This window comes from Scyliorhinus canicula, chromosome 1 (genome assembly GCF_902713615.1).
Source record: "Scyliorhinus canicula chromosome 1, sScyCan1.1, whole genome shotgun sequence".
Classification (NCBI taxonomy): domain Eukaryota; kingdom Metazoa; phylum Chordata; class Chondrichthyes; order Carcharhiniformes; family Scyliorhinidae; genus Scyliorhinus; species Scyliorhinus canicula.
The window spans coordinates 118,229,828-118,374,006 of NC_052146.1; the positions used below are offsets into that span (position 1 = coordinate 118,229,828).

Below are 144,179 nucleotides of genomic sequence, written 5' to 3' on the forward strand. Positions count from 1 at the left end.
AAAGACCCCTATGTCATACTCCTATTTATCATCTACAGCTCAGCCTTCAACATCATCATTCCTATGAAACTCATCTCCAAACTCTGTGGCCTCGGCCTCAGCTCCTCCCTCTGCGACTGGATCCTAAACTTTCTAACCCACAGACCACAATCAGTAAAGATAGGCAACAACACCTCCTCCACTATCATCCTCAACACCGGTGTCCCACAAGGCTGTGTCCTCAGCCCCCTACTATTCTCCTTGTACACCTAAGACTGTGTGGCCAAATTTCCCTCCAACTCGATTTTCAAATTTGCTGATGACACCACCATAGTGGGTCGCATTTCAAACAATGACGAGACAGAGAATAGGAATGAGATAGAGAATCTGGTGAACTGGTGCCATGACAATAATCTCTCCCTCAATGTCAACAAAACGAAGGAGATTGTCATCGACTTCAGGAAGCGTAGCGGAGAACATGCCCCTGTCTACTGATGTACCATCAATTGTACGCAAGACGAGTTGCTGTACAAAAGTATGGCTTTAATCAGCTAGATGTTAGCCCTGCGGTCGACTACAGTAAATGGACGACCGCCGGGAGTACTGGGTATATATACCCCGCCCTGGAGGCGGGGCTAACTCAGCCTCTCGACCAATCGGGGAGCCGTCACAAGACTGGTCTCAACCAATCGGTCGAGAGGCACATGACCGACGAGGGCCAATGGTAAGCCGGTGTTCTGCACCAATGGCAGGCAGCTATGTTAATCATACCACCACATCTACATCAATGGGAACGAAGTAGAAAGGGTCGAGAGCTTCAAGTTTTTAGGTGTACAGATCACCAACAGCCTGTCCTGGTCCCCCCCTGCCGACACTATAGTTAAGAAAGCACACCAACGACTCTACTTTCTCAGAAGCCTGAGGAAATTTGGCATGTCAGCTACGACCCTCACCAACTTGTACAGATGCACCATAGAAAGCATTCTTTCTGGTTGTACCGCAGCTTGGTATGGAGCCTGCTCTGCCCAAGACCGCAGGAAATTACAAAAGGTCGTGAATGTAGCCCAGTCCATCACACAAACCAGCCTCCCATCTATTGACTCAACCTATAATTCCCGCTGCCTCAGAAAGGCAGCCAGCATAATTAAGGACCTCACGCACCCCGGACATAATCTCTTCCACCTTCTTCCGTCAGGAAAGAGATACCAAAGTTTGAGGTCACGTACCAAGCGACTCAAGAACTGCTTCTTCCCTACTGCCATCAGACTTTTGAATGGACCTACCTCGTATTAAGTTGATCTTCTCTCTACACCTTGCTATAACTGTAACATTATATTCTGCAGTCTCTCCTTCCTTCCCTATGTACGGTATGTATTGTTTGTACAGCATGCAAGAAACAATACTTTTCACTGTATACTAATACATGTGACAATAATAAATCAAATCAAATCAAAGTGGCCATTTCTGCTTGTGTGCGTTTGTGTGCCCAGTGACAAGAGTGGCTTATCGCCTACTGATTATATATTAATGAAGGGCAGGGAATGGAGGGTGGGGGAAGGAGTAGTTTAAACACATTACTTTTGCCAGACACATTTGCAGAAGCATATCTCCTTGCCCCGCCCTTAACATCCAGCGCCGAGCCCTTTCTCTTTTGTTGCGCGGTGACACCCACTTGGGTACGAATGGCTGGGCGGAGCCTCGTACCAAGTGGTACGAATGGCTGGGCGGAGCCTCCTCGCAGGCCCTCGCAAGGCTAGCTGATTGGCGGCCTGACACAAACGGCGGACTGCGGATTGGCTGCAATCGGGAGGGCGATTGACAGGTCGGAGTTGATTGACAGGATGAGCCCGGGATTTGGGAGGCGGCGTATCAGATCGGAGGTGGGGATACAGTGTATCAAGCGGCAGAGAAGTACCGAGTGGATTAGCATCCAGGCCGAAGCGCTCTGAACGGCACCGATGGCACTCAGCAATTAGACGTAACCTCTTTCATTTAAAATAGGCATCAAAAAAGTTTAACCCACAATAGAAAACTCTGGAACGTCTTCCTGTTTATTTATTGCAATGGTATCAATTATTAATTGCATCTGTAATTAACAGTCGTTATCTCATTGGATGTTTGTATTTGGAAAATTGCAGGTGAATGTATTTTCGAAAATACCGGCGGCGGCTTTCGGAGCTGAGGTTCAGACCGAACTCTGCGCCTGGAAAGTGAGAGGGTTTCTAATAAACTGGTGAGTGTCAGAGCAATAGAAAATGTTTTTTCTCTCTCTCTGCCTGGTAATTGACATTAACTGGGTGTCGGCTAGCTCACCCGTTCACAAACACCGATTTAATGGGCGAATTGTTTCCTTGCAAGCGTTAAATGTTTGTTTGGGTCTATCACCATGTAACTGGGAGAGGCAGGCGGCAACCCTTCCGGATAGCGCTACAAGGCTACATGATCGGTCTCCAGGGCTTTCTGCGAGCCAATCCTGGAAGAAAAACCATGCAGGCATTTTAAACAACTCTTCACTTCTCTTGGAATATTTTGTGTGTTTTTGGCTGGGATCTGATGAAACTTCCAGAAATGCGACCCAAGAGTTAAAAGAACGTGCATTCTGCTCACATTGTAGTATATGGACGGGATTCTCTGGCCTCCCACTGGCGTTTTCTCGGCTGTTGGTCGGCGACGGGGATCTTCTGGTCCCGCCGCTGTCCGTGTGATTTCCCGGTGAATCCACCAGAAGAGCTGGAAGATTTCAATTACTTTGTTTATTGAGATCTGCCCACTTTGTAATAAAGGAAATCTGACAGCCAATTTGTGCACAGCAATCGCCCACGAACGGCAAAGAGGCAAATGACTTCGGGTTGAGTGTCATGTGTGCTGAGGTGCAGTGAAATGTATTGATCTGTGTACAGTCCAGACAGATTGTACCATACATGAAAAAACATAAGGGATACTATAAATACACAATGTAAATACATAGGCATGGACATCGGGTGAAGCAAATGGAGTGTAGTGCTACTCGGTAGAGAAGATGGGTGGAGCGATCAGTTCAGTCCATAAGAGGGTCATTCAGGAGCCTGGTAACAGCAGGGAAGAAGCTGTTTTTGAATCTGTTAGTGCGTGTTCTCAGACTTTTGTATTTCCTACTCGATGGGAGAAGTTGGAAGACTGAATAACCCGGTTAGGAGGAGTCTTTGACTATGCTGCAGTCTTGGGCCGAACAGTTGTCATACCAGGCTGTGATGCAGCCAGGTAGGATGGTTTCTATGGTGCATTTGTAAAAATTGGTAAGAGTCAATGTGGACGTGCTGAATTTCCTTTGTTTCTTGAGGAAGTAGAGGCGCTTTTGTGATCGTAGGGTCAATGTAGGTGGCCTTGGACAGATTGTTGATGATGTGCACACCTAGGGATTTGAAGCTGTCAACCATCTCCACCTCGGCCCCATTGCTACAAACGGGGTGTGTATGATACTTTGCTTCTTGAAGTCAAAGACCAACTCCTTAGTTTTGCTGACGTTGAGGGAGAGATTGTTATTGTAACACCACACCACTAGGTTCTCTACCTCCCTCCTGTACTGTGACTCATCGTTGTTCAAGATCCGACCCGCTGTGGTTGCATCATCAGCAAACATGGAGTTGGAGCCAAATTTTGCCCCACAGCCATGTGTGTATAAGGAGTATAGTAGGGGGCAAAGTACACAGCCTTGTGGGGTCCCGGTTTTGAGGACTGTTGTGGAGGAGGTGTTGTTTATCCTTACTGATGTGGTCTATGGGTCAGAAAGTTGAGGATCCAATTGAAGAGAGAGGGGCCAAGTCCTAGGTTTTGGAGTTTTGCAATGAGCTTGGCTGGGATTATGGTGTTGAAGGTGGTGCTGTAGTCAATGATTAGGAGTCTGATGTGAGGGCCCTTGTTGTCGAGATGCTCCAGGGATGTTTAGGGCCAGGGAGATAACGCCGGTTGTGGCTGTATGCAAAATGATCTCTGATATTGGTTCAGGACACCAACGACAGCCCTCTTCTTTTCTAGCAGTGCCACGGGACCTTGACGATGCATGAGAATTTTAAAATGGACGTGTTTGTGGATTTCACAGACATGTGTTTGTCATACAGCAAAGTAGTTGGAAGTTTTGGTAGGGGTGAGGGCTTTATTTTCTGACTGGTTGAGCTAAAATGGGCTTAAGGGGACTGAACTCTGGATATATCTTTCCCTTTGGGGAGTGGGTGACTGACTAAATATTGGAATAGTATGGGAATTGCCCCTTCTGCTGCTCTTTAGCGAGCAGTCTGGTGATTCTTTAAAACAGTTCATTTATCCCTCCAGCAAGAACTGAATTATTTCCACCCTCGGGAACCTGCCGTTCTGAATGTTTGGGGGGCAAGGATGCACGTTGACTTCTCCTGCTGGTTTAGTCATAGATTCTGAAAGCACAGATTGGCCCATCATCCCTATGCTGGTTGTTTGAGAGCTATCTAAAGAGTTCTACTCCCTTCCTTTTTTATTACGCCACTTTGTTTTTGTCATTTTCAGTGTTTATTCAATTCTTTTTTTGAAAGTGATTGAATTTGCTTCGACCATCCTTTCAAATTATGCATTCCAGATCTCAATTACTCATTTGTATTTAAAAACCTGTGCTATCTGATTGCTGTCTGTCATGCCAGCTGAAATACTTCCTACTATAATTATTTACTTCATTCATAATTTCAAACTTTTCTATTAAATTCTATCACTCCCCACCCCCCCTGCACCACCACCACCAAAGCAGAATCAGTTTCCTAGTCCCTGCACATAGATGACATGCCTCATCCTGGTGTGTTGCACCACCTTGATCCGACCGTCTCGGGTTTGATGCCTTCCGTATTTGATCACCTCCAGATGAGGAGGGATTCTGGACACTACACTTGGTCTCCGCATCCCTTGACTGGGGGGGGAGGGAGGGGGTTGGGGGGAGTAATTAGCCAGGATTAATTCTATATCCATCCAATGACTCGAGCTAGTAAGCCTGCTCTCATTCTGTTGCTCACGTTATGGTAAAATTACTGAAAAGATGTGCAGTTTCGGCTCAGAGATAAAGACTGGTCTCTTGGGAGAATTAATTGGCTGAGGGAGGGAGAAACAGAGTGTGTTTATTATACAAACAGATCAGGAGAAAGCCATCCCACCAGGGCAGAAGTATCTGCACATTGCCTTCCTCCCATTCCCTCATCATGTGTCAAGGTCCTTTTATGCAAGTAGTTGATATTAAAGCACTGAAAATCTTTATAATGTTTTTCTATTTTAAATTTTTGTATTTCAATCAGTCAAATCTTGGGGTGAAGATTTTTAATTATTTTATTTGGCATTGCATAAAAGGGGTTCCGAACACTGGAGGTGCATCGTAATTAATTCTGTATTTTCTGTTTTGCCTCCCCCACCTACATTGGGCGGGATTCTCCGGCCGCGTTCACTCAGTGACCGGAGAATCCCGGCCGAGGTCAATGGAGTTCTCCATTGTACATGGCTCGTCCGTGGCGTTCTTGTGGCGGGCAGGGCGGGAGAATGCAGCCCATTCAGAATGCATTGCACAACATTGTGGTCGGTATTGTAGCATGCCACAATTTGACAATGGTTTCATGGTCATCATTAGACTTTATGCAGTGAGTGTTTTGGATGCGGAATGCATTAGCCAACAGTAATGAATGCAGATTCCAGTGGTTTTCTTCAAAACAAAATTGGATAAATACTTGAGGGAGAAAACAGTTGCATAGATATGGGGTGAGAACAGGAAAGCGGGATAAGCTGCTTTGCTCTTGGAACAGCCTGGACTCATTGAGCGAATGGCTGCCTCCTGTGCTATGTACTTTAAGTGTGAGAGAATTGGCATGCGAGTGCCATACAGGAGACCAGATGCAAACTGCTATCCGTGTGTTATTCGTTTTTTAAAGCTTGATTAGGATAAGAGATAGTGCATTTTCATTTTAATGAATATAAGAAGAAAGTATAATGGCCTCATGTAAAAGACAGTTATTTGCATGTCTGTCTGCAACCAGTGCATTTACTTACAGTAACCATGGTTTTTGTGACTTTGGCAAAGATTAAACACTTCTCTTGATAGATTTTGAGCAGGATTCTCCGTCCCGCCGGTCCCATTTTCTGGTGTGGCATGCGCCCGCCTGTAGCGGGATTCTCTGTCGGGTTTCCCATTGTGGGCATGCCTACGCCATTGGGAAATTCGCGGGTGTGAGTGCGCTGCCCGTGAAACGGAGGATCGCGCCGACTGAGAATCCAGCCCAATGTGTATTCTCTCATCATTCTCTGGCATGAACTCTTTATTTGAATCTGGTCTCCTTTGCTTTGCATGTCATTTCTTTTGTGTCAACATATTCTGGCTTTGTTAAATTGAATAATGAAGCAAGACTTGATGATTGCCTTGAGCATTTTGCCTAAAAATAGGTGGGGCTGCAGAAGCCTCAGCCCTTGTCCTTGTCCAACAAGTTTAAGATTCTTGCTCACTGTGGCCGGGAATGGGGACTGCAGGGAGAATGAGCAAACTGACCGCAGCAACATGGTACAGGGAGGTGTTCAAGTGGAGGGAGGGGGCGGAGAGAAAAGAAATGTAGCTGTAATTGGGGGTGGTATAGTTAGGGGCATTGACACTGTTCTTTGTAAGCAGGATCAAGAAACCTGAAGGTTGTGTTGCCGACCTGGTGCTCGGGTTTAGGTTTCTCACCTGGGCTGCAGAGGAACTTGGGAGTGGGAGGGTAAAGATTCAGTTGTCAGGGTCCATGTAGATACCAAGACATGGGTGGAACAAGGACAGAGGTCCTCTTGCAGGAGTATGAACAGCTAGGAGCTAAATTAAAAAGCAGAACCAAAAAGATAATCTCTGGATTCTTACCTGAGCCACAAGCTAATTGGCACAGGGTCAATAAGATTAAGGCGGTAAATGCATGGCTCAAAGATTGGTGTGGGAGAAATGGGTTTGTATTCATGGAATATTGGCACCATTATTGGAGAAGAGGGGACCTGTTCCGGTGAGATGGTCTTTATCTGAATCATGCTGGGACCAGAGTCTTGGCGAATCACATAACTAGGGCTTTAAGCTAAATAATGGGCTGACAGGGTTCAGTTGTCTGGAAAATTAGAAAATCAAGCAAGGAGAAGGTAGAAATGCCGGTTAATGGTGAGGACTTTTTAAAAAGTTAAAGGGGCCGAGGGCTCAGGAGTGATTAATAAAGAACACTTAATAGAACGGAGAGTATGGAAGGTGTCAGGATTCTAACTTCAGGCAGAGCAAAGAAGGGGACAAATACAAGAAGGGGAGGGCGGCCAATGCAGGACTTGGGGTGTTGTATCTAAATGCGCGCAGTCTATGAAACAAGGTAAATGAGATTGTTGCACACATTGAGATTGGCCGGTACAATGTTGTGGTCATCACAGAGACGTGGCTGCAAGGGGATCAGTGCAGAAGGAGGCCATTCGGCCCATCGAGTCTGCACCGGCTCTTGGAAAGAGCACCCTACACAAGATCCACACCTCCACCCTATCCCCATAACTCAGTAACCCCACCCAACATTAAGGGCAATTTTGGACACTTAAGGGCAATTTAGCATGGCCAGTCAACCTAACCTGCACATCTTTGGACTGTGGGAGGAAACTGGAGCACCCGGAGGAAACCCACGCACACACGGGGAGAATGGGCAGACTCCACACAGACAGTGACCCAAGCTGGGAATCGAACCTGGGACTCTGGAGCTGTGAAGCAATTGTGCTATCCACAATGCTACCATGCAAATATCCAAGGTGTCCTATCGAAAGGACAGACAGATGGGTGGAGGGGGTGGGTTGCATTGTTAGTAAGGAATGAAATAAAATCAATATCAAGAAGCGATATAGGATCAGAAGGCATAGAATCTCTGTGGGTAGAGTTGAGGAATCACAAAGGAAAAGACCTTGATGTGAGTTATGTATAGGCTCCCTAGCAGTAGTCAGGATGTGGGGCAGAAATTAAATCGGGAGATAGAAAAGTCAGGACAATATTACAAAAGTCATGGGGGACTTCAACATGCAGTTGGACTGGAAAAATTAGGTTGACAGCGGATCCCAAGAAAAGGAATTTGTGGAATGTATACAAGATGGTTTTTGGAGCATTCTGGATTCTGGATTTGGTGATGTGTAATGGGACAGACTTGATTAGGGAACGTAAGGTGAAGGAGCCCTTAGGGGGCAGTGACCACAATATGATAAAATTCATCCTGCAGTTTGAAAGAGAGAAGTTAGAATCAGATGTAATGGTATTACAGTTAAATAAAGCCAACAACAAAGACATGAGGGAGGAGCCGGCCAGAGTTGATTGGAAGGGGAGCCCAGCAGGGAGACAGTGGAACAGTAATGGCAGGAATTTTGGGGGGTTATTCGGGATGCACAACAGAAAGTCATCCCAAGGCACTGCTGCCTCACGGCGCCGAGGACCCATGTTCGATCCCAGCCCTGGGTCACTGTCCGTGTGGAGTTTGCACATTCTCCTGTGTCTGCGTGGGTCTCGCCCCCGCAACCCAAAGATGTGCAGGGTAGGTGGATTGGCCACACTAAATTGCTCCTTAATTGGGGAAAAAAAAAGTAATTGGGTACTCTAAAGTTATTATAAAAAAAATAAATTTGTCCCAAGGAGGAGGAACATGCTGAGGGGAGGATGAGGCAGTCATGGCTGACAAGGGAAGTCAAGGATAGCGTAAAAGCAGAATAAATGCATACAAGGTGGTGAGGATTAGTGGAAAGCCAGAGGATTGGGAAGTCTTTAAAAGCAAGCAGAGGACAACTAAAAAAGCAGTGAGGGTGGAGAAGGTGAAATGTGAGTGTAAGCTAACTGGTAATATAAGAGAAGTTTTTTTCAATATATAAAAGGTAAGAGAGAAGCAAGAATAGAAATTGGACCACTGGAAAATGAGGCTGGAGAAGTAGTAATAGGAAACAAAGAAATGACCGAGGAACTGAATAGTTACTTTGCATTTAATCTTCATGATAGAAGACACCAGTGGGAGACCAGAACTTCAGGAGAACCAGGGGGCAGAGGTGAGTGTAGTGGCCATCACTAAGGGGAAAGTTCTGGGGGAACTGAAAGGTCTGATGGTGGATAAATCACCTGGAAGGGGTTGGACTTCACAACAGGGTTCCAAAGGAGATAGCTGAGGAGATTGTGGAGGCATTGCTGGTGATTTTTCAGGAATCACTGGAGGCAGGGATGTCCCAGAGGACTGGAAAACGGCTAATGTAACACCGCTGTTAAAGAAGGGAGGGAGGCAGAAGAAGGGAAATTATAGGCCGGTTAGCCTGACTTCGGTCATTGGTAAGATTTTGGAGTCATTATTAAAAATGAGGTTGCGGAGTACTTGGAAATTGGATTTGTTTATTGTCACGTGTACCGAGGTACAGTGAAAAGTATTTTTCTGCAAGCAGCTCAACAGATCATTCAGTACATGGGAAGAAAAGGGAATTAAACAGAATTCAAGAAAATACATGAGAATACATAATAGGGCAACACAATATATACAATGTAACTACATAAGCATTGGCATCGGATGAAGCATACATGGGTGTAGTGTTAATGAGGTCAGTCCATAAGTGGGTCATTTAGGAGTCTGGTGACAGTGGGGAAGAAGCTGTTTTTGAGTCTGTTCGTGCATGTTCTCAGACTTCTGAATCTCCTGCCCGATGGAAGAAGTTGGAAAAGTGAGTAAGTCGGGTGGGAGGGATCCTTGATTATGCTGCCTGCTTTCCCCTGGCAGCGGGAGGTGTAGATGGAATCAATGGATGGGAGGCAGGTTCGTGTGATGGACTGGGCGGTATTCACGACTCTCTGAAGTTCCTTGCGGTCCTGGGCCGAGCAGTTGCCATACCAGGCTGTGATGCAGCCCGATAGGATGCTCTCTATAGTGCATCTGTAAAAGTTGGTAAGGGTTAATGTAGACATGCCGAATTTCCTTAGTTTCCTGAGGAAGTATAGGCGCTGTTGTGCTTTCTTGGTGATAGCGTCGATGTGAGTGGACCAGGATAGATTTTTGGTGATGTGCACCCCTAGGAATTTGAAACTGCTCACCATCTCTACCTCGGCTCCGTTGATGCTGACAGGGGTGTGTACAGTACTTTGCATGATAAATGCATGATAAAATAGGACTGAGTCCGCACGCTTCATCAAGGGGAGGCCATGTCTGACAAATCTGTTAGAGTTCTTTGAGGAGGTAACAAGGAAGTTAGTAAAGGAGAACCAGTGGACACGATCTATTTAGATTTCCAGAAGGCCTTTGACAAGGTGCCATATTGGTGGTTCTTAAATAAGTAAGAGCCCATGGTGTTATGGGCAGGATAGTGGTATGGGTAGAGGATTGGCTGACTGGCAGAAGGCAGAGAGTGGGGATAAAGGTGTCTTTTTCAGGATAGCAACTGGTGACTAGTGGTGTGTCTTGGGTCGGTGTTGGGACCATATTATAGTATTGAGGAAGCAGGGGGTCTGCAGAAGGACTTGGACAGGTTAGGAGAGTGGGCCAAGAAGTGGCAGATGGAATACAATATGGAAAAGTGTGAGGTTCTGCACTTTGGTAGGAAGAATGGAGGCATAGACTATTTTCTAAATGGGAATAGGCTTAGGAAATCAGAAGCACAAAGAGATTTAGGAGTCCTGGTTCAAGATTCCCTTAATGATGACGTGCAGGTTCAATCGGCAGTTAGAAAGGCAAATGCAATGTTAGCATTCACGTCGAGAGGCTGTGGATGCCAAAGTCCTTCTAAAATACAAGAGCAAGGATGTATTTCTCAGGCTGTATAAGGTTCTGGTCAGACCCCATTTGGAGTTTTGTGAGCAGTTTTGGGCCCCATATCTAAGGAAGGATGTACTGGCCTTGGAATGGGTCCAGAGGAGGTTCATGGGGCAGCACAGTGGTTACCACTGCTGCCTCACGGCTCCAGGGACCCAGGTTCAATTCCAGCCTTGGGTGATTGTCTGTGTGGAGTTTGTACTTTCTCCCTGTGTCTACGTGGGTTTCCTCCGGGTTCTCAGGTTTCCTCCCACTCTCCAAAGATGTGCAGGTTAGGTGGATTGGCCATACTAAATTGCCCCTTAGTGTCCAATGGTTAGGTGGGGTTGCTGGTTAGGTGGGTTGCTGGGTTCCGGGGATGGGATGAAGGTGTAGGTTTAAGTAGGATGCTCTTTCACGGGCTGGTGTAGACATGATGGGCAAATGGCCTCCTTCTGCACTGTAAATTCTATGATATGCTTGAATGACCCCTGGAATGAAGAGCTTGCCATATGAGGAGTTGTTGATGACTCTGGGTCTGTACTACTTGGAGTTTAGAAGGATGAGGGGGTATCTTATTGAAACTTACCGGATATTGAGAGGCCTAGATAGCGTGGACGTGCAGAGGATGTTTCCATTCGTAGGAAAAACTGGAACCTGAGGCGGCAGGCTCAGACTGAAGTGATCCTTTAAAACAGAGATAAGGAGGAATTCCTTCAGCCAGAGGGTGGTGAATCTGTGGAACTCTTTGCCGCAGAAGGCTGTGGAGGCCAAAGCACTGCATGTCTTTAAGAAGTTCTTTATTAATCAGGGGTTATGGGGAGAAGACAGGAGAATGAAAAACATATCAACCATGATTGAATGGTGGCGCAGACTCGATGGGCTGAATGGCCTAATTCTACTCCTATGTCTTTATGGTCTTCTGACAAATCTTGAATCTATCAATGCCAATCAGAGTTATTAAATGTGACTGACTTGTTGGGTTTGATGTCTAAATTGAAAATTAGGGTTTTCCTTCCCCTGCCTCTGCTCTTCTCTGCTGCATGTTCACTCACTATTCCTCAACCCCATATTTCTCTGGCTCGTTTGAATAATGCACTGTACTAGTGGAACATCAAGGTGCCATATTCAGTCATTGATTTGGGGTGTTTGTTGATCTCTGGTTTGGTACTACAGTGTACTGGAGATGGGGAAATAAGTCCATATTCCTGCCTTTGATTGCAATTCTCTTTCTACCTTTCCTTGGTTACCACATTCCTTTTCTCGTGCTGCAACATGCTGATGTCGGGCTGAGCAACCAAATAGCGTCCTGCTGAGCTGGTTAAACTGGCTTTCACATGAGTGATGAAACGGGCAATGTATGGATGGGTTGCCTGAATTTATGGAACCAACTTCAGTACCAGACATAGCTTTCAGGAGAGATGTTGAGAAGGTCTTGAAGGAACAGGGGCGAAAAGAAAATTGCTCCCTCTTAATTATTTGGGAATTATAACTTGGGAAAAAATATGTTTTGTGTTCTGAATGGGTAATCTCAATACCTGCAAAGACTAACATTGTGATAGGCTCCAGTCAGACATGCCAACATTTCCACTGTCATACACATGATGAATTGCTTGCTGTTGTGTGGAGAGGAATAAATTGGTGCACTGACAATTTACTAAGGGCACAGTATGCAATTAATTGAAGTACAGTAGCCTACCAGTCTCTGTGCCAACAGCTCCCAGCTCACATGTCCCTCCTTTTGGTTCCTCCCACATGATACCAATCTCAATTATCGAGTTCATTAGTAAACCTTCAGTGATGTGTGTCATATGGATGGAGTATAACAAATATAATTTTGGCTGCTACATGTGCAAGTCAGCAAACCTGAGGTTAAGGGAAAAAGTAAAATTTCTGCCATGTCGTTCGTGACCTCAGGACATCCCAAAGTGCTTAACAGCCAATGAAGTACACCTGAAATTTAGTCACTGTTGTAATGTAGAAAAGATGACAGTCATGTATCCATCTCCCAAAAACAATGAAGCAAAACTGCACATGATCTGCTCATTGAAGGATATGTATTAACCAGGGCACAGGGGCAAACGCTCTTACCCTTCCTTGAATAGTGGAATCCTTTCCTTCCATCCAGGTTTAGCATCTCTGTTAGTGCACTACTGGGGGAATGCTGCACTGGAGTATTAGTATTAGTCTCTGGTGTGGGGACTTGAATCCATGACTGTCGAAGTCTGTTTGGAATGTTACCCATTTGGCCTGGAGTCGGTACCTGGGCTTTGACTGTCTCCGGTGAAAACTTGGCATTCTGCTGACTTGACGGTCTTGAAACCTGCTTGGTTACGTAGATGCCTGTGTAGATCATATTGTTATTGAAGTGAGGCAGGCTGCCATCTCCCGAGGCAGGGAGTGCCATCGCATCTCACTTGTGGACCTCCCCTCCCCATTCCAAGAAGCAGATGCCAAACATACCAAATGTAAGTTTGAATATACAGCATAGCAATAAGCCATTTATCCAACTGGTCCTTGCTGGTATTTATGCTCCACACGTGATTCCTCCTAACACTTGTCATCTCATTCCTATCAACATCACCGTGTCCCTTTCTCCTTTTGTGTTTATCTAGCTCCATTTTGAATACATTTATACCATTCATCTCAACCATTTTGAAGTTTCTCCTGAATTCTATACAGTAGTGAATTTATTAGTGACTAACGAATATGACCCATAGCTTTGGTCTCCTCACATGCATACGTGGCTTTTCTACATCTACCGTACTGAGCTTCTTCATAATTTTCAAAACCTCTCAGTTGAAGCCTTCGTCTGCTCTTGTTGGGAGAAAATAACCCTAGTTCACTGTTGGCACTGTTTTGTTCCTGTCTTTTTTTCTTGACAGATTTGCTTGACAAAGATGCATGGGCGTGTTGAAAATCACAAATATGATATAAATGCAGGTGATTTGCAAGGGCAGTCGGGTTTCAGTTGCATTGCAGAACCAGTTTGTGTTGTGCTGAGACAATTATTTTCTTTATCAGTGTCACGAATAGGCTTACATTAACACTGCAATGAAGTTGAGGGCAGCATGGTGGCCCAATGGTTAGCACTGCTGCCTCACGGCGGCAAGGCCCCAGGCCCCAAATAATTGGGTACTCTAAATTTTAAAAAAAACACACTGCAATGAAGTTACTGTGAAATCCCCTAGTCACCACACTACGGCGCCTGTCAGGTACACTGAGGGAGGATTCAGAATGTCCAAATCGCCGAACAGCAGGTCTTTCAGGACTTGTGGGTTTTGTATCAATGCTGTTGTCGCATGTCTGTCCTTACCCAGTAGTTGCTTCACTTTTCAGGATTTCAAGTAATGGTGACTTACCAATTAGTTTCTTTGAATAGCAGCAGCATGTTTTGATGAGATACTAAACCTTAATATCTCTCCCAATGGTCTGTGATGGTCAGGTATGTTCCTGTTTTATGCCCATCACGTTTGGTGTGGGGGTGGGTGGGGGGGGGGGGGGGGGGGGGGGGGGAGACTTAGGCAGATGGAGCCTTGGTTTAATGTTTTGCGCAAACTATGGTACCTCTGACACTGCAGTACTGTAAAGGATGATCTGCCTAGATGTTAATGCTGAAGCCCTGGAGTATCTAGTATGTTGCTCTGGACATCATAAGTATGGGATACGCTTGATGGGCCACCTAATTCTGTCCTGCCCCTCAATTTCACATTCCAATGTCCACGACCTATACAACACTATTTCAGTGCATCCCTTGCTGGCCTTTTGCTTGCACCAATCATAAACTTGAGCTCATCCAAAACTCTGCTGCCCATGTTAGAACTCTGATAGAAATCAGATTTTCTGGTTAGCTATAGATAAGATAGATAAAAGGTTTAAAATCCATCAAACTCGCACAAAGGCCTATTCACCTTTCACTCCTGTGTTGATCTAAATTGGCTCCAGGTCTTGCAGTGCCTTGATTTTTCATGTTCTCACATCCCTCCTGGTTACTTGTCCCTTCCTACTTCTCTAATCTTCTCCAGCCTAATAACCATTCCAATCTGAAAATGGTGGAAAATCTCAAAAGCTTTGACAAAGGGTCATCTAGACTCAAAACATTAGCTCTTTTCTCTTCCTATGGATGCTACCAGAACTGCTGAGATTTTGCATCCACAGTAATTTGCTTTTAACCATTCCAATCACCATGTTCGTCCAAATTTGACCATTTGTACACCCCCCCCCCCCCTAATTAAATCATTCCACTATTGGCAATTGTGCCTCCACTCGTCTAGACTGTAAAACTGGAATTCCTGCCCTAAACCCCTCTGGCTCTGTCCCTCTTATCCTTTTAAGATGCCCCACACCAAGCACTTTGACAAATTCTGACCACTTGTCCCAATATCTGCTTATGTTGTTCTGTGGCAAATGTTAGAACATAGAACAGTACAGGCCCTTTGGCCCACAATGTTGTGCTGACCATTTATCCTAATCTAAGATCAACCTAACCAACACCCCTTCAATTTACTGCTGTGCATATGCCTGTCCAAGAGTCGCTTAAATGTCCTTAATGACTCTGACTCCACCACCTCTGCTGGCAATGCATTCCATGCACCCACCACTCTCTGTATATAAAAAAAAAACCTACCTCATGACATCTCCCTGATACCTTCCTCCAATCACCTTAAAATTATGTTCCCTCATGGCAGCCATTTCCGCTCTGGGGAAAAGTCTCTGGCTATCCACTCTATCCATACCTCTCATCACCTTGTACACCTCAATCAAGTCACCTCTCTTCCTTCTTCGCTCCAGTGAGAAAAACCCTAGCTCCCTCAACCATTCTTCATAAGACATGCCCTCCAGTCCAGGCAGCATCCTGGTAAATCTCCTCTCCACCCTCCCCAAAGCATCCACATCCTTCCTGTAATGAGGCAACTAGAACTGGACACAATATTCCAAGTGTGGTCTAACCAGGGTTTTATAAAGCTGCAGCAAAACCTCACGGCTCTTAAACTCAATCCCCCTGTTAATGAACGCCATACGCCTTCTTAACAACCCTATCAACCTGAGTGGCAACTTTGAATAATCTATGTACGTGGACTCCAAGATCCCTCTGTTCCTCCATACTTCCAAGAATCCTGCTTTTAACTCTGTATTCAGCATTCAAATTTGACCTTCCAAAATGAATAATTTCACATTTATGTAGGCTGAAATCCATCTGCCGCTTCTCAGCCCAGCTCTGCATCCTGTCAATGTCCTGTTGTAACCTGCAACAGCCCTCAACACTATCTACAACTCCCCCAACCTTCGTGTCATCGGCAAACTTACTAACCAACCCTTCCACTTCCAAGTCATTTCTAAAAACCACAAAGAGCAGAGGTCCCAGAACAGATCCCTGCAGGACCTCCAGGCGGAATACTTTCCATGTTGTTTGGTAATGCTCCTGTGAAGCTCCAATATAAAAAGTTGTAGAGCACCCGGAGGAAACCCACGTAGATAACAATCAACATTTACAATATGAGCAATGAACAAACATAGTCAATAAGTTGGATGTTTCAGAGGATGTCAGTTCTTGTGTGCTTATCAGCAAAACTCTGGTATCTGTCTGCTTTTTCATATTGACTTGAACCTCTGTTTTTGGTTTCATTTGTTGCACTTGTATGTCGTCTGTTGTTGCCTCAACTGGAGTTGACATTGTGTTTCCAAGTTGAATCAGTGTTTAAGATACCTCAACTGAGGTTACCATCTTCCACAGTTGTTTCTGTTTGTTGTTGTGATGTGTTTGTCTGAATAACACCCAAAATTGAATTGACTGTGAAGCATTTTGGGGCATGCTGAGTATGTGAAAGGTCTGATATAAATGGAAGCTCTTTTGTCATTTTTGATAAAAGACCCACCATTTGCTCTTGCCTTTAATGCCAGAGATGAGCCTGCTTGGTCCTCATTTACTTGTTTACTGCTGACAAAATGGAGGAATCGCAATCTCGCCCAAAGCACATGACGTCAGTGTTCGGGGTGGTGGGGGGCGTGACCCGCTCTCTGCTTCCCTTCAGGCAGGAAGATTACATTGAATTAAAAAACAAAAAAAAAATCTTCTGCTGCATCTCCGATTGCGTAAATTCGCACGCAACAGCCGCAGCAACCGGCTTTTAACAATGCCGGCTGCAAGTGGCCTTCAAAATGACAGCCGTGACCATATAAATAAAGGCAGTCGCACTGCGCATGTGTGCCCGCTCATTGGTGTGCATGTGCAGAAGGAGGTACAGCGATGTGGTGGCAAGGGCAGGCAAATGAAGCCCCAATGCCGGTAGTGGTTGGAGAGCATCTTCAGTTTCTCCTCTAGATCGGGGCACCCTTTAAAAATGGTGTGCCAATCTCTGTAGAGCGAGGCTTGCGCCATCTTTAGGCCCGCCCCTCAAAACTGACGACACAAAACATGCACCTTTGCTTGTCATCTTTGGGGGGAAATTCCATATACAGATTGGTTGCAAAGATTAACCGCAGTAAAAAGATTCTACGCTTCGAAGATCAGAAAAACTAATCAAAATGAAATGGGTAGGAATCTCATCGCTAAGTATGTGAGGAGGTGGTAAAGCATTAGAATACTGGAAAATCATCTGCTCATGTAATCCTGTTTTAAGAATAATCATCAGGTCATTCCCTACCAGGCTAGCTGTGACAAGGTTTGGCTGTGTTTGTTGGAAGTTTACAGGAATTACTGAAAACCAGTAACATTTACTTTGAACAGCTTCCAAAATGATCCTGTTATATCATGGTTTGGTTAGCAGCATGCTCAACTTGGATACACATGCTACTCCAGAGGCTTGAGAACATGACCTAGGCTGACTTTCCAGTGCAGTACTGAGGGAATGCTGCACTGTCGCAGGTTTAACATCAGATGTCGCATTAAACTCAGCCCCCAATCTCCCACTCGGGTGGATTTAATAGGTCCCACAGCACTATTCTAAAGCAGAGAAGGTGAAAGACTTGGACAACATTAATCCCCAACCAACGTGACTGAAAGAGATGATTTGGTCATTTTTTGTGGGAGCCTGTGTGCACATATTGACTGCTGCATTTCCTACCTTAACAGCAGTGACTATACTTCAAAAGTACTTACTCGGTTGTAAATCACTTGGGGAACATCCTGAGGTCATGAAAGATGCTGCAGAAATGCAAGGTGCTGCATAAATGCAAATCGAAACAGTCCCAGGATGAGCTCGCAGTGCCGGGAAAGACCACTCTATATCTATCAGGACTCTGAGACTCGGGGCCTCAGCGGGAAACACCCTGCCGAGGCTGCACTTAATCCCATTTCCTGCACTGAGGAGCTCCACTCACCAGAACTCCTCCGTGCAGGAAGACATTGGGGAGGGGGGTTGGTGGTGGGAGGGGGGTAGTTGGCGTGACCCTGCTTTGCAGCCAGCGGGAGCCTGGGCTGCACCTCATCAACGACAGAAGCAGGAAGAGACCCTTCATTGGCTGCTCAGGCAGCTCAATTGAGCTCTTGCTAGGTACATTGGTGGCGTGAAAATTTCCGGTATGTCTCCACCACCTCGCCCCTGCAAATGTGCATCTTTTCCACCTCCCTAAATCACTACATGGGCCACCTTGCCTCCCAGCCCATCTCCAGCTGCCTGATAAAATCCAACGTAATGTGTTTGCATCCCACAATCAATTAAAATTTCTTGTCTTGTCAGTTCAATAAGCTTACAGGAAAAACATACCCAACAAGCAGTTACAAGGGGCAGCAGGGTAGCATGGTGATTAGCATAAATGCTTCACAGCTCCAGGGTCCCAGGTTTGATTCCCGGCTGGGTCACTGTCTGTGTGGAGTCTGCACGTCCTCCCCCTGTGTGCGTGGGTTTCCTCCGGGTGCTCCGGTTTCCTCCCACAGTCCAAAGATGTGCAGGTTAGGTGGATTGGCCATGCTAAATTGCCCGTAGTGTCCTAATAAAAGTAAGGTTAAGGGGGGGTTGTTGGGTTATGGGTATAGGGTGGATACGTGGGTTTGAGTAGGGTGATCATGGCTCGGCACAACATTGAGAGCCGAAGGGCCTGTTCTGTGCTGTACTGTTCTATGTTCTAAGGCATAAACATCACAATGCATATCAAAGTGTTTCATTATTAGAATACATGTTAAGAACATGGTTCTGCGCATGCGCAACGATGAGCGGGCACGCATGCGCAGTGTGCCTGCATTTTTTTATATGGTCGCAGCTGTCATTTTGAAGGCTACTCACAGCTGCTATTGTTAAAAGCCAGATGCTGCGGCTGTTGTGCGCGAATTTGTGCAATCGGGAGCGCCGCGATGGGCGGCTCTGGGTCGTGACCCCGACTTGAAAATGGCTGACCTAGAGAGTGGGCTGTATGATTGGCCCTTCATCATCTCAGTGGGCCACAAGATTGAAATCAGGCATGTTCACTAACCATGACCCATGAATATGATTAAATTATTTTAATGCAGGTCGACAATTTCATAATAAGTTATAGAAAATGCTTGGGTATATACATATTAACGAACTGTCATCAACTTCAAAAGGTACCACACCCCCTTCCCACACACCCTGCCTCAGACCCAAACATTTGCCCTAATGTGCTATCTATCTATTTTGCATATCAACTTTTCTGTGCTCTTGGGTTTATACAAGCATGGATATTGGTATGAAAGGGTTAATGAGGTGTGAATAATCGCATGCAAATTGTGATGATTCATTCCTTAAGATGTATCTGATAATTTGACTCTGCAGCAACCTGGGTCAGTAGCGAATAGAGCTTGTGTTGTGTCATCTAGATTTGCTGTTTCAAACAGACAACCAGAAAAGAAACACAGAAGGACCGCACTGATGTCGAAATCTGAACTTCCAAAGTGTTACATCGAACATACAGTGCAGAACGAGGCCATCCGGCCCATCGAGTCTGCTCCAATCCACTTAAACCCTCACTTCCACCCTATCCCTGTAACCCAATAACCCCTCCTAACCTTTTTGGTCACAAAGGGCAATTTAGCATGGCCAATCCACCTCACCTGCACATCTTCGGACTGTGGGAGGAAACCGGAGCACCCGGAGGAAACCCACGCAGACACGGGGAGAACGTGCAGACTCCGCACACAGTGAGCCAGCGGGGAATCGATCCTGGCGCTGTGAAGCCACAGTGCTATCCACTTGAGATACTGTGCTACCGTGTTGAGGGAAATACATTACTGGGGCTGTGCAATTTTAGGGAGTTGAGGTGGGGGAATGCTGTAATTATGTGCAGTTTCAGGGGAAATTGTAATGTATTAGAACAGGGGTGGGCAAACTACGGCCCGACAAAGGTTTTTATGCGACCCGCCAATGAGGTGCCCGGAATCATAACCGGCATTTTTGAAAAGCCGCCGGGGAAAAGCCGCTGAAGTAAATGCGCTTATTGAATAAGCGCATTTACTTCGGCGGCTTTTCAAAAATGCCGGTTATGACTCCGGGCACCTCATTGGCGGGCCGCATAAAAACAAGCGTAGTGGGGTGGATGAGTAGGGCTGTCTCATTGGTCGGTTTAGTTGGGTGTGCGACCAATAGGAGTCCAGGTTACAAACAGTAAGCCTTATTATTGTTTGTAACCTGGACTCCTATTGGTCGCACACCCAACTAAACCGTCCAATAAGGCAGCCCCACTCATCCACCCCACTACGCGCGTTTTTATCTTTGACTCGGCTAGGCTGTGCTTCTGTCAGTGTTAAGGATCAGCACAAGCAACTTGACACCTAATTTCAACAAACTGGTAAATGACTGCAGTCAGATGCATCATTCTCATTGGCATTGTTCTGTTACTTACTGAGTTACTTTGTTTTTCAAATAAATGTGCTTTTTTTTCTTTAAAGACCTTTTATTTTGGCTATTTAAAATATTAATTATTTTACTTAATATACTATGCGGCCCTTTAAAATTGTGAATTTCTGAATGTGGCCCTTGCACGGAAAAGTTTGCCCACCCCTGTATTAAAACATTGTGTGCACAGCTGCAAAATCTCTTGATTAGTTGAAAGCACCTGTAGCCCACCATTAGATTCTAACCTCGAAAAACCCACTCCAGATATCCATCTCTTTTTTTTTTCTCTTCCCTGCAACCTGCCTTTTCAGAAAAAAACCCACAAAAACACAACATTCCATGACTCGTAACTTATTTTAAAAAAGGACCCGATAGGGAGGTTCTGTTATATAACGACAGCATTGATTATTTTTCATTTCTAATGCTGTCAACACTTTTAAACTAAATTGCATAAAACATACACTGCTTAAAACATAGTGCAGAAACAGGCATTTGACCCAGCCATTTCATGCTGACATTCGTGTGCTACTCGCGTCTCCTCTTGTCTTTCCTTGTCTAACACGTTAGGTTCCCCTTAAACGCATCTATGCTATTTGCCGCAACTACTCCCTGCAATCTTGCCATTTTCTATGCAAAGATGTCTTCTGAATTCTCTTTGATTGCTGTTTGTTGAGTTTGCTAACCACAGATTGGCTGCATTTCCTACCATACCAGTTATTGCATTCTAAAAATATGTCTTTGGCTGTGAGGGACTTTGGGATCTCCTGGGGTTATGAACAGTGCTACCTATTTCCCCCTAAAGTGGGGTTGGCGTTCAGCCTTAAGATGAGTGCCCGCTGTTTTCAATTTTTTGAGTTATATTGACATTATTTCTCACTTATCCTATTAACTGGATTTTCTTTGTGTTTAAAATTGCATATAGGTACCAGATCAATTAACCACCCCAGTGTTACCATGGCAACAGTTGTGATGGAACGGATTGGCAGACTCTTCATCAATATCCAACAGATACGTCAGATCCCGAGGCTGGTGGAGCAGTCTATTCCCAGCCTGCCATGCACAGTGAAGGATTGTGACGTGCCGCAGATATTCCGGGAACTCTATATCTACTCGGGCTACAGACCCGTGGAGCATAACTGGCGTTACTACTTCTTCACGTTGTTCCAGCGGCACAATGAATCTGTCAATGTTTGGACCCACCTGATTGCTGCATTGGTCGTCATCCTCAAACTCCAGGCACTCTCCGAGACGGTGGCCTTTTTATCTGATCCCCATGCGCTACCACTATTGATCCTCTACCTATCTGCCTTCACCTACTTGACTTTCAGCTCTCTAGCCCATCTCTTACATTCTCGCTCAGAATTTGCCCATTACTCTTTCTTTTTCTTGGACTATGTTGGCGTAGCCATCTATCAGTATGGTAGTGCTTTGGTCCATTATTACTATTCTATTGAAGAGGAGTGGTACCACATAATCAAAACATTCTACCTCCCAATGGCTACCACGTTGGCTTGGATGACCTGTATGGGATGCTGCTACTCAAAATCCAATGCCAAAGTTCTGCATCCAAGGACACGCAAGCTCTACCAGGTAGTGCCAGCAGCCCTGGCCTACACGTTGGACATTAGCCCTGTGTTGCACCGGATATACAATTGCCATTCTTCTGGCTGCACGGACTCCGCCATTTGGTACCATGCAAGCCAGATCACCTTCTTCGTCATAAGTGCGCATTTCTTCTCTTACCCTCACCCTGAGAAGTGGTTCTTGGGAAAATGCGACATTTTACTGCAGGGGCACCAGATTTTCCATGTGTTCATGGTCCTGTGCACCATGGCCCAACTGGAGGCCATCCACTTGGATTACAAACACAGGCGGCACTTCTACCAGGTCTTGCACAGGGACTGCACTTGGCCTGTGGTCACCAGCTTTGCATTGATCATCTCCTCCAGCATTGCCACAGCAGTTTACATGAGGCACCTCATCAAAATCAAACTTGCCAACAAGGAGAAATGAAGATTGCCACTTCTGAACATTGTATAATCTTTGTCTTCAGCGCACCATCAATTGGGAAGGGTGTGTATGGGTGGGAGTGGGGTGGGGGGGGGGGGGGGGGGGGGGTTGCAGATGATGGACAGAAGGGAAAGATGACCCTGTGACCCTGTAGGCAGTGTGGCCAGAATTTGTAATCATGGTTTGAACTTGGCATCAATATCTTTGCAGTGGGACAGACAGCAATTTTGGAAAACATTAAGCACTGCACAGAAATGTCACTGTAGCACTGACGATTTTGTATTTTGTGTAGGACACTCGACTTTAGATGTTGTGAATTCATTTGGACAGCACCAGCTATGTGAAACATACTAAACAGATTTGTTCAACAGGCTTTGCTGAGTAGAGTTTAGGTGATAACCTTTTGGCTTTGGGTATTATTCAATATGCCAATGCTTAAAACCTGAACATGGAAAACAATGGGCCTAAATTGGCCATTTAACCCATCAACCATTCATTCGCCAGTATGCTTAATTTGTCCAAATTCACGTAATTCCTGTTGGCTTCACGTTTTTTTGCAATATTCAAAATTTTCAATAGTCCAGAGTTGAATATTCCTAAACTGTACCATTCTGACTTATGTTGGTTGATTGATTCATTGCCCAAATATGTACCAGAAGCCAAGGTTTCAGATTGGGAAAGAATGCAGTACTTTATTGTGTCACAGAGCTGGTGTTGGTCCGTGATCATTACTGTCCATTGCTCTATGGTACCATTTAGTGGTGGAAAGGAAGTACTGCAGCAAAATGGCACTGACAAAATTAGTGCATCTCATTTCTCTTACTGAACATTCCACTGTTTCAACGTCATACCAGCGCATCCCACTCAATCCTTGATCAGTTGAATTGGAGACTTCTCCGTGGAGTTGCCCACTATGTTGGTGCCATTGCAAGGTTGGCTGATGTAATATCAACACCAGAGGAAGAAAAGGCGATTTCACGATATAAGTAGAAGGTGATTTCACGGTATAAGTAATTTAAATGTTTACACAATTGGTTCCAAACGTGGGTGTGCAGTTTGAAAACCACTGTTTTCTGCCATTGGTGCCAGATATCTTTTACAAAAAGTATTGATTGATTGCACTGCTGCAATATTTGAGTCACCATAGCGAAGGCAGAAGAAGACACTGCATTTATATAGTGCCTGTCATGATCCCATGATCCCATGATGTCCCATTGCATCTAATAAAAGATTTTATTGAAGTGTAGTCATTGTGATAAATTAGCAAGCTCAACTTGTGTACAGCACAAATGAGCAATATTATAATGACTAGATAATCTGTTTTAGAGATGTTTGTTTGGGAATGAATAATAGCCAAGATACATGGGGGAAACTCCCTTTTTCACTTTGAAATAGTGCAACAGGATCGGTTCTGTCAGCATGAGGGCAGACTGGGTCTTGGATTAACATCTCAACAATACAATGCTACCTTGATATACAACCAGGGATGCTGATTTAAATGTTGTGTTCAAGTCTCTGGAATTGGGCATGAACACATGGTTTCATGACTCGAGCAAAAGTGGTACCCGTTGAGCCTCTCATGAGGGGAGTCAGTGAACAGGTTGAAGTCAGAAAACAACGCACTTATTGGAAAAAAAATAGAATGAGGGGGAGGCTGGTTAGTTCACTTAGCTAGGTGGTTAGGTTCAGAATAACAGCTTTGAGTTTGATACCCATTTTGACTGAGGTATACCTGGGACCTGCCTCTTTACCCTGCCCCTCGGAGTGGAAGGCAAGAGAAGTGTCAAACCACCATTGCTACAAACTGCCAAGAAAGTAGCTTGGGATGAATCAGCAGACAGTGAGCCAAGGACCTACTTTTGGACAGTGCACACATTAATGAATGAGAGACCACGAGTGGATGATATGTAAATAATAAATTATGGCTACTGGCCAGGGTGGCTGCAGCAAATTGACCCTTTCTTGATTGAGCATGAATTGCCATTTGTGTTGAGTGGATGTTTTTTTTTTAAGGGGAAAAGTTGATGTTGCCTTCAGTGAGGAAACTTAAAGCTGAAATGCCCCCCACAGTTCCTTCTTCCTTAATGCATCATTTTGTTGGCAAGTAAGATAAATTGTGTGGTGAGGCTCTTTTTGTACAGGTCATTTAAGGTGTAGGGGGGGGGGGGGGGGGGGATGTTGGCGATGTGGAGGCACAGATGGAAACAGAATTGTTGAAGTGGAAAAGTTTTCAGCCTCTACATACTCGCCCTAAAATAAAAATGGGATCCTAGAGGCTGCACCAGTACTGATGGTCACAGAATGAAATAGGTGACATTGAAAGAACTTTGGTGTGATGTAAAATGGCTGCAAGCTGATTGGTTGCTTGTTACACGCTGCACTGATTATACAACTGACCTGATAATTCCTTTGTATTGACGTCAACATAAACTAAACAAGGTATATATCGTAGGAGTAGTATAATGTTGATTTATCTAATGCTGCCTGTTTACACCCCACTGAACAATGTGCACTGTCCCTTTAAAACCATTTTTTACATTGGAATGGCACATTGAAATGTCATGACATAAACAACTATCCCATAAAATGAGACTCTGGTGGGTGGTTACATTCCTGTGTAGCATTTGGCTCTTTGATTACATTCTTGTTTCTATTACAAACATTTTGTAAAAAAAAAACACAATGTAAAAGTTCCTGTTTAAGCCAGAGCCTGAGAAATTCATTTCCTGTGCTGTATGTTAATGGAGACTGCAAACCAATCCCTTGCTGAAGACTCCTAGGGCAAACACATCAGCAGGTATGGACTGACCAAATAGGCCAGACAGTTCTTCTGTAGTTTGGATACTCAATATGTTGAATGCTGGAGCTTTAAATGAGAAGTGTCCCATTCGCAGAGGAAGGTTCGAGCAGCGAGCTTAAATGGAAAGGGTGAATATGCAGCAGCCCTTTCCTTTCAGCTGAACTGTTTATATTCCAATGCTTCCCTAGCCTGTGTCCCACTTTTTTTCCCACTCTTTCTAACTTCCAGCTCATACAATTCTCTACATGGGTACTTTTTTTCTCTTTTAAAAAAAAAATAAAATAAATTTAGAGTACCTAATTATTTTTTTCCAATTATGGGATAATTTAGCATGGCTAATCCACCTACCCTGCCCATCTTTGGGTTGTGGGGGTGAGACCCACGCAGACATTGGGAGAATGTTCAAACTCCACACGGACAGCAACCCAGGGCCTGGGCTCGAACCCTGGTCTGCGGTGCCATGAGGCAACAGTGCTAACCACTGTGCCACCGTGCTGCTCCCTATCTGCATGTTTTCTAACTTTTAAGTACCATTCACCCGAGGGATAGACTGTCTAATATCCATTACAAACCCACTGAACCCCCACAGCCACCTCGACTGCATCCTGAAAGGACTCCATCCCATTCTCACAGTTCCTTTGCCTCCGTTGCATCTATTCTGAAGATACAACTTTCCAAAATGGTGCTGCTGATATGTCATCATTCTTCCCTAATTGTGGTTTCCCACCCACTGTGGTCAACATGGCTCTCAACTATGTCCGACCCCTCTCCCGTACCTGTGTTCTCAACTTCTCCCCTCCCAGAACCAGGATAGGGCCCTCCTTGTCCTCACTTTTCACCCCACCAGTCTCCGCATTCACCTGAGGAAGGAGCAGTGCTCCGAAAGCTAGTGTTTTAAACAAACATGTTGGACTTTAACCTGGTGTTGTAAGATTTCTTACTGTGCTCACCCCAGTCCAACGCCGGCATCTCCACATCATGGTAAACATCTATGACACACTGCTCACCTTTATTCTGCTATTCACACATTCTAATCTCTGTGCCACTATCAGCACTCTTCTTAGCCTTAATCACCGCCATTCACATTCCTTTTGTCTTTCTGTCCATGACACCTTTGTTAATCTCCACCTACCGTTGGCCCCCTATCCAGTCCCACCGCCCCATAGTATAAATCTGAACCTATTTCCAGTTCTCTCTAGCTTTTGAGAAAGAGTTACCCAGACTTGAAACGTTAGCTCCCTTCTCTCTCCACAGATGCTGTTTGACCTGCTGTGATTGTCCAGTATTTTGTATTTTTGTTTCAGATTCCAGCATCTGCGGTAATTTGCTTTTACCATTTGCCCATCATTGCTTATGCTTGCTAAGCTGTGTTGGCTCATGATTTGTTAATTCTTCATTTATAATTTTTCATCTATCAAGTGATCTTCTACGTTCCACCTCTTAATTTCCTACAGCATTTTGAAATTTCTGGCCACTTGCACATTGGTATTGAATAACTCCTTTCCTGATTCTCCAAAACCTTCCTCTATTTACAAGGCGGCAATGTGATGCTAATCCATCTTTCTGGATGAGTACAGATCCAATATCATTCAGGAAGGTGACACTACCCAGGGCAAAACAATTCACATCATTGATCCACCAAATTAAATCTTTACTCCTACCATTGATACACAATGCAGCAGTGTGCAACATCCAAATGATGCTGAAGTTGCTTATCATGGCTTCTACAACACCTCCAAAATCCATGCCTCTTATCGCCTTGAACAGCAAGGGCAGCAGGCACATGGAAATACCACCACCAGCAAATGCCCTTCTAAGACAGTGGTTCAAGAAAGTGGCTCACCACCTCCTTTCCAAGCGCAATAGCGAATGGCAGTAAATGTTGGCTTGTTGTGAAGCCCATAACCCATACATTAATTTTTAAAATCTGATTTTCATTGCTGCATGATTAGCAACCACACCTTCAGCTGCCTAGTTCCAAGGTCTCAAATTGAAAACTTAAAGGTCTCTACCTCTCTTGCCTTCTAAGATCCTCAAAACATAGCTGTGTGACCAATGTTGGTCATGTCTCCTAATATCTTGGTGACTCAGTGTTAAATTTTATCTGACAATGCTTCTGTGAAGTGCATTGGGATGCTTACTATGTGAAAGATAATATGTAAAGTTAATGTTGCTCAAAGTCCAGTATTTTTTAAATTAAAAAGTCCAGTATTTTTTTAATTATAAGTTTAGAGTGCCCAATTCAACTTTTCCAATTAAGGGACATCCACCGAGCCTGCATATCTTTGGGTTATGGGGGTGAAACCCACGCAAACACGGGGAGAATGTGCAAACTCCACACGGGCAGTGACCCAGAGCCGTGATCGAACCTGGGACCTCGGTGTCATGAGGGAACAGGGCTAACCTATTGCACCACGGTGCTGCCCTAAAGTCTAGTATTTAGCAGCATTATATTGGGGGTGCAAGACTTTAGTTAGAAGTAGAGACTGGTGAAGCTAAAATCAGTGACCTTAGTGGAGAGAAAGCTAAGGAGAGATTTAATAGAGGCATACAAAATTATGAAGGGTTTTGATTGAGTAAAGAGGGGAAAGCAATTGGTCAAAGGGTTAAGGAATTTAAGGTTAGACAGATGGGGGTTTGTGAAGTGCACTAATATCGGCATAGAACCATGTTAGTGACCTGTTTCTATGCTGGACATGGGGTGGTATTTTCCCGTGCCCCCGCAGCAATTTTAATGGTGAGTGATGAGGAGGTTGACAATGTGGTGGAAGCTCCAAAAATAAATTTCATGCTGGCATAAAACGATGGCAGGATATTCTGCTCTTGCCCGCCAGGGCATGTTGTCATTCCCACTGGAAGCCAATTTACATCCTGATAATAGGATGCAGATGAAGGCCCTACATCGCCACCTGATCATCTGTGCCATCAGTGGGAAATCACATCAGTCCAGAACACGTATGGACCAACGTGGTGTGTGCATATCAGCACATGCCTGGGGATGCCTCAACAGTTTGAGATGGAGATCTCCAGTGACTGTGGACCCTGGAGCACTCACCAGCATTTATCAGGTGGATCTTCCAGCTTCAGTGTATTTGAGGAGATCCATCCTCCAGCTTCAGAATGTTCTTGGAGATCCATCTTCAAAGGTGGGTATGTTAGATCCGGACACCTTTTAGAAATGGTGCCCAGAGACGATGGCACTGTGCAAACCATCCAGCCCACATCCGTGTGCAAAATGATGCAAACCCCCAGTGCATTTTAAATAAGGCTACGGGTCAGGCAATACGATGTGAATTTCCACCAGCCTTCACAGCAGGAAACACCTTATCCACATCCACCCAGTTCCTGTCACAGAATTTAGTCCTGGAAGGGAACATTTCACCCATAGTATTTGATGCAAATGTCAGCCTCGCCAACAGTTTTGAGAATTAATGAGAAAACTGTTAGCTGCCTGATGGAACCATCAATTCACCAGACACGTGTTTCCGATATGAATATAGGCTTTAATCGACTTACTACAGAGCCAGCCTGTTACCCGTTGATGAACTCTCAGTGAACTGCAGGCTGACTCTGGACAAGGGTATTTATACAGCAGCACTAGGGGGAGGAGTCGTGGGCGGGGCCAAGGGTGGAGCCCTGTACAAGCTCCTGAGCATTCCCAGAGCTACTCTCCCTAGTGGTCGGATAACGCTACTGCGCTTACAAAGATATAGTGTGAATTATCATGTTACATTCACCACACTGCCATTTCCTACTGTCTAGGTTCAGACATAAAGAAGATGCTAGAGAAAAGCCCATGGAATCAGACACTGGTGAGACTGTCCTTGTGTTAAAGGGAGAGAAAACGAAAATGGCAAATGGAAATTCCGCAAACATGCTAAATTTGGATAACAAGTGTGTCAGGGTAAAATGCATAAAGTTTTCCTGCCGCGTCACGATTTTAGCTTTTGGAGTGGGCAAGTTTTTTTTGTTAATTCTAAAGGCAGCAGGGCAGATGGCACAGAGAGGCATGTTGGACACTGGCAGATCCGGCAATTGCCATTGGCAGACACCAACTCTGCATCTCCCGCATGATGTTTGTGAGTTAGGAGGTTAAACCTGGTCATATCTAGCCAATTAGAAAGTCGGATGTGGCCAATTACATTTCCAATTAGTAAATATAAAATAAGTAGGCACAGTAGTTTCTCCTGTGAACTTGATACCTGTCCCCATGCGGTATGTGAACTTAATAATATGAATATGCAGCTTGCAGCTTGAGTTTTTTGAGCACTGGGACTGGTTTTCTCCCTTGGGTCACTTAATAGCAGTGTGTACATATGAAGGAAATTTACACGTAGGAAATAAATTAGCTTCCAATGTGTGCGGGGTATTTTGAAGAAATAACTATTGAATCATACATCACAAATGAAGGCTATTTGGTCCATTGTATCTGTACCTATGGGTTTTCAACAACAACTTTTTTATATAGCACCTTTTAACATAATTAAGTCCCAAGCATTTCTTGGAAACTTTATAAATGCAAACCACATCAGCAGAAATTAGGATAGATGGCCACAACTGGTCAAAGAGGTAAGTTTTAAAATTGCCTTAAAGGACGAAGAGGAGGTTGGAAGGTGAGCTTGGGGCCGAGGCAACTGGAGGCATAACCATCCATGGTGGAGTGATTAAACTCAAGGTTGCTTAAAAAGCCAGAATGGGAGGATTCCAAATACCTGCGGACTGTGGGGCAGGAGGAGATTACAAGAGGTTGGATGGGCAAGGCCATGAAGGGTTTTGAAAACAAGTATGAGAATTTTAAAATAAAGTTTTTCCCTGACCAGGAACCAATGTAGGTCAGCGAGGGCAGGGAAATAGGACTTGATGCGGTTATTTGGATAACCCCAATTTTAGAGAGGGTAGAAGGTGGGGGAACAGCCAGGTGTGCATTATAATGGTCAATCTAGGTAGCAAAGGTGTGAATGAGGGTCCCATCAGCAGATGAGCTGAGCTGGAGCAAAGTCCGAGGTGGAAATAGATGGACTTTGTAATGCTACAAATAGCAGAAGCTTATCTCGTGATAAAATGTGACCCTGGTTTATTAGTGTGTGGGGCTGCAATGGAGTTATAATAATTATACCTTGATCTGGTCATCTATTCTTATTGGATTTGACTAGGTTAAACATGACAATGCAGATACTTTCTGTATTTATCTCGGGGCTAAAAAACTAATGTGTTTCAGAGAATCCTTGTTCCTGGTGTGTTACCTGTGATGATATGCATAAGCTATAATGTATATGTTATACACAACCTCTGACCAGTGTAAATCTGCCATGCGACTCTGTACCTCGGAGTTGGGAAGCAGTGTTGGTCAATAGATATATTTTGCAGTTGCTCTAGAATAATTAGTGTGAGTTGTTTGTAATCATAGAATTTACAGTGCAGAGGAGGCCATTCAGCCCATTGAGTCTGCACCAGCCCTTGAAAAGAGTGCCCCACACCTCTACCCTATCCCCATAACCCAGTAACCCCACCTAACTTTTTTTTGGACACAAAGGGCAATTTAGCATGGCCATGTTTGCACATTTTTGGACTGTGGGAGGAAACTCGGGCACCCGGAGGAAACCCACGCAGACACAGGAAGAATGTGCACACTCTGCACAAACAGTGACCCAAGCCAGAAATCAAACCTGGGACCCTGGTGCTGTGAAGCAACTGTGCTAACCACCATGCTACCGAGCTGCCCATAATATATTTATTCCAGTTATCTTTACCATTTGTTTTATAATTATTTTAACTAGGCAAGAACTAGTTGTTCTGGAGTACATCATTCCTACCGGCCAGTCCACACGAACATGCCATGGTACCAGGCTGAGTGTGTCGGTGATTCTTGGCAAAATCCATGAAGGACATTTAGGAAGAAAAAAGTGCAAGAAAAGAGCTGAAGACACAGTCTATTGACCGGACATCAACTGAGATATTGAAGCAGTGGTAAAAAAACTGCACACAGTGCAGAAGAGTGAATGGCTGCACACAGTGCAGGAAACTAAAAAACTGCACACCGTGCAGGAAAGCGAACAGCTGCACACAGCGCAAGAAGCTAAAAAAACTGCACATAGTGCAGGAGAGTGAACGGCTGCACACAGCACAGGAAGCTAAAATACTGCACACAGTGCAGGAGAGTGAACGGTTGCACATCGTGCGGGAAGCTAAAAAACTGCACACGGCGTAGGAAGCTTCAGTTCAAACTGCTGAAAGAATCAGTCACTCCAAGTGTAGAGAGGAAACCAATCTTTCGAAAAAGGAGATTTGATAAATCCACAAGGAGATTTGAGGACAAATCCATGAGAAGACTCCAACCATTGCAACCCGATGACACAGTCAAACTGAAGATTCCAAAGGGAATGGATGGTCAAAGTATGCAACGGTGCTGTGACAGGCAGGTCCACATTTGTATCTAATAATCATTGGTGATGGCGTAGACTTAAGGAGAAACAGAAGAGCTTCGCTGACAGTTCAACAACCTTTGTAATGCAACCGCAAGAAGTTGCGAGCCATCCTAAGACAGCTGAAGAAGATACCGTTCAGCATGAAGAACCACAGCAACAAGACAGATGCATCAATGCAAGAAGAACAAGTAGCATCCACAACTTCAAAGGAAGATTAAGTAACTTCACAAATTCAACTGCCACTCAGAAGATCGACAAGGCAAAGACGTAAAGCTGAGAGACTGAATTTGTGAGTGTAAATAGTTAAATGTTCTAAAGATTTATGCATATAATATTGCTTTGCAAAAATGAAGTCATGAATGTAAATAACTACATTTCCAAAGGAAAGGGAATGTAATGATATACATAAGCTATAATGCACGACCTCCGACCAGCAGGTTGCAGTGTAAATCTACCATGTGACTCTGTACCTCCGGGGCGGGGGGGAGTGGCGTGGTGGTTGGGAGTAAGTTGTGTTGGTGGATAGATGTATTTTGCAGAAGCTCTAGAATAATTAGTTAGGGTTAGTTTGTAATATATTTATTCCAGTTATTTTTACCACGGATTTGTTTTATAATTTATTTTAACTAGTCAAGAATTAGATGTTTCGGTCATGCATCATTCCTACTGGCCAGTGCACAAGAACATGACATTACCTAGTTAATGTTGGGCAAATACCTTGTTCCTCAATATTGAGACAGAATTGTTGCTCGGTGATCTCCACAGAAGGAACACAAAGGGGGGAAAAGGGTTGGTATGTAAATTGGCACATAAGGTGCAGGTTGAGACTAAGATGGTGCCACAAGCAGTCACTTTGGAGGGTCCCTAAACAAAGGGAGACCTCGGAGTGCAGGGGCGCACCCATGATGCATACACACAGTTGTTGGCCATGTTGGGTGTTCGCCGGACAAGGGGGGACCCCGGAGCGCAGGGGCCCGACTTCATGGTGAGAACAGTGACGGTGGCCATTTTGGACGGCCCCCTAACAAGGTGAGTGTAGAGGCGTGTGCACCAGGTAAGTATGGTCAATCTCACAGGAAGGGGGGGGGGGGGGGGAACAACCCCCCCCCCACCCCCCCCACCCCCCCCACCAAGATTATTACCTGGAATGTCAGGGGACTTAATGGCCCGGTGAAAAGACCCAGAGTCTTCGCCCACTTAAGTTTGAAAGCTGACATAGTCTTCCTGCAAGAGACACATATCTGAGGGAGAAGGACCAACTGTGTGTAAGGAAGGGCTGGGTGAGACAGACATATCACTCGTGTTATAGGGCAAGGGCTAGGGGAGTAGCCATGCTGATTAGCAAGGTGTGATGGTGTTCATGGCAACAAGGATGGTTACGGATCAAGGGGGATGGTACGTCATGGTTAGCGGTGCCCTAGATGGGTAAACATGTATGCTCCCAACTGGGACCACACAAACTTCATAAAAACCATGGCAGAAATCCTCAACATCGACCCACACCGAATCATGGGGGGGGAGGGAGGGCGTGAATTCAACTGTGGCCAGGACCCACTGACGGACTGGTCAAACACCTAAACAGGGAAAAAGACAGGCATGGCTAGGGAACTAGGATCTTTCATGGAGCAGATGGGTGCAGTGCACCCATGGTGGTTCCTGCATGGGAAAGAGCGAGGCATTCCCGGGGAACCCAAACAGGGGAGGGACAGAGCTGGGGGGTTCTACCATTCAAACTAGCCCAAAGTAAATTTCACTAGCTGGGGACACAGATTGCCCATGACTGGACACGGATCCATAAATGAAACCTGACCAGTCCAGCGGAGGAAGTTTAAAATGACCTACAGAGGTGGGATGCACTCCCGCTTTCCCTGCACCGCAGGGTGCAGACGATCAAGATGAACGGACTGCCAAGGTTCCTCTTCCTGTTTAGAACAAGCTGCCGAAAGGACAGAAGCTCTGGCACCTTCAGGTTAAATTTTCTACGCAAGGAGACAATGAGGTACCCGAGAGACACTTTACTGGAAGAACTACTAAACACGGACATTAAGGAGAGGGAGAACAGTGGAGACATCTATGGACGACTGCTGGAAAGGGCAAGGACACAATTGGATGGAGTTAGGTAGAAATGGGAAGATGAACTTGGGACGGAAGTGGGCTGGGGACTCTGGAGTGAAGCACGAAGTAAGGCCAACTTTATCTCCTCCTGCGCAAGGTTCAGCCTCATGCTGTTTAAAGTGGTGCACAGACACACCTAACTAGAACCCAAATGAACAGGTTTTTCCCGGAGATGGAGGATAAAGTGAACAGTGCCAGGTAGGTCTGGCAAACCACACCTACAGTTTCTGGGCCTGCCCTAGACTTGGCAGGTTCTGGACAGCCTTCTCCGAGGTGATGCACAAGGTTGTGAGGGTGGAGCCATGCCAGAGAGTGGCAGTCTTCGGGGTTTTGGACCAGTCAGAACTACACATGATCTACGCCCTGGCTTTTGCTTCCTTAATCGCACAGCAGAGAATCGGCTCAGTTGCTGATCAGCTGCAGACTGGCTGGCAGACCTGATAAATTTCTCCACCTGGAGAAGATCAAGTACCCCATCTGAGGATCGAACGCGGGCTTCCACAAAGCGTGAGACCATTCACCAGCTTGTTCCAAGACCTTTTCGAAGCCAATAGTGATTAGGAAATGAGGGGGAATTGAGGGCAGAAAGGAGCATACAAAGTGGAGAGGAGTAGGGGATGGGGGGAGGGGGGGGGAAGAGAGAAAGGCAAGGAAAGAACCCAGGGGACTAGCTGAAAGAGACATGGGAAAAGAGGGAGGAGGGGGGCAGGCAGGGACAGCCCCCCCACCTAGTGAACCCACAAAGCCAACAACAGGAACCGCGTACGAAAAGAGTGAAGCACAGCAATACGACGGCCAGAGTGCAGGGGGGTGCTGGGAAGGAGCCAACCATCAACGGGGTGGGGGGAGTGGTGACGGAAGGGATGTGTGTAAAATTTGTACATCAAAAACAACATAACTTGTAAATATCATGTGCTTTATATGTTAAGCTGTTATTCTGTAAAAATCGTGAAATGGCAATAAAAATATTTAACAAAAGGTAATAATTACGCTCACCTTGACCTCTGCAAGCAACTGTTGTCTCACTCTACATAACACCTCTCTCCTCCTTTGCTGACTCCCAGACGCAAGCAATGGCCCAATACCAGAATCAGAGGGATGACATTGCAGAACTGAGAGGAAATGATCTGTCACCAGTTAATGCACCTTTGGTCAACAATTCAGAGCCAAGGAGAAGTTTGTTTAACAAGAATTAATCTGCTGCATCTTGAGAGAGCATATAAACCAGCTCGTTAGGGGACAAAAAGAAAGGGAAACTTTATGTTGCTACTTACAGGAAGTAACTGTACACTAAGGTAAATCTGAGTATTGTATGAAGTATGTTAGGTTTCACACAGTAGGTGGGACTCTTAAGTTACTCACTGACACCATCCTTTCTTAAACATTGACTTCATGATGTTAGAGAAGAAATATCCAAACTACATAAAGCATAGATATTGCTGGGAATCATAGATTTACCCATGAATGTAGTATATATCCTTTGTATCCAGTGATATTGATTTTAAAACTGGATTCACCAATAGGATCCTTGTTATTGCATCCATTTAATTTTATTTTATTATGTTTTGACAACTATTGACTGCCATGTTCCTAGGAACAAGAGATGGCCACTCAGCCCCTTGATTATATTCCAGAATTTAATTATATAATTACTGAAAATGGAGACACAGTGCCAACGTTTTTCACCATGTGCTCATTAGGGTGAATGCCAAATTACAAACTAGCACAACAATTTGCAACAAGATCAACAAGAGAAAAGGTTGCTGATTGGCTGTCAAGTAACTCTGGCCAAGCTATTGCCATGGAGACACTGGGAACTATAGGCTCCTCCGGTTACTTGGTAAATCAAAAAGGTGCAAAGCTGGAATATATTCCTTTCTGTTAGCAGAAAATGGATCTGCTCCTGTATGATTTCAGGGTTTTGAGGTACAAAACTTTTTTCCTCACTTGATCCATAAGGTATGAATAAGCAGTATTTATGAATCAAGTAGAATTAACAGGAAGCAGTGAAGACAACGTAGAAGTTAAGAGTTTGTGAAGTTGCCAGCACAAGTGATCTCTTTTTATTTTCTGTCTTTGAAGTCATATTAAAATGTGTCCAGAAGAGTAATAACCCAGAAGCCATGATTTCATAGTGTCAACAAGCATGATGGTTTTCCAACTTTCATTCTCCCTTAGTCATCTCTTCCATTGATGTAAGTCGGTTTGTGTCGCCCCACCTCCGAAACCCCTGTTTCATAAATAGTAAACTGAGCCACAGCTCGATCTCTTACTTCCTTGGGCCATTCACAGTTTGCATTCCATTGCAAACAAAGTGTACATTTCCTTTAAATACAATATCCACAAAGCCACATTATCTTGTAAATAATACTTCATGCCATAATATCAGAAGATAAAGGTCTATTTTTAATACAGATGTCCTGCCCTCCAGATATAGTTAATCAATTAAATCAGTACAAGGGCTTTGTTTAAAGCTAGAGTGTCATTCTAAGTTCAAATTACTGTAAGAATCATTCCTGTTAATTTCCTTTGTTCCAATTTATTTTACTTTTGGTCTGTGGACCCATAATTGGAATGTGCCTTTAAGAAAAAGAGTGCTTATTGGGACTGTGTGTTTCTGGATTTTGTATTCTGGGAGAAACCAGAATTGTCGGCACCGAGTAAATCTTGGGAATCGGTTTTGGAGGAGGTCAACTGGTGGGTTGGCCAGGACAATGTTCTGCCTGACAATAGTCAGTGATTGGTTCCTGCCAGATGTTTTTTCTTGGAGGAACCTGCCAGTAGCCTCGAGACCAGGGGCTTTCAAACTTAGGGTTGCGACCTGCGGGTGTGTCGCAGGCAGGTTTTGGGAGGGTTATGGCGCTCGTTCATGTTCCCGATCGTGGGAGAAATGCCCAATTCCCGCGGCCAGTTTTTTAAAATGCTGGCAACAACGGACTTTTGAGATTGCCGACCATCCTGTGCATGCTTGCCGGATCAAGCAGTGCACAGGCCCGGAACCCAGCGGCGTGGACAGCCTCCTCCTGGTGTCAGCACGCTGTGCAAGGTCAGATTTTGTTTTCAGCAAACGAGGGAGTCCTGCCCTGGAAGGGTGGCGGAGAGCAGGTCATGCGCCCTGTACACTGACGTCACATGTTCTGGGCAAGAGAGAGGTTTCTCCATTTTGCAGCTGCCAGCAATGCTGGTGTGACTTCCTGGGCCTCTGGTGAACAACTGTCATGTGAGAGTACCTTTCAGAACTGGGTGTTTATCAAATAGCTGTAGTGGATGTACCTGTAAGAAATGGGTGTTTATCAAATAGCTGCAGTGACGTCAGAGTGTGGGTGGAGCTGGGCTGTCTGTCTGCTTTACTTTCACTTTGGGCTAGCAGCTACAGGGTGTGTTTGGTTTGGTTTTGCAGATTTGGAGCAGCGTCCAGAGAAACAAGGTGTAATTCTGGTCTCTCTCTGTATGAAAGGAATATCTTCAAATCACTTGCTAATCTAAAAGTGATAACTGCTCTCAGTAGAGAATTTAAACCTGATCTCTGTGTTAAAGAAGGTATTTGTCTTCTGGATGTTGCAAGGAAAGATTAAGGGTTACTCATAGAGTACTGTATTCTTTGGGGGGAGTATTTGAGTTGATAGTTGCTAAGATGTTTACTGTGTGTGTTTAAAAATGTTAACTGGATTCATAGAATAAACATTGTGTTTTGTTTTAAAATACTTTTAGCTCTCTGTTGCACTACACCTGTAAAGTGGGCCCTTGTGCTCCCCATAACCAAAATCTATTTAACTTTATGGGTCAGGTGAACTCCATGATATACTTTGGGGTTCTCTAAACCCTGGACCGTAATACAACACATGAAGAAGAAGCTGAAAACAGGAACAAAGCAATATCAAGATGATACCTTGAGGTATGGGATATTAATTGTTCCACTACAAATCACGATTCAAAGTTCATGAGTGTTATATGCCGAGAAGCACTGACAAATGAAAGTTTAAAACCCTCAAACTTCAAAGACATTTGAAGACTAAGCATGGTGGTTAGCATAAATGCTTCACAGCTCCAGGGTCCCAGGTTCGATTCCCGGCTGGGTCACTGTCTGTGCGGAGTCTGCACGTCCTCCCCGTGTCTGTGTGGGTTTCCTCCGGGTGCTCCGGTTTCCTCCCACAGTCCAAAGATGTGCGGGTTAGGTGGATTGGCCATGCTAAATTGCCCGTAGTGTCCTAAAAAGTAAGGTTAAGGGGGGGGGGGTTGTTGGGTTACGGGTATAGGGTGGATACGTGGGTTTGAGTAGGGTGATCTTTGCTCGGCACAACATCGAGGGCCGAAGGGCCTGTTCTGTGCTGTACTGTTCTATGTTCTATGACGCGTTCGAGGGCAAACCTCTTTAATTTTTCAATGGATGCAGTAAAATCAAGTGACATAATGAGGATCAACCAGGCTCATCTGTCACATTAAAGGCAAGTGAAAAGGCATGGCTAACAAAGGTCAGCTGACGTGGGTTGCAAAGGTCGGCAAGCATGCGTCATGAAGGATGGCCGGTAGGCAAAAATGGGTCCCGGGTACAAAAAGTTTGAAAAACACTGCTGTACGATCTCCAAGGAAGAGGAACTGTGTTTTCTCCTCTCTTTGCTGTTGGTTGCTGTCTCAGTGAGTCTGCAGTGAAGATGTACACAAGCTGAAGGGAAAGAAAGTACCCAACTGAAGGCATAGCCTTTAGAAAGAAACTAACTGGAAGACATCCATCTGGACAAAGATCCTTTTCCTTTTATTATATTTTCTTTGCCTCTCAACCACATGTCTGCTTTGTGGAATTGGGTGGCACAGTGGGTTAGCACAGCTGCCTCACGGCGCTGAGGTTCCAAGTTCGATCCCGGCTCTGGGTCACTATCCGTGTGGAGTTTGCACATTCTCCCCGTGTCTGCGTGGGTTTCACCCCCACAACCCAAAAATGTGCAGAGTAGGTGGATTGGCCACACTAAATTGCCCCTGAATTGGAAAAAATAATTGGGTACTAATAAATAAAAAAATAACTTGCTTTGTGGAATTGCCTGTCCGCTAGTCCAGGGTGACGTCCAACAATATTTAGTTAGTTATTCTGTCAAACTGTTTTACAATATGCACCAAATTGTGCTTTGGGCAACTAGAAGAGCATACAGCCGCATCAATCAGACTCTAGAAAAGCCATAAAATAGCAAAACACTGTTCTACTAAAACAACAACCTTCCTGTAAAGAATTCCCACCAGCAACAGCTCAAACTGAACCACTTACTTTCAATTTTGGATAAAGAATAAAATCCATAGATATTACAACCTCTAAAAATGAGTCGAATTATCAAACTCCTACACTATGTATGAGTATACGTCTCTTCTAGCACACATAAATAAGCCATGTTACAAGGTTCACTGATTATCTTCAATTGGTTGATAGCGTGACTATTCGTGCACTCAGGGCTGTTTAACAAGTGTGGATACTACCTGTGTTTGAGATTGCAGTGCTGTGGTTAGACCTGCCTTCAGATGGAGAATTCAAGAATAAGAAATAGGGACATGATTGGGAAGTAATTTGCAATGTGGTTGATAGTGCAAAATGCGAAAAAAAATCTGTAAATTGCAAGAAGATATCAGTGGATTATTCAGGTGGACTGAAATGTGGAAAATGTAATGCAATTTGGAGAAGTGTAAGATATTGCATTTGAGAATGACAAACCAGGCAAGTGACTAGGTTTCTACTGAAGGTGGCAAGATAGGATGATGAGGTGGTCAAGAAGACATTTGGGATAGTTTCTTTATGGGCCAAAGCCTGGAGTTTAAGAGCATGGAGGTTATGCTAAAATTGCATTAAAACTAGCTAAATCTCAGGTAAAGTACTGTCTGTGGTTCTGGTTACTGTCTGACAGAAAGATGTGATCACACTAGGGAGGATGTTGCCAGAAATTGGGAATTTATCTATGGGGAAAGTTCGGCTTAGCTAGGTTTGTTTTCTAAGGAACAGAGGAGGCTGAGGGGAGATTGGATGATGTACAATAAATTATGAGCAACTATGCAGACCACCTGTTTCTGTATGTATCGGACCCAATAGAGGGGATGGAAGAAGTCATGAGGATTCTAGGGGAATTTGGCTGGTTTTCGGTGTATAAGCTAAATATGGAGAAAAGTGAGATGCTTGCGGTTCAGGGGTCCAGGCGAGGGGACAGGAGAGGCGATTCGGGGAGCTGCCGTTTAGGTTAGAAGGGGGAAGCTTTAGGTACCTGGGCATTTAGGTGACACGGGAATGGGACCGGCTGCATAAATTAAATCTGGCCCGACTAGTAGACCAAAGGAAGGACGATTTTTGGAGGTGGGATGCGCTTCCGTTGTCACTGACTGGGAGGGTGCAGATGGTGAAGATGACGGTCCTCCCGAGATTCCTGTTGTATTTCAGTGTCTCCCCATCTTTATTCCGCGGTCCTTTTTTAAACGGGTCAACAAACAGATCACTGGCTTCGTTTGGGCAGGCAAGACCCCGCGAGTAAGGAAGGTAATGCTTCCGCGGAGTCGGGGAGAGGGCAGGCTTGCACTGCCAAATTTTAGTAACTATTACTGGGAGGCGAATATAGCCATGATCAGGAAGTGGGTGATGGGGGAGGGGTCGGCATGGGAGCGTATTGAGGCGGCTTCATGCAAGGGCACCAGTCTGGGGCCGTTGGTAACTGCGCCTCTGCCGTTCCCGCCGTCATGGTACTCCAGCCCGTGGTGGTGGCAGCACTGATAGTCTGGGGGCAATGGAGGAGACATGTGGGAGCAGAGGGAGCATCGGTCTGGTCCCTGATCTGTAATAATCACCGGTTTGCCCTGGGAAGTATGGATGGGGTTCCAGATTGGCGGAGAGCAGGGATTGAGAGGATGGGGGACATGTTTATAGAGGGGAGCTTTCCGAGTATGAGGGCGCTGGAGGAGAAGTTTGGGTTGGCGAGGGGAAACGAATTCAAGTATCTGCAGGTGCGGGACTTCCTACGTAAACAGGTGTCAACCTTCCCGCTCCTACCGCTAAGGGGGATTCAGGATAGGGTAGTTTCCAGAGGGTGAGTAGGTGAAGGGAGCATCTCTGACATTTACAAGGAACATATGGGGTCAGAGGAGATGCAGACCGAGGAGCTGAGCGCAAGTGGGAGGAGGAGCTGGGAGGAGAGATAGAGGATGGTCTATGGGAAGACGCGTGGAGTAGAGTCAATGAGCCCACAACATGTGCCAGGATCAGCCTGGTACAATTCAAGGTCGTTCACCGGGCTCACATGACAGTGGCCCGGGTGAGCAGATTCTTTGGGGTGGAAGATAGGTGCGCAGAATGTGCGGGAGGACCAGCGAACCACGTCCACATGTTCTGGGCATATCCGAAGCGTAGGGGATTTTGGCAGGGGTTTGCAGATGTCATGTCCACCGTGTTAAAAACAAGTGTGGCACTGAGTCCAGAGGTGGCAATTTTCGGGGTGTCGGAACACCCGGGAGTCCAAGAGGAGAAAGAGGCAGACGTTCTAGCTTTGCTTCCCTGGTAGCCCGGAGACGGATATTATTAGTTTGGAGGGACTCAAAGCCCCCGAAGTCAGAGAACCTGCTATCTGACATGGCTAGCTTTCTCAGTTTGGAGAAAATCAAGTTCGCCTTGAGAGGGTCACTGTTAGGTTTGCCCGGAGGTGGCAACCATTCATCGACTTCTTCACGGAAAATTATTCGTCAGCAGAAGGGGGGGGGGGGGGGGGTGATGCGACCATCAATTCACTCGAGACATGAGTAAAAGTAAACCGTGGCTTTAATCAACTTAGAACAGTGCCTGCCTGCGACAGAACCAATACTGAGAACCGCCTGCAGGTCGACTGCTCTTTATACCTCCCTTCAAGGGGAGGAGCCATGAGCGGAGCCCATACATGCCCCAACATTTTCCCCTATGGATAATGCCATACAATGGCCCATCGGAGAAGCCCACAAGGGCAACAGCATAGCACAGATACAAATACACTGGTGGATTATTGGCATAATGCATTCACCACATTCACCCCCTGTTTAAAAAAAATGAAGTCCAGCGTGGGTGACGGGTTCATAAGTTCAGCCGGTCCGGCGCACGGATTGTGCGCTGTGATCGCCGAAGCTCTGGCGTTGTTGCTGGCCCAGGTGTCGAACTTGTCCGTGCTGGCATCGGTAGTGAGGGCGCCGGTGCAGGTACAGACATGGACTCCGGGAGTGTCTCTTCTGGATCTTCATTGCTGTGGATCGGTGAAGGGGGGATGGCGGGCGGGAGGGAGCGCGGGAGCCATATAAGGGCAGGGGCGCTGGTCATGGTAGGTTGGGCGGGATATGGTGGAGGGGCGGTGGTGGTGGTGGAACCTGCGGGCGCCAGGTCCCGGAGGGAGACCATCGGGAGACTGTCGGCCATCAGGGTGTTCGATATAAGCGTACTGGGGTTGGAGTGTAGGAGCTGGACCCTCTCTACCAGAGGATCGGACTTGTGGCTCCTGACGTGCTTTCTGAGTAGGGCTGGCCCCGGTGACTTCAGCCAGGATGGAAGCGAGGCCCCTGATGTGGATCTCCAAGGGAAAACAAATAGGCGGTCATGAGGGGGTCTCGTTTGTGGCCGTGCAAAGTAGGGACCTAATAGAGTGGAGCGCATCGGGGAGGACCTCCTGCCAGTGAGAAACTGGGAGATTCCTGGACTGCAGGGTCAGTAGGACGGTCTTCCAGATCGTCGTGTTCTCTCTCTCCATCTGCCCGTTTCCCCTGGGGTTATAACTGGTAGTCCTGCTCGAGGCGATGCCCTTACTGAGCAGGTACTGACGCAGTTTGTCGTTCATGAACGACAGCCCCGGTCACTGTGGACATAATTGGGGAAACCAAACAGGGTGAAGACACTTTGCAGGGCTTTGATGACGGTGGACATGGTCATGTCGGGGCAGGGGATGGCAAAGGGGAAGCGGGAGAACTCATCGGTAATATTGAGGGAATATGTATTGCGGTTACTGGAGGGGAGGGGCCCTTTGAAATCGATACTGAGGTGCTCAAAGGGCCGGGATGCCTTTACCAGATGGGCCTTATCTGGTCGATAGAAGTGTGGTTTACACTCCGCACAGATCTGGCAGTCCGTGGTAATGGCCCTGACCTCCTCGGTGGAGTAGGGCAGGTTGCGGGCTTTGATATAGTGGATAAGCCAGGTGACCCCAGGTGGCAGAGGTCATCTTACACGCTGGCACATGTGCCACGGGACAGGGCATCTGGAGGCTCATTGAGCTTCCCAGGACGATATACTATATCATAATTATAGGTGGAGAGTTCGACCCTCCACCTCAAGATCTTATCGTTCTTGATTTTGATCCGCTGCGTATTGTCGAACATGAAGGCTACCGATCGTTGGTCGGTGACGAGGGTAAATGTCCTACCAGAGAGGTAGTGCCTCCAGTGCCGTACGGCTTCCACGATGGCTTGGGCCTCCTTCTCAACTGCGGAGTGCCGAATTTCGGAGGTGGTGAAGGTGCGCAAAAAAAAACACAACTGGTCTGCCTGCTTGATTGAGGGTAGCGGCGAGAGCGACCTCTGATGCGTCGCTCTCCACCTGGAAGGGGACGGACTCGTCCACCGCGCGCATCGCGGCTTTGGAGATGTCCGCCTTGATGCAGTTGAAGGCCTGGCGGGCCTCAGTTGCCAGTGGGAAGATGGTGGCCTTGATTAGAGGGCGGGCTTTGTCCGTATAGTTGGGGACCCACTGGGCATAATATGAAAAGAACCCGAGGCACCTCTTCAGGGCCTTGGGGCAGTGGGGGAGGGGAAGTTGCAGGAGGGGGAGCATACGGTCGGGGTCGGGTCCTAGAACCCCGTTTTCTACGACGTAGCCGAGGATGGCTGGTCTGGTGCGGAAAACGCATTTCTCCTTGTTGTACGTGAGGTTTAGGGTTTGGGGAAATCTGTGGAGGTTGGCGTCGTGGTCCTGCTGATCATGGCCGCAGATGGTGACCAGCCCGTACTGGTCCACCATTCGGTCCATTGTTCTTTGGAACACCAAAACCCCGTTCGTGACACCAAAGGGGACCCGGAGGAAGTGGAAAAGGCAGCCGGCTGCCTCAAAAGCCGAGTAGTGGAGGTCCTCCGGGCGGATTGGGAGCTGGTGGTATGCAGACTTCAGATCCACCGTGGAGAACACCCGGTAGTGTGCGATCTGGTTTACCATGTCTGCAATCCAGGGAAGGGGATACGCATCGAGTTGCGCTTACCGGTTTATGGTTTGGCTGTAATCTACAACCACCCGGTTCTTTTCCCCGGTCTTGATGACTACCACCTGAGCTCTCCTGGGTCTATTGCTGGCCTCGATGACTCCCTCCCGCAAGACCTTGGACCTGATAAAAGTCCTGTCCTGTATGCTATACCGCCTGCTTCTGGTGGCGACTGGTTTGCAGTCAGCAGTGAGTTTTGCGAAGAGTGGGGGAGGGTCGGCTTTTAGGGTCGCGAGGCTGCATATGGTGAGTGGGGGTAGGGGCCCCTCGAACTTCAGGGTTAGGCTCCTGAGGTTGCATTGGAAATCTAGTCAAATCTAGATGAGCGCAGAAGTCTGGGAGCACATATTTAAAATTGGCGTACTCGGCGCCCTCTATTGCTCGGGTAGTGGTAGTGCACCCTTGGATTTGCACCGAGTGCGACCCAGAGGCGAGGGAGATGGTTTGGTGCGCCGGGAAAATTGTGAGCGTGCAGTGCCTTACCATGTCCGGGTGAATGAAGCTCTCTGTGCTCCCGGAGTCGAAAAGGCAAAGTGTCTCGTGCCCGTTTACCCGGACAGTCATCATAGAGCTCCGGAGGTGCTTGGTCCAGGGTGACTACGCTGAGTTGCGGGTAGTCAGCGTGGTTGGAGGTGCTGAGGCAGCTCAGCGATGGCTGCCCTTGTTGATCATACGCATCGAGTTGCATATCAGATGGCGGCCACGATGGTGGCCTCCGTTGGTCGAGCGTGACGGGCGGTGAGGAAGGTGGCCTCCAAGATGGCGGCCCCCATGGATCGCACGTGGCCGGCTGTGTGGGGGAGGATGGCCAAGATGGCGGCCCCCGTGAGTCGCACGTGCTGTGAGGGCTGGAAGATGGCTGCCCCCATGGATAGCACGAGGCTGATGAAGCGTCTGCAGGGGGCGGAGTCAGCAGACACGCTGCCACACTGCGGGGTCTGTGGGCCTGTGAGTCTGAGGATCGGGCCTGTGAGTTAGAGTTCTTGGACCTGGCCAGGCAAACTTTGGCGAAATGTCCTTTTCTCCCGCAGCTACTGCAGTTCGCGTTACGGGCCGGGCAGTGCTACCGGGGGTGTTGGGACTACCCCAGGCCTGGACTACCCCAGGCCTACCCCAGGCCTGTGCCGCGCGGCCACGTGCCCCATGATGGGCACGTGGCCGCGCGGCACAGGCCTGGGGTAGGCCTGTGCCGCGGGGGTCCACGAGGGGGTCGTGTGGTCAGCCGGGAACGCGTTGAAGCTCTGGAACGCTACTTCCAGAGTGGAGGCTAACTTTACCATCTGATCCAAGTCCAGGGCCCCCTTTTCGAGTAGGCACTGTCTCGCATAGTTGGACCGAACTCCCGCCACGTAGACGTCTCGGACGGCAAGTTCCATATGTTGAGTGGCCGTAACGGCCTGGTAGTTGCAGCTGCGTGTGAGGACTTTGAAGTTGCGTAGGTAGTCTTCTAGCGATTCCCCGGGACACTGGCAGAGAGTGGTGAGGATGTGTCGCGTGTAGACCTCATTCACAGACCGTACATAGAGGCGTTCGAGCATCGCGAGGGCATCTGTGTAGGAGGAGGCCTCGTTGAGTTGAACAGAGATTCAATGGCTCACTCGTGCGTGGAGGAGGCTCAGCTTCTGTTCGTCGGTGACGGAAGGCGTGGAGAAGACTGTGAGATAGGCCTTGAAGCAGCGGAGCCAGTGTGAAAAAATTTCTTTCGCCTCCGCGGCCTGAGGATTGAGTTCCAGTTGGTCAGGTTTGAGGGCCGATTCCATAGTTGCGTTTAAGTTGATTAAATTGATGCGACCATCAATTCACTCGAGACATGAGTTGAAGTAAACCGTGGCTTTAATCAACTTAAAACAGTGCCTGCCTGCGACTGAACCAATACTGAGAACTGCCTACAGGTCGACTGCTCTTTATACTTCCCTTCAAGGGGAGGAGCCATGGGCGGAGCCCATACATGTCCCAACATGTTCCCCTATGGATAATGCCATACAATGGCCCATAGGAGAAGCCCACAAGTGCAACAGCACAGCACAGATACAAATACACTGGTGGATTATTGGCATAATACATTCACCACAGGCCCCATGTTTAGTTTAGTTTAGTTTAGAGTAGGGGGTTAATAAAGATGGGACCTGTAAGGAAGGGAGACGGCTTTTGCACTATGTTTATAGTTTCATGTACATTGTTTATTTTGTTGTTACAATACCAAAAATACCTAAATAAAATGTTTATTAAAAAAAAGAACAATGTTTATAAGGGGTGGCAAGGTGGTGCAGTGGTTAGCACTGCTGCGTCACGGCGCCGAGGTCCCAGGTTCGGTCCCAGCCCCGGGTCACTGTCTGTGTGGAATTTGCACATTCTCCCCGTGTCTGTGTGGGTCCCACCCCCACAACCCACAGATGTGCAGGGTAGGTGGACTGGCCACACCAAATTGCCCCTCAATTTGAAAAAAAAAAGAATTGGCTTTATAAAAGCCAATTTTTTTGAAAAAAGAACAAGGTCCATAGATTTAAAGTAATTGGTGGCAGGATTAGGGGAGTGTTGAGGAGTAATGTTTTCATCCTAAATCAATGTTTGACATAGCTTTGTGCCAAAATAGCTAAGCGCCCCACCCACACAAATGTAAAACCCAACATTCCTTTTGGTATGAAGTACTCTGGCACTCAATTTTACCTTTGTGTACAGTCACTCCCCATAAATAGCCATACAAAGTTCCTCTTCCTTGTTGCATTTTTTGCAGAAAGAACAGGTGCTTTATGTGTTCTCTCAAATTTGAAAAAGCAAGAGAACTGAAACATTGGTTCTTGTTCAATTAACTTCTCCTTGGCTCGGAATTGTTGACTAAAGGTGCATTAACTGTCGACAGATCAGCACTTCCTCCAAGCTCTGGAATAAATCATCTCTCTGATTCTGGTGTTAGGCCATTGCTGGGCTGTGGCTAGGAGTCGGCAGAGGAGGAGAGAGTCGCTGTTACTGTACTGAGTCTGATGACAGTTTGCTTGTGTCAAGGTAAGTGTATACTGTATACGGAATGAAAGGCATACTGCAGTTATTAACTTGGCTCTTGGAACTGTAGGGAAAGCTCACTCGAGCTTATTGACGAACACTCAACCTCAGAAAATTCTCTGATTTTAGTCACCACCTCCTGTGCAAAGTTACACACAATATCAACCGGGTGGACTTGTAAATGTAACACATGGCTGCAACTTATGGTTTTACTCACTTAATAGCTGCGTATGTGAGTGGGGTGTGTAGTGTTTGGGTGAGTAGGTTTAATTGTAAATTTGGCTCTGTGTTATGAAAACATTGACACCAGTCAGAGTCCAGGCTCCTCTCACTGAAATCTACATACTCTGGGTATTTCGCCAAATTGATGATTCCACAAATGCAATCCTAAAGTGTGAAGGAATTTCACAGAAAGTGTTGTCAAAGCTGAGCTCCATCCTGTCTCCATACAACTGCCACACCATTATACACTGAGACTCAGTACACAGATGTTAAGAATGTTGTGTTGCAGCGGCCATTCTGTACGACCCCCTAACAAAGGGAAACCCCGGAGTGCAGGGGCACGTCCACCAGGTAAGTATGGGTGATCCCACAGGAATGGTGGGACAGACACCCCCACCAGGATAGTCTCCTGGAATGTAAGGGGACTTAACAGTCCGGTGAAAAGATCCAGAGTCTTCACCCACTTAAGGAGCCTGAAAGCCCACATAATCTCCCTGCAGGAAACACACCTGAGTGAGAAGGATCGACTGCTGGTAAGAAAGGACTGGGTGGAACAGACATACCATTCATGCTACGGGACGAGGGCGAGGGGAGTAGCCATACTAATTAGTATGAGGGCGAGGTTTATGGTTAAGGACCAAGGGGGACGGTATGTCATAGTCAGCGGTGTCCTAGATGGGGCACCGGTAGTGCTGGTAAACGTGAAAGTGCCCAACTGGGACGACACAGACTTCATAAAAAACATCATGGCGGAAATCCCCGACATCGACACACACCGACTGATAATGGGGGGGGGCGACTTTAACTGCGTGCAGGACCCGTTGACCGACCGATCAAGCCCCAGAATGGGGATAAAGACAGGCATGGCTGGGGAACTGGGAACAATCATGGAAGAGATGGGGGCGGTGGACCAATGGAAGTTCCTGCACTCCGGCGAGAGGGTATTCTCGTTGTTCTCACTGGGTATACACCCAAATCAACTTCTTTGCAGTAGGGAAATCGATGCTTCCAGGAATAGTAGGAGCGGAATGCTCTGCGATAATCATCTCCAATCATGCTCCGCACAATATGGGTGTGAGGTTAGAGATGGGCCATGCCAACGCCCCACATGGAGGTTAGACACGGACCTCCTGGTCGACAAGGTCTTCTGCCAGAAAACATCACAGGCCATAGGCAACTACGTGACTAACAACCGGAACGGGAAAGTTTCACCTTCCACATTCTGGGAGGCACTAAAGGCTGTGATCAGAGGGTAGATTATAGCCTACAAGGTGCATAGAGACAGGGAAGAGAGGGTAGCCAGGCAACAGCTAATTAAGTCCATCCTGGAGGTCAACAGAAAGTACTCCGAGGCCCGACTGTAGAGCTGCTGGCAGAGAGGAAAAAGCTACAAATGGACTTTAACCTGCTATCCACTAGGAAAGCAGTGTACCAACTCCGCCAGACACGGGGGGCTGTTTATGAACACGGAGAAATGGCTGGCCACCTCCTGGCCCACCAGCTGAGAAAGCAGGCTGCCACGAGGGAATTAGCGCAGGTAAAAGATAGTAGAGGCAGACTGGTTACAGAACCAAAAGAGGTCAATCGGGCATTTGAGATCTTCTACTGAGGGCTGTACACCTCCAAGCCCCGCGACGGGAATGCGGGGATGAAACAGTTCCTCAACGGATTGGACTTGCCAGTTGTGGGGGAAGGCAGGCGGGGAAACTGGAAGCACCAATAGATCTGGGGGAAATCATGGAAAGCATCAGCTCCATGCAGGCTGTCCGTGATGTGTACATTGCGGGGCTCTGGTCTAACTATGTGCTCCAGCGACTACTCGAGAAAGGGGCCCAGAACTTGGAGGACACGGTAGAGCTAGCTACTACTATGGAGGTCGCGTTCCGCAGTCTAAACTCATTCCCCGTGGACAAAGCGACCCCATCGTGGACCCCCGACCAGCGACTGCCCCAGTCCTGCGCCGCGCGGCCAACCACTCACTCTGGAGCGCCAGCGTGCCATTTTTGTGGCCAGCCCCAACACCCACAGCAGCACTGCCCGGCCCGCAACACGATCTGCAGCAGCTGCGGTCGAAAAGGACATTATGCCAGAGTATACCTGGCGAAATCGAAACCCTCTCACTCCCCCGTAGTCCAGAACAATCGCTCCCCCAATTCGCAGGCCCGCAGGCCCCGCAACGTTGCAGCGTGTCTGCCGACTCCGCCTCTGCCCGACATGTGCGACTCATGGGGGCCGCCATCTTGGCAGTCCTCCCCCACACAGCCGGCCATGTGCGAGTCATGGGGCCACCATCTTGGACGCCATCTTCTTCATCACCCGCCACGTGCGATCAACGGGGGCCGCCATCTTGGCCTTCACCCGATGTTCACCTCGACGACTATGACCTCCGCGGACAGTCATCACGGGGCCATTCCAGCACTGCTGATCGAGCTGCCGACCACCCGCAACTCAACACAGTCACGTTGGACCAGTCGCGTCCGAAGCACCTCCAGAGCTCGATGATGTCCATCCAAATCAACGGATACAAGACACCGTGCCTCTTCGACTCCGGGAGCACCGAGAGCTTCGTACAGTATCCTGACCTGGTAAGACGCTGTTCGCTCCCTATCTTCCCTGCACAGCAAACTATCTCCCTCACCTCGGGCTCGCACTCGGTCCAAATACAAGGACGCACTGTCACGACCCTAACGATTCAGGGGCCCAGCTACTCTAATTTCCAGCTGTACGTACTCCCCGATCTCTGTGCCCCACTCTTACTCGGGCTCGATTTTCAATGCAACCTCAAGAGCCTCGCACTCCGCTTCGGCGGACCCCTACCTCCTCTCACTATCTGCAGCTTAGCGACTCTAAAAATCGACTCTTCGCTAACCTAACGGCTAACTGTAAACCAGTAGCCACCCGCAGCAGGTGATACAGCCTGCAGGATAGAGTATTCATCAGAGCCGAAGTCCAGCGGCTCCTACGTGAGGGTGTCATAGAGGCCAGCAACAGCCCCTGGAGAGCTCAGGTGGTGGTCGTCAAGACCGGGGAAAAGTTCCGGATGGTGGTTGATTACAGCCAAACCATTAACCGGTTCATGCACCTCGATGCATACCCCCTTCCCCGGATTGCAGACATGGTCAACCAGATCGCCCAGTACCACATATTCTCCACAGTGGATCTGAAGTCTGCTTACCACCAGCTCCCAATCCGCCCGGAGGACCGCCACTACACGGCGTTCGAGGCAGATGGCCGCCTCTTCCATTTCCTCCGGGTCCCCTTTGGCGTCACGAATGTGGTCTCGGTGTTCCAACGAACAATGGACCGAATGGTGGACCAGTACGGGCTGCGGGCCACGTTTCCATACTTGGACAATGTCACCATCTGCGGCCATGATCAGCAGGACCACGACGCCAACCTCCACCGATTTCTCCAAACCGCCCAGAAACTCAATCTCACCTACAATAAGGAGAAATACATTTTCTGCACTACCAGACTAGCCATCCTCGGCTATGTCGTGGAAAACAGAGTCCTGGGCCCCGACCCGGACCGTATGCTCTTACAACTCCCTCTCCCTCATTGTCCCAGGGCCTTCAAGAGGTGCCTGGGATTCTTCTCCTATTACGCCCAGTGGGTCCCCCAGTATGCGGACGAAGCCTGCCCACTATTTAAGACCACACTCTTCCCACTGTCAGCAGAGGCCCGCCAGGCCTTCAACCGCATCAAGGAGGACATCGCCAAAGCCGCCATACGGGAGGTGGATGAATCCGTCCCCTTTCAGGTGGAGAGCGACGCCTCAGAGGTTGCTCTCGCCGCCACTCTGAATCAAGCAGGGAGACCAGTCGCCTTCTTCTCCCGAACCCTCTCCGCTTCGGAACTTCGACACTCCTCAGTCGAAAAAGAAGCTCAAGCCATTGTGGAAGCCATACGGCACTGGAGGCACTACCTCGCAGGTAGGAGGTTTACCCTCATCACCGACCAAAGATCGGTTGCCTTCATGTTCGACAACTCGCAAAGGGGCAAAATAAAAAACGATAAAATCTTGAGGTGGAGGATCGAACTCTCCACCTATAATTATGACATCATTTTTCGACCGGGGAAGCTCAACGAGCCCCAGATGCCCTGTCCCGCGGCACATGCGCCAGCGTGCAAGACAACAGCCTAAAGGCTATCCACAACGACCTCTGCCACCCGGGGGTCACCCGGCTCTCCCACTACGTCAAAGCCCGAAATCTGCCTTTCTCCACCGAGGAGGTAAAAGCCATCACCAGGGATTGACCGATCTGCGCAGAGTGCAAACCTCACTTCTATAGACCAGACAGGGCCCACCTGGTAAAGGCTTCCCGGCCCTTCGAACGCCTGAGCATCGATTTCAAAGGGCCACTCCCCTCGACCAATCAAAATGTGTACTTGCTCAACGTCATAGACAAATTCTCCCGCTTTCCCTTTGCCATCCTGTGCCCCGATATGACCTCCCACACAGTCATCAGAGCCCTGCACAGTGTCTTCACCCTGTTCGGTTTCCCCAGCTACGTACACAGCGACAGGAGTTCGTCCTTCATGAGCGACGAGCTGCGTCAGTACCTGCTCGACAAGGGCATCGCCTCGAGCAGGACTACCAGCTACAACCCCAGGGGGAACGGGCAGGTGGAGAGGGAGAACGCGACGGTCTGGAAGACCGTCCTCCTTACCCTCCGGTCCAGGAATCTCCCGACCTCCCACTGGCAGGAGGTCCTCCCCGAAGCGCTCCATGCAATTAGGTCCCTCCTATGCACCGCCACTAACCAGACCCCTCACGAGCGATTATTTGTTTTCCCTAGGGGCACTACCACGGGGGCTTCGCTCCCATTTTGGTTGAGGACACCGGGCCCGGTTCTCCTCCGGAAGCATGTCCGGGCACACAAAATGGACCCGCTAGTAGAGAGGGTGCTACTGCTTCACTCGAACCCCCACTACGCCTTCATTGAATACCCCGACGGCCGTCAAGACACCGTTTCCCTCCGGGACCTGGCGCCTGCAGGATCCACCACCATCACCACCACCGAGGTACCCCTCACACTACACCCCACCCAACGCCCTGCGCCCCCACGACGATAGTTTTCCTGTGCCCCCCTGCGCCCGTCACACCGGTCAGGAACGGAGCTCGGACCGAAACACCCCCAGAGTCCACCCCCATATCCACACCAACTGTCACCACTCAGCCACCCAAAGAGGCTGCAACCCCAGTGCACCGCCGATCCCAAAGGACGACTCGGCCACCGGACCGACTCAACCTGTAGTCCAGTCACCCCCGCCGGACTTGATTTTTTTACAGGGGTTGAATGTGGTGAATGTAATTCACACTATATTGTATTGTGTCCTTGTGGGCTCTGTATTCACACTGTATTGCATAGTGTCCTTGTGGGCTCTGTATTCACACTGTATTGCATAGTGTCCTTGTGGGCTCTGTATTCACACTGTATTGTATTGTGTCCTTGTGGGCTCTGTATTCACACTGTATTGCATTGTGTCCTTGTGGGCTCTGTATTCACACTGTATTGTATTGTGTCCTTGTGGGCTCTGTATTCACACTGTATTGTATTGTGTCCTTGTGGGCTCTGTATTCACACTGTATTGTATTGTGTCCTTGTGGGCTCTGTATTCACACTGTATTGTATTGTGTCCTTGTGGGCTCTGTATTCACACTGTATTGCATTGTGTCCTGGTGGGCTCTGTATTCACACTATATTGTATTGTGTCCTTGTGGGCTCTGTATTCACACTGTATTGCATAGTGTCCTTGTGGGCTCTGTATTCACACTGTATTGCATAGTGTCCTTGTGGGCTCTGTATTCACACTGTATTGTATTGTGTCCTTGTGAGCTCTGTATTCACACTGTATTGTATTGTGTCCTTGTGGGCTCTGTATTCACACTATTGTATTGTATCCTTGTGGGCTCTGTATTCACACTGTATTGTATTGTGTCCTTGTGGGCTCTGTATTCACACTGTATTGTATTGTGTCCTTGTGGGCTCTGTATTCACACTGTATTGCATTGTGTCCTTGTGGGCTCTGTATTCACACTGTATTGCATTGTGTCCTTGTGGGCTCTGTATTCACACTGTATTGCATTGTGTCCTTGTGGGCTCTGTATTCACACTGTATTGCATTGTGTCCTTGTGGGCTCTGTATTCACACTGTATTGCATTGTGTCCTTGTGGGCTCTGTATTCACACTATTGTATTGTGTCCTTGTGGGCTCTGTATTCACACTGTATTGCATTGTGTCCTTGTGGGCTCTGTATTCACACTGTATTGTATTGTGTCCTTGTGGGCTCTGTATTCACACTGTATTGCATTGTGTCCTTGTGGGCTCTGTCTGTGAGCCGTTGCGCGGCTCTGCCCACAGGGGGAGATGAGGAGCTTGTACAGGGCTCCACCCTCAGCTCCGCCCATGGCTCCGCCCATGGCCCCTCCCACTACCGGAAGTATAATGTGCTGCAGCCGTGTGAGCCTGCCCTCAGTTCTTCAGGTCGCAGGCAGGCTCAGTTGTAAGTCTATTAAAACCACAGTTTACTTCCAATCGTGTTCCGAGTGAATTGATGGTCACATCAAAGAGGAGTGCTGCAACTTCAGACACGGATGAGGGAGTGTTGTATTGTTGGATAGGCAGTATAGAAGGACTACTGGATTGGCAGAGGGCAGTGCTAAGGGCATGTTGTCCTGTCAGATGGGGAAGGCTGAGGGAGTGTTGCTATGTTGAAGAGTTAGTACTGAGGGATCATTGAACTGTTGGAGGGGAAGTACTGAGGGAACTTTGCACTTTTGGAGATGCTACAGGGAGGCAATTCCAAGGCAGCTCTTCATTGTCTGGAGAGGAGTAGTGAAGGAGTTCTACACTATTGGAGGGGCAATATCGAGGAGTGCTGCACTGTCAGAGTGACAGTACTGAGGGAGTACTGCACTGTGGGAGGAGCAGTACTGAGGGAGTGCTGCACTGTGGGAGGAGCAGTACTGAGGGAGTGCTGCACTGTGGGAGGAGCAGTACTGAGGGAGTACTGCACTGTGGGAGGAGCAGTACTGAGGGAGTGCTGCACTGTGGGAGGAGGAGTACTGAGGGAGTACTGCACTGTGGGAGGAGCAGTACTGAGGGAGTGCTGCACTGTGGGAGGAGCAGTACTGAGGGAGTGCTGCACTGTGGGAGGAGCAGTACTGAGGGAGTGCTGCACTGTGGGAGGAGGAGTACTGAGGGAGTGCTGCACTGTGGGAGGAGCAGTACTGAGGGAGTGATGCACTGTGGGAGGAGCAGTACTGAGGGAGTGCTGCACTGTGGGAGGAGCAGTACTGAGGGAGTGCTGCACTGTGGGAGGAGCAGTACTGAGGGAGTGATGCACTCTGGGAGGAGCAGTACTGAGGGAGTGCTGCACTGTGGGAAGAGCAGTACTGAGGGAGTGCTGCACTCTGGGAGGAGCAGTACTGAGGGAATGATGCACTCTGGGAGGAGCAGTACTGAGGGAGTGATGCACTCTGGGAGGAGCAGTACTGAGGGAGTGATGCACTGCCGGCTGCTGGAGGGGGACTGCTAATGGAATACTGCACTTTTGTGAAGGTGAGGGGCGGAGGTGGTGAGTGGAGTATGTTGAATGCAATAACACTAATATTTTTATTTTCTTCACTCGGAGCGGTGAATCTGTGGAATGTGTAATCGCAGGAAGTAGTTGAGGCCAAAACATGTATGTTTTCAAGAAACAGTTAGATATGGCACGTGGGGCAAACAGGATCAATGGATATGAGGAGGGAGGTGGGATTAGGTTATTGAGTTGAATGATCAGCCATGATCATTATGAATGGTGAAGCATGGGCGAATAACGGCCTTGTGCTCCTATTTTCTATATTTCTATGATTCAATTTCGCACGGCAGGCCTTGGCACTGCGTCAAAGCGGCGCTGCATAAATGACGTGGCGGGCGGCGCTTAAATGACGTCACCCGCGCATGCGCGGTTGCCGTCCTCCCCGCGGGCGCCCGGCAAGACATGGAGGATTGATCTTGTGGGGCGGCGGAGGAAAAAGAGTGCTTCCTTTAGAGACGCCGGCCCGCCGATTGGTGGGCACCTATTAGAAACGGCGAGCGCCGATTCTCCGAGCGACCTGTCGTGAAACGCGGCACGACATTTGGGGGGGAGGGGGGGGGAGAGGGGGGAGGGGGGGTGAGAGAATTGCATGCGGGTGCCAGGGCGGCGTGGCGGGAATCGCCCGGCACTCCAGCGATTCTCCCACCTAGCGTGGGGGGTCTGTGTTCCATGCCAAATTCACCCCTCAACCAACACTCCGATTAACTGGTTATTTATTCTCATTGTTATGTTCAAATTGGCTAACATATTTCCTACATAACAGTGACTACAATTTAAATATAAATTCCTGATCGTGTTTGAAATGCTTTGCGGTGTCTTATAAAAGTTACTGCAGAAATGCACGTTTTTTTTTCTATCTGGTATCTGTCACTCCATGCTAAATTGGGTGATGCCTTTATCCATCAGGTGTGTGGGGGTGGGAGGGTGAGGGGGGTTGATGTCCTACTCTTTTAGCTAATTGTGAAACTTCTTAATTTTTTGTGTCTTTGACCTGACTGTTTAAGTTGCCGTAATGGGAGGGGAGCCCCACCAAAAAGTTTGGTTCCAGTTGTGAATCATGTGAGTGTCATTCTGCCAGGAAAGCCTCATCCAGGAACACTCATTGACTCGCCTCCAATGTGACCAGGACGACAGTATTTTACCTCAATGTTTAACAGCTTCAACTTGCAGATCATTTTTAATTAAGATACTCCATGTTTCACTCTTGAAGCTCCTGTGAGGCCTTTGAGTGTAAGCATGTGGTACTCATAAAATTATGTAGTTCAGGGGGAGGGCACTTGGAAGAGCTATCCAAATAACCCCCACCCCCTGCTCTTTCCCCGTGGCCCTGCAAAATCTGTTGACTTCAATACTTATCCTTACCTACAATACTTGGAAGTATATTCACTGCTTTAGTATCCAGCATAATCCAGTAACAAAAGACATTAAGCAGTCAAAATGTTCAAAAAATACTTACCAATCTGTGCTTTTGTCACAAATGTAACAACACACACAAAAAGATTTAAGTTCATCTACACGTGCCCTGTGAATATGACTCTTTAAATTTGTCCCATCTGGGTTTTCAGTTAGCTCCATGTGGTTATTGGCGAGCATATTTGGACGACATTATGCTAGAATGAGGCACAGGTGTTACAAATTAATGTTTTGTTTCACTCATTTGTCAGCAGGATCTAAGTTTGGGCTGTGTTACAAGGAGATGCAGAATCTCCTTTCAAATACTACCCCATTAAGTGACTTTTATAGCAGGCATTAAATATGGAAAGAAAAAATTATTTTACTGTTAAGTGATCGAAGGGAACTCTGTGTTTGCTTTCCCTAATCTCCACATGTAACATAAAAGCATAAGCTGTTGGCCATTTGGCCCTTTAAGCAGACTCTGCCATTCAATAAGATTGTATTGATCTTCTCTCTCAACTCCACCTTGCCACATTATCACAATATCCCTTCATTCCCGTAATACCACAATGTCTATCGTTCTCTGTCTTGAACAGTCACTCCAAGGAGCATCCACAGCCCTTTGAAGTAGAGGATTCTAAACACTCTCAATCCTTTGAGTGAAGAAATCTCTGCTCGGTTCAGTCTGAAATGGCTGACCTCCTATTTACGATGTGGAGATGCCGGCGTTGGACTGGGGTGAGCACAGTAAGAAGTCTTACAACACCAGGTTAAAGTCCAACAGGTTTGTTTCAAACACGAGCTTTCGGAGCACGGCTCCTTCTTCAGCCGTGCTCCGAAAGCTCGTGTTTGAAACAAACCTGTTGGACTTTAACCTGGTGTTGTAAGACTTCTTACTGTGCTCCTATTTACAGGCTGTGATATCCAGTTCTAAACCCCCAGCCAGGGTAAACTTCCTCCCAGCATTTACTGCATCAAGCTCATAGGAACACAGCAGCAGGAGTAAGCCATTTGGCGTGTTAATCCTTCTCTCCCATTCAATACGATCATGGCTTTATATCATTGGCATTGAGAAATCATCAATCTGTCCTTTAAAAATACTCAAAGACTGTGGTTCCACAGCCCTCGGGGGTGGAAATCCAAAGATTCATAACCATCGGAGTGAAAAACCTTCTCCTCATCTCAGTTCTATGTCCCTTCTCCTTTATTATGAAATTGCGTAACCTGGTTTTGGACTCCCTAACCAAGGGAAACATCTTGCCTTCATTGACCCTGTCTATCCCTTTAATCATTTTGTAGGTTTCAATGAGGTCACTTCTCATTCTTCAAAACTCTGGAGAATACATGCCCAATTTCCCAAATCCCTCATCACAGGTCAGTTCTGCCACACCTGAAAAAAGTCCTGTGAACCTTCATTGCACATGCTCTATGGCAACAATGTCCTTCCTAAGATGCAGTCTAACCAAGGTTCTATACAACTGAAGCAAGACTTTACTATTCCTGTACTCAAATCCTCTTGCAATAAAGATTAACATATCATTAGCCTTCTTAATTGCCTGCAACAACTTATTGATGAGGGTGCCAGGTCCCTTTGTATATCTACACTTTCTAATCTCTTACTAGTTAAAAAATATTCCGCACATCTGTTACTTCTACCAAAGTGGATAACCTCACACTTTTCCATATTATATTCCATCTGCCATTGTTTTCTCCATTTATAAGTCTGTACATTTCCCTTGAAACCACTTAGCATCTTTCTCATATCACCCCCAGCTTTGTGTCATCAGCAAACTTACATTTGGTCCCCACATCCAAATCATTGATATATATTGTGAACAGCAGGCAGCACGGTGGCGCAGTGGTTAGCACTTCTTCCTCACAGTGCCAAGTTCCAAGGTTTGATCCCAGCTCTGGGTCACTGTCCGTGTGGAGTTAGCACATTCTCCCTGTGTTTGTGTGGGTTTTGCCCCCACAACCCAAAGATGTGCAGGCCAGGTGGATTGGCCACGCTAAATTGCCCCCTAATTGGAAAATGAATTGGGTACTCTAAATTTAAAAACAAATATTGCAAATAGCCAGGGCCCAGGTACTGATACTTGTGCTACCCTACTAGTTACAGCTTCCCAACGTGAGACTGACCTGCTATTTCTACTGTTTTCTGCCTGTTAACCAATCCTTAATCTATGCCAGTATATTACCCTCTATCTTATGTGCTTTAATTTTGCTAACCAATCTCCTTTGGGGTACTTTATCGAAAGTCTTCTGAAAATGCACACTACTTCCACAAACTCCCTCTCTCAATTCTGTTAATAACATCCTCAACAGATTCATCAAACACAATGTCTCATTCATAAATCCATGTTAACTATGCCCAATCAGATCATTATTATCTAAATGTTCATTTATCAAATGCTTATCCTTTAATAGATTCCAACATTTTTCCTACCACTGATGTACGTATAAGGGTCCTTCCTGTTTATTCCCTTATTTCCCTTTACTTTCATTTTTGCTGTTACATTTTTGATCCATGGACGATTAATGGATATGTCTCTTTAAGGCAAGAAGCCTGTATCTTTAATTCAAGCAGGCAGAATCTGGAAGGCTGTGCTAGTTTAAACAGAAGCTACAGACTGGCCAGCATTAGTGACGGAGAGCTGGGTTGGGACTCGGTTTGATTGATTTGGCTGGTGGCCAATGAAATGGCTCATAAGGCCTGGGAACAGGTGATGGTTGGATCCTATTCCACTGGGATGATTTTCAAAGTCCCATTGTTTGAGTTTGCTTTCACTTTTGATTCTGGCAGCACAATGAAAGACAGATCCAGCTAACTCTCTCCAGACAGATCCAGCTAACTCTCGCCAAAAGGCCAATGTGAGGGCTGACTCTCTCTCCAGAAAGCCTCTGGGTGCTGTATCCCTGTAACTAGAGAGGCCTGAAGGCAAACTACAAACTGAAAGCAGTTTCAAGGGAATTAAGGTGCCTCTCAGGGAAAGTGGCACAGTAGCACAGTGGTTATCACTATTGCTTCACAGTGCCAGGGGCCCGGGTTTGATTCCTAGCTTGGGTCACTGTCTGTACAGAGTCAGCACGTTCTCTCCATGTCTGCGTGGGTTTACTCTGGGTGCTCCGGTTTCCACGCTAAAGTCCCTAAAGACGTGCTTGTTAGGTGAATTGGACATTCTGAATTCTTCCTCCCGTGTACCCGAACAGGCACCGGAGTGTGGCTACTAGGAAATATTCACTGTAACTTCATTGCAGTTTTAATGTAAGCTTATTTGTGACATTAATAAAGATTATTATTATAAGCTGTGAGTAATGCATTTCTAACTTGGAGTACCTGAACAAATGAATCTAGAAAGAAGATCATTACTGACTGTAAACCAAATACTTTAATCTGCCAGCTTGCTGTGAGGAAAAGTACGCTAACGACCACTTAGAATTTTTACCCCTTTCCACCCCTCTGTGTGTTTGTGTGTTAAAGTGGTATTGGGTATTAGCTTGTCATTAACCAGTTGTATTTACTGCATATTTCTAATTACAAATAAACAGCAATCGTGTTTACATTTACAAACCTGGTGACTGATTATTGGGCAGCCAAGGGCCAAAGATTTATGGTATTTTTATAATTATTGGTTAATTCACATGTGTTGTGACTCCGGGGCACGTGGGGATGGAATTGACCGCATACTAGTCCAGGATGTTGTAACATAAGGGTCACAGGTCACAGATCTGTAGTCCCCTCTCTCCCTTCTAAAATAGTGGTGTATGTTACGGTCCGTCCCAGGTGAGGTTCGCCAAAGGGTATTAACCTGTGCGAGACTCCTCAATTTGTTACCAATCATCCAGAATACTCCCCCAAAATTGTACACACCTACATGAGGAGGATTGACTGGCTCTGTGTCTTTATTAACCCAACCCTCTTCTGGTAGCAAGAAAGTTTTAATCTAACAATGTTCCCATTCCCTTGGATTAAGTTCCCAAACCCAATAGTTTTGTCTAAAATGAGCCAATTTAAATAGGATTTTTTAAGTGAAGATAGAGTAATTTTATTAACTACTAAAAAGGTAAGGAGAAATAGTTAATCACATAAGTAAGTAAAGCCCATAGTCCCAGATGACCATAGGCTGCTTTCCCCTTTGAGGGGCAGAGCTGACTGGTGGTGATTTAACCTGAAGATTACCACACCTCGGGTGAGGGGCAAGGTTGAGAAGGCGGGGCTTCATGAATAACCTCAACTGGTGCAGGAATTGAACCCACGCTGCTGGCCCCGGTCTGCATCATGAACCAGCTGTCCAGCCAACTGAGATAAAGTACATACTTCACATTAATTCAGGTTATAAGTAATAATTGAGACAATAGTAAGTATATGTATATAAAAGATATATAGAACAGTCCTTGCGTTGTGATGATTAGGTTTTCCCAGTCAAATGCAAATTTGTAACTCATGTTTACCATACTAGATGTTTCTCTAATCTCCTGATTAGTTTCTCTAATCTCCGTGTGTGCGTGGGTTTCCTCCGGGTGCTCCGGTTGCCTCCCACAGTCCAAAGATGTGCCGGTTAGGTGGATTGGCCATGATAAATTGCCCTTAGTGTCCAAAATTGCCCTTAGTGTTGGGTGGGGTTACTGGGTTATGGGGATAGGCTGGAGGTGTTGACCTTGGGTAGGGTGCTCTTTCCAAGAGCCGGTGCAGACTCGATGGGCCGAATGGCCTCCTTCCGCACTGTAAATTCTATGATAAATTCTATGATAATCTATGATTAATATCATGCTCATTATCCCAATGCCTGCATGAGTCTCATCCCCACAACCCAAAGATCTGCAGGGTAGGTGGATTGGCCACCCTAAATGGAACCTTATTTGGGAAAAAAAAGAATTGTCTTCTTTAAATTAAAAAAAAAGTAAATGTTGTCATCATGGGGAGTTGAACTCGCTGGTGAGACCGGCTCCGCAGAGTTCGGGGTGCCATTTTGAAAGGATACCCTGATCTCAAAGTGAGCTTGATGCCCCCCCACACCCCTGCCCCACCCCCACCACGGACAATTCCATCCCCTGCAGACATGGGCATTACCCCCCCCCCCCCCCCCCCCTCCTCCCACTGCAAGTGAGCACATCCCTCTATGGAGTTGCTGAGGGCCCCCATTTCAGGGCGTCCACAGGTCCCACATGTCCCAGAACTGGTCCCAATGACTAAGCATCGTGATTAATGCCCTCTCTTAGTACCCTTAACAATTTTATTTGCATCAATTAGATCTCCTCTCATTCTAAAGTCTAGGAAATATAAACCTAATCAATTTGTTCTCTCCTTCTAGAAGTGAACCTTTGTTGCACTACTTCCAAGGGAAGTATATTCTTCCTTCAGTAAGTAGGGTGTTATGGGCCAGGGTTTAGAGAACCCCAAAGTGTATCATGGAGTTCACCTGACCCACAACTTTTAATAGATTGTGGTATGGGGAGCACACGGCCCACTCTACAGGTGTGGTACAACAGAAATGGAAAAGTATTTTTTAAAGCAAAACAATGTTTATTCTATGAGCTCAAGTTAACCTTTTTAAAACATACAGTGAACATCTTAGCAACCATTAATTCAAATACAACCCCCAAAGAATACAACACTAAGTAATCCTTTAAGCTTTCCTTTTAATATCCATACAACTTAAAAACAAAACCTTTATCAGAAGCATATCAGGTTAAAGTCACTGCTGAAAACATTTATAATTCTGAATTCACCAAATGATCAAGAGATAGTCTTTTGATGGCAGAGAGAACAGCAGTGCACCTGCTTGGTCTGGCTTCAGCTCCAACACTGAAAACAAAACTAAACGACACCCGCAGCCTGCTCAAAAATGAAAGTAAAAAGCTGACAGACAGTCCAGCTCCACCCACTCTCTGACATCACTGCAGTCTCAACACTCATTTCTTAAAGGTACTCTCACTACAGATATTTATATACACACCCATTTATAAACATCCATTTCTTAAAGGTACATTTCTTAAACACCAATTTCTTAAAGGTACTCTCACATGACAAGGAGAAAACTGTACACAGTTCACCAGGTGTGGGCTTATCTAATATTTTTATGAAATATAATTGTAGTAACATTCCCTGTACTCCAATTCTTTTGTAATAAAGGCTAGCATACCTAATTGCTTGCTGTACCTGCCTGTTAACTTTCTGGAGTTTTGTGCGTTAAGGTCCCTCTGAATATGAACATTGAGAGTTTCTTGCCATTTTTTACTTTTTTCCTACCAAAGTGGATAAGTTCAAACATTATATTCCATCTGCCATGTGTTTGCTCTCTCTATTCTTTTACAGCCTCTTTTGCAGCGGCCTCACAGCTTAAATACATATTAGGCACAAGAAGAAACTTTTATTGGTACTTTGCAGTGAGTTAAGAGATTTCTCACACTAATAAAAATAGGAAAATAAAGAATGAGGGCATGCATTTATATGACAGTTTACCACATCACCAACACTAATCAGACCACAACTAGAATACTGTATAGAGTTTTTCCCTTTATTTAACGAAGTATACTTGCATTAGAAGCAGTTTTAAAGTATTAACTAGGTTGATTCCTGGGATGAAGGGATTATTTTATGAAAGATTGAACAGGTTGGTTTATATTTGACTTTAAGAGAATGCGAGGTGTCTCTATAGAAACATGTAGGGCATGAGCACAATGAGGCCGATGAATAGAGGGAGAGGCCGAAAACGAGAGACGTGCCAGACACTAAATGGTTTGCAATGCAACCAGCCAGCTCCGTAGCCGAAATCAAGATCTTGCTACAGGGTGGCGAGAAACCTATTATCACCACTTAAGCCTTATTTCCATTCAATGAACCCATATACAATGGGCTTCCGTGATTCAGCAGCCTCCCCAGCAAGTGCTCACACTGGCGCCGATTAGTACTCCTTTTTAAAAACGTGAACCTGGCGGAAGGGCTTCAGTGGGGAGTCGAGGAGGTGAGTAGCCATCTTTTCTCACAGGCAATGAGCGCAGGGGCACTGAGCTTGCCATCCCAGTGCTCGGCAGGGGTGGGGGAACTTTGGCTGGGGGGGCGCACCCTCAGCTGGGGGACCACCATGGGAGGGGGGGAGGGGGGAGGGGTGCTGAGGGTGGGGGGCAAAGAGCTCAGCTCAACCATGCCCACCCCTAGATCCAGTATAGCCCTTTTCCCTGCCTATCTGCCCCACTGATCACCCATAACCCAACCGACCGCTGAGACTTCTGACTGTGCGGCTGAGGCTATTGCTGAATTGGTCATCGTGGTTAAGTGAGCAAGTCACCCAACCCAAGTGGATTCCTGTGGGTGGATGGGCCATGTGGGATTAATTGCCCAACATCCTAATCAGGTGGACTTGGCACCACCTGGAGGAGGGGGCAGCACGGTAGCACAGTGGGCGAGCAGCACGGTAGCACAGTGGGTGGGCAGCATGGTAGCACAATGGTTAGCACATTTGCAAATCAGCTCCAGGGTCCCAGGTTCGATTCCCAATTTGGGTCACTCTCTGTGCAGAGTCTGCACATTCGCCCCGTGTCTGCGTGGGTTTCGTCCGGATGCTCCGGTTTCCTCCCGCAGTCCAAAGATGTGCGGGTTAGGTGGATTGGCCATGATAAATTGCCCTTAATGTCCAAAAAGGTTAAGTGGGGTTACTGGGTTACAGGGATAGGGTGGAGGCATGGGCTTGAGTAGGGTGCTCTCTCCAAGGACCGGTGCAGACTCGATGGGCCGAATGGCCTCCTTCTGCACTGTAAATTCTCTATGATTTTTTGGGAGTGCACACATTGACAGGAAGGGGTTCCACTCCCTGCACATACAGCTCATGTGTGACCGCCACTTGGATCAAGCACGTATGTGCATACTTCCCAGGGAGTGTGCACGACAGTAACATTCTGGGGCAGTCAGACATCACTGGCCTCTTTGAGGACCACTCTAGGATGGGCAGCTGGCTCTTGGAGTTGAGGACGTGGCTAATGACACCAGTATGGAGGGTGGAGACCAAAGCAGAAACCCGGTACAACGAGGCCCATGTGGCCACTGGGTTGTCATTGAGCTGAGCATCAGACTGCTTAAATTGCAGTTCTGATGCCCCCAACGCTCCAGTGGTGCCCTGCAGTACACTGCCCGGAGGGTCGCCCGCTTTATGGTGGTCTGCTGTGTCCTCCACAACCTGGCACAACAGCGAGGCAACATGCTGGAGGTTGGTAATGAGGAATACGTGCTCACCTCCAAGGAGGGGGACAATGATGATGAGGGGTGCAGGACCAGCAGGGGCTGGAGGATGATCCCGGGAATGAACCAGAGGAGCAGCCAGAGGGTTCAGGACAGGCGGCAGGGGCGAGGGTCTGGCAAGCCCGAGGGGCCAGGGAGGCCCTCATACTAGCCCGCTTCACTTAGGACGTGGTCTGGTCTGACATCGCTACCTTCCCCGCCCCCTGGAGAGATGGGCCAAGGGTCCAGCGGTCAGCCTGCAGTGCAGAGGCAAGTGACATAGGCATCATACTGGTTGTGGTGACCCCCACGCACCCCCGGTGCACTCAGTTGGCCTCAACATGCTTAGCCTTCCTTGCTCTACCGCGACATCTAGGTGTGTCGCCAGGGTGCACATCAGAGGTGGAGGCCGCTTACCGTGTCCCATGGCCTTCGATGCCCCTGGTGAGTATCCTCTGGGGCTGGAGGGCCCCAGTGCGCTTGACGGCACATGCACAGCCGTGCTGACTGAGTGACACGGCCTCATCAGAGAGGTGTAAGCTCAGGGAAGCTGGTGGTCACCATCCCTATTCCATGGGACGGGTCAAGGTTGGCACCCAACCTTGGGTTGGGTTGCCAACTGGGTTGGCACCCAGTTCCCTCTCCTCCCGCTCAGTGCCCATAGCACTCTGGGGTTCATCTCAGGATGGAGGGGTAGCTGGTTCGGGCCCCAGCTGCCATTGCATCATCTGGCTCTGCCAGCCCTGGCTGCTCCCCAGTGTCTGCACCATCGGGTCAATACCCTCGGCAATGCTTCTCAGTGACTGGAACATGCTCTGCAGCATCTTGGTCATTCCCATCTGAGAGCGGGACATGTCGTGCAGAACCTCATCAAGGTCAGCCTGGTACTGGGTCACATCCTCCAGTGCGTTGGGCATTCTGCTGAGACCCTCAGCCATGGCTGCCTCCGGCTGTGCCATGCCATGGACACCTTCACTAATGGTGCTGACGTTGTGCACCAGGCACTCCACTGCAGTCACCACCTTAGCAGTGTTGGCCTTGGTGCCACTCATTACTGGTATCATTTCCTGCGCTCGTAGACTCTGGGACTCCTCCAAGTAGCTATGGACCTACCGCAGTGTGCCTGACATCTCTCTCTGAATGTCCTAGCCACTCCCCAACGTCTCCATCAGCTCCAGGAATACCTCTTCCACATGCTCAGCATCAGGCTGGGACCCAGCTGGTCCTGGGATCCAGCAGCCCTCTGACTGCTGTCTCACCTGGGTGTTCCTGCGTCCACCTGATGTACATCAGCAACTGTGTAGTGCTCACCAGATTGTGCCCCAGAAGCCTGACCAATAACGTTGCCCATCAAGATGTGTGTATCTCGCGCAGGTGGAGGGTGGGGATGATAGCTGTGAGCCGTTGATCATGGCATCCTCTGAGTTCTCCTCCGAGGTGGTCTCATGGGAGCGGGCCACCACAGGTGGGTGGCGCCATCGGCTGGAGGACCTGTGGGAGAATGGACATGTGGTCAATGGGAGGGATGGGCCAGTCTGTATGGCAGTAACAATACATGTGTGACAGGTCCTCCGGATGGGGTCCTCACCTTTGCGATGTGCGCCAACCTCCGCTTTGGTGACCTCTCTGTCCTCGGCCATCCCGTCACTTCCAGCACCTGCTCCTCAAATGTTGTGAGGATTGTCATGTGTGGCACCCCTCCGCCAGTCTCGACCCTCTCCCAGCAATTGTGGGAGAGCTTCTCCTGTGGAGACACAGAGGGCATTGTTAGCCGCAAGGTGCTTTACAGTGGTTGGGGAGGAGGTGAAGGCAGGGTTAGGGGTGGGGTTGCAGGGAGGTGGGGGTGAAGGGACGGTTCGGGGCCAAATGGAGGGTTGGGGGGGGGAATGCTCGCATGGGGGTGGAAAGGTCTCGGGGGTGGGGGTGCTGCGTTGGTGTCTACTCACCCATCCTGCCCAGTGTAGGTCATTAACCTTTTGTGGCACTGGAGGCCAGTCCTTGTCCCAGTCGGCACAGGCTGCCTTGTGGCTCATCCTGTGGGATCCTAGGAGGGTCCCAGCGAATTGCCTGGGGTTCCTGGCAAATTGCCTGGTGAGCCTTCATTTGTGGCATGAAGCCCATGGGACCTCACTAAGTGGACCAATTAATGTTGAATAGCGTTCCGGGCTTAGTGACGGGAAGCTTGTGACAGTTCCCAGTCGGTACCACACTTAGAAATCTTTCCGGAGAATCGCGTCCATAAGATTCAAAGAGAGTTTGACGGAATAGGTGCTGTGAGGATGTTTCACTCTCATGGGGGAAACTTAAAATGCAGGTGCACAGTTTTAGGGTAAGCAGTACCCTCTATTAAGAAAGGGGTGAGGAGGGATATCTTCTCTCAGAGGATCAGAAAACTTTGGAATTCTTTTCCTCAGAGAGCTTTGGAGATTAGGAGCCGGATTGTCAATTTCAGAGACTTTAAGTGCTGATGCCAGGTCTGAATTGTGCGAGCTCCATGGCCCTGAAAGCAGCACTGGTCACGGAGCGATTCCGGACAGGGCTAGCACAGGTACCACATGGCACTACTGCAATTCCAATGAACGCTGGCATGTGATTCGTCTTGACTGGCACTCGAGAGCCTGAGAAGCAGGAATGGCAAACAGGCACTCCACTCCACTCCACTCCCCACACACCCTCATCCCAGCCAAGAAGGTTGCTCTTGAGCACACCCATGCCGTTGATGGAGTGGCTGAGGCCAGAGGGTACCTAGTGGGGAGGTACTCACATGACCAATGATGCTATGTCCACAGTGGGTGGTCAGCAATGTGCACGGCCACATGTCTGCCTTGCAGGCTGCGGCTAAAGTGGTATGTGCCCATCCACCCCGATCCCCAACCCACCTCCTGTCTGCCCTCTGCAACTCCCCCTGGCCCTGGCAGAAGCCCTCAGGCCAGCGGCACCTGTTCCCCGATTTTAAATTCTACAAGCGAACCTCACTGTCGGTAATGACTCCTGGTGGAGGCACAGCATCGCGGGGGCCCAGAAATTGCCAGGTTGGGCCTGTTGCTGTTATGCCAATGGCGTTTACTGTACAATTTGCACGTCTATGCTGACGTGCAGTGTGAAACGCATTCAGGCTGCTGTCGAGACACCAGAGCATGGCATTCCATTGGAACGCACCAATCTGGAATTTTGGCTGACACGCATTTCCCGATTCTGGAGTCACTGGATGGAGAATCCAGCCTTAAGTCATGAATACATTCAACCTTTGTCAGACTCTGAACTATAGGGGAGGCTGGCAGGAAGTGGCCATGATCAGGCCAGTCATGATATTATTAATTGATGGAACAGGGCAGGGGCCATGTGGCCTACACAACCTCCTATTTTTATATTCTTATTATATGTACCTCAGCACATCTCAGTGGCTTATTATTTTGGTGTGCAGTAATTGTTATGTTGGGAAATGTGGCAGACAAATTACATGCAGTGCCAACAATGTGATGATCATCCAGTTAGTGTGCTTTATTCAGATCACGCAGCTTGTATGTAGTGAGTCACCCAGTATCTGAGAGAGAGAAGACCGATTTCAGGTCGTTGATACAAAGACTCAGAGAAGCAAATGAGAATTTTGTTTTGCAACATGAATTATGGAGAGGAGCGCACTGTCAAAAAAATTGAATCGGGCAGCACGGTGGCGCAGTGGTTAGCACTGGGACTGCGGCACTGAGGACCCGGGTTCGAATCCCGGCCCTGGGTCACTGTCCGTGTGGAGTTTGCACGTTCTCCCTGTTGTCTGTGTGGGTTTCACCCCCACAAACCAAAAAGATGTGCAGGTTAGGTGGATTGGCCACGCTAAATTGCCGCTTAATTGGAAAAAAATAATAATTGGGTACTCTAAATTTTTTTTTAAATCAAAGCAAATTCAATTGGAACTTTCAGAAGACAACTGATAAGGAGTTGGAGGGAAAAGATTGTATGGTTATGGGGAAAGAGGGACCGAGTGGGATGTATTAGATGTAAGGTGGCAGGTATCAATGCCCACAGGGGGAAAATAACATCAAAAATGTCCCATGTGCCAGAAGAACCGGAGGGGATGAAAAGGTTTCTGGATGGGTTAACATTCCCAACAGTTGGGGGGGGGGGAGAGTGGAAGAGCTGGGGGCCCCGATTAGAGTAGAGGAGGTATTGGGGGGCCTAAAGGCCATGCAGTCGGGGAAAACCCCGGGGCCGGATGGATACCCAGTAGAGTTCTATAGGAAGTTCTCTGAGCTGGTGGGCCCGGTCTTGGCGAGGGTTTTCAATGAGGCAAGGGACAGTGGGACCCTGCCGCCGACGATGTCTCAAGCCACCATATCTCTGATATTAAAGCGGGGTAAAGACCCGGAGGTGTGCGGGTCCTACAGGCCAATCTCCCTGATTAATGTAGATGCCAAGCTCCTGGCAAAGGTACTGGCGGGTAGAATGGAGGACTGTGTACCGGAGGTGATTGGGGAGGATCAAACGGGGTTCGTGAAAGGTAGGCAGCTGGCGGCCAATCTGAGGAGATTGCTCAATGTGATAATGATGCCCCCGGCGGGTAGAAAGGTGGAGGTAGTGGTGGCTATGGACGCCGAGAAGGCCTTTGACCGGGTGGAGTGGGAATATCTATGGGAGGTGCTCGGACGGTTTGGGTTCGGGGAGGGATTGGTGGATTGGATCAAATTATTATATCAGGCCCCGAGGGCCAGCGTCAGGACCAACAGAGAAGTGTCGGAGTACTTTAGGTTGTACCGAGGGACCAGGCAGGGCTGCCCGCTCTCCCCGCTGCTGTTTGCGCTGGCCATAGAGCCGCTGGCGATTGCGCTGAGAGCCGCAGAGGGTTGGAAGGGGATGGTGAGGGGCGGGGTTGAACATAGGGTTTCTCTTTATGCAGACGACCTGCTCCTGTACATGTCGGACCCAGTGGCCGGGATGGGAACTATACTGGGAATGCTGAGGGAGTTCGGCCAGTTCTCAGGATACAAATTAAATACGGTCAAGAGTGAAATGTTTGTGGTACAGGCAAGGGGCCGGGAGAACAGATTGAGAGGGCTACCGTTTAGGTTAGTTGAGGAAAATTTCCCGTATTTGGGAATCCAGGTGGCACGAGACTGGGGCAGGCTGCATAAGTTAAATTTGGCCAGGGTGGTGGAGCAAATGAAGGGAGAGTTTCGGAGATGAGATGCACTCCCGCTGTCGCTGGCAGGGAGGGTGCAGACTGTAAAGATGACAATCCTCCCTCGATTTTTGTTTATTTTTCAGTGCCTCCCGATCTTTATCCCACAGTCCTTCTTCAAAAGAGTTAACGGGCTGATCATGAGCTTTGTCTGGGCGGGAAAGTCTCCGCGGGTGAAGAAGGCAATGTTGGAGAGGAACCGTAGCGAGGGGGGGCTGGCGTTGCCGAGTCTGGTCAATTATTACTGGGCGGCCAACATCGCTATGATAAGGAAGTGGATGGTGGGTACGGGGTCTATTTGGGAGCGGGTGGAGGCGGCTTCGTGCAGGGGCTCCAGTTTGGAAGCCCTGGTCACGGCTCCTCTACCGCTGCCGCCGGCCAAGTACACCACCAGCCCGGTAGTGGTGGCGACCCTGCGGATATGGGGCCAGTGGAGGAGGCATGTGGGGGAGATGAGTCTGTCTGGGCGCCAATCTGCGACAACCATCGGTTTGCCCCCGGCAGTATGGATGGGGGGTTCCGAGTATGGCGGCGAGCAGGGGCGGGAAGGGTGGGTGATATGTTCCTGGAAGGGAGCTTCGCGAGTTTGAGGAGCTTGGAGGAGAAATTTGGGTTGGTAAGGGGAAATGATTTTAGATACCTACAGCTGCGGGACTTTGTTCGTAGACAGGTCCCATCTTTCCCGCGCCTCCCGCCAATGGGGATCCTAGACAGAATAGTCTCTGGGAGGGACGAAGGGGAGGGTAGAGTCTCGGGTATTTATAAGGTGCTCATGAGGGAGGAAGGGTCCCAGACAGAGGAACTGAAACTTAAATGGGAGGAGGAGCTAGGCGGGGAAATGGAGGAAGGGCTGTGGGCAGAGGCCCTGAGTAGGGTAAACTCGACCGCGACATGTGCAAGGCTCGGGCTGATCCAATTTAAGGTCGTTCACCGGGCCCATATGACGGTGGCTCGGATGAGCAAATTTTTCGGGATAGAGGACAAATGCGCTAGGTGCGCGGGAGGACCAGCGAACCATGTGCACATGTTTTGGGCATGCCCCGAGCTGAGGGGCTACTGGGAGGGATTTGCGGGGGTCATGTCCCAGGTGCTAAAAACAAGGGTGGTGATGAGTCCAGGGGTGGCAATTTTTGGGGTTTCGGAAGACCCGGGCGTCCAGGGGGAGAAAGCGGCCGATGTGCTGGCCTTTGCTTCCCTGATAGCCCGGCGACGAATATTATTGGCGTGGAGGGACTCAAAGCCCCCGAAGACTGAGTGGTGGCTTGCGGACATGTCAAGTTTCCTGGGGATGGAAAAAATTAAGTTCGCCTTGAGGGGATCTGTGCAGGGGTTCACCCGGAGGTGGCAACCATTTATTGACTTCTTTGCGGGAGAGTGAGCGTCAGCAGGGGGGTGGGGGGAGGGGGGGGGTAGAGTAGAGTAGGAGGGAAAATATGGCGGGTAGTACGGGTGGGAGGGGAGCGGGCTTGTGCAATACGGTACGATGGAAGTATTGAAAGTACGTGGATGTTTGCACATTTTTGCCTTTTTTTGCTTCCTTTCTGATGATGTCTGTAACTGTTTATAAAGCCAAAAACTACCTCAATAAAATTGTTTATTAAAAAAAAAAAAAAATGTCCCATGTGCTTGTGTCAGGAAGCAGTCTCTTGTTCCACCACAGAGGGGATGAACACAGAACTCCAGCTCACAGGGTGTCTGGGCAGAGTATCACCGTTCTGAGTTTCTTGGCAGGTCATTGCTGACATCTGCAGCTTCCTGGAGCAAGACTTCCTTCTCAGGGGGGCATATATTGCTGGGGCAGCTGAGGTCACCAAAGCCCGGAATTTTGTTGTCTCCCTCCAGGAATCTACTGGTAACACCTGTAGCATTTCACAATTTGTTGGCTACAAGTACACCACTCAGGTGATTGATGCCATGTTTGCCAGAGTAGCCATATACACCCTCCTTTGTTACTGATGAGGTCAGCAAGAAAGAGAGTGTCCTTGGATTTGCTGCACTGGGGGTACAGGGAGTCATGGACCGCACACATGTGACAATCAATGCATCCTCAGACTGAAGACAATATTCAGGACTGAGATTGATAGATTTTGACGGGTAAGAACATCCAAGGGATTTGGAACAAAGGAAAGTAAATAGAGCTAAGGTACAAATCAGCCATATTCTAATCGAGTGCTAGAGCAGCTGTGAATAACTTTCGCCTGTTCCTCAAGGTGCTGTAACCTCCTGCCTCACAGCGCCAGGGACCCGGGTTCAATTCCCTGGGGAGTGGGATGAGGTAGGCTACACTTGCAGAGGGTTTGTGCAAACAGAATGGGCCAAATGGCCTCCTTCTGCACCGTAGGGATTCCATGGAATCTATTCTACAACCAGTGAACACTTGAAGATGTCTGCATGAAACACTGTTAGAACTTGGCTCTTTTCGAGGAAATAAGCACAGCAATATTGAAACCGGAAACCTTATTTTATTCTTTTAAGAGATGAGGGCGTCAGTGGCTGGGCCAACATATATTGCCCATCCCTAATTTCTCTTGAGCCTCTTTCATAATATCTTGTATATATATAACAAGATTGGAATGTGGTTTTTAAAGAAAATGTCAAGACGTACCTTTTGAAAACAATTAATTAATTCCTCAGGGATTACTCAGTGCAGAGATCTGCAGCGGGATTCTCCTGAATCCCCACGATGGCCCGACACCAGCGTAAAAGGCGGCGCGAACCACTCCGACATAGGGCCGACTGGAAGTTGCGGAATCCTCCACACTTCCGGGGGATAGGCCAGCGGCGGAAGGGTTGGTGCCATGCCAACAGGTGCCGAAGGGCCGGCACGAGTTAGCGCATGCGCAGACCGGCCAGCGTATTCTAGCGCATGTGTAGGGGGCTGCCTTCTCTGTGCCGGCCATAGCGGAGCCCTACAGTCGCCAGCGCGGAAGGAGTGCTCCCACGGCACAGGCCCGCCTGCAGATTGGTGGGCCCCGATCGCGGGCCAGGCCACCATGGGGCCCCCCCCCCCCCCCCCCCCCCCCATGCAGGATTCCCCGGCGCTCCCCCCGAAGACCACACCAGCCGGCCTACCAGCCAGGTCCTGCCATGTGGGACCATGTCTAATCCACGCCGGATGGACTGGCCAGAAACCAATGGCCGCTCAGCCCATTGGGGCTTGGAGAATTGCCGGGGTGGGCCGCTGCCAACGGCCCCCGACCGCCGCGGTGTGATCCCTGCCCTTGCCCAAAAAACGGTGCCAGAGAATACGGCAGCTGCCGTCGGAGCGTAGGGGCTGGATTCACCCCCCCCCCCCCTAAGTTCTAAACCTTTCTAGATTACAATAATCAAAATAGGTGGTATACATTTGAAAGGCATATGGAACTCAAACTTATTGAGGGACAGACTTTTAAAAATTTGTTCATGGAATGTGAGCAAAGTCATCACTTATTGCCGATCCCCCAGTTGTCCATGAAGAAGTTTTGATGAGCCGTGTTTTTGAACTACTGCAGCCCATGTAGTGTAGGTACACCTACAGTGTTTGAGGGTAGGAATTTCCAGTAGTCTGATCCAATGACAATGGAAGAACAGCAATTTGTTCAGTCAGTGAGTGACTTGGAGGGAACTTGGGGAAAATAGTATTCCATGCAACTGCTGTCCTTATTTTCTTCATAGAATCTACAGTGCAGAAGGAGGCCATTCGGTCCATCGAGTCTACACCAGCTCCTGGAAAGAGCACCTACCCAAGGCTAACACTTCCACCCTATCCCCATAACCCAGTAACCCCACCCAACACTAAGGACATTTTTGGACACTAAGGGCAATTTATCATGGCCAATCCACCTAACCTGCACATCTTTGGACTGTGGGAGGAAACCGGAGCACCCGGAGGAAACCCACGCACACACGGGGAGGATGTGCAGACTCTGCACAGACAGTGACCCAAGCCGGAATCGAACCTGGGACCCTGGAGCAGTGAAGCGATTGTGCTATCCACAATGCTACCGTGCTGCCCTTCTGGGTGTTAGAGGTTGCAGGCTTGGGAGGTGATATTGAAGAAGCCATGGCAAGTTGCTGCAGTGTATCTTGAAGATGATACATACTACTACCGCTGCCTTGCTGGTGGAGGGAGTAAATGTTTATGGTGGTGAATGGGCTACCGAGCAAGTGTCTGCTTCATCCAGGATAGGGGTTAACTAAGATCAACAGATTTTTGTTCAGCAAGGGACATAGAATCAAGGCAGATATGTGGAGTTAAAATACAGGTCAGCCATTGTCTGGTTGAAGGGCAGAACAGGTTTGAGAGGCTGAATGGCATCCTCCTGTTCCTATTTTTCTGGAAACACTGACCTATAAAATCTAAGCTCACACACAACGAGATGAGTAAATATCTACAGCAGAGGAGGTGGGGAATGAATGTGGAAAACCAAGCAATTGTTTTTAAGATTGTGATCACTTTTAATTAAAGGAATATACACGGGTATATGAAATATTGTGGTATAGTGCTTAGCTTTCCTGCCTCTGAGCCAGAAGCTTCGGGTTCAAGTTTCATTCCAGGACTTGACGGCCATGGAAGTTCCATTTATAACATGGCCAAAAAGGTTGAGTATCAACCTGCAAATCCTTCCTACATATGCCAGTGATAGGCAATAAGAGAGATTCCTGATTAACTATATGGTGGGAAGAATGTTGGAGCCTCTGCCACGCTCCATTGCTCCAGATTACAATGTGCATGTAAAAAGTGCACGTTGACACAGAAACTCAACTTGCTGAGTCACGTGTCCAGGAAGCAAAAGCTGTTCTCGATGGGCTCAACTTTCAATGGGAATTGGGACTGATCCAATTGAGCTACTCCCAGTTGAATTATTTCCAGTTGAGTTGTCAAGCTTGTTCCAGTTGCCTTAGGTCCAAACCTGACCTGGTGATCAAATCTGATGACAAGTGCCCATTCTTGTCTGACGTATGTCTACCTTACAGAGGCTGAACACCCACTCTGACACCTCCTCCTACCTCCCCCTCTATACATCAAGCAATTGTTTCCATGACTGTAACTGATTATAAGTGATTACTTCCACTCTAGTGATCTTCCCTCTGTTATATTACTCTTTGGTAATATATCGTTACTCTTTGCTTTATCCAGAATGGTCTGATGGTGTGATTCTCAAGAAATCAACAATCTTCAACTTAAGCAAAATAGATTTAATGAATAATAAATTGATTAATATTGAGTTCACACACTCCACAGAACTAAAACTAGTAATCAAGTAATTTAGAATAAAGTATAGACTATTTTAAACTATACGTGCTAACTATGCTGTGATCTGCCTCTCTAACACACTGCTGTCTAGTTACTCCTGGTTCGAAGAGACCCAAGATCCTTTGAGTTCTCATATTTATACAGGAATCTAATGTTGCCATCTAGTGGTTGTGTTACATGATGATGTAGTCATTAACCCTTTATATGTCTCTATATATACATATCACTACACCCTCCAGTTTCCAACCTCAGTCCCCCTAGCCTGCTTCTACCTACTTCCCAAAATCCATAAACAGGACTGCATTGGCAGACCATTCATATCAATCTATTCCTGTCTGACCGAATCCATTTCGTCCTACCTTGAATCCATCCCCTCTTCCTTTGTTCAGTCTCTTCCTACCTACATTCGCGATTCCTATGATGCGCTACACCTGGGGCGAAATTCTCCGACCCCCAGCAGGGTCGGAGAATCGCCTGGGGCCGCCGAAAATCCCGCCCCCGCCGTGGCAGAGATTCTCTGCCACCCGGGAATTGGTGGGGGCGGGGATCACGCCCCGACAATCGCCGTGACGTCCGTGCCGATCGGCGAGGCCCCTGCGGCGTTACTCCAGCCCGCGATGGGCCGAAGATGGGAGGCCTCTCCCGCCGCCGAGGTTTGAACCACCTCTGGTGGCGGCGGGATCGGCGGCGCGACCGGGCCCCCGGGGTCCTGGGGGGGGGGGGGCGCGGGGCGATCGGACCCCGGGGGGTGCCCCCACGGTGGCCAGGCCCGCGATCGGGGCCCCCCTGATCGGTGTGCGGGCTAGTGCCGTGGGAGCACTCTTTCTCCTCCGCCGCCGCCACGGCCTCCGCCATGGTGGAAGCAGAAGAGAATCCTCCAGCGCGCATGCGCCGATGGTGATGTCAGCGGCAGCTGACACTGACATCACCACCGGCACATGCGCGAACCGGCGAAGGCCTTTCGGCCAGCCCCGGCGCCGGGCGGCGGGCCTGAAAGGCCGCTGGTGCCGGTTTTGGCGCCAGTCGTCGTGGTGCCAACTGCTCTGGAGCGGGCCTATTCTCCGCACCTTTGGGGAGGCCCGACGCCGGAGTGGTTGGCACCACTCCCCTATGCCGGGACCCCCCGTCCCGCCGGGTAGGGGAGAATGCCGCCCCATATCAACAATTTCCAGTTCCCTTGCCCTAAATGCTTCCTCTTCACTATGAATGTCTAATTCCTCTACACTTCTATTCCCCATAAGAGGGTCTGAGACCTTTCCGCTTCTTCACTGAACAGAGGCCCGAACAAGCCCTGTCCACCACCACTTCTTCACCCAACTTGTTCTGTCACACAACAGTTTCTCCTGTAACCTGTCCCACTTCCGGAAAATTAAAGATGTGGCCATGGGTACCTGTCCCCGTGTCGCGTCTTTTCGTCCGACGTCACTTCGTCCAACGACACTTCGTCCACGTCTTTTGGTCCAACGTCTTTTTGTCTGCCCGTCTTTTGGTCCAACGTCTTTTTGTCCGATTATCCAATTACAAATTAATTCCGTATAAAACCATTTAATTGATAAAATGCAAGTACAATACAGCAAAATGCAAGTACAATACAGCAAGTGAATTTAATTGCTAAAACGCAAGTAATTGATAAAATGCAAGTAAAATGCAAGTTGAAAAATGCAGTTAAAAAGTTAAAAAATCTAAAAATGCAGTTAACAAATCTAAAAGTTTACTAATTACTTAAAATTCCCGAAATTACTTAAAATTGATGTAAATCAAGGGGCTGGTTTAGCTCACTCAGCTAAATAGCTGGCTTTTAAAGCAGACCAAGCAGGCCAGCAGCACGGTTCGATTCCCGTACCAGCCTCCCCGGACAGGCGCCGGAATGTGGCGACTAGGGGCTTTTCACAGTAACTTCATTGAAGCCTACTCGTGACAATAAGCGATTTTCATTTCATTTTTCATTTCAAATTGTAAATTCCCGAAATTCCCTAAAAGTTAGATTTCCAGAACTGTACCCGAGAGAGAATAATGGGGAGAGGACAAGATGATTTGATATTCTACAATTCCGACAGACACAGATATAAGTGGGAGTCTAATTGGATTTAGACAATGAGTGCAGTTCTGAAAGAAGCAGATTTAAACTCGATTTTCGTCGAGTGATTAAAACCTCTGGTTGGCAGTGGGTTCTGACATTACAGGTCTGAAATGATCAAATATTCCATCAGATACAATGGCTCTCATCACGCTGGAGCATACATGGGTGAATATCCTGCAGCTTATCTTAAAAATGTCTGGAGATCAAGCAGCACAAATGCAGAACTCAACCTCAAGAGGCGAAATAGGTGGAGAGGATCCTTGAGCAGTAACATTGAAAAACTAAATTAAACTATTTGTAATTGGATAATTGGACGAAGTGACGTTGGACCAAAAGACGGGTGGACAAAAAGACGTTGGACCAAAAGACGTGGACGAAGTGTCGTTGGACGAAATGACGTCGGACGAAAAGACATAGCACCCCTGTCCCAGTTATGCCTGAATTTTTGTGAGTTATGTGGAGTATTCCTTGTTCCAGTCCTACTCAGGCCAGCTCCCTCAACTCTTGTTCCATTATATTAATGTATCAATGCCACTTCAAACTCCCATCTGGACCTGGAAATATTTGTTGACTTTTGCTTCCTATTTCCATCCTGCCTTCACCTTCTCAGAGTCTATCTCCGACACTTCATGTTCCTTCTTTGACCTGTCTGTCTCCATTTCTAGTGATAGACTGACCTCCAATATTCATTAAATGCCCACCAACTCCCACAGCTACCCCAACTACAGCTTCTCATAGCCTGCTTCCAGTGAGAACTCCGTGCCATTCTCCCAGTTTCTCCCCCTCCGCTGCAGATGTTCCGATGATGCCTTTAAAAATGGCACTTCTGACGTATCTACCTTTTGCCTCAACTGGGGTCCCCCAATTTCTGCACCTCTGCCCTCACCCCCTTCCCCTCCCTCCCAGAACCATGATAGGGTTCCCCTTGTCCTCACTTTCCACTCCACCAGCTCCTGCATTCAAAGGATCATCCTCCACCATTTCCACCATTTAAAAAAAATATTTATTATTGTTGTTACAGCCACCGTGAAAGATATCTTCCCCACCCCATCCCCACACCCCATTACCATTCCACAAGAACTGCTTCCTCCATGACTTTCTCTCTGGCCCGCTCTTCCATCACCCCCAACTCCTCATCTCCTTCCCACAAACCCCTTGCAACACCTGCCCTTTTACCCCCTCACTCCTCGCCGGTCAAGGGCCCAAACACTCCTTTCAGGTGAAGAAGCATTTCACTTGCACCTTCTCCAATTTGGTCTGCTGTATTCGCTGCTCCCAATGTGGTTTCCTCTACATTGGGGAAACTAAACACAGACTGGGACACTCAGTCTGCAGCATAACTCCAACCTTACTGTCGCTTGTATTTCAACTCAGAATCTTGTACTGACACCCACATGTCTGTCCTTGGCTTGTTGCAATGCTCCAGTGAATTCCAATGCAACTAGAAGAGCAACACCTAATCTTCTGATTAAGCATATTACAGCCCTCAAGAAACAATATAGAGTTCAACAACTTTAGACTGTGACATTTCTCCTCCATCTTTACCTGTTTTTAAATACAGCCGAAACATTTTTTTGTCGTGTTGAAAAAGTCCACCCTCCTCCTCCCACACGGAGCACACGGCCCACTCTACAGGTTGTGGTACAGCAGAAATGGAAAAGTATTTTTTAAAGCAAAACAATGTTTATTCTATGAACTCAAGTTAACCTTTTTAAAACAGACAGTGAACATCTTAGCAACCATTAATTCAAATACAACCCCCAAAGAATACAACACTAAGTAAATCTTTAAGCTTTCCTTTTTAACATCCATCCGACTTAAAAACAAAACCTTTATAATGATTATGAGGAGCTAGTCCAACCTCACTGCAGTGGGACAGAAAATGTTGAGGCTATATTTAAAATAAGGTGAAGAAAAGTCACAGTCTAAAGTTGTAGAACTCAATGTTGAGGCCTGTGGGCTGTAATGTGCCTAATCGGAAGATGAGGTGCTGCTTCTCCCATTTGCGTTGGACTTCATTGGCATTGGAAACTCCCAGGCATGCAATTAATTGTTTGGGTCTGTCTGCTCATTGGATTAATGGGGCGAAATTCTCCCCTACCCGGCGGGGCGGGGGTCCCAGCGTAGCGGAGTGGCGCCAACCACTCTGGCGTCGGGCCTCCCCAAAGGTGCGGAATTCTCCGCACTTTTCGGGGCTAGGCCCGCGCCGGAGTGGCTCCCGCTCCGTCGACTGGCGCCAAAACTGGCGACAACAGCCTTTGGCACGAAGGCACCCGGCGTCGGGGCTGGCCGAAAGGCCTTCGCCGGTCGGCGTGAGTCCACGCATGCGCCGGAGCGTCAGCGGCCACTGACGTCACCACCGGCGCATGTGCGGTGGAGGGGATCTCTTCTGCCTCCGCTGTGGTGGAGGCCGTGGCGGCGGACGAAAAAGAGTGCCCCCACGGCATTGGCCCGCCTGCCGATCGGTGGGCCCCGATTGCGGGCCAGGCCACCGTGGGGGCACCCCTCGGGGTCCGATTGCCCCACGCCCCCCCAGGACCCCGGGGGCCCGCTCGCGCCGCCAATCCCTCCGGCACAGAGGTGGTTTAAACCACGTCGGCGGGAGAGACCTGACAGCGACGGGACTTGGGCCCATCGCGGGCTGGAAAATTGCCGCAGGGGGCAGGCCGATCGGCGGGGCGCTATTCCCACTCCCATCAATTCCCGGGTGGCAGAAAATTCCGGCCACGGCAGGGGCAGGATTTACGCCGGCCCCGGGCGATTCCCCGACCCTGCAGAGGGTCTGCGAATTCCGCCCATGGTGTCTGTTTGGTCAATCTGATTCATTCTTTCCCACCTCAGTTCGGAGTGCTTTTCCTATGGGTCAGAATGTGCAATCTTGTCAATCAGCAGAGACTTTAGTGGCAGAGAGGAAAAAACAGGAAAGGAATATATAGGTGCCAAACTGAGTTTTGATGCTGGTTTTATGTGTCTCTGGTTCTAAAGGAGAGGAAACAATAACAAAGAATAGTACAGAACAGGAACAGGCCCTTTGGCCCTCTCAGCCTGCACCAAACATGATGCCTGTCTGAACTAAAACCTTCTGCACTTCCAGGGTCCGTATCCCTCTATACCCATCCTATTCATGTATTTGTCAAGATGCCTCTTTTTAAAAAAATATTTTTACTATGAACAGTAAATATAAAAACAAGAGTAAGAACATCATAGTAAATAACACCCAAACTCCCGGTCCATCCCCTCCTCCTGTCCTGCCTCCACCCCCCCCCCCCCCCCCCCCCCCTGCTGGCCCCTCAATCCTCCTTGAAGAAGTTGATGAATGGATTCCACCTCCAGGCAAACCCATCGACCGACCCTCTCAAGACAAACTTGATTTTTTTCCAACCTCTGCCCGGTCGCTCACCCACACCCCCGATTTTCATGGCTCCAGGTCCCTCCACCAATCAAAATCCATCTCCGGGTTATCAGGGAGGCAAAGGCCAAGACATCAGCCTCTCTCATCTTCTGGACACCCGGGTCTTCTGACACCCCGAATATCACCATGTCTGGGCTCGGGACCACCTTCACCCCCAATACCTTGGACATTATGTCCGCAAACCTCTGCCAGATCTCCTTTAGTTTCGGACATGCCCAGAACATGTGAACATGGTTTGCGGACTTCCCTGCACAACACCCACACCTGTCCTCTACCCCCTCAAAAAACCTGCTCATCCTAGCCACCGTCATTGGCATCCTGTGAACTATCTTGAACTGGATAAGGCTGAGCTTTGCAAACGACGAGGACGCATTCACCCTCCTCAGAGACTCCTCTCACATCCCGGCTTCCGTTCCTCCTCCCATTTCTGTTTGACCTCTCCTATTGGGGCTCTCTCCCAGTCTATTAGTTCCTTATAAATCTTGGACACCTTATCCTCCCCCACTCCTTCCCTCGATACCACCTTAACCTGCAATCCCAAGGGCAGCAAACCGGGAAGGACGGGAACTGTTTCCTCACAAAGTCTCAAACCTGTAAGTCTCTAATCCTGTTCCTACTGGGCAGCTCATATTCCTCCGCCAGGTCCTCTAAGCTTGCAAAGCTGCCCACAAATAAGTCCCCAAACCGCTCGATCCCAGCCTGTCGCCAGCCCCAAAACCTCATGTCCAGCCCCCTCCCGGTACAAACCTGTGATTGTCGCAAATCTGTGCCCACACTGAGGCACCTTCCAACCTCCAATGCTGCCGCTGCTGTCCCCAGACCCTCAGGGCCGCCACCACTACTGGGCTTGTGGAGTACCCGGCTGGCGTGAATGGCAGAGGTGCCGTCAACTGTGCTCCTAATCTTGTTCCCCTACAAGAGGGCGCACCCACGTGTCAAGATGACTCTTAAACGTCGCTATTGTACCTGCTTCCATCACCTCCCCCAGCAGTGAGTTCCAGGCGCTCACCACCCCCTGTGTAAAAAAAAACTTGCCTCGCACATCTCCTCTAAACTTTGCCCCTCGCATCTTGAATCCACGTCCCCCTTGTCATTGATTTTACACCCTGGGGAAAAGACTTCTGACTATCCACTCTGTCCATGCCCCTCATATTTCTGTAAACGTCTATCAGGTTGCCCCTCAACCTCTGTTGTTCCAGTGCAGAAGTAAGGATTCATTATTATTTCAGAGTTGCTGGAAATCTAATTAAAACTCTAGTTTATTCTTACCCCACATGGTAAGCGTGTGTTCTTTCAGGCCAACTTCAAGTTAAATTGATATGCTTGTTTATTAATTTTTTTTTTTTAATTTAGCATATCCAATTATTTTTTTCCAATTAAGGGGCAATTCAGCGTGGCCAATCCACCTAACCTGCACATCTTTGGGTTGTGGGGGTGAAACCCACGCAGGCACGGGGAGAACGTGCAAACTCCACACGTACAGTGACCCAGGGCCGGGATTCGAACCCGGGTCCTCAGCGCCGTTGGCAGCAATGCTAACCACTGTGCCACCGTGCTGCCCGACTTGTTTATTAATTTAACTGGAGTCATTGATATCTGGGTCGGGATTCTCCGACCGTGCGCCGGGTCAGTGAATCGGCAGCGGGCCGCGCGAATCGTGCCACACTGCCCCGCGCTACACGCGATTCTCCGCAGAGCGCTGATTGCAGGCCGCTCTACGCGGCCGGCCCGCCGATTCTCCAGCCCGGATGCCGGAAGAAAAAAACCAAGTCCCGCCGTTCTAACCTGCTCTGAGCCGGCGGGACCTCGAAATTGAAGGATCGGGTGGGGCCTGTGGAGGGGGGGGGGGGGGGGGGGGGGGGTCCAACCCCAGGGGGGGCCTCCGATGTGGCCTGGCCCATGATCGTGGCCCAAGATTGGCGAGCCGGCCACTCTGGCTGGGAGCCTCCTTTACTACTCGCCGGCCCCTGTAGCCCTGCTCCATTTTGTGTTGGGGCCGGTGCGTTGAAGGAGGCCACTGCGCATGTCCGCGTTGCCACCGGCGCCACTGCTCATGTCCGCGTTGCCACCGACGCCACTGCGCATGTCCGCAATGGTGCTGGCGCAACTACGGATCCCGCGGTGCACAGTTCGCGCCGGGATCGGCAGCTGGAATGGTGTGAACCGCTCGAGCACCAGCCTGGCCCCCTGTAGGGGCCAGAATTACTCCTGGCAGCAGCCCGTTCACGCCGTCGTAAACCGCGACGGCATTTACGACGGCGTGGACACTCTGCCGCGGGATGGGAGAAACCCGCCCCTGTTTTTTTATTGATAAAAATTCCTTAGAAATATATGCTCAAGTCTTTGAACACAGAAGTAGAGGGAGGAATTGAACTTCTGTTATGATTTTTTTTTTGTGTTGCATTCTAAATATTGTCAGAGGCCTCTAGAAAATAGATCTGTCTACCCTAGAAAGAAAATAATCTGGATAAACAGAACTAATTTGTTGTGTTCTGCCTACTTGCTTTTGTTGAGACCCAGCAGGATGCAATGCTCTACAAGATATATGTAAATCAGAAGAGAGCCAGTGAAGTTGGACTTGCTCCTGATAATCTTTATATTAATTTATCTTAAAGTTTGAAGCAGTGTTCTGACAGTTCCACATTACAGGGAGAGTGGGGAGTGGCCAAAAGTGCAGAACAAGTTGGGTTTTGCAACTCTCGGCTTGTTTTTAATTACTTCTTATTCTGAAATGGCCACTTTGTGTTTGCTGTTTTTATAACAGCAGCTGGCTCCAGTTTGTACTTACCTGATTGCAATACTTTGAATTAGATGTTTGGGGATGAAGAAATTCATTCTGTCCACCTTGCTTCTTGCATACAGAACAATCGTACGCACTGGAGTAAAGGGGGAACTAAATTGAGCCTGCTGCTGGCTGTTATCTCGTGATACTTGCTGAAAAGCTTATGGATTCAGCTGTGATGCCCACCACAGTTAAACAGCTACCTGTGCCCACTGTGTAGACTCACAGATGAGGCACTGCTAGAAATGTAGGTTCTTATGAATTACCCTGCTTAATTGGCAGTAATTTGTATACTGCAAGAAGTGGAAGGAGTGAATGCTTAAGGCGGTGGATGGGCTACCAATCAAGCGCTGAATAATGTTGAGTGCCTTTGCAGCTGCACTCATTCAGGCAAGTGGAGACTATACTATCACACTCCTGTCTTGGGCCTTGTCGGTGATGGTGAGCGTTTTCCACATAAGTCTCAACATCTGGCCTGTTCCTGCAGCCACAGTATTCATGTTGCTAGTGTATTTGAGATTTTGATCATAGGTGACCCTCAGGATTTTGATAGTGGGAGGTTAGGTGATAGTAATATCTTTTTTTTTTTGCATTGAACACTATTTAATGAAGCTGATCTTTTGATTTCTTTTAGGGGCCTCTCATGATTGGATGATACTGCATCTGGATTCTTCATGGCTCCAGCTCCTCAAGGTTTGGAGGTTGCCTCTGGCCTGTTGCACTTTCCTCAGTTGTTCCTGATTATGTCCATTGTATTACTCATCCTGCTTGTGATTACCTGCACTTCCTTATGGAGGTAAGAACTTGGAGTTCTTTTGGGGACAGTTCACATTACCAGGTCTCACAAAAATGTGTGTGTTTAAGTGGACAGAGGTTCACACTTCAGGAAGGGCAAGATTGCGCAGAATGCTGACACCATGTTGGAGAATATTGGAAAAGCCTCCACCATATAAAGAGTCTTCTGAAAAATGTACAAGTAGATTTAAATGAAAAGTAAAAGCTGGTGGCCAGTAGTAAACAATGGAATCTGAAATTTGTCAGGCTTTTTTTAAAGTGCATTGATCTACGAAACGTAAGAAACAGCAGAAAATGTTGTAAGAACAACAACATGATAATGAGCAGATAATTCCATCTTTTTCTTTAATTGTGTTTTCTATGATTAAATATTGACCAAAACACAAGGGAGGAATCCCTTACTCTCTGAAATAGTGCCATGATATCTTTTTTTATGTCCACTTGAATGAGCTGAAGGGGCTTTAGTTTGATCTCATCCAAATGATGGTAGTTAGCACTGCTGCCTCACAGCACCAGGGACCCGGTTTCAATTTTGGCCTCTGGCAACTGTCTGTGGGGAGTTTGCACGTTCTCCCCGTGCCTGTGTGGGTTTCTTTCGGGTGCTCCGGTTTCCTCCCACAGTCCAAAGATGAGCAGGGTAGATGGGGTTAAGGCGGGAGAGTGGGCCTAGGAAGGATGCTCTTTCAGAGGGTCAGTACGGACCCGATGGGCTGAATGGCCTCTTTCTGCACTGTGGAAATTCTATGATTCTATTCTATTCTATGATTCTATATACTTCATGGATTTTGCCATTGCTTCAACAGCTGAGTATCTAGCAGAAAGACCATTTACAGCCTAGATTAATGTCACCTTGTGTAACATTAGAGTAAGTCTTGATTTGCATAACTGATTATAAATGCTGCACATGAAATTCGTGTTGGAGAGATCAATAAAGGCATTGGCCATGATTGCTTGTCCTGAAGGCACTTGACTCTGTTCACCTCAAATGTCAAAACCAATTGATGACAGACTTTGCCATTTGGTTCCATCCAAGGTTATAGGGATTCAGCTTATAAGTTCTGAAGTTGGCTTTCAGAGTATTTTTGTATCCAGGTTTAGGACATCTTGTGGTGCGGGTTCCCATACTCAATTGTGAATGGAAAAAACTGCCTTTGCTACACGGGAATCTTCCATGTGAACCACATGACCAACCCACGAAGCTGAGCTCTGATGAGCATGTTCCCAATGTCAGGTCTGCAACACCTTGCACGAACCTCTGTGTGTTGTCCTGTTGCCTGATTGCAAATTGATATCGGCCAGCAAAAATGGAATGTTTCTAAAATGAAACAGAAAATGCTGGGGAAAATCTCAGCAGGTCTGGCAGCATCTGTGGAGAGAGAAATAGAGCTAACGTTTTGAGCCCTTCAGAGGCTCTTCAGAGCTTTATTATGGAATATTTCTAGTTTTTACATTTTATGTGAGACCGGTAGGTTGTCCCAAGATTCGCACCCATAAAAAGTGATGTAAGAACCACAGCCAGGTAGACTTTGATCTTTGATCTGAGACAAACTCCACGTTCTTTCAAAAGTCTTCTGAATGAGCATCTCCAACCGTGCAGCATTCCCTCAGTGCGTCACTGAAGCGGCAGCTGAGATTGTGTGCGGAAACCTCCTAGAATAGAACTTGAAACCACAATCTCCTGAGGGCTACCTATCACCTGAGCTATAGCTATGTACAGAGTTGTTGATGGGTGTGGAGCTGAACTGGGAGAAAAATGTGATCCCTATTGTATTCAAAAATGACCCTTCCTGGAAAATTTCTATGTTCACGTCTCTAGGCCTGTTGAGTGATCAACTGAGTCTCACTCACATTGGCACTACATGCAGACCAATAGCCCTGAAAAGTCACTCCACCAGCCCCAAGCATTGCCACAAACTGGCTGCTGCCTTTTCCTTCTGGCAGCTTAGATATGAAGACGGGACAAGAGGTGACTCTTGACACTGCACCATTTCCAGTTGTCCAAGCATAACCTAATTAGTGTGTGGTTGGTTCACAGTGTCTGATAGGGGTCCCGAAATTATATACAATGACAATGGATGTTCAATGTAGAAATAGGCCTTTTTGGTTGAACTGGTCCATGGTGTTCATGAGCCACATGAGCCTCATCCAACCCTACTTCATTTCATCCCAACAGCATATTCTTCTATTCCTTTCCCATTCATGTATTTATCTAGTTTCTTCTTAAATGCATTTAGGTTATTCACCTAAATGTCATAGTAATTGTCACATTCTAACCACTTTCTGGGGAGAGATTTTTCTTGACTGGGTTTATGGCCCCTACAAGTGGAAACATGTTCACTATGTCCATCCTATCATATATTTTTTGAATTCGGAAGATCTCTATTAGGTCACTCCTTTCCTTTCCAGAGTAAAAGATTCCTCAGTCTGTTAATTTTTTTCCTGATAATCATTACTATTAATTCTAAATATCATCCTAGTAATTCATTCTTGCACCTTCTGCAGTTCTGCCTACCTATTATTTTAATAACATGGGCACCAGACCTGATTTCCATTCTTTTCTCTTTACACCAAGCTGCCACTTTTGTCGTACTGATATTTCTGTCAGAATCCTCCAGGCTCACAGACATCACAAGATTTGGTGTGCGCAGGATTTGATTTGCAGAGTGTGTCTCACCTCCCTTGCTGCATATGGGCCCCACAGGTTGATTAAGGGGGAGAAGGACAGAAAAAAGCTGTGCAAATTGCTGGTATTTGAGTACAAAGCAGTTCGGGAAGTGTCTTGTCTTCACCAGCAACTACCCACAAGAGGGGTTTTCTTTGTGGCAGAGTGTGTACCATCATTTTCCAATGCAGCATGGATGAGGTTTCCAATTTTGGTTGGTGCATTCCTGGAGGTTTATTATCACATGACCTCTGACTCCTTCAACCACCCCATACCCCCCACTTACTCCAATACAGGTGGCCCAAATGTCTACTCTCATGGTCCTCTGCCTTCCCATAGCCAATTGAAAGGCAAACTAACTCTTCCTTACAAATTGAATGATACTTAACTGTCAGACAGGCAATATTTTGATCACCTCCAATATGTTTTATAAATTGATAAACACAAAAGATTGTTTTTTAAAAAATGCCCAATGATTTCATTCTTCCTAGGATTTTGCTCGCAATAATAATCTTTAATTCCTGGAGATTCCCCAAGACAATCCATGGAGATCAGCAATCCTAACAATAAGGTCTACAGAAAATGATCAGTTGGGCTTGTAAATCTTGGCAAGAAATTGGCAAGAACTCGGTCACTCACAAGTGCAGTAATATTTTTTACTAAAGATTGCAGCGTGATGGTGTTGTCATTTATCTCAAGAGGCTTGGAATATAAAAGCAGGGATGTACTTCTGAGGCTTTATAAAGCACTAGTTGGGCCCCATTTAGAATACTGTGAGCAATTTTGGGCCCCACACCTCAGGAAGGACATACTGGCACTGGAGCGGGTCCAGCGGAGATTCACACGGATGATCCCAGGAATGGTAGGCCTAACATACAATGAACGTCTGAGGATCGTGGGATTATATTCATTGGAGTTTAGGAGGTTGAGGGGAGATCTAATAGAAACTTACAAGATAATGAATGGCTTGGATAGGATGGACGTAGGGAAGTTGTTTCCATTAGCAGGGGAGACTAGGACGCGGGGGCACAGCCTTAGAGTCACTTTAGAACAGAGATGAGGAGAAATTTCTTCAGCCAGAGAGTGGTAGGTCTGTGGAATTCATTGCCACAGAGGGCGGTGGAGGCCGGGACGTTGAGTGTCTTTAAGACAGAAATTGATAAATTCTTGATTTCTCGAGGAATTAAGGGCTATGGGGAGAGAGCGGGTAAATGGAGTTGAAATCAACCATGATTGAATGGTGGAGTGGACTCGATGGGCCGAATGGCCTTACTTCCGCTCCTATGTCTTATGGTCTTATGGTGCTGCTACTTTGTATTAACACTGCATCCACTCTTTTTCTGCTTACTAGACTTGCTGAACGAATAAGAAAAAGATTTCAAGGTCATGAAGGCCAAAAAGTGATGTCTATGGTGAGTAAGGTACACTTCATGGGCGAATGCCGAGTGCAATTCTATTCAGCCCTTTGATTCAGTAGATAGCCTGGGGTTGCGAAAGAAAGGACTTGCATTCACCTTTCTTAACCTCTGGGGTATCCCAAATTGCTTTATTGTCAACAAAATAGTTTTGAAGTGTCACAAGAAAACACAGCAACCAGTTTGTGTACAGCAAGCTCCCACAAACAAACGGGAAGTAATGACCGCATCACTTGTGATTTAAGAAAGAACCCATGGCTGAGCCACCTGGGCAAATTCCTTTGCTCATTTTTGAATAGTGTTGTGGGATCTTTCACATTCACCCAAGGTCAGACAGGGCCTTGTTTAACACTTCATCTAAAAAAAGGCACCTTCCAGAGTCCAGCACTGCTTTGGTACTCTGCTGGAAGTATCAACCTAGCATGTGCTCAAAACTCTGAAGTCATAATGGTTTAGCTCACCAGGCTAAATCGCTGGCTGTTAAAGCAGACCAAGCAGGCCAGCAGCACGGTTCGATTCCCGTACCAGCCTCCCCGGACAGGCGCCGGAATGTGGCGACTAGGGGCTTTTCACAGTAACTTCATTGAAGCCTACTCGTGACAATAAGCGATTTTCATTTTCATTTTCATTTCATAATGTCAGATTTTTTGCTACCAAAGTAGGCAAGTCTGGAAGTTTCCCGACTTGGGAGACCCACCTAGATTTAAATGGCCCGTTAGATCTAACTTTCGCCCTGGGGAGGTGGGGGCATGATACAGTTGGGCATACTAACCTTGGAAGCAGATCTTGGGTAACCATGGAGGTAGCTATGAATGCCGAGGCAGGCTGGTTAGCAAGGCTGCATCAATTCTCTGGAGCATTGTTTCTGTTGCTTTAGAAGCTGTTAAGCCTTCCGCTCTCACTCCCCCCGGTTCTCCCCCACCGCAAAACTCCTCTTACCCTCATGCCCCTTTGCATCTGCATGACATCATCATCTCCTGTCACACAGTATTCATCATGGGCAGACTTCAGGAGCCATGTAGTGATGCAAAAAGTCTCTAACAAAAAGTCTCTAACAATCTAATATAGCTCTCAGTCATGCTCACTTGGATGGTGAAAAAACTGCCATTCGTTAAACCCGTTCAAAGTTTTTAAATCTCCTCAATTGGTTAGTCTTTATCAAAACTAACTTGTATTCAAATCTTGTTAAAGACAGCTGATCCATTAAAAGTCTCTTTAAATTGTCAGTCAAGCTGTGAACTCCAAACCATCTGCTAAGATAACTGTTGCTTTTGAAACACAGGCTTGTATTCATAATGCCATAAAAATGGCTTCAATTCCAGCCTCGGGTGACTGTCTGTGTGGAGTTTGCACTTTCTTTCCGTGTATGTATGGGTTTCCTCCGGGTGCTTCGGTTTCCTCCCACATTCCAAATATGTGCAGGTTTGGTGGATTGGCCTTATTCAATTGCCCTTTGGTATCCAAGGATTAGGTTGGGTTACAGGGATAGGATGGAGGCATGGCTTAAGTAGGGTGCTCTTTCAAGGGCTGGTGCAGACTCGATGGGCCGAATGGCCTCCTTGCTGCACTGTAAATTCTATGATTCTATCATCACATACAAACCGATCAGATCTCTTCTTAACCTCTTTTGCTCCAAGCAGAACAATTTCAGCTTCTCTATCGGTAAATTCCCTCACCCCAGAACTATTCTGCTAATTCTCCTCTGCATCCTTTCAAGGACCTTCAGATTGTTCTTAATGTGGTACCAGAACACGATGCAACGCTCTAGTTGTGACCTAACCAGCTCAGTTAAGCAAAACTTCAGCTTTTCTACTCCATACCTCTACTTGGGAAGCTTAAGATCCCATATATGTATTACTCTTTAAGTATGTCTTCCCATCTTCAAAGATCTATGCATATAATCTGCCAGATACCTTTTTAATAATCTTTATTGTCACAAGTAGGCTTACATTAAGACTGCAATGAAGTTACTGTGAAAAGTCCCTAGTCGCCACATTCCGGCGCCTGTTGGGTACACAGAGAGGGAGAATTCAGGATATCCAATTCGCCTAACAGCACGTCTTTCGGGACTAGTGGGAAGAAACCAGAGCACCCGGAGGAAACCCACGCAGACACAGGGAGAATGTGCAGACTCCACACAGACAGTGACCCAGCCGGGAATCGAACTTGGGACCCTGGAGCTGTGAAGCCATAGTGCTACCGTGCTGTGTCCCTATACACTGTCCGGAATTGAGCCTTTAAGTCCACATTGCCTTTCCATTTTGGCCACAATGTATCATCTCGCACTTCTCTGTATTAAATTCCACCTTGACTCCCCATTCTGCTAGCCTTCCTGCAGTTGATTGTATCACCTTCACTATCTGCCACACCTACAAGTTCGATGAAAATGCCTCCACGATTGGTGGGAGTAAAATGGGTTGATTGAAGCAATTTAAGATGTGCTGTTGGTAAAGATGTACTGAAGTGGAGTGTACCAGGAATCAGTGCTGATGAATGAGCAGGACTTGAACTCCCAACTTTCTAACCCAAAAGCAAGAGTGCTACCAGTGAGCCACAGCTTAACTGTTTTTGTTAGTTCTTAAAACAAATGTACTTAGTGCATTTCTTGACAGCTAACAGTCAATTCCAACAGTTAGATTAATTTAATCGTTTGGCTTTTTGAATTGAGATATATAGATAATGGTACAAAAGCTTAAAAGTGCAGAAAATGATTTGAGATTATTATGAATAAAGTACATCAGGAAGTACTAATTGGGATGTTTGAAATCATTGAATTATTGGAGGATCAGGTAATTTTTAATAATATATTCATTTACTGGCCATGAGCATCGCTGGCTAGGCCAGCATTTATTGCCCATACATAATTGCCCCCGAGAAGATGGTGGTGAGTTGTCCTTTTTGAACTGCTGAAGTTCATGTGATGTAGGTACACCCACAGTGCAAAGGGAAGTCCGGAGTTGGTAAATTGTTGGACGGTTGCATAGTGGATAAAACTGTTGCTTCACAACGCCAGGGATCTAGGGTTCGATTTCCAGCCTGGGTCACTGTCTGTGTGGAGTCTGCACATTCTCTCCATGTCTGTGTGAGTTTCCTCCGGGTGCTCCGGTTTCCCCTCTCAAAGTCTCAACAGACGTGCTGTTAGGTGAATTGGACATTCTGAATTCTCCCTCTGTGTACCAGAACAGGTGCCGGAATGTGGCAACGAGGGGATTTTCACAGTAACTTCATTGCAGTGTTAATGTAAGCCTGCTTGAGACACTAATAAAGATTATTACTATTTTGACTTGGTGGGGAAGAATGAGTAAGACCAGAGTGGTGTTGATCATTGACTGACAAAACAATCACATCCTGTATCATTCTGTTTACTCTGCAGAAGAAACATAATGTTCCTGTTCCAAAACTTACAAATGCTAATGGAGTGATGACAACAACAATTGGTATGTAGTGGCTGCAGTGTTTTATGTCACAACACCCTGGGCTCGTCCACACACACATTGACAAAACAACACTGGGAGAAGGCTGGTGGAAAGGGAGAGAAAATATTAATAAAAATAAAAGGATAAAGATATTTGCACTGGGATGATTTCTAGTTGGGGACTTCCTGAAGTTCAGCTTTTGCTTTGATACTTCTTCCTTCTAGGCTTGATGGTTTTCTCCGGAAAGGTTGTCTGCCTTCTCGGCACTCAGCATCATTCCAGGTTCACCATAAAGGATATGTCAGGCTCTCACTGCTTTCAGGGGTGGCACGGTGGTTAGCACTGCTGCCTCACAGCTCCAGGGACCCGATTCAATTCCAGCCTCGGGTGACTGTCAGTGTGGTGTTTGCACTTTCTCCCAGTGTCTGCGTGGGTTTCCTCGGTGTGCTCCGGTTTCCTCCCACAGTCCAGAGATGTGGGGTTGGATTCTCCGTTTCTGAGACCAAATGCTGACACCGTCGTGTAAAGTGTGAACTTTGACAACGGCAAAAGAGGTGCGACACGTGCAACGATTCACCAACTCTAAAGGCGCTAGCACGGGCATCACGAGAAACGCCACCGTTTGCAAGCGAAATGGTGCCGGATTCGCTTGACACAGAGCTAGAGACCCTCTTGGCCCTGGAACAGTGGCAGCTGATCCTGTGCCCCAGCCTGGGAGGAAGGCTGTCAGGTACTGCTGTTCGCCGTGCCTGGGGACAGGTGGCAGTTGCCAACAGCGAAGTCGCCCGGACTGCCATCCAGTGCAGAAAGAAACTGCACGACCTCCTCAGGGCAGCCAGGGTGAGTAGGCAGCACCAAGCCTCCCCACACTCGTGTAGCACCCATGCCAGCCGCAATGGCCGGGTGCACTGGCCACTGTTGCCATTGTCTACCCAACCCCTGGCCTGCATGCGCCGGACTGTCTAACAGTGCCGTTGTTTGTGCTAGTCTCCCCCAACACCCCCCCCCCCCCCCCCCCCCCCCCAGGACAAGGCCGCGCACAACCGCCGGGAGCGGGAGAAGACCAGAGGGGGACCATCCAACCTGCGGCCCCTCACCGTCCCCGAGCAGAGGGCACTGGAGGTGGTCGGCGTCCCCGGAGGAGAGGGAGGTCGCCGAGGCGGAGGTCAGCGGCGGGCAAGGAAGTGAGACCCCCTGCCTAGTTGCGGATCCTCATGAGACATGTGTGCCCCCCCCCTCACCCTCACCCCCCTCATCACCCTTCTCACCCCCCCCCTCGCCCTCACTCCCTTCTGGCTGCCTCACCGTACATGCAGTTTTCTGTCTTACAGGACCTGCTGGAGATAGGGCGGTCCATCCAGAGCCCACCGCCCCCAGCCACCCCCCCACCCCCCTGGATGGCAGAGCACTGACGGGGAGAGCAGCCCGAACACCAGCCGCCTGCCTGAGACTCTGGAGACCCCGGAGTCCGGGTCGGAGGAAGACATGGACTATCCATCACAGCTGTCTCCTACAACCTCCACCATCTCAGAGACTATCACCTTGGTTGGGCAAACTAGTGTAGAGGCTCATGGGACACAATCTGGTGCGCACCACACAGTCTGTCCAGTACAGTAGGTGGAGGTAGGAGCAGCCGAGAGGCTGGATGGTCGGAGGGCAGCCCGGCCCCAGGAACGAGCTGCCGCACAGACGGATCCCGGGATCCTGGAACATCCTGTCCCACCCCACACCTCGAGGGGGGAGGTGGAGATGCTGGGGCCCATGCTGGTGGCTCCAGAAGGGGAGGTGCCTGAATAGCACAGCCCCTCGGACACCCCCCCCCCCCCCCTCCCCTCCAATCTCCTGTCCCTGTGCATCCAGTGGGCAGAACCAGGGCAGCACCATGACACCCGGTACGCCCGAGGAACAGCCGGGCCCATCCAGGCCGGGCCGCCCCTGGAGACGTGCGCCAACGTGGACCCTCGTCGTAGGGCAAGAGTCACAGCAGGTCACCTCTACCCCTGCTGTACCGTCTGGGGAACCACCTAGGCGAAGTGTTAGGCGAAGTGCTAGACCAGAAGACACCGGTTAAGTTGGCACAGGTGCAGGGCACAGTTTAGTTATAGGGCCTAGGGCACGGACTGTATATACCTCTTCACATTAAACACTTGTTAATGCAGTTGAAACTGCCTCTGTGGTCTGTCTAATGGGTGTGGGGTCGGGAGGTCAGTACTGGCCAGTGGGAATGGGGGGGTGAGGGACGAGTGAAGGCATAGTGAAGGCACTCCCTCCCCAGGAATTCGACGGGACCATGTGATGGACAGGCTAGCTCTCATGCAGAGATCACCCAGGTGGTAGGAGCTACTGTGGGCATGAGTCAGACATTGTCAAACGATGTGGAGCATTGAGTTCATTGCAGAGTGGGCTGTCATCATCCTCCATCCCATGGACCAGACCCGTTGCCACTAGCAATGCAGTGCCCCCAGCTCGTGGGGCCACAGGCATGTATTACAGAGGGGGTATGCATGCGGGTGGTTTGGTGGTGTAGAGGGTGAGGGGGTGTGGTACGGTGGTGTTCGTGCCCCTGTCCATCGATTTCCCCCCCCCCCCAGTCGGTGATCAGTGTTGTAACGAGTGTGTCCCATGGACGCTGGCCCTGGCAATGGCGTTGCGTGGCCTCCCGTGGCCTGGCCAGGCCCCATGTACCGCTCATTATCCCCTTCCTCCTCCAGCACATCGGCCCTCTGCTGCGCAGTGTTGTGGAGGATGTAGCAGGCCACCACGATGTGGGCAACCTTCTTGCCTCGTACTTGAGGTTCCCTCTAGAGTGGACCAGGCACCATCTTCAGGACACCAAACCAACTCTCGACCACAACACTGGTCGCTGTATGGACATCATTGTAGCGAGTCTCTGCGTCAGTCTGTGGCCTCCATATAGGCATCATCAGCCCCGACCGCAACAGGTAACCCCTGTCGCCCAGCAGCCAGCCCATCTGTATGTTCATTGAATGGCAGCCTTCTTGTTTGTGAACAGTGCCCTGTTATCCACCGGGGGCCGTATGTCGACATGCATCCCATCGATGACCCCCTGGACCCGGGGCATCCCGGTGACGGCATCGCACCCCACTGCCTGGGTATCTTGGTGCGCGCGGTCTGCAGGGTGTTCGATGTACCGCTCTGCCAGGGCAAACAGGGCGTCCGTGACGGTATGGATCCACCTCTGCGTCGATGTCTGGGAGATGCTGGACAGGTCCCCATTCGGCAACTGGAAAGACCCCGTCGCTTAAAGGTTCAGTGCGACCGTCACCTTGATGGCCACCGGGAGCGGGTGTCCCACATACCCATGTGGTGCCAGGTGTGCCATCACCTGGCAGATGTGTCGCACTGTGTCCCTGCTCAACCGCAGTCTCTTTCTGCATGCCCGGTCTTGAAGATCCTAACGTCATACGCCGCCGGTACACGCGGGGCCTCATCCGGCGCCTCCTTGCTACCTCCTCCTTGGCCTGTTGGGCGGCCCTCCAGACTGAGCGGCTGCCACCTGCCCCTCTGCAGCCCGCTCCTCTGCTGCAGCCTCCACCTCCTCTCTGAGCCACCCCCGCTCCCGCTGCCACAGGGCTTCATGCAGGGCAGTGGGCATCGCCACGCTGGCCAGCATCGCAGGTTGATGAACAAAAGTCATTATTTTCTGCAGGGGGTGAAAAGCAAACAGGTTATCATGGCGCATACACTCGTGCCCAACTAAGTGCCATGTGCTACACTGTTGCCCCGCTAGCACCCCCGGTCCTGGCGGCAGTTGGGTGCCGGTTGGGTGGGCTGGTTGGGGGAGGGGGGGGCAATCCATATGACCCAGGGGCCGGGGTGGGTGGCCAGCAAGATGGCCGCTGTAATCCCCTGTTCAGGTGGGGTGCTCCCCGGCTACTCGGCCTGTCCTCCTGTCCCCCTCCTCCTAGCCCTGGCAGGCTCCCCCTCCGCCGCAGCCAGCACGGTCGGTATCCGGGCTGGAAGCCCACAGTCACCCCACGCCACTTCCTACCTCTTCTGTCTCTCACTCAGCACGCCAAGTTCACGAATGTTTGTAGGACATTAGAAACACGCCATCGGGAAATCAGCCCATCCAAGACGCTGAATCGGGGAGGCCCTGGAGAATCGGGCGTCAGGCCCGCTAATGATATGCCTCATATACTTTCAGGCCGCATGGCGAGCGCCGCGTTTACGTTGTTCTTGGGGGGGGGGGGGGGGGGAGACCGGAGAATCCCGATTTGGCATGAAACCGGCGTCTGGCTCGATTTTGGTGTCGGAACCTATTCTCCGCCCGATCGCGTTTTGCGATTTCGGAATTAGCTAACGGAGAATCCAGCCCGTGCAGGTTAGGGGGATTGGCCCTGCCAAATTGACCCGTAATGTGCAAAAAGCTAGGATGGGTTATCGGTGTCATAATATACATCTATGTATATAATGAGGTGCAGACAGGCAGTGATTGACACACAGGATGACCAGTAAGCACACAGAACAGAGCAGCCAATCACCAGACAGGACACGACCACTATAAAGCCAGAGGGCACCAGTTTTCCTGCTCTCTCGGGATCCAGCCACTGAGACAGTCAGAGTTCGTGAGCTAGTCAGTGCAAACACCATGTGGTAGTCAGTAAGTCTGGTCAGGCTAGTATCAGGTCTCCAGTCAAGTCAGGATAGTGTCAACCCACAGTTGAACATGTATAGTAGTTAAGACGTTAAATAAAATTGTGTTGCATCTTATCAAGTGTTGGAGGTCTGTCTCTCGCTACACTGCATCAAGTGCAATCCACATCGACCCAGCCTGCCCAACACATCAATGGGGATAGGGTGGAGGCTTAAGTATGGTGCTCTTTCAAAGGGCCGGTGCAGACTCGATGAGCTGAATGACCTCCTTCTGCACTGTAGGGATTCTGTGTTTCAGAACAATAAAGCAGTTCTTTCACTTCAGCAAGCAGGAGAGAGAGCATTCCTTTCACTTTCAAGTTCTAAATGCCCAGTTCTCACAAAGCATCATGTAGGAACCAATCACTGACCGTTGTCAAGCAGGCCAACCCACCAGTTTACAGAAAGCCAATTGATCCGACTCCCTCCAAACCTGGTTCCTAAGATCCATTTGGGGCTGCGGCTTTGTGAGAACTGAGCATTTAGAACTTGAAAGTGAAAGGAATGCTCTCTCACTCTCCTGCTTGCTGAAGTGAAAGAACTGCTTTATTGTTCCCAGGTTTCCAAAAACAAAACCTGGGAACGCAGTGACCTGACAGTAAGGCTGCTTCAACTTTGCGTCTTCTGTTTAAAGGCGACACGGGAGCACGGTGGTTAGCACTGTTGCTTCACAGCGCCAGGATCCCGGATTTGTTCCCGGCTTGGGTCACTGACTGCGGAATCTGCACGTTCGCCCCGTTTCTGCATGGGTTTCCTACGGGTGCTCTGGCTTCCTCCCACAATCCAAAAATGGTACAGGTTAGGTCGATTGATCACGCTAAATTGCCCCGTAGTTTCCGAAGGTTAGGTGGGGTTGCTGGGTTACAAGGATAGGTGGAGGTGTGGGCTTTGGTAGGGTGCTATTTCAGGGGCCGGTGTAGACTCGATGGGCCGAACGGCCTCCTTCTGCACTGTAAATTCTATGATTCCATGAAGGCACATTCCAATTATGGGTCCAAGGACCAAAATAATAAAATAACATCAAAGAAATGGGAACAAAGGAAATAAACAGGAAACACTTTACAATTTAAATCTCTTCCTAGTGATGGTTAAACAATCACATGTATCTTGATAAAGGTACTGAACTGCAGCAGACACAATGGGGAAAGGTCAGTAGTGTGTGCTTTACATAATCACTAAAATATTAGCAGCTGCTTCTTCTGTAAGCTTTAGTTAGAGTGCCCACTGCTGGTTCATTGAATAAAGAAACAAAAGAACTTGCATTTTATATGCCTTTCAAAATCTCCCAAAATGCTTTTAAGCCAATAAATTACTCTTTTAAAGCAAAATATTCTGTGTGCTGGAATTCCAAACTAAAAACAGAAAATGCTCAGCAGATCTAACAGCTTCTGTGGCGAGAGAAACAGAGTTAACGTTTCAGGTTGATGAGTTTTTATCAGATCTAGGCCTGAACCTTTTGCCTGTCAGGCACGGATACCCTGAGGGTCTGGAAACAGACACGGAACATACTTCTGGCTGTGATCAGCCCTGAAGAGCGATTAATGCTGGCTGGTCAATTAACAGCCTTCGCAAAATGCATGCTGTGGAAGGTTGAACACCAAGAACTCCGATGGCACAATGGTTACCGCTGCTGCCATGGACCCTGGTTCAACTCCAGCCTTGGGTAACTGTCTGTGTGGAGTCTGCACTTTCTCCCCATGTCTGCGTGGGTTTCCTCCGGGTGCTCCCGTTTCCTCCCACAGTCCAAAGATGTGCAGGTGAGGTAGATTGGCCATTAATAAAATTTCCTCTTAATGTCCAGGGATGTACAGGTCAGATGGGGTTATGGGAATAGGCGGGGCAGTGGTCCTGGGTAGGGTACTCTTTCAGACGGTTGGTGCAGACCCGATGGACTGAATGGCCTCCTTCCTCACTGTAGAGATTCAATGAAAAAGGTGGGGCAGGTGGGTGTTTCCAATGGGCTACCAAAAGGCTGACAGCCGCTTCAGGGAGCTGCCGTATTGTTATAATTATATTAGCACAAAAAGAAAATGTGGATGTGTTAGGCGGGTTGGTTTGATGTTGACTGCAACTGGATGCAGGGAAGCTAGAAATAAACGTCTAACACCAGAGATGATCCAACACTGTTTTATTTAAACCAGAGCGGCTGTACATGTTCAGCTGTGGGTTGACACTCTACTAATCCTACTGACGACCTCTTACTGGCTCGACCAGACTTACTAGCTACCACATGGCAATAATGTCCACTAACTTGTGCACTCTGACCGTCTCAGTAGCTGGGTCCTGAGAGAGGGAGAGTCTTAATGCCCTGTGGACTTTATAGTGGTGGTGTCTTGTCTGGTGATTGGTTGTTCTGTGCTGTGTGTTCATTGGTCATCCTATGTGTCAATCACTGCCTGTCTGCATCTCATTATACACATGAGTGTCCAACAGTCCTCAAATCAACACTGCAAAGGAGGAAAATGAAGGGAGGCCTGGCCCTACCAAACCTGCGATATTACCACTGGGCAGCTACAGCGGAAAGGGTGAGGGGATGGGTACAAGAGCCCAACTCGGTACAGATGGAGGAGGCCTCCTGCAAGGGAACATCCCTCCGGGCCCTGGTCACGGCAGCACTCCCATCCCCCTCGGCGAAATACAGATCGAGCCCAGTGGTAACGGCCACACTGAAAACATGGGGCCAGCTCAGACAACATTTTGGACTGACCGGGATGTCCCCCATGGCCCCCATCTGCAGTAACCACAGATTCCCGCCAGCCATGCTCGATGCAACGTTTTAAAAATGGAGACAGGACGGGGAATGCTAACAGTTAGGGACTTCTACGTAGGGCACAGACTGGCGACGCTGAATGAACTGATGGAGGAATGGGAATTGCCAACAGGACAGGAAATGAGACACTTACAAATAAAACATTTCCTCCGCAAAGACACAGTAGGTACCCCAGGGCCCCGGAGACCACACTATTAGAGGACCAGATGACCCTGGACAGAAAGGAGGGGGGTCTCTGTCGGAAAATATATGGACAGCTTCTGGATGAGACCTGACGGAAATGGGAGGACGAACTGGTGACAGAAGTGGGGTGGGGTCTCTGGAACGAAGCACTGGGCACGGCCAACCCAACCTCCTCCTGTACAAGGCTCAGCCTCACACAGTTCAATGTGGTGCACAGAGCGCTCCTAACCAGAACCCCAATGAACAGGTTCTTCCCGGAGGTGGAAGATAAATGTGAACGGTGCCAGAGGGGCCCGGCCAAACACACCCACATGTTCTGGGCATGTCCTAAACTTGCTGGGTTGTGGACAGACTTCTCCTTCCGAGGCAATGTCCAAGGTTGCGGGGGTGAGGGTGGTGACGTGCCTAAATGTGGCGATCTTCGGGCTATCAGAGCAGCCAGAGCTACACATAGGGAAGAGGGCCGACACCCTGGCTTTCGCTTCTCTAATTGCACACCGGAGAATCCTGCTCGGCTGGCGATCAGCAGCACCACCCACAGCTGCAGACTGGCTAGCAGACATTTTTGAATTCCTCCACCTGGAGAAGATAAGATATGCTATCCACCGGTTGGAAGGCGTCCTTGCTGCATGTGGGCAATTTTTTGGTTGCTCCTTGGGGTGGGGGTACGAGTGGAGCCATCCCCTGAGGCCTGCTGCAGGCCTGGAGGCCCACTCTGGTCTTGACCAAGGTCTGCTTGCTCGCGGGCATGGAGCACAGTGAGTGGAGCATTGCCATCTGTGACTGTGCCACCATCTTCTGGGCCTGTGTCACATCAGCCAGTGACTGGCCCACCTGCCTCAGTGTTTGCGCCATGCTGGCCAGCACCTGGACAATGTCGGCGACGTTCCCAGCCATGGCCTGCTGTGACTGGGCCATCCTGTGGAGCGCTGCTGCACTATCCAGGTGGCTCTGCCTGTGAGAGGGCAGCCCTGTCCTGGGCCTCAGCCACCACCTGCACAGAATGCCCCAGGCCTTGGACCAGCTGATCCATAGCCGAAACCATCGCCCCCAATGCCTTCACCGCAGATGCCACCCCTGCAGTTTTGGTCTGGGTGGCACACAGGGCGGCACCACTCCCTGCTCCTGCATGCAGTTGGACTCCTCTACCTGCGCCCCCAGGTGCAAGATGCTCGCTGACAACCCCTCTTCTGGTCCCTGGGTCTCTGCCTGCATCTGCACTGTGGCTGCGACTGGATGTTCCAGAAGCCCGGGAGACCAGTCTGTTTAGGGCAGATGGTTCCTGGGGCTGGGCTGCCCTCCGACTGTCCGGCCTATTGGGTGCTCCTACCTGCACCTACTGTACCAAACCGACTATGTGGTGCGCACCAGAATGCCACAGGAGCTTCTTCGCTAATGTGCCCAACCGAAGTGAGAGTCTCTGGGATGGTGGAGGGTGTAGGAGACAGCTGTGACGGGAAATCAGTGTCATCCTCAGATCCGAGCTCCAGGGTGTCCTGAGTCTCGGGCGCGGGGCTGGTGTTTGGGCTGTTCTCCCCGTCAGTGCTCAGCTGTCTGGGGGCACCTGCGCCCATGACATGTATGATTAGACCGCAGGCCGGGCAGGATTGGCGGTGGAGGGTGAGGGGAAGGGGGTGTCTCAACACACGTGTCATGGGGAACAGCAACTCAGCGGGGTCTCGCTTCCTCGCCTATCAGGAATGGGGTATTGTACAGAAAAATAAACAACCCTTTGTGCAACCATTATGATGCCTCTGTCACTTTCTTCCGCAGTGACGCACCCCCAATCCCCCAGCCCCCAACCTTACACTCTCCCCACCCCTTCCCAGTCTTTCCCGCAGAACCCCATCGAGGTCGGACATTCTGCTGAGGCCGTCATCGACTGAGCGACGCCTTGGACACCTTCAATCACGATGCTGACGCCGTGCACCAGGCTCTCCACTACAGTCGTCGCCCTAGCACTGATGGCCTCGGTGCCACGCATTGCTGGCATCATCTCCTATGCCCATGGCCTCTGGGAATCCTCCAAGTGGCTATGGATCTGCTGGAGTGACGCTGACATCTCCCTCTGAATATCCTGCCCGCTCCCTAACATCTCCATTAGCTCCGGATAACCCTGCTCCAAAGGCTCAGCATCAGGCTGGGACCCAGCTGGGTCCTTGGATATAGCAGCCCTCTGTCTCGTCTGGGGGTTTCTGCTTCCACCAGATGTGCATCATCAGCAGTGTGGGGCTCACCAGATTGTGCTCCAGAAGCCTGACTACTAACATGTCCCACCGAGGTTCGTGTATCTGCGCTGGTGGGGGGGGGGGGGCGGTTGGGATGACAGCTGTGAGGCGATTATAACAGTTCAGAGATCTCCTCCGAGGCGTTCTCCTCGGAGTCAGGAGAGGATGCCACCCAGGATGGGCCGGCGCTGTCGGCTGGAGGACCTGCGAGAGAATGGACATGTGGTCAATGGGACGGTTGGATCAGTCAGTCAGGAATCACTACTTGCGTTTGATAGGTCCCCGGGTGGATCCCGGTGGTTCCTCACCTCTGTGGTGTCCACCAGCCTCCGCGTGGGTGACTGATCTGTCCTCGGCCACACCAGTCACCTCCAGGGCAAGCACTTCGAAGGAGGTGAGGATTCTTATGTCTGACACGCCTCTGCCAGTCTGTGCCCTTGATACACCATCAATAATACACGATGAGTGATAAACGTAACTGAGGCTTTAATACACTAAACAGCGAGCCTCCTGCCTCTGGACCTGAACTGGGTCCGGAGGCGGAGACTTGCCACTTTAATACAGAAGCCCGAGGGGAGGAGCCACAGGCGGAGCCACAGGCGGAGCCAACCTGGACACGCCCAGGCATGCACAATACACCACTATGCATATAATGCAATAACATGGTTACCATATTCACCTCCTGTTTAAAAAAAGAGTCCGGCGGGGGTGAAGTGGTCTTGAAGGTCAAGTCTGTCGGGAGCCTTGACCTTCCGTCATGATCGCCTCAGTCCCGGCTGTGGTGTGGGCACCGGCGTCGCGACCTGTGCGTCCGGGAGAGTGTTGTCATCTTCTTCTTCACCCAGATGTTGAGTCGGCGAAGGGGGATTCATCTTGATTACGTGGGCCATTCTTGGGCACAATGTTTTTGATCCTTGTTGATGCCCATAGGGGATGGAAGTGTTTGAAAAGAAGTCGACAACATCGCATGACAAAATTGAGAATTTGTATCAGTGTTTTACGATCCAATGGATATCTGAAGTCAGTGTCAGATGATGCAAGTCCTGAATTTCAAAGTCACAGTGTCACGAGTCCTGAATTTTAACATTTTACCTCCTTAAATGGTATCAAGCGCATCAAAACTGCACCTTACTAAGGGCAGCATGGTGGAGCAGTGGTTAGCACTGCTGCCTCACGGTGCTGAGGTCCCAGGTTCGATCCCGGCCCTGAGTCACTGTCCATGTGGAGTTTGCAAACAGATGAAGTTGAGTTGCCAGTAACTGAGCAGATGCTAGGTCTAGTGGTTTCTGCAGAAGTTACCCCAGTGGGGGCACCTCCAACAGGTTATGCTGCTCCACTAGAAATCAGAAACCACCTGAAACCACCATCCATGTGGATTTTCCACATTCTCCCCGTGTTTGTGTGGGTTTTGCCCCCACAACCCAAAGATGTGCAGGGTATGTGATTGGCCATGCTAAATTGCCCCTTCATTGGAAAAGGTAAATTGGATACTCTAAATTTATTTTTTAAAAGATGGCAGTCGGTGCCTGGGCACCACCCCAGTCCTGGGAGGGGGGGGGGGGGGGGGGGGGTCACCCTGGCCGCTCGTCTTGTCCACCCCCTCCCCCGGTCTTGGTAGGGCCCACCCCACCCCAGCCAGCACAGCCAGTATCCAGCCTGGCAGCCCTTAGTCGCTCCTCTCAGTGTCCTACCTCTTCTCCTTCTCTCTCAGCAGCACCAGGCCAGGCTCACAATTTTTGAAACCACAAGTGAACCACGCCGTCAGGAACTCAGCCCATCAGAGACGGAGAATCGCGGAGCCCCTGGAGAATACTGTGTCAAGCCTGCTAATGATATGCAAATGCCGTTTGAATGCTGCGTGTGTATGGCGCATTTCTGCCATTTTTGGGGTGCCAGAGATTAGCGATTTGCTGTCCCAATTTTGCCGTTGGAGGCTATTCTCCGCCCAATCGCATTTCCCAATTTTGGTGTAGGCCGTCGGAGAATCCCGCCCTAAGTGTTGACGCCAACAGAGAATCCGTGGACGATTGCGACAGAAAAACCGGCACCACAACTGGACCGATTCCACTATCGTTGTGGGACCATCACCGATGCTGCGTGGAGCACACTCTATTCCATTCAAAAATGGTGCAGGATACACAGAACATACAGTGCAGAAGGAGGCCATTCGGCCCATTGAGTTTGCAGCGACCCACTTAAACCCTCACTTCCACCCTATCCCCATAACCCAATAACCCCTCCTAACCTTTTTGGTCACTAAGGGCAATTTACCATGCCAATCCACCTAACCTGCATGTCTTTGGACTGTGGGAGGAAACTGGAGGACCCGGAGGAAACCCACGTAAACACGGGGAGAACATGCAGACTCCGCACAGACAGTGACCCAGCAGGGAATCGAACCTGGGACCCTGACGCTGTGAAGCCACAGTGCTACCCACTTGTGCTACCGTGCTGCCCGATACGCCGGATTCATTATCGACACTCGGGAGGCTGACAAGCTGCAGCCGCACATACATATTACATTCTCCACACACACTTATCCTAGCCAAAAAGATGGTACTGGTTGTGCTGGAGTGCATCTATACAGATGATGTGTCGGCTGGAGGACACTTATATAACCCATGACTCGTGTTCACACTGGGCTGTTAGTGGTGTGTGCAGCTACATAGGTGCCTTGCCGGCTGCGGCAATGGTGCTCCATGTCTGTCCACCCCGACCCCCAGCCCACCTCCTGGCCACCCCCACGCCGTCAGGAATTCAGCCCATCGGAGGCGGGGAATCGCGGAGGCCCCGGCGAATACCAGGTTAGGCCCGCTAATATGCAAACGGTGTCTACTGTTCGTGCGGAGTGAAACATATTGACGTCATTTTTGAGTTAACGGAGAATAACGATTTGGTGTCAAATCAGCACCTGCCACAATTTTGGCATCATAAGCTATTCTCTGCCAAATCGCATTTCCCGATTTCGGCATCAGCTAACGGAGAATCCTGCCCTGCATCTCTAATGGTGCAGCGCTACTTGGAATTTCAGCCTGGAATTTGTGCTCAAGTCTGTGGAGCTGCTACCCATTGAGACAAGTCTGTCTCTCGATATAGAGCGCTGGGCCATAAATCCATGCTGAGCACCAAGACAACAGGAGGAGCATTCAACAGTAGAACAGTACAATGATAAGTCTTGCCACTCGTGTGCCTGAGACATAGAAGGAAAAAAAGTCAGCCATAATTCTCTTGTCTGATATCTATTCAGGTAATCGTTCGTTGAAGTTTGGATATTGGGTGAGCAATGGATTGTAGTTTTTCTATAACTCCACATTCTCATCAATTAGTGTGTAAAGAAATTCCTCCAAACTTATTTTTTATCTATTAGTAACTACTTTATATCTATGTTCCCTGGATCTTGACATGGCCACAAGTGGAACCAGCATGCTGCTGAGTTCCTTCATAATGGTAACGACCTTTAACAGGTCTCATTTTAGTCTTCTTTGTAGTCCCAAGGCGGCTAAATGTTTCCTAATAGTTGTAAGTATAAGGGCGGCACGGTGGTGCAGTGGGTTAGCACTACTGCCTCACAGCGCCGAAGATCTGGGTTGGAACCCGGCCTCGGGTCACTGTCCGTGTGGAATTTGCACATTCTCTCCCTGTGTCTACATGGGTCTCACCCCCACAACCTAAAGTTGTACAGGGTAGGTGGATTGATCATGCAAAATTGCCTCTTAATTGAAAAAAAAATTTTTTAATAGTTGCAAATGTTTGTGGAGCAAAAGTTATCTTGAGACATCTGGCCGTGAAGGCGATGTCATTATTCCATCTAATGCTACATTTGATTCATAGGAACAGGAGTATGCCATTCCACTTATCAAGTCTGATCCACCATTCACTTAAATCATGGCTGATTGCTACCCTAATTCCATTTACCCGCCATGGTTCTATATCCCTTACCTAACAAAAATCCAGAAATCTTAATTTTGAAATTTTCAATTAACCACCCCACCCCAACTAATTTCAACATGGAGAGAGTTCCCTGTTTTTTATTATATATTTAATAATAATAATCTTTTTAAGTGTCACAAGTAGGCTTACATTAACACAGCAATGAAGTTACTGTGAAAAGCCCTTAGTCGCCACATACCGGCGCCTGTTCGGCTACACAGAGGGAGAATTCAGAATGTCCAAATTATCTAACCGCACGTCTTTCGGTACTTGTCGGAGGAAACCGGAGCGCCTGGAGGAAACCCACGCAGACACAGGGAGAACGTGCAGACTCCGCACAGACAGTGACCCAGGACGGGAATCGAACCTGAGACCCTGGAGCTGTAAAGCCATAGTGCTAACCACAATGCTACCGTGTTGCCCATCCACTACCTTTCATATGAGGAAGAGTTTCATGACCACCCTGAATGACCTGAGCTCTAATTTTAATCCCATCAGCACAAATACTTTCTCGCTGTCCGCTCAATCTAATCCTTTGATCATCTTCAACCCAATTAGATTATGCCGTAATCTTCTCTGCTCAAGGAAGTGTGAACCCTATCTTTGCAAGTTAACCCATTTAGCTCTGGTATCTCTCTGGTAAATCTGGTAAATCGGGGCTGAATCACCTCCAATGCTAACATACCTTCCCTGAGATGCAGGGGCCAAAACCACAGCTTCAGCTTGATTCAGACGTTGTACCTTTGCTGTTATGAAATTCCTGAAGATGTTACATCTAGATTAGAAAAATAATTCTCCTGGTACTTTCTACATTTTTAGACATTTAAGCTGCCACTCAAAGATTCCTCAGATGGCTATGGGTGTGTTAATCACAAAGGTCAGGGAAATAATTTCCACTACCAAAGGAATAACCAACCTTGGTAAACGTTCTCATAACGTGTATGTGTCCATTTCTGGATCTTGTGAATGCTATTGACTGAATGCTGATTCTTTGCTCCCACAGACCAGCAGATAGGAAAGGGGGGCAACATATCACTCCGGCGTGTCCCAAGTATTCCTTTGACCAGTTTTGTACAGATTGAAGAAAGCAATGACGACAGTTTGTATGAAGTCGTGAGAGACATCCAGTTGAATGTGTGGCAGTCTGAGCAGACGAGTTCAGATCCAGAGAACTTGGAGTACATGACACCATGTAAGGAAGTGTCTTCAGAAGATCTCAGGCAAGTGGATGGGTGTAGCAGCGAGGACAAGGAGTCAATAGATGGACAGACACAAGCACCAATTTATGCAAAAATAGTTAAACAGAGAAACAAAGTGTGCCAATTGCAGTTTCAAGGGAAACTTGAAGCTAACGATGAAGTGGTGGTGGAAGAGCCCCCTCCAGTCCCAGAAAAGCACTTGGATGATGAGAATTCAGCAGAGTGTTGATGGTATCAGATAAAGTAACTACACAGGCGGAGGTAAGTTTATTAACTGTTACATCTATTTAAATAGAAGAAAGCAGCTGGTACATGGGAACACCAGCACTTCCAAGTTCCTCTATTTATTCCTCATTATTATGATCTCCATAGAGATAGATAACTTTAACAGATTCAAACTTCCAGTTACGAGCTGAAAGAATGACTTGGCAAGATTTTTAAACATGTAAAAAATGACTAAAAACACTATTGAATGAATGTTAATTTCTTTTAGTGAACAACTTATACTTCACAGAGAGGGACATTTTCTTTTTGTACTTATCATACATTATTAGAATTAGCCACAGAATTAGTCCTTTTAGCAAATAGTCCATAGTATACCCAACTACCAAAGGGTTCCCATATCTTTATTTTGCCAAGTAGTAGCTTCAAATGATCAACTCTGGGCAATTCGTTCAGTTTCTTAAAACCACCACCAACAGTAAAGCCAGTTCCAATAGTTTTTCTTTCTTCTGGCAATGTCAGGACATATCTCCCAGTATCGCTAGAAGGTTGCAGTATGCATCTCTTCGATTAGGAACTCTCTTCCTCCTGAATCTGTTGCAAAACCAAACCATTTCTTCTCTATGCAGACCACACAGAAATTGCTGTCATTCTGAGATATTCAATGAGTTGTAAGGAAGCCTCTAACCTGATCTCAAAAATGACTTCCTCTGCATTCTTCCCCAGGGAATGTGCAACACATTAATCTTATATCTAGGTAGAAATACTGATCAGCTAACCTTGACCCCAATTCCCTTTCATCGTAAAAGTAAATGGACAGCTTACAGCACAACCAGATACAACTCCTGGTATCTTCAACAACTTCTCGTGGGCTTTTGAAAACTTGAGAGTCTGCTTAACGTAAACTCAAAGTCTATTTACATTGTCTGCAAGTGTAAATACCTTGCACCTTCTTAGTAAAACAATCTACCTTCCTTTTATCCCTAACAATCAAACTAGCCAGACTTACTGTCAAACTGCAGAATAGACAACACAGACAATACAACCTCCTTCAACGGCACAGTAGCACAATGGTTAGCACTGTTGCTTCACAGCACCAGGGACCTGGGTTTGAATCTGGCTTGGGTCACTTTCTTTGCGGAATCTGCACGTTCTCCCCATGTTGGAGTGGTTTCCTCCAGGTTCTCCAGTTTCCTCCCACATTTCCCAAAAGACATGCTGTCAGGTGAATTGGACATTCTGAATTCTCTCTCTGTACTCAAATAGGCGCCGGAATGTGGCAACTAGGGAATTTTCACAGTAACTTCATTGCAGTGTTAATGTAAGCCTACTTATGACACTAATAAAGATTATTATTACTTCCCCTAAATTTAAAGCTATAGTCCCAAAATAGAATCTTATAAACCTCATATTTGTAACATCAATAGTTGCTCTTCAGAAGGGGTTGTGGGCCTTCCGTTTTAACTGGTACAGTCCATGTAGTGAAGATACTCTCACAGTAGGGCAGTCCACGAATTAGACCTGGGACAATGAACAAACAATGATTTATGTCCAAATCAGAATGGCGAAGGATCAAGGAAATAGAAGCCCACGCAAGTTTATCGGGCAACGAACCTTGGGACAAGGAATCGTTAAGCCTATCCAGCATTAGAGGAAGGAATTGTTCTGCAATGGTTCTTACAAACACAATGGGGAAGCTACCAGGGCCAGGAGCTTTACCCATCAGCATCAATCCAATGCATGTCCTAATTACCTTTGGTCCCAATGGGGATTCCAACTCTTCCCGCCTCTCTCTCTCCACCACTGGGATGGATAACCCATCCAAAAATTCTATCATGGCCGAACTCTCTGCTGGGGGCTCCAATCTATAGAGATCCCAATAAAATGTTTCAAAAGCCGCATTGTCCTGAGGTGGGATGGAAACCAGGCTGCCAATCAAGTCGCGTACCTGCACAATCTCCCGGAAAGCCGCCTACCGTTTCAGCTGGTGAGCCGAGAGGCAACTGACCTTCTCCCTGTATTCAGAAAATACACCCCTCTAATGTCACAGCAAGCCCACCACCTTATCCAGGGCTGGGAAAGTGAGTACTAATGGTCCACCTCAAGGATGGAGTCCACCAGCCTTTGCTGTATGCACTTTGTCGGAAATTATCTCCTCTCCAATGGCCACCTTAAAGGCTTCATACAGCATAAAGATGGGATAGACTCACTTTAATTAAATTTAATATATTCCCCAATGGTGGTGGACAAACGTTCACAAAATCTCTTGTCTGCTAATAATGCCATATCCAATCTCCATGGCTGACGGTGGGAGGGACCTGACTCCAGTGACAATTGAAAAAATTGTGGGCAAGGTCTGAAATCACAATCACTGTGTAACTCGCCACCTTCACCAAAGGGAGGAAAGACCTATCATTTCATAGAATCTCTACATTGCAGAAGGAGGTCATTTGGCCCATCGGGTCTGCACTGACCCTCTGAAAGAGCACCCTATCCCTGTAACACCACCCAACCTGTACATACCTGGACACTAAGTCAATGCGTCAATATACCTAAAGCAGATGGGAGAAAAGGGAAAATCTTTATGACCCAGGTGAAAAAAAATCCTGCTCCAAGACCCCCTTTCCCCACACTCAGACACTACTACATCCAACTATACATACAGAAAGCAGTAAGGTGAACATAAACCACTAAAACCTAAAACCTGCTTGAAAACTGGCATTTCTGGGGAGCTATAAGCAGGGCTTGACAAATGGAGGGCGCAAAAATTGTTGTGCCCTAGCTGATCTCCTGTTCAGTCATAAATCTGTACCCTGCCCTCAGCCAGCTTTCCAATTTTTGGACATGGTGAAAGGTTACAATAGTAGATGTTTTTAGCAGCTTGAAATAGGAAAGCCCAATACATGATTGGGTTTGAGAGGTGCCATGCACGGGAGACCTTGTGCATTGCACTGGAAATTTACATTCGCTATATAACATTTTAAGAAAGTTTAACTTTTTGAGCAACTCCTCAGGCTTGAGTTTGCAGTCTGAATGTATAGTTGGTTTTGTAGCTGGGGGTGGAATGGGAAGAGGAAACCTGTGACGTGTCGGTACTGTAAACCCTGATTGGATGTATTCCTGGGGATTTAATCATATGACCTCCTGCCTTCATTCAGCCCACCCCCCACTTTTGCCATTAGTTTCTGACATCCTTGCATTGACCCCCACATTCCACTCTGGCAAGTGAACAAACCTCTTCTGCACCATCTCTGACATTTTTATAACTCATAAATTAAAGTATTCAAAGAAAAAATGGGGGGAGGGACGTTGCAGGAATAGTACTTTCCTTCCATGCCCCGATAACTTTTCTCCAGGCTTGCTTGCAGCTGCGTGTAGGCGATAAAGCTTCAATACCCGAATGGAGAATCTTGGGAAGTTGGCAATCTTAATCTTCCTGGGTCCTTGGTGTCAAAGCTGAGGGATTTGTTAGAAATGCTGTGAGGTATTGCTGCCACATCTTTGATATAACTATTGTGAAATTGTTCTTTGCTTTTTCAGAGTCTTACTCCCAACTGAAGAATGGATTAAGATGTTTGTAGCAACTTTTAAACATGAGCACTGTTACCTTCATAATTAAAATACTGTGACACTGAACAATTTATTTCACCACTGGAGTAAATCATAGTAACTACGCTCTAATTATTCACTATAAACAATGCATTGAGCACTTTTTTTTACAGATTGTACTGAGTCCCCATGCAAACCTGTTGTATGTACTCCATGTCATAACATGGCTCAATGTGTAAGATGCACACTCGAGTCAGAAGACCTATTCAGGTTCTTGATAATATAATCCAAGCTGATTCTCCAAGGAGTGCTACATTGTTGGAGGTGCCTTGTTTTGGATTTTGAAGATCATTTGTTCAGATTCAAAGAAGAGCTGGGAGTTCTACCGATTTTAATGTTCCTTCCTCATCAATGAAACAAGAACACAGTCACTTGTTCTTCAAATCAATGCTGATCTTGAGATCCAGCCGCATGTTACATGGTTGCTGTCTTTTCTTAATACTAAAGTCACTGCATTTTAATGTAAATTGTTGTATGTATGTGGGGAATGTTTGTAATGTGCTATATAAATGAAAATACTTTCTATTCATGTCTGCACAGTGTGCATACATATATGTATGTACTTATATATACATATGCATGTATAAAAGATAACACTATGTGTTTGTGTATTTTATGTGTATATCAGCTGATGAAGATTTGGATTATTCATGGGACATAGAACAGTAACAGGAATTGATCCCTGGCCTGTGTTTGGTTGGCTGATCAGAAGTGGGGATGTTGGGCAGCACGGTGGCGCAGTGGTTAGCACTGAATCTCATGGCGCCGAGGTCCCAGGCTCGATCCCGGCTCTGGGTCACTGTCCGTGTGGAGTTTGCACATTCTCCCCGTGTTTGCGTGGGTTTCACCCCCACAACACGACTTGTGCGCCAGGGCCAACGTGAACGGGATGCTATGATCGCCTCCAGGTTCCCTCACTAGGGGGGGGGTGTGCTTGCTAGGGGCATGGACACCGCATCCCACCCCCACGCTCCCCACCCGGCTGGTCTGGTCTATGGGATGGAGGATGATGACAACTCGCTCTGCGATGAGTTCCGGTTCTCTGCATCATTTGACAACGTCTGACTCCTGCCCCATTAGCACTTTCCACCGTCCACCTGGGTGATCCCTACATGCCAACTAGCCATCCATCACACGGTTTCATCGATTCCCTGGGGTGGTGGAGGGGAGAGCAGTGGGGGTGGGACACAGGACCGATGTGCGCTGGCTGGACTGTGGTCCCTGAGCGAAGCCCATTCCCAACGTACACTTATTCCCCCCCCCCCCCCCCCCCCCCACCAACCCACGCACCCTCTGAGGCCAGCCCAGCCCTCACACCTTTTGACGGAGCACCGAGGCAGGTTGTAAAATTGTGCACAGCTGTTTAATGTGAAAACCTATATGCAGATACGTGCCCTAGCCCCTATCACTGCACCCTGCAACCAACGTAACTAGTGTCTAACGTTCTGGCCTTGTGGGCCTAATGCTATATCTAGGTGGTTCTCCAGATAGTACATCAGGAGTGGAGGTGGCTTGCTATAATTCCTGCCTTGCCACCTGGGTCCCTTTTGGTGGCCATCTTCTGGGGCGATAGGGCCTGGGTGATACGGGCTGCTGTCTCGGTGTCCCAGGTGGTATGGTGCTGCCCTGTTCTGCCCGCTGTCCACCAGATGCGCCAGGGACAGGATGGGGGGTTCCAAGGTGCTGCCGGGTTCCGACATCTCTTCTGCGGGAGTCACCGGCGCGGACCCCATCACCTCCTCCTCCTTCTTCGGGGTGCCCAATGGCCCCCGGGCTACTCCATGGGATTGGGGGGGGTGAGTGGAGCTATCCCATGAGGCTCCCCTGACACCTGGCATTGCTGGTCCTGGAGCCCCATCTGGTCTTGACCGGTGTCTGCATGCTCGCGGCCATGGAGCACAGGAAGTGGACCATCTCCACCTCAGAATACGTCACATTACGCTGCGACTGTGCAACCACAGTCACATGTGTCACATCAGCCAGTGACTGCGCCATCTTCCTCTGAGACTGGGCCATCTCCGTCTGTGTCTGTGTCACGTTGGCCAGCGCCTCGCCAATGCCACCGACATTCCCAGCCATGGCCTGCCGTAACTGGGCCACGCTCAGGAGTGCCGGTGTGATGTCCAGATGGCTCTGGGACATGGTCGCCTGTGAGGCGGCAGCCCTGTCCTGGGCCTCGGCCAACGCCTGCACAGAATTCCCCAGGCTTTGGACATGCTGATCTATAGCCAAAACTGTTGCCCTCAATGCCTCTACCTCGGATGCCACCTGTGTGGTGCTGGAGGATTGCCCTGACGTACAAGTCGTGCAGCCTCCTGTCCATCCTTGCCCTCCCCCCACATTCTCCATGTCGGACGAGGACTGGTGTTCATCCGCCTTCTCCAACATGTCGCCCCTCTGCTGCGCGATGATGTGGAGGACACAGCAGCCTGTCATAATGCGGGTGACTATCCCAGTGCCATACTGGAGGGCACCTCCAGAGCATGGTCGGCACCACCTCTTCCTGCTGCACACGGATGGAGTAATCCAACTACATCTGCAGGTGCTGGGTGCTTGCCAACATCCACTCATGTAGTCCCTGGCTCTACGCCTTGCATCTCCACAATCGATCGGACTTTCTGTTCCAGAAGCTCAAAATCCATCTGGACAGCAGCTAGTTCCTGGGGTCGGCCTGCACTCTGAGCGCCTGTCTCCCCCCCCCCCCCCCCCCCCCCCCCCCCCCCCCACCAACGCTGCTACTTCCACCTAATGAACCAGATCAGCTGTATGGTGCGCACCAGAAAGTGTCCCAGGAGCCTCTCCACTAAAGTGTCTAACCGAGGTGAGTGTCTCTGGGATGGTGGAGCACCTGGAGAAATTCCAAGCAGACACAGGGAGAACATGTAGACTCCACACACAGTGACCAAGCCGGGAATCGAACTGGAGTTGCGAGGCAATATCACTCCAACTGATTTGGGAATGAATGCACTGAATCCCTAATATTAACTGGTACATTGGGGAGTGTTAAAGAACAAGAAATAGATCAGGTGTCCCTCTACTGGGGCAGGGTTGTGGGTCTACAAAAAGTAATAGTTGAATGATCTCTGGATCTTCATTGCGCCCAGACTTTCATTCGGCAGGAGACTGTTATCAGCATCACTGTAATTTCATTCATGACCACAAGGGGGAGTACTTCATGAAAGGACATCTATTTAGGGAAGGAAGGAGCAATGCCAAACAGTAGCTGTGCAGTTTCCCTATATTACAACAGTGACTACACCTCAAATATACTCTCCTGGCTTCAAAGTGCTTTCCTTAAGGCATCCTGAGATTGTGCAATATATATTAGATATAGGTTATGCAAATACAAGTTAATTACTTCTTTACAAATCAATAATAGTATAAAACCTCTTTCACAAAGTCACAGATCAGAATAGATATTGCTGAATGATAGAGGAGCATTATTTTGGGGGGCAAATCTTTTTAGTTTTTATTGCTGACATTGCGTTTTACTCTTTTATCAATATGACAAAGCACTGGGTTTCCATGGGGGATTTTGCGCTGAATTTGCAGTTTTACAAAAAGGTATATAATCCAACATGTGAAAGACAATAGCGATTCTTACACAGCTTGAATAGAAGGAAGGGACGGAGGATTGGACAGTATATAGTTTTTAAAAAACATTTGGGGAATATGCTATGTCAGTAATTTGAGACAAGTGTAGTGTGCTTGAGAGGGAAAAGTTGACTTTAATCCTACAGTTCCCAAAGCTCTTGACCACTGGGTGTTTTCCTTCCATCATATTTGGGAATTTTGTAAGCTAATTGAGAGAGATTGATTGCCATAATTGATTAACATTCCATATTGTTGTACTGTATCATGCAACAACAAGAATAGTAGGGGTGAACTAATTGAAATTTGATCTTTGTTGTCAAGAAATTCCTATGTACCCGTACTGGATGGGCAGCACTGAGAAGGTCGAAGCCATCATCTTTGGTCCCTGCCATAAAGTCATAGTGTTTTTACAGCACGGAAAGATGCTCTTTGTCCCATCGTGTCCACACTATCCATCAAGCACCTATCCTCATCCCACATTCCAGCACTCGGCTTGTACATTGTATGCTATGGCATTTCAAGTGCACATCTAAATGCTTCTGAAATGTTATGAGGGTTCCTGCCTCCACCATCCTTTCAAGCAGTGAGTTCCAGATTCCAACCACCCTCTGGGTAAACCTCCTGTCCATTACCATACCCCTGGCTATTGACCCTTCAACTAAGTGGAAAGGAGGGCGGCACGTGGCACGGTGGTTAGCACTGCAGCCTATGGCGCTGAGGATCCGGGTTCGAACCCTGGCTCTGGGTCACTGTCTCTGTGGAGTTTGCACATTCTCCGCGTGTCTGCGTGGGTTTCGCTCCCACAACCCAAAGACGTTCAAGGTAGGTCATGGATTGGCCATGCTAAATTGCCCCTTAATTGGAAAAAAAATAATTGGGTACTCTAAATTTATTTTTTTTAAACTAAGCGGAAAAGTTCTTTCCTAGCTAACCTATCTATGCACGTCTCGCTTTTATATACATCAATCAGTTCCCCCCTTAGCCTTCTCCTCTTCAAGTAAAACAACCCCAGCCTATCCAGTCTCTCTTGTTAGCTGAAACCCAACAGCCCAGGCAACATCCTGATGAATTTCCTCTGCACCCTCTCCAGTGCAATCACTTCCTTCCTATAGTGTGGTGATCAGAGCTGTACACAGTACCCTGCAGAGGCCTAACCAGCATTTTATAAAGCTCCATCATAACCTCCCTGCTCTTATATTCTATGTCTTGGCTAATAAAACCAATTATTCAGTATGCCTTCTCAACCACCTTATCTACCTGTCCTGCTGTCTTCAGGGATCTATGGGCATGCGCCCCAAGGTCCCTCGAAATTTACTCGGATCCTACCAGTTTATTCCCTTGCCTTATTAGTCCTCCAAAAATGTATTACCCCACACTCTTCAGCCCATCTGTTCTGCCCATCTAACCATCCTGTATCATCCTGTAATCTAAGGCTTTCCTCCTCATTAATTAGCACCAATTTTTGTGTCATCTGCAAACTTAAACTCCCTTCTTTAGCCACCAACTCCATCCCTCACCTGCCAACCATCTGGGGCTGAACCAGACTGTTCACAATTTGGTGTTGTCTTTGACCCTGAGATGTGCTTCCAACCACATGTCCACACCCTCACTAAGACAGCCTATTTTCACCTCTGTATAATGTTACGACACCCAGGGCTAGGGTGCGGTCAATTCCAGCTCTCCTTGACCCGGGATCGCAACACAATTGAATTAACCAATAATTCTTGGAAAAATATCCAAAGTCTGTGGCCCTTGACTGCCCAATAATTACAGTCACTGGGTTTGTAAATTTAAACACAATTACTTTTTGTTTATAACAACAACAATAATGAAATATGCAGCAAATACAACTGGTTACCTATTATCTCATTCCTATTCCCCTACTTTAACTTTCCCCCACCCTCTATACGTTACACACACACACATAAACACACACAAGACAAACAAGCGCAGAGGAAAAGAGAGGGTGATAATGATAAGTAAAAGGATAAAGAGTCTCTGTTTCAGGTGGTTGTTTTTAAGCAAACTTTCATTCAAGGCTTTCAGTTTGAGATTTCTGTTTCCAGTCTGTAGATTCATTCATTCATGTTCTCTGTAGGTTCAGAAATGCCAGGCAGAATAAGGCCTCTTGGCCAATTCATTGGCCACTAGCCAACCAATCGAACCAAGTGCCATCCCATCTCTCAGGTGCCAGAGAGTCTGAGTTCTGCTGCTCGAAAACTAGCACTGTGTATACTATGTTGAAACGTTCTGACTTCCTCATTCTCTCTGCTGCTTGGCTTAAAGATACATGTTCATTAATCATCCATGGATCAAAATGATAACAGCAAAAATAAAGAAAGCGGAAATAAGAGAATCAACAGGAACGATGCTAACCTCCCTCCCTCCCTAAAAGGAATTAAATGTCAGGGCCCAGTTGTTTTACTATGAGGTATGCAAGACATAAAACACAAACACATATCCGTCCATCCATCCCCATTATATCAGTTCCCTTCCAAGTCTTCGCATTGGTAACCAGTCAGCCCTTAAAGCTGTGACAAAACATCCGCAATCACTTTATCCTTTCCGAGAATGTGTTCAATTTTAACATTGAACTGTTGTAATAATAAACTCCAATCTTGTGTTCCGGGTTATAAACTCTTCTATAAACGCAAGCGGATTATGTTCCGTATAAAATAAGCTTGGTTTATTGTCATGTCGGACATATGCAAATAGCTGAAGGGCTAGTAACACTGCCCCTACCCCTAGGCCACTGGCATCTGTGGCCATTTTAAATGGTCTGAAAAGTTCGAGGTGGCTAACACCGGTTTGCTCACTGATGTGGCCTTCAATCTCCCAAACTCTATTTGGTGTTCAGTGGGCGATAACGTTTTCACTTGTTTCCGCAACATATCCAACATACCCTGTAGTTCAGTCTCTAACTGAGCCAGTCTCCATGGTTATAGTCGAGATGGATGTGGTTCAGGGTTTCCTATGTCCACATCATGACCAGTTAAGGAAGTGCACCCTGAAGTTTCCCTACAACTCTGTCTATATTCTTTCAGTATCTTTATTAAATCTTTCCTTTGTTCTTCTTCTGCTGATAGGTTTTAGCACTCCCTCTGATATCACCAAACAGTGCCTTGTTTTCACTCTTTTCTTCAAAAGAAAATACATGTTGTGCTTCCCTTTGTCAAGTTTCTGACTGTCCAAATTGGAGAGGATCCCCTGAATAAAATTCTTCTGCACTTCTGTCTCTCGGGTAATGCAGCCAGTCTTTTCTGATCGTCCAGAGGAGAGGGAGGTCGCCGAGGCGGAGGTCGAGAAAAAAAGTGAGACCCCCGCCTATTTGCGGATCCTCATGACACATGTGTGCCCCCCCATGCCCCCCTCACCCTCCCTCCTCCCCCCCCCCACCCCACACACAACACCCCCCTCACTTCCTCACACCCCTCTCACCCCAATCACCCTCATGCCTCACCCACGTTGGCTGTCTAACCATACATGCCGTCTTGTGTCTTACAGGACCTGCTGGAAATGGGCCTGGTCCATCCGGGGTCCCCTGCCCGCAGCCAGTGCCAGAGCCGGTGACCCCGGCAGAGCACGGACGGGGAGAGCAGCCAGAATACCAGCCCTCTGCCCGAGACTCAGGAAACCCCGGAGTTTGGGTCAGAGGATGACACAGACTTTCCATCACTGGTGTCTCCAACACCCTCCACCACCAGCCCAGAGACTATCACCTCGGTTGGGCACACTAGTGAAGAGGCTCCTGGGACACTATCTGGTGCGCACCACACAGTCGGTCTGATACAGCAGGTGGAAGTAGGAGCAGCCGAGGGGCCGAACGGTCGGAGGCAACCAGGCCCCAGGAACCAGCTGCCGTCCAGATGGGTCCCAGTCTCCTGGAACATCCAGTCTCATTCATAGTGCAGGTGCACTAGGGGAAGGGATGACAACCAGCGTCCAGCACCTGCAGGTGCAGGTGGAGGAGTCCACCTGGAGATTGCAGTGGCGCTCCTCAGCCTGGCCCACTCACAGCAGGCTATTGCTGAGAGCATCGGCTGCAATGCCCAGGTGCAGGCCGGCGCAGCGCAGACCCTGAGAGAGGTGACCCAGTCCCAGAAAGAGGTAGCCCACACCCTGCGGGATGTGGCTCACACCCTACGGGACGTGGCCTACACCCTGCGTGATGCGCCCCACTCACTGGCTGATGTGGCATAGACCCTCAGGGTGATGTTACAGTTGCAGAGCGATGTTGTGCAGTCCCAGATGGAGGTGGGCCAATCCCTGTGCTCCATGCCTGCAATTAGGGGCCTCACGGTAGCATGGTGGTTAGCATCAATGCTTCACAGCTCCAGGGTCCCAGGTTCGATTCCCGGCTGGGTCACTGTCTGTGTGGAGTCTGCATGTCCTCCCTGTGTGTGCGTGGGTTTCCTCCGGGTGCTCCGGTTTCCTCCCACAGTCCAAAGATGTGCGGGTTAGGTGGATTGGCCATGCTAAATTGCCCGTAGTGTAAGGTTAATGGGGGGATTGTTGGGTTATGGGTATACGGGTTACGTGGGTTTAAGTAGGGTGATCATTGCTCGGCACAACATCGAGGGCCGAAGGGCCTGTTCTGTGCTGTACTGTTCTATGTTCTATGTTCTAAATATGCAGACCCTTGTCGAGACCAAAGTGGGCTTCCAGGACTGGCAGCGCCAGGTGGCGGCAGGGGCCTCAGGGGATGGTTTGGCTCGCACCCCCGACCCATAGAGTAGCCCAGGGGCCATTGGGCACCCTGAGGGAGTAGGAGGTGCTGGGGCGCGTGCCGGTGATCCCCACAGGGGAGATGCCAGAACACCGCAGTACCTCGGACTCCTACTCTCCTGTCCCTGGTACATCTCATGGGCAGCGGGCAGAACAGGGCAGCACCATGCCACCCGGGATGCCCGAGAAGCAGCCGGGCACATCCAGAAGATGTGTACCAACAGAGACCCTCGTCCCAGGGCAGGAGTCATAGAATCATAGAATCTACTGTGCAGTTCGGCCCATCGAGCATGTACCAGCTCTTGGAAAGAGCACCCTACATAAGCCCACGCCTCCACCCTGTGTTGTTCCTTGTGTCTTAATAAAGCTCGTAGTCTCAAAGGTGGAGTAGATCCTTTATTGTGAGTTTGTTCTGTCTTCAGTGCTTAACTTACAGCTACCTCAAATGCTGCCTGCCTGTGTCTTGCTACCAGTTCTCCCTTCTGTGATGTGTGCCCTCACTTCCTGTTCATCTGTATTTATAGCTCTCCCGTGCTCCCTCTAGTGCTTGCTCAGTTGTATTGCATCTACACAGATCTACAATCGCCACATCCCCCCTTTTTTCTTTACATATTTTCTGTACATTGTTAAAGAAAATTGTACAAAACAGTTAGATTACTTCCGATGTGTGTATCTATACAAGTGATGGTGCTATTGCATATTTTACAAAGCCAATTTATATTTATGAGTCCAATCTTAATAAAAACATTTATGAGTCCAAACTTGATGAATTTGTGAATTGAGTTTTTTATTTTTTGTTGTTGACATGGTGATATTGATATTGCAACTCCGTTGTGAATGTTGTCGGTGTCCTTGTTATTTTAAGTAACCAATGCGTCATCCCGAGGTGTTTGCATGGTCGAACCAGTGATGTTGACTGACATGGGCTTTTTTCTGTGCTTGTGGTATCGATTTAGTATGTCATTTGCCTTGAAAGCTGGTGTGCTTGCTTGTTCTGGAGCAGATGTGAGTTTGTGAGATTCATTGTCATCCCATGGCATGTTTGTAGTCTTGTCATTGTTTTGCAGTGTGCTATGGCATTGTCCTTCATGTGCAGAGTTGTACCATTTTGTACAAGTCGTAGTTTCATTGTTGTTGTTTCTGTCTTTTGTTGTTTTCGTTGTCGTTCTTGTTTTTTTTGTCGTTTCTGTCTTGGTTCTTGTCGTGCTTGTTGTTGTCTTTGTTATGCTTCTTGTTGTTTTTGTTGTTCTTCTTGTAGTTTTTGTTGTTGCTGTTGTTCTTGTTTCTGCAGTGCTTCTTGCGATTTTTGTTGTTCTTACCGCGCTTCATGTTGCTTTTGTTCTTGCTGTTGTTGTTCTTGTTTCTGCTCTGCTTCTTGTGGTTTTTGTTTTTCTTGTTGTGCTCAATGAGTGTCCCATGTGGATAATTTGAGTCATTGTCACAGTTATTGGTGCGAGAGTCCTTTGTGGAATCTGTTACATTGAACGTTTCGTCTAGAGAATGATCTGATGTTGCATTGATGCTGGTGACATCAGTCATTTGTGGTGGATTTGATTCCTCTTCTTTGCTTCCTTTGTACTCCTCTTCTGGAGTCATTTGTGGTGGATTCAGTTCCTCTTCTTTGCTTTCTTGGTGCTCCTCTTCTGGAGACAAATTCTTCACAATTTCATTTTCTTGTTGGTCTTGGTGCTCCTCTTCTGGAGTCAAAAGCTTCATGGTTTCTATTGACATGGTCTCTCTGGACTCTTGGGTGGCCCTACTCTGTGCTTCTGTACAGACGAGCTGAGAACTGTCAGTTTCGCTGTGCTCCTGCACCTCCTGTATGTCGAGTGTGATCACCTTGTCACTGTTTTTGCATGCAGTGGGTAGATTTACATTGTCTTCTTCTTGATTATGTGAGCTTGGTAGACTTTCATAGTCTGCTTGCGGTTGCTCAGATACGGCGGGTTGACCTTCATGGTCTTGTTCATGCATGGTGTTCGCCAGGGAGTGTTTGCTTGCTTCCATTTTGGAGTCTTTCAACGAGCTGTCTGTGGAGGCTCGCGTCACTCTCTTTGTGGAGTCTTTCATCACTCTCACTGTGGAGCCTGTCATCGCTCTCTGTGTGGAGTCTTTCTGTGCTCTCTGTGTGGCGTCGTCTTCGTCTTGGGTATTGCTGTCATCCAATGTATCGACGATCTGCCATGGCACCATGGTGTTGGATTCATCTACCACGAGTAGAGTCGTGTTGAGCTTTGCGACCGTGTCGCTGATGCTGTGATCAGCATATCCGAATAACTCAGCCATGTCTGAGTAGTATTGTTCGAAAAACAAATCATTTTTTTTTGTTTCGGATTTTTTTTTGTTCTCTTCACTTTGGGTGGTGCAGACTGCTTGTTCCAGGGTGTTGTGAGAGTTATTTTCAACTGCTGGTGTAAGTTCAGGTGTTTTTCTGTCTTTTGAGGTAAGAAAATTGGGTTTTACAGCTTTAAGTATCTTGTTTTTAATTTTCGGGCATTTCTCTTTTAAGTGGGCGTGGTCCGGATCCTCAGACGTCATGACACTCGTGACGTCATGCGTAGGAATCGCTTGCGCATGCGCAAATCGGCCTTCCTTTACTGTGCGGTTTTGTGTCCACTGCTTGCGCATGCGCAGAACCATCTTCGAATGGTGCACTCGTTCCTTTCAACTGGGCATGCGCGTAACGATCCGCGACCAAAACTTCTTTTAACTGCGCATGCGCGGCTTCTGTTTCCTGCGCATGCGCAGACGCAGATTTTCGTCCTTTGTCGCCCCGAGACTGTAAAATGTGCTCCGACGCCATTTTATAGCGGATTTCAGCGTTTTTTCTTTCTGAAAAGTTTAAGTTACCCCTTCCTTTCGATCTGAACTGGACCTCAGCGTTTTGTCTTTGTGAAAAATTCAAGTTACTTATTCCTTTTGATCTCAACTGGATTTCAGCATTTTGTCTATGTGAGAAGTTCAAGTTACTGTTTCCTTCTGATCTGTACTTTTCATTCGCGATTTCTAGACTGAACCCTTTCTGTTCTGATAGTGATTGTTTAAGTTTTGCATCACTGAGTCCCTGTGCAGTTTGGCCTCTGAGCATACAGTGCTGTTCAAATTCCATACAGTACTCTTCAAATTTTTTTAGTATTATTTGTAAGTTGTTGCTGTCTTCAGCTTTTGAGTATTTAGAGCCATTATATACTTTTCTAGCTTCATGTCCTGCGATGAGCAGTGCTATTTTCATTTCGTCTGAGGCTGCTGCTAAATCATTAGCTATGATATATATATCGAACACTTGTTTAAATCTTTTCCAGACATTACTTACATTACCGGTTAAGTCCAGCTGAGGTGGGGTTCCAGCCCACATCATCGAATAAGCGAGGTCTTCCCAAGTCGAATGCCCGCTAGGAGTTCTTCTTGCCATTTTGGTCTTTCTGTGTCTGCAGCTGAGTAATCTTGTAGTAAGCGTCTGAAGCCACTCCTGGGTACCATGTGTTGTTCCTTGTGCCTTAATAAAGCTCGTAGTCTCAAAGGTGGAGTAGATGCTTTATTGTGAGTTTGTTCTGCCTTCAATGCTTAACTTACAGCTACCTCAAATGCTGCCTGCCTGTGTCTTGCTACCAGTTCTCCCTTCTGTGAAGTGTGCCCTCACTTCCTGTTCCTCTGTATTTATATCTCTCCCGTGCTCCCTCTAGTGCTTTCTCAGTTGTATTGCATCTACACAGATCTACAATCACAACACACCCTATCCCCGTAACTCAGTAACCCAGTAACCCCACCTCACCTGTGGTGGTGAGGGCTGGTTTAGCACACTGGGCTAAATCTCTGGCTTGTAATGCAGAATAATGCCAGCAGCGTGGGTTCAATTCCCATACCGGCCTCCCCGAACAGGCGCCGGAATGTAGTGACTAGGGACTTTTCACAGTAACTTCACTGAAGTCTACTTGTGACAATAAGCGATTATTATTATTATACCTTTTTGGATACTAAGGGCATTTATCATGGCCAATCCACCTAATCTGCCACATCTTTGGACTGTGGGAGGAAACCGGAGCCCCCGGAGGAAACCCACGCAGACATGGGGAGAATGTGCAGACTCCGCACAGACAGTCACCCAAGCCGGGAATTGAACCTGAGACCCTGGGGCTGTGAAGCAACTGTGCTAACCACTGTACTACCGTGCTGCCCATGTCCGCCTCCATTCCTGCTGTACTGTCTGGGGAACCACCGAGACGTGGTCTAAGGGCCCGTAAGGCCAGAAAATTAGACACCAGTTAAGTTGGTACGGGTGCAGGGCACAGTTTAGTTATAGGGGCTAGGGCACAAACTGTCTATACCTCCACATTAAACACTTGTTCACACAGTTGAAACTGCCTCTGTGCTCTGTCTGATGGGTGTAGGGTGGGGAGGTCAGTGCTGGCCAGTGGGAGTGAGGGGTGGGAGACAAGTGAGGGGCCAGTAGATGGACCATGTTCCCTCGTCGTCGTCCCCCCCCCCCCCGTCCCCCCACCGCCCCGACCATCCCCAGCACCCCTTCCCCAGCGATTTGACAGGACCCTGTGATGGACTGGCCAGCTCGCATGCAGGGATCACCCAGGTGGAAGGTGCTACCGTGGGCATGAATCAGACATTGTCAAATGATGTGGAGCTCGGAGCTTATCGCAGAGCAGGTTGTCATCATCCTCCATCCCACGGACCAAGCCCGCTGTCACTGCCAACCCAGTGCTCGTAGCGTCGCAGGTATGTGTAACGGAAGGGGGTGTGTGCATACGGGTGGTTTGGAGTTGTAGGAGGTGAGGGGGTGTTGGTGTGAGATGGAGGTGTCTGTGCCCCTGGCCAGCATCCCCCACCCCCCCAGTTGGTGAAGCGTGTCGTGAGGAGTGCGTCCTGTGCGCGCTGGCCCTGGCAGTATCGTTGTGCGGCCTACCGTGCCGGCCCAGGTGGATTGGCCTTGTCGCGCTCATTATCCCCCCTCCCCCTCGTTCTCCTCGTCTGACAAGGCCTTCCCTTCCTCCTCACCCTCCTCCAGCACATTGCCCCTCTGCTGTGCGATGTTTTGGAGGACGCAGCAGACCACCACGATGCGGACGGCCCTCCATGCCTCATACTGAAGGGCCGCTCCAGAGTGGTCTAGGCACCTGAGGCACACCTTCAAGACCCCGAAGCAATTCTCGACCACACCCCTGGCCGCTGTATGGGCATCGTTGTAGCAGGTCTCTGCACCAGTTGGTGGCCTCCATAATGGTGTCATCAGCCACGACCACAACAGGTAACCCCTGTTGCCCAGCAGCCAGCCCTGCAGCTTGTGCAATCACGAACGAGTAATGTAAATTTCCTAGGTATAGGGTGCAGACGTGCATGATGCGCATCTGACAATCGCAGACCACCGGTATGTTCATGGAGTGGTACCCTTTCGGTTAGTGTACAGCGGCCTGTTATCCGCCAGTGATCGCAGGGCGACATACATCCCATCTATCACCCCCTGGACCTGGGGCATCCCGGTAATGGCAGCGAATCCCGCTGCCCGGGCATCCTGGGGGCTGAGGTTCACAGGGTACTAGACATACCGCTCCGCCGTGACAGCACGGATGCACCTGAATACCGACGCCTGGGAGATGCCGGACAGGTCCCCACTTGGCAACTGGAACAACCCCGTCATGTAACAATTCAGTGCAATTGTCACCTTGACGGCCACCGGTAGCGGGTGTCCTCGCCCATACTCCTGTAGTACCAGGTGTGCCATCACCTGGCAGATGTGTCTGACTGTCTCTCTGCTCAATCGCAGTCTCGTCCTGCATGCCCGGTCCAGAAGGTCCTCAAACAACGTGCGGTGCCGGTAAACACAGGGCCTCATCCGGCGCCTCCTTGCCACCCCCTCATCTTCCCCCTCCTCCCCCTCCTTGGCCTGTTGGGCGGCTGGCCCTCCAGACTGAGCGGTGCCACTTGCCCCTCTGCAGCCCACTCCTCTGCTGCAGCCTCCGCCTCCTCTCTGGACGGCCCCGTTCATGCTGCCGCAGGCATTCATGCAGGGCAGCGGGCATCGCCATGGTGGCCAGCATCGCAGGTTGATGACTAAAAGCCATTATTTTCTGCATGGGGTGAAAGGCTAACATGTTATCATGGCACATACACCCGTGTCCAACCAGGTACCATGGGTTACACTGTGGTCTCTGTTGGCACCTCGGGCCCCATACCCCCACTCCCTGCACCCCAGCTCCATTGGTGCCCCTGATCTTGGCGCCCATCCCTGCTGCCAGGGGCACTGTTGGCTGGCACTACCTTCACCGGGGGCTGCTGTCGGTGTGGTCCTGGGTGGTCCCCCGGTGGGTGGCTGCCAGTTGGGCGGGGTGATCGGGAGAGGGGGGCAAACCATATGACCCAGGGGCTGGGGTGGGTGGCCAGAAGACGGCCGCAATAATGGCGGCCGGTGCCTGGGTACTGCCTCTGTCCTGTTGGGGGGGTCTCCCGGGCCTGTCTCCCCCCTTGCCCCTCTGCTTCCCCGGCCCTGGCAAGGCCCCCCTCACCGCAGCCAGCACAGCCGAGCTGGAAGCTGCAGTCAACCCACGTCACTTCCTACCTTCTCTCTCTGCCACTGCAGCCAGCATGCCAGGTTCACGATTTTTTAAAGCACATTAGAAAAATGCGGTCGGCAAATCAGCCCATCCGAGGCGCTGAATTGCGGTGGTCCTGGAGTATCGGGCATCAAGCCTGAAAATGATATGCCTGCTGTACTTTGAGGCCGTGTGGCGAGCGCTGCGATTACGTCGTTTTTGGGGGCTGCAGAATCCCGATTTGCCGACAAACCTTCCTCTAGCTCGATTTCGGCATCGGAAGCTATTCTCCGCCTGATCGCGTTTCGCGGTTTTGTCGTCGGCTAACGGAGAATCCAGCCCCTTATAATAATGATAATAATAATAACCTTCATATTGTCACAAGTAGGCTTACATTAACACTGCAATGAAGTTAGAGCACAGAACATAGAACATTACAGCGCAGTACAGGCCCTTCGGCCCTCGATGTTGCGCTGACCTGCAAAACCACTCTAAAGCCCATCTACACTATTTCCTTATCATCCATATGTCTATCCAATGACCCGTGAGCTGGTTTAGCTCACTCAGCTAAATCGCTGGCTTTTAAAGCAGACCAAGGCTGGCCAGCAGCACGGTTCGATTCCCGTACCAGCCTCCCCGGACAGGCGCCGGAATGTGGCGACTAGGGGCTTTTCACAGTAACTTCATTGAAGCCTACTCGTGAGAATAAGCAGTTTTCATTTCATTTCATTCATTTAAAAGCCCTTAGTGTTGGCGAGCCCACTACTTTGCAGGCAGGGCATTCCACGCCCTTACTACTCTCTGAGTAAAGAACCTACCTCTGACATCTGTCCTATATCTATCTCCCCTCAATTTAAAGCTATGTCCCCTCGTGCTAGACATCACCATCTGAGGAAAAAGGCTCTCACTGTCCACCCTATCTAATCCTCTGATCATCTTGTATGCCTCAATTAAGTCACCTCTTAACCTTCTTCTCTCTAACAAAAACAGCCTTAAGTCCCTCAGCCTGTCCTCATAAGATCTTCCCTCCATACCAGGCAACATCCTGGTAAATCTCCTCTGCACCCTTTCCAATGCTTCCACATCCTTCCTATAATGCGGCGACCAGAATTGCACGCAATACTCCAAATGCAGCCGCACCAGAGTTTTATACAACTGCAACATGACCTCATGGCTCCGAAACTCAATCCCTCTACCAATAAAAGCTAACACACCGTACGCCTTCTTAACAACCCTCTCAACCTGGGTGGCAACTTTCAGGGATCTATGTACATGGACACCGAGATCTCTCTGCTCGTCCACACTACCAAGAATCTTACCATTAGCCCAGTACTCTGTCATCCTGTTATTCCTTCCAAAATGAATCACCTCACACTTTCCTGCATTAAACTCCAATTTCCCCCTGTCAGCCCAGCTCTGCAGCTTATCTATGTCCCTCTGTAACTTGTAACATCCTTCTGCTCTGTCCACAACTCCACCGACTTTAGTCTCATCTGCAAATTTACACACCCATCCTTCTACGCCCTCCTCCAGGTCATTTATAAAAATGACAAACAGCAGTGGCCCCAAAACAGATCCTTGTGGTACACCACTAGTAACTGGACTCCAGTCTGAACATTTCCCATCAACCACCACCCTTTGTCTTCTTCCAGCTAGCCAATTTCTGATCCAAACTGCGATATCACCTTGAATCCCATGCCTCCGTATTTTCTGCAATAGCCTACCGTGGGGAACCTTATCAAATGCTTAACTGAAATCCATATACACCACATCAACTGCTTTACCCTCATCCACCTGTTTGGTCACCTTCTCAAAGAACTCAATAAGATTTGTGAGGCACGACCTACCCTTCGCAAAACCATGTTGAGTATCCCTAATCAAATTATTCCTTTCCAGATGATTATACATCCTATCTCTTATAACCCTTTCCAATACTTTGCCCACAACAGAAGTGAGGCTCACTGGTCTATAGTTACCGCGGTTGTCTCTACTCCCCTTCTTGAACAAGGGGACAACATTTGCTATCCTCCAGTCTTCTGGCACTATTCCTGTAGACAAAGATGACTTAAAGATCAAAGCCAAAGGCTCAGCAATCTCCTCCCTAGCTTCCCAGAGAATCCTAGGATAAATCCCATCCGGCCCAGGGGACTTATCTATTTTAACACTTTCCAGAATCGCTAACACCTCCACCTTATGAACCTCAAGCCCTTCTAATCTAGTAGCCTGTTTCTCAGTATTATCCTCGACAACATTGTCTTTTTCCTGTGTGAATACTGACGAAAATATTCATTTAGCACCTCTCCTATCTCCTCGGACTCCATGCACAACTTCCCACTACTGTCCTTGACTGGCCCTACTCTTACCCTAGTCATTCTTTTATTCCTGACATATCTATAGAAAGCTTTAGGGTTATCCTTGATCCTACCTGCCAAAGACTTCTCATGTCCCCTCCTGGCTCTTCTTACCTCTCTCTTTAGATCCTTCCTACCTAACTTGTAACTCTCGAGCGCCCTAACTGAACCTTCACGTCTCATGTTTACATAAGTCTCCTTCTTCCTCTTGACAAGTGTTTCAACTACTTTAATAAACCACGGTTCCCTCGCTCGACCACTTCCGCCCTGCCTGACAGGTACATACTTATCAAGGACATGCAGTAGCTGTTCCTTGAACATGCTGCAGATTTCCATTGTGCCCATCCCCTGCAGTTTTCCTCTCCATCCGATGCATCCTAAGTCTTGCCTCATCGCATCATAATTGCCTTTCCCCCAGATATAACTCTTGCCCTGCGGTATATACCTATCCCTTTCCATCACTAAAGTAAACGTAATCGAATTGTGGTCACTAGCACCAAAGTGCTCACCTACCTCCAAATCTAACACCTGTCCTGATTCATTACCCAGTACCAAATCCAATACGGCCTCGCCTCTCATTAATATGTTAATATTCACTCTAGTTTGTTTTGTTATTATTGTTTCTACTGTTTTATTATGAAAAATTCTGCAAAACTTTAATAAAAATACTTTAAAAAAAACACCAATCCCACTCCTGCCTCAGTTCATCCACGGCTAAAATCCTCATCCATGCCTTTATTATCTCTGAATTTAACTATTTCAATGCTCTCTTGGCTCGTTTCTCATCTGCCCCCCTTCATAAGCTTAAGAGCATCCAAAACCCTGTTGTCCACGTCCTATCTAGGCACTGGGTGGCACCTCTGTGCTCACTGTCTGACAATGGTTCTCAATTAAGAAACCCTTCAATTTAAAAACTCTTATCTATTTTTTTACAAATGCCATTACTCTCTTTGTCTGTAACCTCCGCCAGCCCTTTAACCCTCTTGAGTCATTTGCCTTGGTCAGCGCACATACTTGCACATCCCCCCAATTTTTATCACTCCAAGATTGACTACTGTTGCGTTCCAAAGCAGCTCTTGGATATCTCATCAATGAATACAGTACTAGAACAGGATGGAGATACAATTTCAGTGTGGTCAAGGACAATGGAGTGTGCTGTATTTGTAATGATAATAAGAGGCTCTATCTCTGAGATATGCGGGACCTACTCAGACCCAACTCCTAATTCGTAGCAGGCAGGGAGGTTTGTCTGGTCCCGGAATGTTAATTGGGTTTTGGGATTAGAGTTTGAAGTTAGTCTGTTAATTATGATTGGAGATGCATTTTTGGACCAGTCCTGGCTTGCTGTGCCTGCAATCACTTATTTTTGCGATTTTATGTTTTCATTTTATTTACGCTTTGCTCGTAATTTTAAGAGAACCTGCATTGAATGTTTTAAAGTTACTTTGCAGACCTTGATTTAAACTAAGTGTGAATGTGCTTTGATTTAGTCAAGTAGTTAATCAATTATATAATCCAACAGAAATCAGTGGTGATTGGGAGCTAAATTTGCTAAAAAATCTATTGTTTAACAGGAATAAATCCTTAATGCATACGATGACCCTTGGACTACAAGCCAGGACAAATTTTAATTTCAATCTTAATAAAATCATTTCATTGTGACCTCCTTCTGCACTGTAAATTCTATGATTCGATGATTATCCCACTCTGTGCCAACATAGGAACAGTTGTAGGCCCATCTAGACTGTGCTGCCATACAATTAGATCTTTGTTGATCAGTTACCTCAATTGTTGGCCAATAGAAATCACCATAGAAAAGATGTGTAAATAGCTGAATCCTGCAAGTCTTCCAGTTCCTGTGAGAAGAATTTGATAAGGATTTACAGTTGTCAGACTCTTGTTTCGAGAAAGTCTGGATGGAGGCCTCAAACAGCTGGAATGGAGCCAGAAATTGGACTTAAAGGGGCATAGCATCCAGCGTTCGGGGTTGCAACCAGAGTGGAGAAGTCGACCACTGAAGAAAATGGAGGAAGAGACATTGACGGAGTGACTGACCAGAGAGTCCCCCCCCCCCTGTGCAAGGTTATTCGGAGACTTGATGATGTGCATACCAAGGGAAATGTACTATTTTAGGGAACTGTCTTGAACAGACTAATTTGGGGTTGTTTTACCATTTTGGGGAACTGTTGAACAGACCAATTTGAGGTTCCCATTTATACAACAATGAATTTGTCTTTCTTGCCTTCTTTTAATATATACAAAGTGTTTTTCCTTTTTAAATAAAGTTATCATTTATTTTTACCATTAATACTTGTTTAATTACAAAATATTGTTTTCACACATATTTGATATTGAGTTATTCATTGCTGTTATGTCCAGAGAATGAGCCTAAGTGAGACCCTGCCAGGGGCTCTCACATCCTTCACTGTGCATCTCTGGACTGCACAGTACTATCACCGTCAGGTTAAGGATATTCAAGGCAATGGAACCATGGCAGGAATTGAAATTAAGATACAGATCAGCCATGAACTAACTGAATAGCAGAACAGGGTGGAGAGGATGAATGGCTTACTCTGGCCTTATGTATGCAGCAGCACCAGACCGTTAATGCATTTCACCTGTGACATTCTATAGCTATAGTTCCTAAACTGAAAAATCATTTTGTAGTTTGTAATGTTCTAGAAGATCAGTTAGAACCGCTTTGTGATGTTGGATTGTCACTGTTATGTCATTGCTCTGGAGAAACCATTTTTAATTTCTTTCACCCACACAAGCAATGTGGGGATATGGTTAATACACAATTTTGTATCCGTTCTGGCGAAGCATTTTACTGTTGGCTCTAAGCTTAATTCACTACCAAATGGTAAGTATCTTTTCCAGATATTATAAAGGCACTATTTCCAGGTAGGAAGATGTAACAGGTTTATATTCTTTTTTCTCATCCATCATTCCTTCCCCCTTCCCTGAAGACACTGACTAATGCTGGTTCTATAGGAACCACCAACCTTGTACTCTGTTCCAGGAACCACACTGCTCATGTGAGTTTAGATGCTGAATGCTGGCAAGCTATAATTATTATCAGCTGAGCATGAGCCCATCTCCTCTCTTGCCTCAGCACATCCACAAACAAAACACTCATCCTTGCTTTTGTTAAACTCAATAAGTTCAATGTTGTCTTGGCTGACCTCACTTGAACCTTTATTAACATTACTGCCTGTACCCTGACAGATATAAAGTCCCATTTCCTAGCACTCATGTGCTCACTGATCTACTCTGGCTTCCAGTCTGGTAGCACCTCAATTTTAAAATTCTTATCCATGTTTCCAAATCATTCCAAAGCCTCGTCCATCCCTAACTCTGTAGCCCCCTCCAGCTCTACAACACCCTGAGATGTGTACATTCCTCCAATTCTGGCCTGTTGTGTATCTCCAGTTTTCATTGCTCCAGCATTGGCAGCCAAGACCCAAAGCTCAGGAATTCTCTCTGTAGACGTCTCCGCCTCAGCCTTTTTGTGCTTCTTTCTATTTGTCCCCAAAACCCACCTCTTTGCAGCTTTTGATCACCTATCCTGACATTTCTTGTGTTGTTGATGTTAAAATGTGTTTAATAATGATGTTAAGACATTTTACTGTGTTAAAGGCACTATAAATGCAAGTGCCTGTTGAGCTTGTTTTATACTGAAGGCCACAGAAATGTACTTTCCAGCACTACCAATGAATAATGATTAGTGGTAACTTTGGATGATTTATTCTTGCTTTCCAATAATATATGAAGCCAATTGCAGTACCAATAAAGAAAAAATTACATGCATTTTTATAGCTTTTATCACATCCTCAGGTCATTCCAAAATACTTCACACTGATAAAGTATTTTTGAGGTCAGGTCACTGTTGTGACATAGGAGACAATGGAGCCAATTTGCACATAGCAAAATTCCACCAATAGCAATGTGACAATGACCAGACAATCTGTTTTAATTACATTGGTTGAGAGATAGGGAGAACTTCCCTGCTCTTGCTCAAAATAATGCTATGTGACCATTTACTTGAGGAGGGTAGATGGGACCTCGGTTTAATATCTGAACTGAAATACGGTACATCCAAGAGTGCAGTATTACCTTAGTACTGAACTGGAGTGCTAGTCTATGTGCTTAAATCACTGGAGCGGAACTTGAATCTAAAATACTCAGGTAAATGCACTACCCACTGAGTCATGCTGATGGAAAGACTGGGAATTGAGCTTGGGGCCTACAGGCTTGCATGTCCCAGGAACACTCAGTAAGTGCATTCACTCATTGAGCCACATAATAACTGAGATTTGAAGCTGTTGTCCAAAAGCCACTTGAAATTTGCTTTGGTTATGACAGATTCACTTCCACGTGGTAATTTCTCTTAGGGTGTTATGGAACTTGGGTTATCTGATGTAATTCAAACAATGGCAACATTAATTTTGATTTCACAGGCAGCACGGTGGCACAATTGGTTAGCACTGTTGTCTAACGGTGCCGAGGTTCCAGGTTTGATCCCAGCTCTGGGTCACTGTCTGTGTAGAGTTTCCACATTCTCCCACGTTTGCGAGAGTTACGCCCCCACAACCCAAAGATGTGCAGGATAGGTGGATTGGCCATGCTAAATTGTCCCTTAATTGGAAAAAATGAATTGGGCACTCTAAATTTAAAAAATTTCAATTTCACTGCAGATTATGAAATAGGAAGGGTGCATTTAAAGTACCACTGAAGCAGTGCAGTTATGGATAAAATATTGTCTGAATCTTGCGTCCAACCACAAGCTGCCAATGGAGAAAAATGGAGTGACACTCCCTTTCGGAGTCAGTCTGAGCCTTAATAATCAATTTACACGAAACCCCGGCCAGGTGTTGACACCGGCGTAAATACCGGAGTGGTGGACGCAGGCGTCAACGGGCCTCCTGATTCAGCAATTCACCGATTTTTAGGGGGCTAGTATGGCAGCAGAGTGCTGCATGCTGCACCGGTGCCGAAAGGCAGCCCTGCACTGCCAGAGTGGGTCCGCGCATGCGCGCCACGGCTGTTTTTGCGCAGGCGCATGGGTGCCGTCTCCGCGCCGGCACGGAGCAACATCTCGGGGACCTAACAGAGGGCCCGCGCGGAAGGAGGTAGGCCCCCTTTAGATCATGGCCGCCCGCCAATTGGAAGCCCCCAATCGTGGGCCTGGACCCCGTGGAGGCCCTGCCCCGGAGTCAAATCTCCGCCGCCCTCCCACCAGGACGTCCACAGCGACCACGGGTCCACACCGGCGGGATTCAGCGGACGTACGGCCTGTCGCCCACAGAGAATCGCCGTGGGGGCTGTCATAATATACACACAAGTATATGATGGTGCACAGACAGGCAGTAATTGACACACAGGATGAACAATGAACTCACAGAACACAGCAGCCAATCACGAGACAGGACACAACCACAATAAAGCCAGAGGGCATTAGTTTTCCTGCTCTCTTGGGATCCAGCCTCTGAGACAGTCAGAGCTCGTGAGCAACAACTAGAACATACACCATGTGGTAGTAAGATAGTCTGGTCAGGTTAGCCTCAGGTCTCCAGTCAAGTCAGCATAATGTCAACCCAGTTAAAGTATGTATGAGATAGAGATAGAGAAATACAGCACAGAACAGGCCCTTCGGCCCACGATGTTGTGCCGAACTTTTGTCCTAGGTTAATCATAGAATTTTGGACACTAAGGGCAATTTATCATGACGAATCCACCCAACCTGCACATCTTTGGACTGTGGGAGGAAACCGGAGTACCCGGAGGAAACCCACGCACACACGGGGAGGATGTGCAGACTCCACACAGACAGTAACCCAAGTCGAAATCAAACTTGGGACCCTAGAGCTGTGAAGCAATTGTGCTATCCACAATGCTGCCCTTAAGAAGAAATTAATCTACACTCCATTATTCTACCCTAATCCATGTACCTATCCAATAGCAGCTTGAAGGTCCCTAACGTTTCCGACTCAACTACTTCCAGGCAGTGCATTCCATGCCCCCACTACTCTCTGGGTAAAGAACCTACCTCTGACATCCCCCCTATATCTTCCACCATTTACCTTAAATTTATGTCCCCTTGTAATGGTTTGTTCCACCCGGGGAAAACTTCTCTGACTGTCTACTCTATTCCCCTGATCATCTTATAAACCTCTATCAAGTCGCCCCTCATCCTTCTCCGTTCTAATGAGAAAAGGCCTAGCACCCTCAACCTTTCCTCGTAAGACCTACACTCCATTCCAGGCAACATCCTGGTAAATCTCCTTTGCATCTTTTCCAAAGCTTCCACATCCTTCCTAAAATGAGGTGACCAGAACTGCACACAGTACTCCAAATGTGGCCTGACCGAGGTTTTGTGCAGCTGCATCATCACCTCACGGCACTTAAATTCAATCCCTCTGCTAATGAACGCTAGCACACCATAGGCCTTCTTCACAGCTCTATCCACTTGAGTGGCAACTTTCAAAGATCTATGAACATAGACCCCAAGATCTCTCTGCTCCTCTACATTGCCAAGAACCGTACCGTTAACCCTGTATTCCGCATTCATATTTGTCCTTCCAAAATGGACAACCTCACACTTGTCAGGGTTAAACTCCATCTGCCACTTCTCAGCCCAGCTCTGCATCCTATATATGTCTCTTTGAAGCCGACAACAGCCCTCCTCACTATCCACAAGTCCACCAATCTTCGTATCATCTGCAAATTTACTGACCCACCCTTCAACTCCCTCATCCAAGATGTTAATGAAAATCACAAACAGCAGAGGACCCAGAACTGATCCCTGCGGTACGCCACTGGTAACTGGGCTCCAGGCTGAATATTTGCCATTCACCACCACTCTCTGTCTTCTATTGGTTAGCCAGTTCGTTATCCAACTGGCCAAATTTCTCACTATCCCATGCCTCCTTACTTTCTGCATAAGCCTACCATGGGGAACCTTATCAAATGCCTTACTAAAATCCATGTACACTACATCCACTGCTTTACCTTCATCCACATGCTTGGTCACCTCCTCAAAGAAGCCAATAAGACTTGTAAGGCAAGACCTACCCCTCACAAATCCGTGCTGACTACCCCTAATCAAGCAGTGTCGTTCCAGATGCTCAGAAATCCTATCCCTCAGTACCCTTTCCATTACTTTGCCTACCACCGAAGTAAGACTAACTGACCTGTAGTTCCCAGGGTTATCCCTATTCCCTTTTTTGAACAGGGGCACGACTTTCGCCACTCTCCAATCCTCTGGTACCACCCCTGTTGACAGCGAGGACAAAAAGATCATTGCCAACGGCTCTGCAATTTCATTTCTTGCTTCCCATAGAATCCTTGGATATATCCCGTCAGGCCCGGGGGACTTGTCTATCCTCAAGTTTTTCAAAACGCCCAACACATCTTCCTTCCTAACAAGTATCTCCTCGAGCTTACCAGTCTGTTTCACACTGTCCTCTCCAACAATATGGCCCCTCTTGTTTGTAAATACTGAAGAAAAATACTTGATAGTATGATAGTTAAGAGTTCAATAAAATCGAGTTGCATTTCTTCCAGCGTTGGAAGGCTGTCTCTCTCACTGCTGCAGTCCTCACAGACCCAGCTTACACAACACATATGGGGCCTATTTCAGCGCCCCCCGACCGGCGCCACGGCGACTGCGTGGGCGCGACTGGCACCAAAGCATCGGCGGCTCGGCATCGGAGCAGCGTGGCAGGAATTTCCCACGCCCCTGGCGATTCTATGACCCGTCACGGGCTCAGAGAATCCCGGCCTGCGTCTTCCAAACTCCTCCTTCCCATACCCAAGCCAATATATGAATGTGCCTCTGTAGAAATTATGAAATCTGTTCTCACACTCCTTCTGGTTTCTGAATATCATTATTGTTTTTGTTTAGCTAATGAGAATATCTCAACTAAGCTGTGTGGAACTAGTTGCCCTCATGCTTCTTGGTGATCAAAGGCAGTAAGTGAAAAGGTAAGAAAGTTATATTAAATATGATAGAAGGAGGCTTGATGTGTCAAATAATCTCGAAACTGACTTTGATATTTGTAGAATCCAATGGAAGAGATGCAGAAACACACAGTAGAATAGGAATGACCAAAGGTTGATTTTTTAAAATATATTTTTTACATGTTTTCCAATTAAGCATGGTCTATCCACCTAGCCTGCACATCTTTTGGGTTGTGGGGGTGAGACCCACGCAGACACAGGGAGAACGTGCAAGCTCCGCACGGACAGTGACCCGGCGACAGAATCGAACCCGGATCCTTGGCGCTGTGAGGCGGCAGTGCTAACCACTGTGCCACAGTGCCGCCCGAACAAAAGTTTATTAAGGTGTACACAATATTATTATTATTATATTATTATTATCTTCTCTGTGACCAGGATCAAGAATCCCATAGGTTGTGTTGCCTACCTGGTACTTGGGTATAGGATATCTCATCTGGGTTGCAGAGGAACTTGGAGTGGGAGAGTAAAGATCCAGTTGTCGTGGTCCACATTGGTACCAACATTATAGTTGGAACAAGGACAGAGGTTCTGCTAAGCGGGTATGAACAGCGAGGAGCTAAATTAAAAAGCAGAACCAAAAAGGTAATAATACTACCTGAGTCACAAGCTAATTGGTACAGGATATATAAGATTAAGCAGATAAATGTCTGGTTCAAAGATTGGTGTGGGAGAAATGGATTTGAATTCATGGGACATTGGCACCAGTACTGGGGAAGAGGGGATCTGTTCAAAAGGGATGGTCTTCATCTGAATCAATCTGAGACCAGAGTCCTGGTGAATCATGTAACTAGGGCTGTAGATAGGGCTTTAAACTAAATAGGGGGTGAGTGGTGGGGGGCAGTTGTAGGGGAAACAAAAAAAAACAATTTAAAGGAGGAAGTAAAAGCGCAGGTTAGCAATGTGGATTTGGATTTTGTTTATTGTCACGTGCACCAAGGTACAGTGAAAAGTATTTTTCTGCGAGCAGCTCAACAAACCATTAAGTACATGAAAAGAAAAGGAAAAATAAAAACAAAATACATAATAGGGCAACACAAGTACACAATGTAACTAGATAACACTGCCATCGGGTGAAACATACACGGGTGTAGTGTTTTTTTTAAAAAAAAAATTTTATTGAAAAATTTTGTATTTATATAACAACGAACCGCAATAAAATACCAACAATAACAATAATGATAACAGTCATAAACATTCGCCCATCCTCAATGAACAACAAATCATATTAACAACTTAAATTAACACAATATTAAGTTAAATGACCATAGAAAAAATAGAAACAATAATAAAGAACACCCCCCTCCCCCGGGTTGCTGCTGCTATTGACCAAGACACCTATCTATGAGCCAGAAAGTCCAGAAAAGGCTGCCACCATTTATAGAACCCTTGTACTGATCCTCTCAGGGCAAATTTGACCCTCTCCAATTTTATAAAGCCCACCATGTCACTGATCCAGATCTCCACACTTGGGGGCCTCGCATCTTTCCACTGCATCAAGATCCTCCGCCGGGCTACTAGGGACGCAAAGGCCAGGACACCGGCCTCTTTCGCCTCCTGCACTCCCGGCTCCGCCGCAACTCCAAAAATCGCGAGTCCCCACCCTGGTTTGACCCTAGATCCAACCACCCTCGACACCGTCCCCGCCACCCCCTTCCAGAATTCTTCCAGTGCCGGGCATGCCCAGAACATATGGGCATGATTCGCTGGGCTCCCCGAACACCTAGTGCACCTGTCCTCACCCCCAAAGAACCTACTCATCCGAGTCACAGACATATGGTCCCGATGCAGCACCTTAAATTGGATGAGACTAAGCCTTACACATGAAGAGGAAGAGTTGACCCTCTCCAAGGCATCCGCCCAAGTCCCATCCTCTATCTGCTCCCCTAGTTCCCCCTCCCATTTAGCCTTCAGCTCCTCCACGGACGACTCCTCCACCTCCTGCATTACCTTATAAATGTCAGACACCTTCCCCTCTCCGACCCACACCCCCAAAAGCACTCTGTCCATCGCCCCCCGCGAGGGCAGTAAAGGAAATTCCTCCACCTGTCGCCTAGGAAACGCCTTTACCTGCAAGTATCTGAACATGTTCCCTTGGGGGAGCCCAAATTTATCTTCCAGTTCTCCCAGGCGCGCAAACCTCCCGCCAATAAACAAGTCCCTCAATTTACTGATGCCCACCCTTTGCCACCCCCTAAATCCCCCATCAGTGTTCCCCGGGATGAACCGATGATTTCCACCTAATGGAGCCTCCATCGAGCCCCCTGTTTCCCCCCTATGCCGTCTCCACTGTCCCCAGATTCTTAGGGTCGCTGCCACCACCGGGCTCGTGGTATACCTCTTAGGAGAGAGCGGCAATGGCGCCGTTACCAGAGCACCCAGGCTCGTACCTCTACAAGACGCCATCTCCATTCTTTTCAACGCCCCCCCCCCCCCCCCCCCCCACCTCCCCCTCCATCACCCATTTACGCACCATTGACACATTGGCCGCCCAACAGTACCCCAAAAGGTTGGGCAGCGCCAGCCCGCCTCTATCCCTCCCTTGCTCCAGGAAAACCCTCTTCACTCTCGGAGTCCCATGTGCCCACACAAAGCTCAAAATACTGCTAGTCACCCTCCTAAAGAAGGCCCTGGGGATGAAGATGGGCAGGCACTGAAAGAGGAACAAGAACCTCGGAAGCACCGTCATTTTGACGGACTGCACCCTCCCCGCCAACGACAATGGCAGCATGTCCCACCTCTTGAACTCCTCCATCTGATCCACAAGCCTGGTGAAATTATGCTTGTGAAGAATCCCCCAGTCCCTGGCCACCTGCACCCCCAGGTACCTAAAACTCTCCCCTGCCCTCCTAAGCGGGAGCCTACCAATTCCCTCCTCCTGGTCCCCAGGGTGCACCACAAACACCTCACTCTTGTCTAGATTTAGTTTATAGCCTGAAAAGGTCCCAAACTCAGCTAGCAGCTCCATCACCCCCGGCATCCCTCCCACCGGGTCCGCCACATACAGTAGCAGGTCATCGGCATACAACAACATCCTATGTTCCTCCCCACCCCGCACCAAACACCTCCACCTCCCTGAATCCCTCAACGCCATCACCAACGGTTCGATTGCCAATGCAAACAACAAGGGGGACAGGGGGCAACCCTGCCTGGTCCCTCGGTAAAGCCGGAAGTACTCCGACCTCCTCCCATTCGTGGCCACACACGCCATCGGGGCCTCATATAGCAGCCTCACCCATCTAATAAACCCTTCACCAAATCCAAACCTCCCCAACACCTCCCATAAGTACCCCCACTCCACTCTATCGAAGGCCTTCTCTGCATCCAGCACCACCACTATCTCAGCCTCCCCCTCAATCGCCGGCATCATGATGACATTCAACAACCTCTGCACATTCGTGTTCAGCTGCCTTCCCTTAACAAAACCTGTCTGGTCCTTGTGTACAACCCCTGGCACACAGTCCTCTATCGTGGTGGCCAGGATCTTTGCCAGCACCTCGGCATCCACATTAAGGAGAGATATGGGCCTGTATGAACCACACTGCTGGGGGTCCTTGTCCCTCTATAAGATTAAAGAAATCAGCGCCCGCAACATCGTCGGGGGCAAAGTCCCCCCTTCCCACGCCTCATTAAGTGTCCGCACCAGCAAGGGGCCCACTAGGTCCACAAACTTTTCATAAAACTCCACCGGGAACCCATCCGGCCCCGGCGCCTTCCCTGACTGCATCTGTCCGATCCCCTTAACCAGCTCCTCCAGCATCCTACTCGCCTTTTCACCATGTTCATACACTGCCCCTTGTGCCTTCCTCCACTGTGCCTCCGCCTTTCTAGTGGTCAACAAATCAAATTTAGCCTGTAGGCTGCGCCTCTCCCCCAACAATCCCTCCTCTGGTGCCTCCGCGTACCTCCTATCTACCTCCAGCATCTTCCCCACCAGTCTATCCCTCTCACTCCTCTCCCTGTGTGCCCAGATGGATATCAGCTCCCCATGAATCACTGCTTTCAGGGCTTCCCAAACCATGCCCACCCGGACCTCCTCCGTATCATTTACCTCGAGGTACCCCTCAATACTTGCCCGGACCCTCCTACACACCTCCTCCTCTGCCAACAACCCCACATCCAACCGCCACAACGGGCGCTGGTCCCGCACCTCCCCCATCTCCAACTCCATCCAATGCGGAGCGTGGTCGGAGATTGCAATGGCCGAATATTCGGCCTCCTCCACTCTCGGAATCAGTCCCCTACTCACCACGAAGAAGTCTATCCGAGAATAAACCCTATGTACGTGGGAGAAGAAAGAGTACTCCTGTGCCCTCGGCCTCACAAACCTCCATGGGTCCACCTCTCCCATCTGGTCCATAAACCCCCTCAGCACCTTGGCCGCCGCCGGCCTCCTACCCGCCCTTGAACTGGACCGATCCAGTGAAGGATCCAACACCATTGAAGTCCCCCCCCATAATTAGACCTCCCGCCTCTAGATCCGGGACACGTCCCAGCATACGCCTCATAAAGCCCGCATCATCTCAATTTGGGGAATACACACTAGCAAGTACCACCTTCTCTCCCTGTAGCCTGCCCCTTACCATAACAAACCTACCCCCCTTATCCACCACCACCTCAGATGCCTCAAACGACACATTTTTCCCCACCAGAATCGCCACTCCCCGGTTCTTCACATCCAACCCGGAGTGGAAAACCTGCCCCACCCACCCCTTCCTCAGACGGACCTGGTCTGCCACCTTCAGGTGGGTCTCCTGAAGCATTGCCACATCTGCCTTTAGCCCCCTCAGATGAGCAAGTACCCTCGACCGCTTCACCGGCCCATTCAGTCCTCTTGCATTCCAGGTGACCAACCGGATCAGAGGGCGTCCCGCCCCCCCTCCCCCGTCGACTAGCCATAGCCTGTCGACTGCCCGCCCCAGGCCAGCACCCCCCGCCCGACCCAGTCCCCACGGCGACAACACCTCACTTCTGTCCCCCCGGCCCACACCAGCTCCTTCCTGACCCTTCCAGCAGCAACCCGGTATTCCCCTTTCCCCCCCCCCCCCCCAGGCTAGGAACCCTCCTAGCCGCGACCCGTCCTCCATTGTACTTCCGTAGGTCAGCTAACTTCTGCTGACCCCGGAAACTCCCGCCAAAAACCCGACCCCTCCCAGAGTGGGATCATCCCCCATCCTGTCACTCCTCAGGGCACCGCTCCAGCGCGGGGAGATACCAGTTAAGGCCCCGCCCCCCCGTGTCATCATCTCCACCCCCCAGCCCCGCAACGCGGGAAACCAGAGGAAAGCCCGCGCTTTTGCACTGCCCCACCACACCCTTCTGACGCAGCTCCCAAATACCAGCCCCACTCCATACCCCCAACCCTATACAGAATACAACAAACCCCCCCACCCCCCCCCCCGCAAAATACAAAACGCAAACAATGCCCCCCAACAAAAAACAGAACAACACCCCAATAAATAACCATATCCAAATTACAAAAGTACAGAAAAAACACAGCAACCGCAGAAACCAGCAATAAAGCATTACAACGACCCCGCAACCCCTAGTTCGAGTCCAGCTTCTCCTCCGGGGAATCAAAATAATAATGCCGCTCCAAATAAGTTACCCACAAGCGCGCAGGCTGCAACATTCCAAACTTTATTTTCTTCTTATAGAGCACCTCCTTCGTCCGATTAAACCCGGACCGCCGCTTAGCCACCTCCGCACTCCAATCCTGGTAGATCCGTACTACCCCATTCTCCCAATTGCCGCTCTTCACCCTCTTGGCCCAGCGCAGCACACACTCCCGATCACTGAACCGGTGGGACCTTACCAGCACCGCACGCGGGGGTTCGTTCTCCTTAGGCCTCCTGGCCAGTACTCTGTGGGCTCCCTCCAGCTCCTGGGGCAGATGGAAAGATCCTGCCCCCACTAGCGAGTTCAGCATCATGGTCACGTAGGTTGTCAGATCCGACCCCTCCAGCCCCTCCGCAAGGCCCAAGATCCTCAGATTCTTTGCCTCATGCGGTGATCAAGCTCCTCGAAGCGGTCTTGCCACTTCTTATGGAGTGCCTCATGCCCCTCCACCTTACTCACGAGGACCACGGCCTCCTCCTCTCGTTCAGCGGCCTGCGCCTGCAACGCCTGGATGGCAGCACGCTGGGTCGTCTGAATCTCCGAAAGCTTTTTATACGTTTCCTGCAGAGAGCTCAGCACCTCAGCCTTAAAATCTGCAAAACAGCGCAGGAGAGCAGCTTGCTGCTCCTGCGCCCACAGCCTCCACTCCTCTGGTGCTCCGCCGGCCGCCATTTTGGAATCCTTCCCCCGCTTTTTCTGGGGAGCTGCTGCCGTTTTTTCCCCCTTTCCACTCCGAGTTCGAGTCATGAAATGTGGAGAAAGTCGATCACCACACCTTCTCCCACCGGGAGACGTCGAAAAAATTCCGTTTTGGGCTCTAAAAAGAGACAAAAAGTCCGTTTGAATCGGGAGCTCCCAAATGTGCGGCTTCCTACGTCATCGCCGCGACCGGAAGTGAGGGGGGGTGTAGTGTTAATGAGGTCAGCCCATAAGAGGGTCAATTAGGAGTCTGGTAACAGCGGGGAAGAAGCTGTTTTTCAATCTGTTTGCGCGTGTTCTCAGAGTTTTGTATCTCCTGCCTGATGGAAGAGATTGGAAGAGTGAGTAAGCTGGGTAGGAGGGGTCTTTGATTATGCTGCCCACTTTCCCCAGACAGCGGGAGGTGTAGATATCATAGAATTTACAGAATTTACAGTGCAGAAGGAGGCCATTCGGCCCATCGAGTCTGCACCGGCTCTTGGAAAGAGCACCCTATCCAAGGTCAACACCTCCACCTTATCCCCATGACCCAGTAACCCCACCCAACACTAAGGGCAATTTTGGACACTAAGGGCAATTTATCATGGCCAATCCACCTAACCTGCACATCTTTGGACTGTGGAGGAAACCGGAGCACCCGGAGGAAACCCACGTACACACGGGGGGGATGTGCAGACTCCACACAGACAGTGACCCAAGCCGGAATCAAACATGGGACCCTGGAGCTGTGAAGCAATTGTGCTATCCACAAGACTACCGTGCTGCCCTGGATGGGAGGCAGGTTCATGTGATGGACAGGGCTGTGTTCATGACTCTCTGAAGTTTCTTGCGGTCCTGGGCCGAGCAGTTGCCATACCTGGTTATAATGCAGCCAGATAGGATGCTTTCTATGGTACATCTGTAAAAGTTGGTAAGAGTTAATGTGGACATGCCAAATTTCCTTAGTTTACTGAGGAAGTGTAGGTGTAGTTGTGCTTTCTTGGTGGTAGCATCGACGTGGGTGGACCAGGACAGATTTTTGGAGATGTGCATCCCTAGGAATTTGAAACTGCTAACCATCTCCACCTCGGCCCCGTTGATGCTGACAGGGGTGTGTACAGTACTTTGCTTCCTGAAGTCAATGACCAGCTCTTTAGTTTTGCTGGCATTGAGGGATAGATTGTTGTCGCTGCGCCATTCCACTAGTGTCTCAATCTCCCTCCTGTATTCTGATTTGTCGTTATTCAAGATGTGGTGGATGGTTACCAGAAAATAAAAGTGAGGGTGCAGAATGGGTGAATGTCTTTATGCACCAAGGAATTATAAAAGAGTAGGGAAATCTAACATTAAAATACATTTTAAAATGTTGTATCTATTGCAAGAAGCATTCATAGCAAACATAATGCGCTAACGGCGCAAATATAAAACGGTTATGAATTTGTTGGGGATTACTGAAACGTGCTTACAGGGAGACCAGGTCTGGGAATTGAATATCCAGGGGTATGCAGTATTTTGGAAAGATAGGATGAAAGGAATAGGAGGTGGCATGGCCCTGCTGGTGAAGAAAGGGATCAGTGCTGTAATGAGTAATGACATAAGCATGGAGATCAAGATGTCAAATCAGTCTGGGTAGAAATAAGAAACAACAAACAGAAGAGTCCTTGCTAGGAGTAATCTATAGGTCCCCAAAGTGGGGCTGTAAAGTGGAGCACAGTATAAACCATGTAATATTGGGGGCTTCCAAGAAAGGTATGGCAATAATAATGGGTGATTTTAATATGCACATAAACTTGGAGGAATCAAATTGGGAAGGGTAGCCTGGAGGCAGAGTTCATTGAATTATTAGAGATTGTTTCCTGGAACAGTATGTTGAGGAACCAACCAGGGAGCTGGCTACTCTCAATTTGGTATTCTGTAACGAGGAGGGATTAATTAATGACCCTCCACGAGGGAGTAGTGACTATAGTATGGTAGAATTCAAGATTCAGTTTGGAGGTAAGAAAGTGGAGTCTCACACTAGTATTCTGGAATTAAACAAATTAAATTACATAAGCTTGAGGACAGATTTGGCCCATATAGACAGGGCAGGAAGGATTAAAGGTAGGACAGCTGATGAGCAGTGGCAGTTGTTTAAGGAGATTCTTAATTCCTCACAACTAAAATATATCCCAGTGAGGAACAAAGATGGGAAGAGGGGTAAAAAACATCCATGGCTAAACAAGGAGGTAGGTCATTATAAAGACAAAAACTAAGTTATATCATATTGCAAAGGCCAGTGGCAGACTGGAAGACCCTGAAATTTTCAAACATACACAAAGGGATGCTAAAAAAGTAATAAAAAGAGCTAAGATAAATGATGAAAAAAAACTAGAACT

At 48.2% G+C, this 144,179-nt stretch overlaps 2 protein-coding genes across 4 annotated transcripts; both read left to right on the forward strand.

Annotated features, from left to right (window-relative positions):
- Positions 1-1,818: 1,818 nt before the first annotated feature.
- Positions 1,819-22,605, forward strand: paqr7b (progestin and adipoQ receptor family member VII, b). 2 transcript variants are annotated; one of them, XM_038798735.1, is made up of 3 exons: positions 1,819-1,957; positions 2,118-2,212; positions 21,444-22,605. In XM_038798735.1, exon 3 carries the CDS (start codon positions 21,476-21,478, stop codon positions 22,532-22,534), a length of 1,059 nt encoding a protein of 352 aa, XP_038654663.1. In that variant the 5' UTR covers positions 1,819-1,957; positions 2,118-2,212; positions 21,444-21,475; the 3' UTR covers positions 22,535-22,605. The 2 variants fall into 2 exon arrangements, with proteins under 2 accessions (XP_038654663.1, XP_038654672.1); XM_038798744.1 differs by lacking the exon at positions 1,819-1,957 and having other exon boundaries at positions 1,964-2,212.
- Positions 22,606-46,798: 24,193 nt separating this feature from the next.
- Positions 46,799-110,878, forward strand: LOC119966687. 2 transcript variants are annotated; one of them, XM_038798748.1, is made up of 6 exons: positions 46,799-47,094; positions 83,829-83,990; positions 88,003-88,063; positions 91,440-91,503; positions 106,253-106,709; positions 110,211-110,878. In XM_038798748.1, exons 2-5 carry the CDS (start codon positions 83,869-83,871, stop codon positions 106,675-106,677), a joined length of 672 nt encoding a protein of 223 aa, XP_038654676.1. In that variant the 5' UTR covers positions 46,799-47,094; positions 83,829-83,868; the 3' UTR covers positions 106,678-106,709; positions 110,211-110,878. The 2 variants fall into 2 exon arrangements, with proteins under 2 accessions (XP_038654676.1, XP_038654677.1); XM_038798749.1 differs by lacking the exon at positions 46,799-47,094 and adding an exon at positions 54,861-54,879.
- Positions 110,879-144,179: the final 33,301 nt, after the last annotated feature.

What these genes read in the sequence shown, in the direction of transcription:
- LOC119966687 (XM_038798748.1), top strand. Translation starts at nt 83,869, where the DNA reads ATGGCTCCAGCTCCTCAAGGTTTGGAGGTTGCCTCTGGCCTGTTGCAC. An exon ending in ACCTGCACTTCCTTATGGAG is followed by an intron (nt 83,991 to 88,002) that starts GTAAGAACTTGG and finishes TCTGCTTACTAG; the next exon opens with ACTTGCTGAACGAATAAGAA. An exon ending in AGTGATGACAACAACAATTG is followed by an intron (nt 91,504 to 106,252) that starts GTATGTAGTGGC and finishes TTGCTCCCACAG; the next exon opens with ACCAGCAGATAGGAAAGGGG.
- paqr7b (XM_038798735.1), top strand. Translation starts at nt 21,476, where the DNA reads ATGGCAACAGTTGTGATGGAACGGATTGGCAGACTCTTCATCAATATC.